Raw genomic sequence first — 144179 nt, 5'->3', positions numbered from 1 at the left:
TTGCAGCAGAACTTAAAATTTGGGGAAATTTGTATTTGCCCCCATGAGCTTGACAGTTTCCCAATTCTTAAAGACCTCTGATGAGATTAGTGGTGATACTAACAAATGTGATTTTTAAAAATCTTGTATACAGATCTTCCTCAATTTACAGTGGGGTTATGTCCTGATAAAGTCATTGGAAGTTGAAAATCTCACAGGTCAAAATGCATTTAATACATCTAACCTCCCAAACATCACAGCTTAGCCTAGCCCACCTTAAATGTGCTCAGAACACTTACAATAGCCTACACTTGGACAAAATCATCTTACACAAAGCATATTCTATAATAAGGTACTAAATATCTCAAGTAATTTATTGACTACTGTATTGAGAGTGAAAAGCAGAATGGTCATAGAGGCACAGAATGGCTGTAAGAGCATTGATTGCTTACTTTTATGACTGCCTGGCTGAGGGAGAAGCATTCACTGCTCCTGCCCACATTACCAGAGAGTATGTACTTTGTTGCTACCCTGGAAAAAGATCAAAATTCAAAGTATGGTTTGTATTGATGGTGTATCCTTTCGTAATTGCTCAGTGGAGATTTCTAGCGAATGTTCTAGCATCTTGTCAAAAGTTAGGGGTTTGTTCCTCTCAATCCCACTCAGCATTTTCCCTTCTGGCTAGTTCCAACCAAAATTTGGTCTGGTTCTCACCAACAAGCATGTGGACTAACAGATATAAACATAAGAAACCAGATTGCTAAGTTTGAATAAGTGTATTAAATTCTTCAGCAAACTTACAAGTCACTTTAGGACACTCTTTTAACTATGGTTTGTAATTCAGTCTTAGTCCAGAGAACACAAGAAACCTGAGGTTTATTTATATCTTTGGAAGACTTAACTTTAAAGAGGCAGGTTTTAGTAGGTTTAGGAGGGGAGGGCTGGGGTATGATTTTGAAGAAAAGCTAAGTTCAGCAGAGAGAAAGAGGAAAATGGCTTTGGAGGCAGGGCCCGAGCACAGGGCGATGCTATGTGTCTGTGGATGAAGATGAGGGAGGGGAAAGAGATCTCAGAAGCCATTTTAACTCCTTTCAACTATTTGTTTGCCTCAGTTAATTTAGAAATGGTATTTTGCAGGGGCCCCTGGGTGTCTCGGTTAGGTGTCTGCCTTCAGCTCAGGTCATAATCCTGGGGTCCTAGGCTCAGCCCAGCATCGGGGCTCCCTGCTCAGTGGGGAATCTCCTTCTCCCTCTCCCTCTGCCTCTCCCCCCTGCTCATGCTCTCTCTCTCCCAAGTGAATAAGTTAAAAAATCTTTAAAAAAAATAAAAATAGTATTTTGCAAAGAGGCAAACTTAGAATCCTGTAAACCTATGAAAGTCTGGAGGTACCATTTAAAATAGGCATCCCATATTCACAAATGACATATCAGATAAAGGGCTAGTTTCCAAAATCTATAAAGAACTTATCGGGACTCCTGGGTGGCTCAGTTGGTTAAGCAGCTGCCTTCGGCTCAGGTCATGATCCCAGTGTCCTGGGATCGAGTCCCACATCGGGCTCCTTGCTCGGCAGGGAGCCTGCTTCTCCCTCTGCCTCTGCCTGCCATTCTGTCTGCCTATGCTCGCTCTCTCCCTCTCTCTCTGATAAATAAATAAAATCTTAAAAAAAAAAAAAAAAAGAACTTATCAAACTCAACACCCAAAGAACAAATAATCCAATCAAGAAATGGGCAGAGGACATGAACAGGTATTTCTGCAAAGAAGACATCCAGACAGCCAACAGACACATGAAAAAGTGCTCAACATCACTCAGCATCAGGAAAATACAAATCAAAACCACAATGAGATACCACCTCATGCCAGTCAGAACGGCTAAAATTAACAAGTCAGAAAACGACAAATGTTGGAGAGGACATGGAGAAAGGGAAGCCCTCCTACACTGTTGGTGGGAATGCAAGCTGGTAGAGTGACTCTCAAAAACAGTATGGAGGTTCCTCAAAAAGTTGAAAATAGAGCTACCTTATGACCCAGCAATCGCATTACTGGGTATTTACCCTAAAGATACAAATGTAGTGGTGTGAAGGGGCATGTGCACCCTAATGTTTATAACAGCAATGTCCACGATAGCCAAACTATGGAAAGAACCTAGATGTCCATCAACAGAAGAATGGAAAAAGAAGATGTGAAATATATATATACAATGGAATACTATGCAGCCATCAAAAGAAATGAAATCTTTCCATTTGCAACAATGTGGATGGAATTAAGAGTGTATTATGCTGAGCGAAATAAGTCAATCAGGGGCACCTGGGTGGCTCAGTGGGTTGAGGCCTCTGTGCTCAGGTCATGATCTCAGGGTCCTGGGATCGAGCTCCACATCGGGCTCCCTGCTCAGCGGGGAGCCTGCTTCCTCCTCTCTCTCTGCCTGCCTCTTTACCTACTTGTGATCTCTCTCTGTCAAATAAATAAATAAAATCTTAAAAAAAAAAAAAAGAAGTCAATCAGAGAAAGACAATTATCATATGATCTCCCTGATATGAGGAATTTGAGAGGCAGAGTAGGGGGTCTGGGGGGTAGGGAAGGGAAAAATGAAACAAGATGGGATCAGGAGGGAGACAAACCAAGAGACTCTTAATCTCACAAAACAAACTGAGGGTTGCTGGGGGGAGGGAGGGTGTGGAGAGGGTGGTTGGGTGATGGACATTGGGGAGAGTATATGATACGGTGAGTGCTGTGAAGTGTATACGCCTGAAGATTCACAGACCTGTACCCCTGGGGCAAATAACACATTACATGTTAATAAAAATAATTAATAAAAAAATAGGCATCCCATTCAGCTTTTTTCCTTTTCTTTTCTTCTATGAACCCTGGCGTTCTAATTTAATTTTGAATAAAACAAGTTTGGGGAGATGAAAAATTCCCCATAATGGAGACTGATGTGCTAAGTTACTGTTTGTTAAGTTAGTCCATTTAGTTTTACGTGTGCAAGAGAGGTCAGCATAGTTTTTAGACATAAAACTGGACACAGTCCCAGTAAGAGGAAGAGGGGCACCCTCAAAGCATTTTGACGACTGGGATTCCATTTCCTCAAGGATTTTCTCTAAAGCAAAGGGAAAAATTCCTCAATAGCAGTTCTAACAGGAACAGCCTAGTTCCAGAAGGAATCAGACCAAAGGCCAGCCAGCACACTCTCAGTTCACTCACTCACTCTCGGTTCAATCCCCAAAAGGAGTCAGACTGAAGACCAGCACACAGCCAACTGGTACAGTTCCAAGAGGAGCAGCTCCACTCTGAAAATGAACCAGACTGAAGGTCAAACAGGTCTTCTCAGAGGGAAAAACAAAAAAGGCCTTAAAACAGATCCTGAATAGGGGATGTCTGGGTGGCTCAGTGAGTTAAGCATCTGACTTATGCTCAGGTCATGATCTCAGGGTCCTGGGATGGAGCCCCAGGCAGAGCCCTGAGAGGAGCCCCCCCACGGGCTCTCTACTCAATGGGAAGTCTGCCTGTCCCTCCCCCAATTTTCCTGCGAGTGCACACGTGTGCATTCTCTCTCTAATAAATACATAAAATCTTAAAAAACAAAAAACCCAGATCCTGAATAGAGCCTGGAGAGCTCAGACACATAGGTGGAGCTTGAAATCCAAGAGAAAACCTACCTTTCAATTCCAGGGTCAGTGAGAAAGCAGTGAGTCCAGTTGGCCCTTGGGAACCGGCACCTGTTTACTCGCCAAGCTTGGAGCTGTTGAGGGCCCTCTCTGGATTGCACGTCTCATCATCAAGTTATGTTAACCTGAAAAAACAAAACTGCCAGTTATTTCACCAGCAAAATAGGTTTATTTAGAATAGCAGAGAATTGTAACCTAGGACAAGCAAGCTGCAGAAGAACCAGAGGCAAAAGCATAGGAGGGATCGCTCTGTCATTGAGGAAAAGGGGGGCATTGGGAAGTCTGTTATAAACAAAACTCCATTAGAGGGGGACCTGGCTGACTAAGTTGGTAGAGCATGCGACCGATGACCTCAGGGTTGTGAATCCAAGCCCCACATTGGGCGCAGAGCTTACTACTAAAAAAAAAAAAAAAAAAAAAGTCCATTAGAAGAAACTGGGAGTTGAAGTATAATGGCTTTTCATTGGCTGAACTGTGATAGGCTCTCATTAGCTAGTCTGTTGCTAGGAAAAGGAAAACCTTTTTGTCTCCTGCAGGGCTGATAAGGTAGTATGCAGAGGCAAGGTCCTCCCTTCCTGTTGGGTCTGCAACTGACATCAAGTAGTAGTGCACCCAAACTGCCCATCCCGCTACCTCTGACTCCATCTGAAAGGAGGTTTCCTTTTATTAATATTTGTAATATGGTTTAAAAGCCACACTGCAACCAACCTTGAAGAAATTCTCACTTGTCAAATTCTTGTGTGCTATCAAAGAAAAACAGCCTCAATTATCTGAAAAAGCTATTAAAATACTACCTTTTCCAACTACTTATCTGTATCTGTGTAAGGTCAGAGTTCACTGTTTGAGTAATTCATTTAAATAATATGTTAATTTAATAATATTATTATCATTTAAATAATTAATACACTGTAAATATGTTTAAAATTTCCCAGTTAATTTTAATATAATAAATACAAGTAGATATAACCTATGTGTAAACAATATCTCTTTAGTGTCTTCAGTTTTCGAGCACTTAAAGGAGTCTTAAGACCAAAAAACCTTGAAAACAATTAGATTTGGTTAAGAAGGGCAGAGGAGTTTTGGAGATTTGAAGAGAAAGGAAGAGATGTTTAAGATAATTCTGGTTATTTAGCAGAGTGGGAAAGTAACTGGCCTGGATAATGTGGCAGGAGTATCCACTAATGGCCCACTCACAGTTACTAATCAGAAATTTAAAGTGAGACCAGTTGGCCTGGTGGTGTAGTTTTTCTCCGGTTACATTCAAGCTCATAGTGCAGGCTTGGTGCAGGTGAAGACTTGGATTTAATTTAGTTTGGCTGTGCCAGGCTGGTGAAAAAAAGGAAGACTAGGGTAAAGAAGTTTTGTGCACAAAGGAATGATTATGGTGATATACTGTGGAATCTAATCTGGGCAAAAGAAGAGAAGGCATGAGAAAGGTAAAACATAGTAGAAAAATGGGAGAAATAATGAATAGCAGGTTCTGATAAGGTGACTGAATTGTTGGAAATGGAGCTGTATGTGGAGTAAGCTTGAAAGATGGGGGTCCAAGAGTGAGATGCTTACAATGTAGATCATAGAGGGGGTGCACTTACTATTTATGGGTCTAGCATAAGACAATGGGGGTGGGTGGCTGAGGTACAGTGGAGGACAAGGTCATATGGAGAGAAGAGGGCAAGGAATCAGCTAGGGGATTTGATCTGTACATCCATTTCAGTTGTTAAAATGTTGACATTGTTTCATACCCATTGGTTAATGAGTCCATCTGAATCCCCTGATGCTCCTCCATTGCCTCGGCCACACTGGTCTCCTGCCCCAGGACCCAGGACCTTCCCATAGCAATTAAAGTGTAATACTTCGTGCAGCCTGACGCCCTCTGAGGGGAACAACTTTGCGGCTGATTGGTCTCTGCCTATGCTTTACCTGAAAGTCGCCTCTGTTTCCATGAATATTGAAATCACCAAAGTGTGACATAGGCATACTGTTGGACGGAGTGGCAATGAACATGGGCTAAAATCATCAAGGAGCAAAGACCAAAGACCCAGGGATCTAAAGACATCAGGCTACAGTCAGAAGTGAGTGCTATTGTCTGATGCTATGAGCTTTAATGTTGGAGATTTTCATAGAGGAGGGAGGAACAAAGATCTGGAACTGGAAACAAGGAAGAAGCAAACACACAGTCGGCTTCTGGGCCCAATGGGAAGAGGAGGAGGGGAAGAAAGCAACCGCCACTTGTGAGGGCTACAGAAGAAGCAGGGTCCTCAGGAGAGAGCCAGGTTTCAAGAAGGTGAAGGGAACTTTCAGAAAAGAGGTTGAGGTGTGAATAGTAGCTGTCAATCCCATGAGACCCAACCAATATTAAGCGATGCCCCTCTACTATTCTGAAATGGAGTTCAGAGACAATATAACCTGTGCATAAACATGCTTTTTACAAGTGAATCTAATGCCTGCATGATATACAAAGGAGGAATAAAAGTAGGGTATCTTTTAATCAAATAACATGTATTTCAATATGTAAGAGCTTGGGAATGCCCGCAATCAGGTTAAGATAAAGTAATACGCTTGCAGTCGTATACCGAATCACCATGGATGATGGACACCCACAGATGCAAACGGACAGTATTGTATTGATTCACAACTCAAACACCTTGAACTGCTTTGCCATTGGTACTGTGATTTTTTTTCCCAAAATGATAAAGAGCCCCTGATAAAGTTTCAAATATAATAAAGTACAGTCTTCTCTTAATCGACATCATCATTGCAATTGTGGAAAATGCAGCATCCCTGATCCCTATCCATCCAGTGCCAGTAGGGCTTTGCAACCACCCTAACAAATTAAAAGATTCCCATGAATTTCCAGAACTGTCCCTAAGAATCAGCACCCTTCCTGCTGACTTTCCCCATACAGGGGATTTTTTGAATGGCCATTATGCGGGGCAAGGGGCACAACGTTTGACCTTGAGAAGGGGTTAGCTTTTGGGGTTAGCTGGGGAGGAACACTACAGAGTTGCGTGTCTGTGGTGTGTGGTCTCTGTCCGGGAGGGGCTGGCAATCTGGTGAGCAGGTGAGACTTAGAGGAGTCTAAGAGCATCAAAAATAATAGTTATATAAAGGTAAGGTTTTGTTTTACTTTTAATAGTACAAGGAAAGACAGGAAGACTCACAATAGCAACACTTTTAAGAAAAAAATCAATCTGGTGGATTTTAGAAGCATTTTCTTGTCAATTCAGTTTTTAAAATATGTGACAGAGGCTTTTCTGTATGGAAAGAGTTACTTGCAGTGGCTTGGTTTTCATGGAGAGTCCATTTAATAAAGTTGTAAAGTTAAAACACAGCTTTTCTTAAGCCTTTAAGCTCAATTTCATTTGCCCCTTAATTAACATTCAGTTAAGTTTAACCGATAATATTTCTTTAAACAATTATCCCATTTAACTATCATGGTTAATTAAATCCCCTTAAATGTTTTAAATCATAATCCTAAATTTAATATACTTGATTCTTTCAAGCAAGATGCTCAACAAGGCTGATTCACTGATAAGACAAAGAAAACCTCTGTAGCATGAAAATTCTAGTTATAAAGCTAAGGTATCTAAAAAGACCTCAGAACATTTCAATCTTTTAGACAAATACTGTTCATAAAATTAGCCAAATCTTCATGCATTTTAAAAGTAACATATCCAGGGCTTAAAGAAGTGCAAAGTGGGGGTGTCTGGTTGGCTCAGTGGGTTAAAGCCTCCGCTTTCAGCTCAGGTCATGATCCCAGGGTCCTGGGATGGAGCCCAGCATCGGGCTCTGTGCTCAGCAGGGAGCCTGCTTCCTCCTCTCTCTCTGCCTGCTTCTCTGCCTACTTGTGATCTCTGTCTGTCAAATAAATAAATAAAATCTTAAAAAAAAAAATAAAAGTAACATATCCAATTAAAATAATACAATTAACATGTCAAATTTTCTTAAATGGTTCAAACACCATAAATAACTATTATATACAATTTTTCATGATGGTTATAAAGCTTATTCCTAGGGCATCTGGGTGGCTCAGTTGGTTAAGCAACTGCCTTGGGCTCAGGTCATGATCTCGGGGTCCTGAGATTGAGCCCCAGGTCGGGTTCCCTGCTCAGGGGGGTATTTGCTTCTCCCTCTGCCTCTGCTCTTCCCCCTGCCTGTATGTGCTCTCTCTTGCTCTCTCTCTCTCTCAAATAAATAAAATCTTTTTTTTTTTAAAGATTTTATTTATTTATTTGACAGAGAGAGATCACAAACAGGCAGAGAGGCAGGCAGAGAGAGAGGAGGAAGCAGGCTCCCTGCTGAGCAGAGAGCCCGATGCGGGGCTCTATCCCAGGACCCTGGGATCATGACCTGAGCCGAAGGCAGCGGCTTAACCCACTGAGCCACCCAGGCGCCCCTCAAATAAATAAAATCTTAAACAAACAAACAAACAAACAAACAAAAAAAACCCCTTATTCCTAAACTTCACATGAAATTATTAATCCCATGGGCTTAATTTACTTTATTGTCTCTGTACTTGGTCATAAAGTTCCCTGAGTAGCAGTCACTGCCCCAGCTGCATGGAGCAGATGCACCATCTCAGGCCAAGTGGGAGCCTTGGCTAGAGTATGGTTAAGGATTTAGGTTTCAAAGTCAGAGGCTCTGGTCTGCAAGTTGGGTGGTACTCCTGGGCTGATGCTACTGAAGACTCAGGTTCACCTCCCCTACCTTGTCTTTAGGTCATGGAAATTTATGCATTTATTTATTTACCTATCTATTTATTATTTTTTTAAAAGATTTTATTTATTTATTTGACAAAGAGAGACACAGCGAGAGAGGGAACACAAGCAGGGGGAGTGGGAGAGGGAGAAGGAGGCTTCCTGCTGAGCAGGGAGCCTGATGCAGGGCTGGATCCCAGGACCCTGGGATCATGACCTAAGCCGAAGGCAGACAGTTAACGACTGAGCCACCTAAGTGCCCCTAGGTCACAGAAATTTAAATCCCCAAATTTTCTTATGATTTGGATCATGAGTTACAAGAAGTTATTCCATGTAGTCCAATTTTACAATCTTTCCTGTAACTTCTTTCCTGCCTCTTTACTGGCTGGTAGGACTCCATGCTCTTCACGTATTTTATTTCTTACTTGTCTCGCTGATCTAATTTTTATATTAATTTACGGACATCCCTCCTTTGCTGCCCACCTGAATCCTGTATGATGAAGCGCAGCTCCTGAATTGTTTAAATTAATTCACCTAAAATCTGTTGAGCCCCTCCTATGGTCCAGATACTATTCAAGACCCTGGAAATACAAGATGAAACAAAACAGAAAAACAAACAACCCTACCCTCATGGAACTTCCTTTCTAGTATGACCATGACCTTCTCACCATCTTGAGCTACCACTCTGAGCTGGAATTATGTCACTGAAAACCCTGACTGGCTCAGGGTCCAGAACATAACAATAAAACGGGAGCAGTGAATATTTCTGAGGGCTTACTGTGAACCCAGCATAATTCTAAAGGCTTTCCTTGTGTCTTTCATGTAATCCTTGCAACAGCCCAATGTTGGGAGGTGGTCATTTTACAGATAAAGGAGCAGCCACACCATTGTTCAGTCATTTGCCTATGTCCCATAACTTGTAAGTAACAGGGCCTGGGTTCTAAACCAATCCATATTCTGGCTCATATATATATATTTTTTTAATTTTTTTGACAGACAGAAATCACAGGTAGGCAGAGAGGCAGGCAGAGAGAGAGGAAGGGAAGTAGGCTCCCTGCTGAGCAGAGATCTCGATTAGATTCGGGGCTTGATCCCAGGACCCTGGGATCACAACCTAAGCCGAAGGCAGAGGCTTTAACCCACTGAGTCACCCAGGTGCCCCTTCTGGCTCATATTTAATGGCTATACGACACTGCCTCCTAGAGTAGTGTGAAATAAATGTTTGAAGCAAAGAAGTCCATGGGAAATTCTTGTGGGCCTAATCAGCTAGTTATCTTGGTGTGTGTTGACAAACCAAAGGTCTATCTCTCCTCCCCACCCTACCTTGTCTGTCTGTCTTCTGCTCTGCCTAACCGGTGTATCTGTTGATGCTTTATTTATATATTTTTAGTTTAATCCAACTGTATATCGCGTGTCCGGAGCCAGATTCTACCAGGAAACTTGCCCTACCTTTGCAAGCAGGAAAATGGGATTAGATTAAACCAAAAGGGAGAAGCTGTGTGGGGTCTTTGGTTTATCTCCACCTACCCCTACCATGGCTATCCCCACCATGTATAGACCAGAGGCAACAGATGTCCTACTGGGAAGGTGCAGAGCCTGAATCTTGGATGTCAGCCATCATTTACAAAAATAGACAGATTCAGCCTTACTTGGATAGGTGGCAATTTCACAAGGAGTCTTCAGCAGTGACCAGGAACGTCTCCCTCCTCAGGCTGCTTTCAGAGCAGTGGGCACCAGCCCAGGAGAGACAGAACAGATGTCCCCAGTGCAGACACCTTTTTAGGACTCTGTGGTATTGCTTAAAAGGGAGTGTGAATATTCATGAGGCTCTTTAAAAAAAAAAAATCCTTTGTTTTTGATCATCATTAAACAAAAGCCACTGTAATAGTCAGTGATCTTTTCATGTTTTCGTAGTATTGCCTTAAAGCAAAACTATAAATCTGTGTTTCCCATCCAATAGCTAAGTCTCAATAATAATAAAATGATCCTGATAAGGAGATAAGGACAAGTAAGATGATAAGAGGTCAAGCCATTGTGATTTGAACATTGAAAAATACTATGGAGGCTCTTTATGCTCACATTCTGGCAATTGAGAACAGAGCAGTCCTTGACTGCTTGTCACCCACCACCTACACAAGGTAGGACTGGATTCAGATGTTTGCGAAAGAAAAATCCCAAAATATCAGTGGTTCAGACAACGGAGATCCTTGGAATAGTGGCCTTCAACAAGTCACTTCTCGGTTTATGCCTTTGGGTGACTTGCATGGACTAGTATATGGACTTCATATACTAGTGCATGAAAAGCACTAGTATATCAGCATTTGCCTTCCCTTTTTTTGGACCCCGAGACTGCCACGTGAAGCAGCTTAGGCTAACCTATCATAGATAAGACCAGATGGAACACAGATGAGCCATTCCCACTGGGGCCCCCTGGACCAATCAGACACATGAAGCCAATGTTGGACCAACAAGCTCTGGCTAATCCTCCAGCCACACAGCTGTCCTGTCAAATCAGGAGCTAAATAAGGCAATTGTTCTAAGCCACTAAGTTTAAAGCAGTCTGTGAGGCAGCCAAAGTTAACAAATGCATATAATGTAGAAACTTCTTTTTTCCTCTCTTATAAATGACAAATATGGATCCCAGGGATGGTACAGTTTTCCACTTTGTCATGGACTTATGCTGTCTTGTCATTCCCCCACCTGCAGTCAATGGCTTATACTTCATGACCCAGAATGGTTGCCAAGAGCTCCAGCTGGTGCAGTTCCATTTCTAACCAGCAGGAAGCAGGGTAGGAGGAGTGATGGAAGAAAAATAGGTTCTTTCCCTTTATAAACACTCCCCGAGAAGTTTCACATATCACTTATGCTTACATCTCATTGACCAGAACTTAGTCACGTGACTATCATCTTGGCATGGTTTTCTAACAAGAGAGGTTAGGAAATGTCACCTTATTTCTAGGAGCCATCAGCCCAGCTAAAAATCTGAATAGTTCATTTTGGTTTGGTTTGGTTCTTAAGAAGAAGGAAAACAGAATCTGCGGGGAAATGAGCAGCTGCTGCCTCACTTCTCTCTGCTGTGAACTCCTGCAGCCCAGGCTTGCACTCGCTTTTCAAACCACAGCACCCTACGGCTATTCAATAATGTCTGTGGAATGTTCTGGAGGGAATGGAGAGTTTATTCCTCAGATCCCTGAAGGGCCACTCACCGCTTTAAGAACTGCACCCCATCTCCAGCAGATAGCTGACATCATCCTATGATGAGTGACTTTCCTAGATCTTATCAGAGAGATCTCAGAAGGTACTTAGAAGACCATAAGCCTTAAAGTCAGAAATCCTGTCTCTGTCACTTATTTCCTGGATGACACTGGGCAAACGGCCTACGCTTATATATCCTTGTCTTTAAAGTGAGAAGAAAAATTTCAGCCTTCATGGGGAGTTCATTCTTCACAGGTACAGAATATTTGTTTGGGGTGATAAAAAGTTTGGGAAGTAGGTCGTGGTGATGATTGCACAACATGGTGAATGGAATTCCTGCCACTGAAATGCACCCTTGAGAACTCCACCTCACAAGCATGCCATATTTCTTCTGGGTGTGCCTCGTGTGAGTTTATGGAAGAACATGACAGGGGAAAATTTAGAAAGGCAAAAGGAAAAAACAATCCTAAAAGGGTGGTCTGGGATGGGGTGAGGGGATGAATGGCAGGGGTTGGAGGACAGTAATTACATTTTCCAGGAATGTTTGAGTCTTGTAATCAGAACCTGCTGCAGTCTCTTGGCAACATGCAGACCATACAGAGAAATGCCTGACGTGCAGAATTCGTGATGCAGTTTTCTCTGGAGGCCTTCTGTGCAGAACTGATAGTGCTTATGTTTGCAAACTCCCAAAGACTTTATCATAAAGCTAGGTGAGGCGGAGTTCACTCCATCTGGTCCAGACTGGTCATTCAGCTTTAATTCAATCAACATTTAACGAGCGCCTATGTGCACTCATTAGGCTATTAATAAATATTCTGGTTCTTGCCTCAGGACATAAGGTCAAATTTCATTTCCCTACTGCCTTAGATTTGACAAATGAAAGAGCAGAAGTGTGTCGTGCTGGGTGAAAGCATCCTCCTTCCTTTTTCCTGCCTCAGTGAGTACAGAAGCACACAATAAGAGGGAGCCTCTGTCACCCGTGTCTAGCAGTGGCTACAAAGGGCCATACTTGCCACCCTGCACAAAACCCACTGTACAACAGAGGAAAAAGCTTTTGTGTGTTATGTCACAGAGACTTTGGCATTGTTTCTTACTGCAGCATTACTTAGCCTAACCTGACTATGCGTCTTGCCGTGGGCTCAGTGAGTATTTTAACATAGAGACTAGATTCCAGAACGAGGGAGCCTGAGTGTCCATTTGGGTGAGCTACTTTCTCATTGTGTGACCTTGGACCAATCAGTGAACTTCTCTGTGCCTATATCCCACACTTAGAAGGGTGGGGGGAGAAATAATGGAAACCACCTCATAGGGATTGAATGAGGATGAAACTAGGTGAGCTCCATAGCCCAGCACAGAGTAAGTTTTCAAAAAATGGGTGATGATGATCTTACTTAATTTTCACAACAACTCTATGGAAGATTTGTTGATTTCCGAGCCATTGAGGATTTGGTACTATTACTGCAGCATAACTAGACCCTAGGCATGCAAGTAATGAGACATGCTTTTGGGATTAGAATCCAGCACTGGACCCATCAGCCCATCTTTCAGGCAAACTTTTGTGTGCCCGGAAGCTGTCCAGCTCAGTGTGCAGCCGTTTCTCGTCTGTCTTGAGCCGCTCTCTAGAGGGTTCATTCACTTACTCAGCTTCACCAGTGACCACATCCATGCAAAAGATCCTCCTGGGGCAGATCCTCAGAGCGACAGCTACCAGTCCTGGTCCCTCAGTCAGAGGCTGTCCTGCTCTTCTGCCTAAAAGGCTGCCCAGGAATCAGACCCTTAGATATGGAATCCATGAGATTTCCTTCTGCACCAGATTCACCTCTTAGTCTGCCAAAGCCAAATGATTTATTTAAACAATTTTTAAAAAGAAATAGTTGGTGCACAAGGTAAAAATACTCCAAAGATGCAAAAGGGTATAGAGAGGTGTCTCTTCCACCCTGCTCCCCAAAGGCAACCAGGGTGGGTTTTTTAATCAGTTCCTTGTTTCTCTCTCTGGCTATACCATTGCGGGGAATGCACTTTGGGGGCTCTATCTCCTGCCTGGTAGCCACACCCACGGCTCTCTCTCCCCAGCAACGCCCTCCTCCTGGTCTCCTAATCCTGCACATCCTGCGTGTCTATTCAAGCCACCTTCTCTAGGAAGAAGTTTTTAGCAACTCCAGCTGTTACTCATCTCTTTTCTTCCTGACAACAGCCCCGTATCTGGACATTTTGTCATATCCATTTGGTCAGGTGGTGGCTTCTAATGCTTGGTGGAGGCCAACCTCACTTCCCCAAGCAGCCTGAAGGCCGATTATCCATCCCTATAGCTTTCAAACCACCTACACCCTGATGACTCCCAAATCCACTCTCCTAAGTTTCAGACATATTTCCAGTGGAAGCAGGCATCTTCCGAGTTGTCCTATGGGAACGTGCTAAACTGAATTCTTGCTTCTTGCCCTTAACTTACCCTACATCTTAAATCTCCTCTCTCAGTGAATGGCAACAATAGCTGTTTAGTCATCTGAACTTGAAACTTCCCACCAGCCCCACAGCCACTATCCCCTATGCCCCTAAATTTCCAGCAAGGGGACCACTTGCCATTCTCCAGACAGAGGCTTCACTTTTGTGCCTTTGTTCCTTCTCTTCCCTTGACTTTCCTCTCTCCTGTTCTACTCTGTCCAGCCCTAGCCGACTCCATGGTCCAGCACAACTACCACATTCTTCGTGAAACCTTTCCCTCCCCCTCTAGCCCCGACCTCCGCTCTCGAGCAGAATAAATTAGTCTTTCCTCTGTGCCCTCATATTTGTGTTCTTGCTGCATATGCGTCACATCGACGTTTATATCTGCCTGAGAGTGAGGAGACACCATCCATTCATTTCGCGTTCCCAGTGCCAAACTTGGTGCCTGGTTGCTGAGGAGACAGAGAGTCCACCTCATACATGAACGAATGAGAGAATGCATGAATTCGATATTCTATAACTTCTAAATCTGTAAACAAGGGATTGTAAGGTATAATTTTTAAAGGACCACGATGCCGTAAAATTCTATTATTTGGAGCTCTTCAGTGTCTAACAGCCCCTCTCCTTCCCTCCCCCCTTCCATCTTTCCTTTCTTCCTCCACCTTTCATTTAAATAGCTACTGAGAGTTCCCTATGGGCCAGGTCCCAGGCTGGACACTGGGGAGACTAAGCGTAATAAGGAATCTTGTCTACTTTCAAATAGCTCACACCTCGGTATCACAAACCCAGATTTCAAGATAATTTACAAAGCTGTAGTAACCAAAACAGTATGGTACTAGCCCCAAAATAGACACATAGACCAAGAGAACAGAATGGAGAGCCCAGAAACCCAAGCTTATATGGTTAATTAATCTATGACAAAGGAGGCAAGAATATACAATAAGGAACACAGTCTCTTCGACAAATGGTGCCAGGAAAACTGGAGAGCTGCAGGCAAAAGAATGAAAGCGGACCACTTTCTTGTACCATGCACAAAAATAAACTCACAATAGATTAAAGACCTAAACATGACACTTGAAACCATAAAACTCCTAGGGAAAAAAAATACAGGCAGTAATTTCTTTGACATTGGCTTTAGTAACATTTTTCTATTTCTTTGACATTGGCTTTAGTAACATCTCCTCAGGCAATGGAAACAAAAGCAAAAATAACCCAATGGGACTACATCAAAATAAAAAGCTTTTGCACCGTGAAGGAAACCATCAACAAAACAAAATATATCATATATATATATCATATATATCGATATATATATTTATATTTTATATAAATATATGTATTTTATATATATGATACTTATCCCTTATCAGCTATATCATTTGCAAATATCTCCTCCCATTCAGTAGGTTGTCTTCATATATATATATATATATATGTATATATATATAAAACAAATACAACTCAACACCAAAAAACCCCAAATAATCCAATTAAAAAAAAGAGATCCTGAATATACATTTTTCCAAAGAAGACATATAGATGACCAACAGATACACGAAAAGATGTTCGACATCACTCATCATCAGCAAAATGCAAATCAAACCACAGTGAGATGTCACCTTACATCTGTCAGAATGGCTAGAATCAAAAAGACAAGAAATAACAAATGTTGGTGAGGATATGGAGAAAAAGGAACACTTGTGTCCTGTTGGTGGGAAAATTGGTGGAGCTGCTGTGGAAATAGTATGGAGGTTCCTCAGAAACATAAAAATAGAGTTAGCCTATGATCCCATAACTCCACTATTGGGTATTTACCCAAAGAAAATGAAACACCAATTCAAAAATATATGTGTACTCCAATGTTTACTGCAGCATTATTTATTTATTTATTTATTTATTTTTTTAAAGATTTTATTTATTTGTTTGAGAGAGAGACAGTGAGAGAGAGCATGAGCGAGGAGAAGGTCAGAGGGAGAAGCAGACTCCCTGTGGAGCTGGGAGCCTGATGCAGGGCTCGATCCTGGGACTCCCGGATCATGATCTGAGTCGAAAGCAGTTGTCCAACCAACTGAGCCACCCAGGCGTCCCTGCAGCATTATTTATAATGGCCGAGATATGGAAGCAACCTAAGCGTCCACTGATAGATGACTGGATGAAGGAGATGTGGTATATATACAATGGAATATTTCTCAGACATAAAAAAGATTTGCAACAACAAGTGAGGATATTATGCTAAATGAAATAAGTCAGAGAAAGACAAATACCATATGATTTTACTCATATGTAGACTCTAAAAAACAAAACAAATGAGTAAGCAAAGAGCAGAAAAGAACAAACAGACTCATAGGTACAGAGAACAAAATGATGGTTGCCAGAGGGGAGGAGGTTGGAGGAAGGGGGCCAAAATAGGTGAAGGGGAGTGGGAGATACAGGCTTCAGTTAGGGAATGAGTAAGCCACAGGCTGAAAGGTATAACATAGGGAATATAGTCAATGGTATTGTAATAGCACTGTATGGTAACAGATGGTAGCTACCCTTGTGGTGAGCCCAACAGAATGCATAGAGTTGTCAAATCACTATGCTGTACCTTTGAAACTAACGTAACACTGTGTGTCAACTACAGTTCAATAAAAATAATAATAATTTTTTAAAAATTTTAAAGGAACTCACAGCTTAATGGTAGGGGGAAGGGCAGGAATGTGTAATTCAGATGTCAGACACCCACTTCCCCTTTCAGAGGACAGCTTTGTTTAACTTACAGGCCCACAGGTCTGGTCCCATTGTATCTCTCTGGGTTGTCCACTATGGCTAGTATCATGTATATTTCCCAGGTATTCCCATTTCCTCTGTGGGCTCCCCCTCTTTATTGCTGGTCACTATTTGAAACTCATAGTAACTTGATAGAATGAGACCTTCCCCACTGGCACCAGAAGATTGAGAGGCACGACTGACCCTTCCCTGACCACCAGACCTTTTAGGTCTTCCTGAGGCTACCCTTCCATGCTCTGCAGGTATACTTGACTTCCACCAGAGGAAGACTGGAAACATTTAGACTTGGGCACCCTTAGACTTGCACCCTTCACAGAGTAGATCTCCTAGTGAGCACTTCCTGCTTCTAACCAGGTTCTGTTTGTATCTTCTTTCCTAAGTACTAACCATCTGACTCAACATCCACTTTCTTCTTCTTTTTTTTTTTTTAAGATTTTATTTATTTATTTGATAGAGAGAAGAGAGAGAGAGAGAATTAGTAGGGGAGAGGGCCAGAGGAAGAGGGAGAAGCAGACACCTTGTTGAGTGGGGTGTGGACATGGGGCTCGATCCCAGGACCCTGGGATCATGACCTGAGCTGAAGGCAGATGCTTAATTGACTGAGCCACCCAGGTGCCCCAACATACACTTTTCTAAGAAGAGCTACCTTCCCACCTTCAAGGAAGGATATCAATCACTGAGCTCATTCATCCCCCCTCAAGTAATACCTAATCTGAGTTATTTGCTTCTAGGTAAGGCCACAAGGCTCCAACCAATGGTTACCAAGACTTAAGAACCATCTGGAGAAGGGGTTTCCAGGTCCCATGGTTAAAGATAAGGGAGGGGGGTGTCTGGGTGGCTCAGTTGGTTGAGCGTCTGACTTCACCTCAGGTCATGGTCCCAGCGTCCCGAGGTCATGGTCCCAGGGTCTGGAGGTCCTGGGATCAAGTCCCACATTGGTCTCCCTGCTCAGTGAGGAGCCTGCTTCTTCCTCTCCCCACCCCCTGCTCCTGCTCTCCCTTGCCATCTCTGTCTCTCAAATAAATAAATAAAATCTTAAAAAAAAAAAAAAAAAAAAGACGAGTGAGGATCCTACAGGTTGGACTTCCTTTTCCACATTTTACCAGCATGAGTTTTAGTCCTCCTCAGCCATTTCATTAGTGGTCTGGCTAAAGTAAGGAAATACGCGTTTTCTGATGACAGATAATATTTTTTGGACACAGTATAACCATTGTAAAGCCTTATTACAGGAGAGAATTCCGGAACTGCCAGAATGTCTTCCCTACCTCTGGAGTCAATGAGCCCCATTACTGTGCAGAGCACAATTCAGTTCCTTTTCTGCACTGGGGGACAGTCTGTTTAATAAAAGAACAATAGGCTGTTCCCAGTGTTACTCCAGGCAAAACATGCTCTGTGTGTTCATTGTTGCAGCACAAGCATCATGTGCACTAAAGAACATGTAGTTGGTGCTCACTTATTGACTGTTCTCAATCTACGTCAACCTCAAATGGTATCACCAGTTACCCAGTGGCTTAGGACAAAAATCTTGGACTCAGCCCCCTGCCCGCCCCTGTACTCCACATCCAATTCTAGGGTGAATCTTGTTTCTCTATCTTCAGAACACATTCTAAGTTTGACCATTTCAATGAACTACCAGCTTTACCCTGTGATAGTTTCTCTTTATTTCCCTTACTACCTACCATGATACTGTACATCTATAGGTGATTCTCATTATTTGTGGATTCTGTTTGTGTGAATCCAATTACTTGTTAAAATTCATTTGTGATCCTAAAATCGATTCTTCTGGTGTTCTCATGGTCTTTCATGGACACCCAAAGAGAGAAAAAATTTGAGTCACCCGATGAGTGCGTTCCCAGCTGAGGTCAAGCAAGGCAACCCTCTGCCTTCTTGTTTCAGCTCTTATCCTAGAAGTGAGTCTTTTTTACGGTCTATTTAGTGCCATGTTTTCACATGTTTGTGCCTTTTTTTTTTTCTTTTTTTGATGTTTTACTGGTTAAAATGGCCCCTGAGCATAGTGCTAAAATGCCGCGGAGTGCTCTGAAGTAAGTAAGCTGTCGTGGGCCTGATGGAGAAAATACACGGGCTGGATAAGCTTCATTCAGGCCTGTAGTTGCCACTTTCCTAATGTGCACAGGAGAAGAACGAGGCACAAACAAGTCAGCTGTAAAGGAAGAACTGTCACACCAAACAACTCCTCAATCCTGTATTTATTAGATACAAGACAACAAAGGAGAAGGAAAGGTTATACATTTGCCATATGTCTAGTAGGTAAACGAGAAGGAATGTGAGTCATATGTTGGTCACAAGTTTTAGAGGTAAACAAAGTAAACAAGAGAAGGAGTGGGGTGTGTCTGGTCCAGCAGCCCAGGATTCCTAGTTGTGCAAAAGCACTTAAATGGATTACCTTTGTAGGAAGCTTTCTCTGAGATAGTGGAGACAAAAAGTGAAGCAGGGCTGTCTTCCACCCTGAGCCTCCTGGGCGTTCCCAGCCGTTTGGCTTCAAGGACGTGTCTCATCCTCTCCACCACAGGCCTGCTGCTAGTACATGTTTTTCCTCAAGGTCATCTTTAAGCATGCTTGCGTGACCAGTACAACTCCTCATTAGTTATAGTTTAAGCAGTGTATTATTCTGAGGGACTGTTACATGAAGTTATAGTTACAGGTAGTTATAGTTACCTTGCTATGAGGGCAATGTTAGCAAATTAACAATATATATTACATGAGGGGTCTTTAAACAGAAAAACACACATAAAAGAAGGTTATATATTGATCAGTTGATGAAAATGTGACCAGAGACTCAAAGAACGTAACCCTATATTTCCTGTATGGGCCTGGTTCACGGTGACTTTGTACAATGTAACTGCTGCAAATAAGGAGAATCAACGATATTGATTTTTTTTTTAAGATTTATATATTTTAGGGAGAGCGTACAAGAGAGCAGAGTGGGGAAAGGAACAAGCAGATTCAGTGCTAAGCGCGAGGCTCCATTCTTCAACCCTGAGCAGATGACTTGAACCAAAACCAAGAGTCAGAAGCTCAACGGACTACAACACCTGGGCACCCCATATTAATTTATTTGTTATCTGACTCACAGCCAGACTGAAAACTCAGTGAGGGCAGAAACTTTGCTTTTCCTGGAATGATGCCTGGTACATAGAAAGTATTTAATAAATACTTATTGAATCAATGAATGAGTTAGGAGACATTTTGTCTGGACCTCAGGTGATGGAAAAAATTGCTGAAATTAAGCAGTTCCTGAACGAACATAAGTGACAAATGACAATAGTATTAGCCAGATCTATGGTGATCACAGCAGAAACCACGGGTATTTTCAAATCACAGTACAGTTGTAGAAAATTTGAAGTACAGTTTTACACTCATCAATACTTTGAATTATAGTACATATTTTGCTCACTACCAGATATTATTTTAATGTGTTAATAAAGGGACATTCCTGTACCACACATTTAATAATTGTATGGAGCATAATTGATTTCCTTTATAATCTTGTGGATTTATTTTCTGCATCTAAGACATTAAATATTAAGACATTCTGAGAAGAGATCCATAGGCCTCACTAGACTATTAATGAGATCCATGGCACAAAGAAGTTTAAGAACCTCAGACTAACTTCAGGTCAAGTCCACATTCAGGTCACGCTGCAAGGATCATGATGCCCCTTACAGAGAACTAGGATCTACCCCCCAAATCTGCCTGCATCGCCACAGACCAGGCCCCTCTACAAAGACACTCCTCTGTGCATCCCCTCAGACATTTGGAAGAACATTGGCAAAAAGTTTCCAAAGGATTCCATAAAGCGTGTCCATGTGTAGTTTCTCACAGAGCCTGGAGGGCATCCCTCTTCCAAGGGTGGTCTGAAAACTGTTATTGATCAAAGACAAGAAAAGAACAGAAATTGAGAGTGAGAGTTTGGAAAACTTTTTAAGAATTTGAGTCTAACAATAAATTAGCTAGGGCTTGTATTTTGTGTCTTTGTGTTTTTAAAAACTTTCCTTTTATTTTACAAAATCATCAGTCTGCAGTGGATTGGAAATTGGAAATTTACAAAGACTAAGCAAACAAAGAAATAAATCTGGTATTTTCTCCACGCATAGTTTGAGAATCACTGTTGCTGGGGGATACAGTGGATAGAGATGGGGAAAGAGATACGGATACAAATGAGCAAATGCTCTGAAAAAAATGATGGACCTAGAAGTACATCGGACAAGCAGAACTGAGGAAGGAAGAGGGATGAGGAAGCACCTAAGCTGTGTTTTCACCAGTGTCTGTAGGTGGAGTTGATACTTTCCTGGATATTCCTGGCAATGGGCTCAGCAGGAGCTAAGGCAGGAGTATTGAACATGAGGTACATCAGGAAAGGCGGTCATCAGGCAAGATGGGACAAGGGCCCGTGTGTGTCTGCGGTGAGTGGGGACAGAATACAGTGAGAAAGCAGCCCGGAAGGGTAGTGGGAGTCAATCCTGATGACCTTGGAAATATGGTGGGGATCTAGGGCTTTTCAGTAGGCTGTAAAAAGCCACAGACCTATTTTATGCAGGAAACGAAAGGTTCATATCTGAGTTTTAAATGATAGTATTTGTTGAGTGAAACAAAATTTAAAAAAATTCTCAGGCTCTGGCTCTTTCAGAGAAGAGAATTTGCCTCTTTCCTCAGAATGTACAAAATACACAGAGATCGATTTCCACGCTTGGATGAACATGTGCAAAGATGTGCATGAATGAGGACTGCTCTGGGAAACCAATTTGCCTCTTTTCTCCTGTCCTCTCCTCTCCCCTCCCCTCTCTTATTATTTCCTCTCTTTCCTCTCTTACTCTTTGTGTCTTACACTTTCCAACAGTACTTCCTGTGATGAGGGACAAGGCCTGTATGTATCCTGTATTGTACTTGTTGCTACCAGCCCCATGGGGTCCCTGAGCCCTTGCCATAGGGCTTCTGTGGCTGAGGAACTGATCTGTAAATTTTATTTAACTTAAATTTAAGGGACACCTGGGTGGCTCAGTTGGCTGAGCGACTGCCTTCAGCTCAGGTCATGATCCTGGTGTCTTGGGATCGAATCCCGCATCGGGCTCCCTGCTCAGCAGGGAGTCTGCTTCTCCCTCTGACCCTCCCCTTCTCATGCTCTCTCTCTCTCTCTCTCCCTCATTCTCTCCCTCTCTCATATAAGTAAATTAAATCTTTTAAAAAATATATTAATTTAAATATAAATAGCTGCACAAAAAATTTTTAAATAGCCACATGTACGCATTGGCTGCCATATTGGATGGTGTGGAGACTCATATTACAATGAAAACAGGCAAGGAAAAATAGAGATGCCAGGAAGAATTCAGATGGCAATAAATCCTGCTTTTAACCCAAATATGTATGTTTGGGCCTATTTGTGACCCATGAGCCTCTTGGAAAGAGACCTGGGAGCCAGGAGCTTAGGGGCCTGATTTTGATATCAGGTCACTGCCCAGTGAAGGGCAAGAACTAATGTCCCCTGAGCATTAACAAAATACCAGGGATGGGGTGTTAAGTGTGTTTACAGATTACACTTGAATGTCACACAAACCCATGAAATAGCATTTGTATTACAACGTGATAGATGAGGAAAAGGAGGAGCACAGAGGTAAGCAATGTGTCCAAGCCACCCAGCTCGAGAGTGTAGAGCAGGTATTAAGATATTTGGAGATAGGGTGCCTAGGAGGCTCAGTGGGTTAAAGCCTCTGCCTTTGGCTCAGGTCATGATGTCAGGGTCCTGGGATCAAACCCCACATTGGGCTCTCTGCTCAGCCCGGAGCCTGCTTCCTCCTCTCTCTCTGCCTACTTGTGCTCTTTGTCTGTCAAATAAATAAATAAAATCTTAAAAAAAAAAAAAAAGGTATCTGAAGCTAGTTTGAAGGCCAAAACTCCTTCCACTGCACCTCTGGGCTTCCCTAAATTCTTCTGAGCATTTATTTCCTTCCTTTCTGCACTCAGTGAGGCAAGACAGGCAGTCCTCATGCCGTACCCTCCAGAAGGGTGAAGAGGACCTAGTGAAAGTTGGGAAGGCTCTGACAGGTTGACAAGGCGAACGTGCTGAGTGTGCATAAGAGAGGGAGGTGGTATTTTCTGAGAATACAAACAGGGCACAGTGTTCTGAGATGGTACTGCACTCTCACTGATATTGAAAATACTTTAAATTTTCCATTTAAGAAAAGCCTGAGGCCAGGCCTGTTTCAATCATGTAAAAACCAATATCAGTTTGGAAAGGTTATCACAGCCTTGCCAATTCCAGTCAACATTAAAAATGCAAATGTTTAGTATTTAAATATAGCCTTTGGCCACCAGCACTCAGGACATCACCTAAACCACAGTGGGCAGCCATCTCCCACTGAAGACTCTGGCCAGCTCACTAGGAAGGAAGCCGAGGATGTGCCTAAAAGTCTGCTTTAGACCAGACTAATGGAAGCACTTCCTGCCCCACGAATGTCTGGGTCCTCAGAGGCTGTGCAGTTGCTGAACCAGAGAGACATCCATTCACTGGGGGCAGAGACCCTGTCGATCCTCTTTGTCCTTGTCTTCCCAATACCTATCCCAGTGCCTGCTTCATAGGAAGAGCTCAAGGGATATTTATCAAATAGATGAATTCATTCATTCATTGTCTTTTATGGGTTCTCCTATCATATACCAGGCATTTGGGGGAAATCTCAAGTAATTTACCATCTAAGAAGGGTGGTAAGATGTGCAGTTAAATAATAACAACAGAAAATAGTATCAAGTCAACCTTACCGCAAGTCTTAATTCTGGAGCTCTCTCAACAGGTGTTTGAAAATATACCAGATGAAGAATACTTGTATGGTTGGACATCGGGATTCTGGGCACTCTGGGACATGGAGTAACTAGGCAGTGAGATCAGCAATGGGAGCTTCGTGGAAGAGGTGCCAAGAACCACAGCTGAGGGGGGCTCATAACCTTGGTCGTCTCCTTCACGCAGAGTGTAGGCTCTCTGAGGGCTGGACTGTGCCTTATTCAGCTCTGCACTCCAGTACCTCACATGGGGCCTGACACATAGCAGGAAGCAACATATGCTGAATGAATGGAGGAATAAATGAATGAATGTTAGGAATCCACAAGGGACTAGAAAAGAAGCAGTATTCAATGAGAGTTTAGTATGCATCAAACATTTAATATATGTAGTTAATTATAAGAACAAGGTGCAGGGTGCCTGGGTGGCTCAGTGGGTTAAGACTCTGCCTTCGGGGTTCAGGTCATGGTTTCAGGGTCCTGGGATAGAGCCCCGTATCGGGCTCTCTGCTCAGAGGGGAACCTGCTTCCTCCTCTCTCTGCCTGCCTCCCTGCCTACTTGTGATCTCGGTCTGTCAAATAAATAAATAAAATCTGGAAAAAAAAAAAAAAAGAATCAGGGTGCAGTCAAGAGACAGAAACCACATGAGCGGCTTGAACAGAGAGAATTAACAGAAGATTGTTGACTGGGTATAAGGTCGTTAACCGGGTAACTGAAAGGGTAAGATGAGCACTATAAAGCATAGCCAAGCTAGCAACCTCAGAAAGCAGCTATTGCCATAGGGATAAGGGACCACAAGGGGAAAAGTTGTCATTATTAAGTTAGAGGCTTGGGAGAGAGACCTCGCGATTGGAACTCAGACACGTGAACAGGGGGCACAGCCAGACTGGATTTGGTGTCTCTGATTGGATGTGATGAACCTAATGCTTGGAAACTACAAACCGGGGGGGAGCATTGCTGGGATGATGCTCATAGCCACTCCTCCCTGCTTCAAGACCCAGTTTCGATGTCATCTCCCCTGAGAAGCCTTCTTGATCTCTTCCTTCAGATAGGAAGCCCACAGGAAGCAGACAGGAAGGCAGAAGTCTTATCTTCCCCCTCCAGCACCCCCACTGGCAGAATTTAAGAGGGAGCCAGCTTGCAGCAGAAATGGGATTCGCTGAGACCAGCCCTGTCATCACAAAGCAGAGTACAGAAGGGTTTTGGAGCTGAGACGCCACGATGTCCTAACTATACAGGAATCTTCCCATCAATGTTGCGATACAGATACTGCTACTATCCCCATCATATAGATGAGGAAACCATGGGTCTAAGTGAGTCAAGGTGATTTGCCTAATAAGTTGATGTGGCAGCAGCCTGATTTGAAGCCAGGTCCATGAGCTCTTAATGGCAATACCCTACCAAGTTTCCTTCAGGTTTTTATGTTAAGAAGGTGTCAGGGGACAGAACAGATTTGAAGTCCCAGTGCTGTTGGGTTGGCAGCTGGGGATGAGAATGGGATGGGGGGTTCAGGTGTCACCTATAAGAGCAGGGAAAGCAGGCATGGGGAAGTCATAACAAATATCTCCCGTGTGGCACTTTAATCCCTCATTTGTCTGTCCTTTAAGAAAATTGAGATCTTTATTACTTGATCAAAAATTAGCCACTCAACAAACTCCTCCCCATCCTTCAAGACCCAGCTCAAATGCCATCTCTGCTGAGAAGCCTTTCCAGCCTCTATAGAGCCAGCCATGCACCCAGACGGTGTCCCCGTGGGACTTGATGCAGATCCCTGGGTGGGGTTTACTTGACTATAGGCCACGCTAGACTTGAAGACAGGCCTGAGTCTGTCTGGGCTCTGCCTGACATGACACATGGTGGTACCCAATGTCTAGTGATAATTATAAAGTCTTGTTTCTTCCAGAAGCATACTTCCATGGGAGCACAAGCTACTTGAGGACCTGATTTTTTTTACTTATTCTCTGCTTTCTGGGAGTTCTTGGTCTACTGCTGAACATATGTTGAAAAAACACTGAAAAACAAACCCTCTGGTTGAGCCCTTCACCTCCTATCTTTTCTAAAACATTCTTCTCACTCAGTCAGATGGAAATGTCACCATCGGAAGCCCCTGCTAAAACCCTCCAAAGGCTTCCTGCTCTTAGGATAAAGACTAACTCCTCAACTTTTTTGCCTAAGACCGCTAGTCCCCTGCCCGTCTTCAGCCTTGCATCCCATCACCCCCCATCCCCCTTCCGCCTCCTTTGACTCCACCAGCCAGCTACAGAACCTCTTCAGTTTCCCCAACTCACCAAGCTCTTTGCATCTTGGTTCTTTGCTGGTGGGGTTCCCTCTACCCAGAACCCTCTCTTCTTGTTCCCTTTGCCTGAATCACTCTGGTGTATCTCATAGGTCTCAGCTGCTGACTCACTTCCTCTGGGAGGCTATTGGCAGGGTAACCTGATGCTCCTGGAGCACACCGCTCCTGATCACGCCTCTTATCCTCTGAATTGTGAGGGCCTGCATTTGCTCAGAACACTGAGCTTCCTGGTACAAGACAGATGCTTTGTGGAATAGATCTGAATGAATTAAAAACTGCGAACAACAAAAAATGAAGAGAGGTCTCTCCAAGGGAGTTTGGAAGTCACTGGCTGCCTTGAAGGTGGTGAGAAAATCCCCAGTGTCCAGGCGCCGGTGAAAAGAGGACCTCTGGGATGCTGGGAAGGGGTCTGGATCTGGAGGCCGAAGAGCAGGGCTGGAGCCTCAGTGATTACAGGGCCACCAGCTGGACGCTATGTTATTTTCTTCTTCTCTATGATAGGCAGTGTTTTCCTCCACCCTACTGGGTACTACAGTTCACCCAGGAAATTAAACTGACAAATGACAGATCAGTGGGAGAAAAAGCATACAGGGTTTATGTGTGCACGCAGCGTGCACACACGTGGGAAAAACTTAAGTGATGAGCAGCTCAAAAGGGTGGTTCGAGTTTGGGACATATATGATATAGCATCTTAATGAAGGACAATAAATTTGTCGAGCAGTGATAAGACAAAGAAAGCGAGGTCTAAACCTTCAGGGGGTGTGTATTGTGGATTGGTAAACGAGGAAACGACTAGAAGATAAGGGCTATGTCTGCAGGTGTGTGAAGCAGTTGCCTCTTGGGGCTGTGTGTGAGCTGCTCAGAGTCTAGAGTTATCTCTTACAGTGAAGAGTTTAAGAGTTGTCCTCCTGGGGCCTTCCCTGCCTGGTGCAGGAGAGGGAGATACTGTTACAAATGGAATCTTATGTTCTGCTTTTAGGAAAACGGGGGTAAAGGCAGAGTGCTTTTTTGGTGTCTGCTGTTTCTCAGTTGTCTTCAGCCCAAGATAATCCTTAAGACAGAATGACATGCTTTGGGGTGGCACATTCTGATCCCTTATAGTCTAAAATTGCTTGTCCTCCCTGCCACGTAGTGTCGGGATGGGATGGCACGTGTGGGAATTCTGTGCAAACTAGAAAGTGCCGTCGGAATGTCAGGCATAACCATTTCCACAATGATCATCTCCAGGAGACCAGGGAGGCTGTGGCCTGGCCAGTTTTTGTCACAGCAGTCCAAACGCAGGCCTCAAGCTCTCTAGCTCCTTCTCCCCCAGGGCCAGGCAGGGACTTGTTGCAAAGAAGACACATCAAAGCTCCAACTGCATATTTTTATAGTTCAGTGTTAGACAAACTTCCTTCTTGAGAAATAGGGTCTGGAGGAAAGGTGAGGAAGCTAATCTAAACTTCCTGCTCCTCAGCCCCCACCCGCCCAGAGCTGGCTTCTTGAAGACCCAGCCTGTAGGCGGCTCCTGACGTTTGTTCCCCTTGCTTCTCCACGGGACTTCTCTACTGTTCTCTGTGGAAGCCAGAGAGACACATCTAATAAAAAAGACCCAGAGCTGTCCTATCATCCCAGGCCCCCAGAGCAATAAATCAAAGGACAAAGCTCATTAAACATGATTCAGCCACAGGAATGAGACATTTCAAAGAATTAAAATCCTCCTGAAATCGACTCCTTAACAAAGCAAAAGACATCCACGGAGTAAACATTTTTGCACCTACTATATGTCGGGTAATAAACATATTTTGCATTACTTAAACCTTATGTCAACCATCCCCCTTTTATGGATGGATGATTAAATAGGGGCTTATGTCAATAACGGTATTATGCCAAGTGAAATAAGACCGTCGGAGAAAGACAATTATCGTATGATCTCAATCACAGGTGGAACTTAACAAAACAGAGGATGATTGGGGAAGGGAGGGAAAAATAAGAAGAAATCAGAGAGGGAGACAAACCATAAGAGACTCTCAATCATGTGAAACAAACTGAGGGCTGCTGGAGGAGTGGAAGGGAGGGAGATGGAGTAACCGGATGATGGACATTGAGGAGGGCACGTGATGTGATGAGCACAGGGAGTTCGAGAAGACTGATGAATCACTGGCCTCCATCTCTAAAACGAATAATACGAATAATACGTTGTACGTTAATGAACTGAATTTAAATTAAAAAAGTAAAATGGGGAAAGAAGAAAAAGAAAAGTTTAATTTAGATGGATGGGGAGGGGTGGGTGGGTGGAGGAGTACATGGGTACGTAGGTGAATGGACCGGTGGGAGGCAGGTGAGAGCATGGCTGGATAGGTGGATAGGAGAGTGCGAAAAACTTCTCGTCCAAGTCAAGAGGAAGTGCTTGCTTCTCCCCCAAAAAAGGCAGAGCTAGCTGTCACATGTGGCTTCATCCTGAAGCCCCTCAGAGGAAAGGGCGTGTGTATCATTAGGTTGTTGTGAGACAAGGCTGTGCTCTGGGCCTAAGGTGTTCCCTGGGCCCAAGATTCTAGAGAGGCTCTTTCAACTTTTAATTGTGGGTCTGGAGTCCGAAGAATCTTGACTCCACCATGTACTTACTGTGTGACTTTAGACAAGTCACTGAACACCTCTGTGCTCAGTTTCCTTATTTGTAAAATGAAGAACTACGGGACCTCATAGTGCTATGAGGTTTAAATAATGTCACTCAAATATAAACAACTGTTAAATATTTATATTAATATAATTTTTATAAATTTATATATAGAGAATTATATATAAATATATAATGATATATATTTATAAATATAAATATTTATAACAAATATGTGTGTTAAATATAAGTTAGTTTTCTTCTCTCTGTCTCGTAGGCAATGTGAAAACCATTGCAGAGATGAGCTAAGACTAGTGAGACTATCTCCTGAAGGGGAAAAGAATCCGGGGGCAGCTGAGTTGCTCTGGAGCAGGCCTTGCTGTACCCCTCTGGGGTTGAGAATAGTTTCAGTCAGGTAGCCAAAGAGAATGAGTTTTCCCTTGTAATGAGGAAATTAAAGGTGACTGTGACTCTCGGTGACCTCTGAACTGCAGCTTTGTTTCAGTGTCCTCTGGAGATTTATAAAGAAGTTTACTTTCCATTTACTCATTCATTTTCCTATCACCAACACTGACCTACAGTGAGAAAAATAAGAGGCTAATATTCCTGAGGATCTTACAATCTTGAGAGAAGATAAGACACGGATGGGTTTCATAACAATAATGAACATGTTTGCTGCATAGCAGATGCTGTTCTGGCATTCTCTATGTGTATTATCTAATGAACTGCTCAGAACCACCTTACGTAATAGGTACTACTGTTGACTCTCATTTAGCAAATGAGGAAACTGAGGCTTGGAGTAACTGGCCCAAGGTCACATGGCTTGTGGGTGAGGCTCTGATTCCAATGCCTGCAGCTTGGCTCCTGAAAATGTGCTCTTCAGTATTAGCTTAATTATACTTAATACCGCTCCCTGCTGACCTATAAGAGCTAGGCTTCCATCCCTTATAAAGGACGGGCTGCCAGGGAGCAGCCACCCAGCAAAATGCCTGGTGCTCCAGCACCTGTGAATGCCTAACCCACTGCCCTAAATCCACAGCTGGCCCAGTGTCTCCACCCATTCCTCTCCCTACATCTCCTACGTTTTTACTTCTCATGTGACCCCAAGACTAGGCAGACAGCGGGACGGAGAGGAGACCAGGGTAAACTCAAGGGCTCATCTCCTTCCCTGCAGGCCAGTTTCTCCACCAGATGTGAGGTGGGGGTAATGGTCCTGTGCTATTCTTTACCCCAAAGGCCTCCCTCCTCTGACCCTGGAAGGCAATGCCCAGGACAGCAGCTGCAATGGGGTCACCGGGTCTTGGACCCATGGAGGGATCTGACTCTAGTCCTTGGGGTCATAACAACATCTCCACCCACGGAGCTCTTGCCAGTGGGTGAAACAGGCTCTGGTGCTTTAGGTCCATTACCTCCTTTTGTGTAAGTCCCACAGCAGCCCCAGTGAGACTAGGATTATTAATGCGCCGCCCCCCTCCCGCAACCGCCCTTTACAGATAAGAAAACTAAGGCTCAGAGAGTCCAAACAGTCAGATCAAGCAGTGGTCCCAGGACAGGCTTGTCTACACCTTAGAGCCCAGGCTCCAGGCCACGCCACCATGCCTCTTGCCAGGTTCTAAGTGGAGCAAAAAGCTGGTCCTGACTCTCCAGTGCCAGACAGGGGAGACGGGCTGGGTGGCACTGGACTGTAAGCTACCTCCACGACGGAGGGACAGACTCTGGGGTAGTAGGTCAAGTCTACCAGACTCAGAGTCCAGGGAATCCCCTCGGCATAACCAAGTGGAGGCAGCATGGAGGAAGACCTGCCATTTTCCCTTAACTCTGCCCCAGCCTATCAGCACCCCCCCACGCTCTTGTGGGGGGTCCGACGGGGAGTGACCCATAAGAACAAGTGAAAGAGCAGGTTCATACAAGCCCCCCCAACCCCGCCAGGCCATCAGAGGCTGGAGCAAGGAGACCCCCTTTGATAGCACGTAACGAAAGGAGAGAGAAGAACCCTCCTCCTGTGGTTGTTCCTGCAGTCAGGGCTCAGGGGAGCTGACAGCAACTGCAGAGACAACACTGCGGCCGGGGGACACAGTGACGTCTCCCAGAATGCCAGGGCCGGAGGTGGTGGGGCCAGTGGTGTGTGCCGTGGGAACAGGACAGCACAGAGAGGTCGCCGGGCAGCCGATGGGTGTCGTTGCTAGCACAGGAGGCGGTATTGGGGAGCTGCCAGCGACAGACATTTTGGTGGGGGGCACAGTTTGAAGGAGAGCGGGATGACGCAATAGTGAGTCCAGTAGTGGAGTGTCGGCGGGCTGATTGCCAGTTACCATTTCCAGCGGTTAAAACCCTGATTTCTAAAGGCTCCAGAAGGCTGTGTTCCTGCCCCAGGGCCAGGGGAGGTTTCAGAAGTACATTACAAATGTTGGCTATTGTCCTTCATAAAGGAACAATTCAACGAACAGCCCTGGCTGAAAGGGGGGAGGTACATTCCTCTGCTGGGTTGTGTCCCACCCGGGGCAGTCCAGTACAGCTCGGGAAGTCCTCTGAGTCAACTCAGGCCTGCCCGTGACCTCTGACCTATGGCCCAGCACAAAAAGGGAGCACAAAAAGGGAACTGGGCCAATCAGATTCCCACCTCAGGAATTTGAACCAAGAAATGCTGAGACACGCAGGCAGTCAGCAGCCAGGCCGGAGGCCACAGGAATGCACTGGAAGGTTCTATCCAGTGGAGTCAGAGCCTTGGAGTCTACTAACCACAGAACTGGTTCTTAGAAGGTGAGCAGAGAGCAGTGAGACTCTGGGAAAGACAGGGGGGAAAGCAGAAGCAGAGAAGGAAGCCATGTGGTCCATGAAGCACAGAAGCACCCAGGCACCTGGACACTCACTCCAGTCCTGACTCCACCTTCCTCCCTTTCTCCTCAGGGATGGGAGTGGCTCTCTGTTCCTGGAAACCAGGGTCTGGCAGAACAGGAGGTGAGCTCCCTGTGGGATGGTGGGAAGACTCTGGGTTAAAGGAGACCGGATCTTTGGTCCACTATGGCTTTGCAGGTTATGACAAAGACCCAGAAGAATGATGTGAGGGAAGTGGAGAGTCCTGGCATGCGGAGAGCTGCCTCCTAACCACATCCGAGGCGATGCAAGACTTTGACTTTGAAGGCCTTCCTACATCTAAATCACGCCTCAGGAAGGAAGGCAGTGCTGTGGAGTGGTTATGTAACCTTGGTGGGGAGCTAAAAGCTTCGAATCCCAGCTTCTCCTTCTAACCGTGGGAACTGGGGGCAAAGGTCCTCTTCTAAGTCTCGGTTTCCACATCTCTAAAATGGGGATAGAAAAGAGCCTCCTCCCTCAAGTTGTTGGGGGTGTTACGGGGGTATGCCTTGCCTTGGGTAAGCCCTTCCTTTAGCTGCTGTGTTTAAACTCCTCTCGGAAGGGCAAAAGGTGAAATTAGAGGTTGCGGAATCTCCCTGTGGAATTTTCTACTTGCGATGACCAGTGTGGGGCTGTCCACTGACAGGTGCACACCTCCTCTCTTTATTACTCTCAGGGATTCTGTAGGGAAAGAGGCTTTCAGGGTCACCCTGCCTGCAGACAGGCCGGACTTAACCAGGCTTATTAATAGGAGCGTGTCCATTTCTGTCTTAAAATAGCCACACAAAGTTATTTAAAATGAGCTTCCAGGTGGGTGGTCAGATAGCTTTTTCTCTTTTCCCTTTTTATTGTCTTCCTCTTCGGAGAGTTCAAGAACTCTCATATTTTTCTTTTTCATTTATAGCAAAACAGTCATAACAGGAAGATCCACTGCTCTGTGTAACTTCCTGAGTCGAGGATGTTCAGACTGTCTGAGGGGGTCTCACAGTCAGGCACCACTCCCACCCACCCCTCACACCCCTCTTTGCGGTGTCCCTGGCAGACAGTCACCTCTCTGCCAGGCACGTTGGGCCTCCTGGCTCCAACAGGACGGGCCTCACGGGGAGGGGCCTCATGGGGGGAGAGGAACACTCCGACTAGGATGGACTCCTTGCCGGAGGAGCACTGCCCTTGAATGGGGGAGGCTTTTGCCTCTATTCTAGTCTTTTAAGGCTTGGAGGGTCCCTGACTGAAGGCAAAAAGCACTTTCCTAACCTCAAATCCACAGACCCCCTGCCACCACCATTTCTTACCCTCCACGTGTTTCTTACTCACTCTGTTCCCAAACCCTATTTCTTACCCCCCACGTGTTTCTTACTCACTCTTCTCCCAAACCCTATTTAGCTATTACACTCTCCTGAACCCTCCATCCATTCTAAAGACTCACATCACTTTTTTGTTAACAGAAGTCATCACTTCCTCGTGGTTTTTCAGGGGAGAGTGGCTTACCCGCTCTGACCCACTTCCCCTTCAGTAAAACAGCAGCTGGCCTATCTTGGATCTTTGTTGTCACTCTGTACCAATCCTCGTCCACACTCCTATCTTTCTTTAAGCCTCATGCCATCCAACCGCTCTCCTCCTAAGCACTGAAAACCATCCCAAGCTCACTCCCTGAATCACTCATGGTCTGGCTCTCAGTCTTCCTCTCCAGCTCCAGTTCTGCATCACCCTAGGAGATTTCAATGCACAAACTAGTGACTAGACTGCTACTTCTTAGGTATTCCTAACTCCAGGGGACTTCACCTTCTCTGGACTTGAGCCACCACTCCCAGACCCAACCCCGGAGCTTGTTATGGTTCCGTTTTCACATCCTTTTAACTATCGCATAATGTCATACCCATGACACTGGCTCTTTGATCTCCAAGAGACCCCAGCTCTTCGGTCCTTCTAGTTCCTTCCTCCTTTCTACTTTTTTCAGCCCGTCTGTCCTCCTGGTGGGAGTCCAGACCCTACAGGGGATCCTGAATTGCATTCACAGCAGTACCATCATTTCCCTTGCGTGGCTATCCTGCTATGCGTTATTTTCTTCTAGTCTCAGTGGGGACCATTCAAGTCCAGCTCTTCAACCTGTGCCCTCCTCCCTCCCCCCCCCCCGCTGACTCTTCTCTGCTTCAACTCCCCCACTCCTCTGACATTTTCCTCTTGTTCTATAAACCTGTCTAGGTTACTCCCTCTGACAAGAGCCCTCCTAAGACCCTTTCTATCACTCTCCAATTTGACTGCCCCTCACTATAGTCTACTCATGTGTGAAACCCTTCCTCACCTCCTACACATTCCCCACCTAATGCACTCTGGCGTATGTCCTGGCCATTCCATGGAAATCGCTTTCCCTAAAGTAATTATCCTAGGTAATATTAATGTGTAATAAATTACAAATTACCCCCAAACTTAGTGGCATAAAACAACCATTTTATTAGCTCATGCATTCTGAAGGTAAGTCAGATTGGTCACACAATATAGCTTTTCTCTGCACCATGGTGTCTTCTAACCGGAGAACTAAACATGGCCTCCCTGTCTGGGTTCTTCAAAGCATGGCAGATGCATGGTAGTCTGGTTTCTTACATGACATGCTCTCTGGCTTCTCTCCCAGGGTTTCAGTTACCACCTATGTGCCATCAGCTCCCAGATCTGTCCCACCACAGTCCTCTCTCCTAAGCATCAGACTGGAGACCCATCAGCCTGATGGATGTGTCCAAAGACACATCAGTTTCATCACGGACTAAGTTGAGCTCACCAAACACCATTCTTAACTGGCTCTTCTCCTGGCATTCTTTCTCTCTCTTAGGGATACCTACTTGTCCCAACTTTGACTCTTCCTTTTTCCTCACTCTTTACTTTGGATTATTTACCAAGTCATATTCATTCTGTCTCTGAAATGTTTCTACAAATTTGATCACTCTACAAATAAAAAGCTTAAGAATCTTAAGATTCTTAAGAAGCTTAAGAGAGTTGTTACTTCCCAAGAGTAAATAGCTATCATGTATTTATTCTTTCACATGTCAATCAAACACTTACTGAGTACACCTGAGTTGTGGGAACTGGGATGAAAAAGCTTGTAAAACATGGTTCCTAGTTCCTTTCATGGCAGAGATAGGCAAGGAAGCAGTAGATTACCATAAGGTATGATAATGCCGTGATTGTGGGAGGCCCTGGGTACAATAGGGGTAGTGAGTCTATCCTGGGGTGGGAGGGGTATAGGCGGGGGCTTTATTATTTGGCTAATGCTGTGTAATAAATACTCCAAACTTTGGCTGCTTAAAACAGCAGATGTATTAGTTCATAGCTTCTGTGGGTCAGAAATCTGGATACAGTTTAGTTGGCTCCTCTGGCTCAAGGCCTCACAAGGCTGCGGCCAAACCATGTGGTACAGCAGTCATCTTAATATTTGCCTTGGGGAGGAGGGTTTCACCCTGAAGCAAACTCACTTGGCTGTTGGCAGGCCTCACATTTTCACTGGATGTTGGCTAGACACATCAGTTTCTTGCCTCTCCATGGGGCTACTCAGGACAACCCTTGCTTCTTTCAGAATAAGGGTTCTGAGAGAAAGAGAGTGAGAATAAGGGAAGAAGAGAGGGAGCCCAAGATGCAACCCAGTGTTTTTGCAACCTAATCTTGTAAGTGATTGCTTATCACTTTTGCCATATTCTATTTTTTAGAAGTGAATCAGTAGGTCCAGCCCATACTCAAGGGGATGGGGTTGCACAAGACATGAATAAAAGGAGGGGATCCTTGGGGGTCATCTCAGAGACACTCTGTCTCATTGGTCAGGTGACATATGAACTAGATTCAGAAAGAGCTAGCTAGATGAATAGCTATGCAAGACTGTCCTTGGCAGAGAATGCTCTGTGTAAAACTACCTGGAAGTGACACAGAGAGAGAACTGAGGTTGGAAGAATTGCATGCTTAGGAAGGTTAGAGTATAGGCTGCCATTCACCTGGAGTTTAGAATGCAAATGATGTTGCCGAGATCTGTTTGATAACTAATTCTGTCATCCAATGGGTTTTACCTGTGCTTCCCAACTTCATATCAGAGATCTTGCTTAATACGTTATTGTCCACACTATGATTTAACCCAAGTTTTAAATAGTTAATCAACATCGGCTATCTCACATACACAACAAAGCTTCATTATATAAAAAGATAAAGAAATTGAACTGAGAGTCTCTTTCCTTTTTACAAAACCTCAAAAATGTTCAGAATGCTTTTCCAGGACAGCACATTTATAAATCATTACCAATGTGAAAGGCACGGGCAGTATTTCCAGTTATCAGTGGGTGGAGATGACCTGACACTTTGGAATGTATTTATTTAATTTTTATTTAATTTTTAAATAAAGTTTTACATTGAACTATAACACAGAAAAGCACCCAAATAAAGCATAATGCAGTGGATTTTCACAAAGTAACATAGTCTTGTAAATATATCCAGATTTGAAAAACAGAACACTGTCACCTCCCAAATTTCCCTAGTGCCGTCTCCAAAGATATCCACAATCCTGATTTCTATCATCATGGAGTAGTTCTTCTAGTATTTAAACTTTATCAAATGGAGTCATATAGTCCATACTTTTTGTACTTGGTAGTCATCATTCATTTTTGTGAAATTCTTCCGAATTTTTTTTCACAATTTTAAAAAAAGTAGGCTCCATGCCCAGTGTGGGGCTCAAACTCACAACTGTGAGATCAAGAGTTGTATGCTTTACCAACTGAGCTAGCCAGACACACCTTCCATATTGTTTTAAATAGCAGTAGTTCCATTTTCACTGCTGTGTAGTATTCCCTTGAAGGACTTAACCATAGTTTATCCATTCTACACCAGACAGAAACTTAAATATTTTCCAGTTTAGGGAAATTATGAATAGTACTGCTATTATCATTCATGCTTGGGCTTTATGATGTGAAGCATGTATATGCTTTATATATATGATGTATATGCACACATCTTTATTGGGTCTATGTCTATGAATAGAATTGCTGAATCATGAGTGCACATATAGTCAGCTTTAGTAGCTATTGACAATTTTCCAAGGTGGTTGTACCAATTTACACTCCAGGAACAAGATTTATGAGTTCCATTTGCTCTACATCTTTGCCAACATTTTGTATTATTATCATTTTTACTATAAGCTATTCTAAACAATGTGCAGTGATACCTTATCGAGGTTTAATCTGCATTTCCCTAACTCATGATATTGAGCATTTTTTCATATCATTGCCTTTCAAATACCTTCTTTTGTGAATGTTTGTTTAAACATTTGTTCATTTCCCTGTTGGATTTTTTTTTCTTATTCCTTTGCAGATATTCTTTATATATTATATTAGTTTCTTAAGAAAGCCATAATAAAGTACCACAAACTGGGTATCAACAGAGATATATTTTCTCACAGTTCTGGAGGCTAGAAGTCTGAGATCAAGTGGTTGTAGAGTTGTTTCTTTCTGAGGGCTATGGGAAACCTGTGTTCCATACTTCTCTCCTAGCTTCTGGGCGGTTTGCTGGTAATCTTTGGTGTTCCTTGGCTTATAGATCTCTGCCTTTGTCTTCATATGCCACTCTCCCTGTGTATGTATCTCTTGTATCCACATCTGCCCTTTTATAAGGCTACTGGTCACATTGGATCATGGGTCCACCCTACTCCAGTATGACTTCATGTCAACTAATTATATCTGTGATGACTCTATTTCCAAATAAGGTCACATTCTAAGGTACTAGGGGTTAGGACTTCAACATATAAATTTTGAGGAGGGATACAATTCAACCCATGACATATATGTTTTAAGAACATCTTCTTCCAGACTGCGGTTTGCTGTTACATTTTCTTAATTATTTCTTAATTATTTGTGGTAGATTAAAGAAGACCATAAATTCTTTTTCACTCTCTCCATTGAGAGCTGGTGTTTATTATTACTCTCTCCTTCTGAATCTAGGCTTGCCCTGTGACCTCTTAACCAATAAAACATGTTGAAAGTGATGCCGTAACAGTTCTAGGCCTACCCTTTGAGAGACTGGGCAATATCTACTTCTTTTTTATTGGAAGACTTGCTTTTGAGACACGAGCCTATGAGAAACCTGAGCCAAATGGAGAGGCCATGTGTAGGTACTCTTGAGTTAGCGGCACTGGCTGAACTCTCAATCAATAACCAGCATTAACTAGTCAGTCACTCGAAAGAGACATCTTGGATGTTCGAGCCCAAATGACTCAACCCCAAACAGCGTAACATGGAGCTGCAGAAAAGCCTAGCTGAGCTCAATCAACCCACAGAATCAGAAGAGGGAATAAAATGGTTGTTTATGTCAATAAGTTTTTTTGTTTGTTTTTCATGTCAATAAGTTTTAATGGACAGAATAAAATACTTAATGTGTCATTGTGTTTCTTTTTGTTTTTAGGGTTAGTGCTTCTGGTGTCTTGTTTAAGAAATATTTGCTTCCTTTTAGGACATGAGTATTTACCTATGTTATATTCTAGAAGCTTCTGATCTTTTCATTTTAATCTGTATTACCTAAATGATTTTTTATGTATGGCATAAAGTAGTGAGGGCATATTCCTCTTGAATTCAGTAATAATGATAACTTTTGGAATTTAGAATTAAGCGTACAGTACAGAACACCAACAGAGTAGTAATTTAACATCATAAGTAAGGAAACCTCCATAACTAGTTTACCTGTTTTACCTATCTGCACTCCTATCACTCCTCAATAGGTCTCAAGACAATGAAGATTTAGTTATTTAATCACTCATAAAACATGTACTGTGACCCAGGATTTCCATTTCTCTGTGCTGGATTCTGAACTAGGTGCTAAAAATCATCCAATGAGATACAGGCCTCTTTTCGTATAATTACATCTTGTGGGGGAAATTGGCAATAACACATCATCTATTTATTTTTATTTTTTAATAACAAATAATTTAAATTGTGCTGAGTGTATGAAAGAAAAGCAGAGAGTGGAGTGGAGTGGAGCCCAGGAACTGCTAAGTTAGTCCTGGGGTTGGAGGTGTATCAGAGAGATTCCTTGCGGATGTGATATTTAAGCAAAGATTCGTGGGATGAATATTAATTATCTAAAGAAAGAACTGGAGGAAGGGAAATTCTAGGCAGAAGAGACCACAGCATGTACAGAGAACTCTAGGCAGGAAAGAACCCACTGTTACAAGAACTAAGAGGAGTTTCATTGCTAGGGAGAGAGGATAAGGGGGACACAAGTTGAGACTGGAGAGGTAGGAAGGGCCTAGACCTATAAACCTTCTTAAAGGAATCCAGACTTAGGGAGATACCACCTCACAGCAGTCAGAATGGCTAAAATTAACCAGTCAGGAAACGGCAGGTGTTGGCGAGGATGCAGAGAAAGGGGAACCTTCCTTCACTGTTGGTTGGGAATGCAAGCTGGTGCAGCCACTCTGGAAGACAGCATGGAGTTTCCTCAAAAAGTTGAAAATAGAGCTACCCTATGACCCAGCAATTGCACTACTGGGTATTTACCCTAAGATACAAATGTAGTGACCCAAAGAGGCACGTGTACCACCATGTTTGAAGCAGCAACGTCCACAATAGCCAAACTATGGAAAGAACCTAGATGTCCCATCAACAGATGAATGGATAAAGAGGATGTGGTACAATGGAATACGATGCAGCTATCAAAAAAGTACTCTTGCTATTTGCAACAACGTGGGTGGAACTAGAGGGTATTATGCTAAGTGAAATAAGTCAATCAGAGAAAGACAATTTTCACATGATCTCTCTGATATAAGGAATTTGAGAAACAAGACAGAGGATCATAGGGAAAGGGAGGGAAAAACGAAACAAGATGAAACCAGAGAGGGAGACAAACCATAACAGACTCTTAATCTCAGGAAACAAACTGAGGGTAGTTGGAGGGGAGGGGGGTGAGAGTGATGGTGTAGCTGGGTAATGGACATTGGGGAGCGTATGTGCTACAGTGAGTGCTGTGAATTGTTTAAGACTGATAAATCACAGACCTGAACCCCTGAAACAAATAGTACATTCTATGCTAATAAAAAATTTTTTAAAAAAGAGGAATTCAGATTTTATTCTGAGAGCAGTGGATGCCTTTAATGGGTTGTAAGCAGGGGAGGGGCATGGCCAGATACATGTGTTTTTGAAGATCACTAAGGCTGCCTTATAATATGAGATAGAACATGAACAATGTCTGACAAAGACTTCAAAATGCCATGGTAATTCCAAGCATGGAGAAATCCCATTGTCTGAGTTACCAGGAAGGAATTCATGGAGGAAGGTCTTCATGGAGGAAGGTCTTCATGGAGGTGGTCACAGAAGAATCACTCGACATGGGAAGACAGGGAGTGTGTGTGTGTGTGTGTGTGTGTGTGCGTGTGTGTGTGTATATCTAGGTGTAGGGAGTAGACTGCACTCACTCAGCCACAAAGCTAGATATGTATGGGCCATGTTTGGGGAATGGTGAACTGTCCAGTCAGGCTGGAGGATAATGGGAAATAAAGCTGGAAGGTTAGGTTGTTGACATAAAGGCCCAGAAAGTATACATGAACACATATGCATACAGCTCATTCTCATCATGAGCTGATCTGTGTTGGCAAAGTCTCTAACTTGCTAACATTTTCTTGTGACCCCAAAGTCAATTCCTGTAGCACTTTCGTAGTCTTTGTGGACATGTGCAGAGTGGTGAAAATTTTGAGTCACCGTGTGTGTGTTCGCAGCTGAGGTTGAGCAAGGTCACCCTCTGCCTTCTTGTGTCAGCTCTCATGCTCTAAACAATTTTCCTTTTTGTAGCCTATTAAGCAGTGCTTTTTTTACATTTTTGTGCTTTTTTGCAGGTGATTTCACTATTTAAAATAGCCCCATAGCATGGAAGTGCTATCTACCTAGTGTTCTAAGCGCCAGGAGGCTGCGATGTGCCTTATGTAGAAAATATATGTTAAATAACCCTCGTTCAAGGGCACCTGGATGGCTCAGTGGGTTAAGCTGCTGCCTTCGGCTCAGGTCATGATCTCAGGGTCCTGGAATCAAGTCCCACATCGGGCTCTCCGCTCAGCGGGGAGCCTGCTTCCCTCTCTCTCTCTCTGCCTACTTGTGATCTTTCTCTGTCAAATAAATAAAATCTTTAAAAAAAAAACCAAAACTCTTGTTCAGGTGTGAATTATAGTGCTGTTGGTCATCAGTTCAATGTTAACGAATCAACAATGTACACGATGGGGATTCAGGAGTGCACTTGTTGTGATGAGCACTGGGTCATGGGTCACTATACTGAACACCTGAAACAAATATTATACTGTATGTTAACGAACTGGACTTTAAGTAAGAACTTTAAAAATAAATTTTAAAAAATATAATGTATATATATAGTTTTTAATCAAAAACACGAAACAAAGTTGTATATTGGCCAGTTCGTGAAAATGGGCCCAGTGGCTTATGAGAACCTAACGCTATACTTCCCTCTGGGAGCAATGGTTCTGTATTAGCAATTTCAGCATTTGTGGCTACTTTATAGGACTACTGGGAATAATGAGAATTGACTGTATCCACGCACCTGTTCCCCCCACCCCACCCCGAAAGCTGGTTATCAAATAGTATCAACACACCACTGACTGCGGCAGAGCCTGCAGGAGCTCACCACACTGTGGAAGTGTTAGTGAACCACACTCTCACAGCTGGGCAGTGTTTGCTTAAAGCAGGATCGGAACAACACATTTCCATGTTAGCAGTGACCTCTAAACTCTCAGTTACAGGGGGCTCAGTCTTTGGAGCCACTAAGACCCAAGTTCGAACCCCACCTCCCCAATCAACTTGTGTGCGTCCTCCGGCAAGAACCACTGTTATCCTTGATGGGAGAATAATGGCCATTGGACAGTTTTATTGTGAGACCTAATGAGACCGTGAGTGCAAATGGCTTGACTCAGCGCCTGGCACACGCATAGATGGTGAATAATTGTTAATCCAGCAAATGCGGGGGGTTGGGGGGAGGAGGCCTTCCATTCTCTGCCTGCTACTCAGTCCTTTGATTACAGAGGTTCAGGATGCAGCAGTGCTGTTCCCAGTCATTCTAAATCAGCTTTTCACACTCACTCTGTCTGAAAGGCCCAGGCTGGGTCTTGTACTGGAGACGTCCCAACTGTAGATTCTAGAAGATCTGCTGCCCACAAGGGGTCCTCTCTTTCCAGGACCACACAAAGGGTCCATTTTTCAGTCTAACTCTTGTTGCTCCCCTATTATGGAAAAATAGGCAGTTTCCTAGCCAGTATCTATGTGTCTGTGGCTCCTGGGTTTTGGGGGGGGTGGGGCGGGGTGGGGGGCTAACTGTTGCGTCTATTTGGTTAGGCCACTTTTCATCCTGTTTCTTGATACACTAATCTGGGAATTCAGAAGCCCTGGCTGCCCGAGGTCAGACCTCGCTTCCTCTGACTCAGCTTTACCCTCAAGATACAGCTTCGTTTCTGAGTCATCAGGCTGAGCTTTCGAGGACAGCAGTCTGGCACTCCCGCTTCATCTTCCCAGGAAAGGTGCTATGTCTCCACACCTCAGTGCCAGTCCTATGCCTAACTTGGCTCACAATGCCCAGAAACCAAGAAACAGATTTTTAATGAGTCTGGAGGATGCAGAGGAAAAAGGCTCCAGGACCAGGAGTCAGAAGGCTGGGTTCAGTTCCAACTTTACCAATTAGCTCGTGCAACTTTGAGCTAGTTGTGGAAGCCTCCTGAACTGGAGGGTTCTCTTCCATTAAACATAAGTAGTAATCCATGCTGGGTCCATCCCATAGGGACAACAGGAGGCCTAAATGAAAGTATGAAGTGCCCCCAAACTCAAAAGGCACATCCCCTGTTCCATGGGCTATATCAGGTTCACAAACTCATTTCATTTGGCTTGAACAACATTGACCTAAACTTCAAGTGTTTAGCATTTTTAAAATGAGTTATCACCAAAATGGGAGACTTCACTTACATATCTGAGGGACAGCTTCTCTTTAAAATGAGATGAACTGACCATATGAACTCCTCACCCTTGTGAAAATAAAGAGAAACCTCACTAAAGTGGATTCAGGATGCTAGAAGGGGAAGGCTGTGGCGGGAGCCTGCTAGGAGGAACGCTACCACTCAGTGTCAATTATAGGAAAACTGTCAATGACTGACCCCTAACAGAAGAATCTCAGCAGGAAAAAAGCATCAGTTACAGTCCCCCAAAGGGAAAGATGTACACTGCATCTCCTACAAGAGACAGACTGCCTCTGCAACTCAGCCACTGAAAACCCATTATCATGCTGAACTCTTCCTTCTCTCTACCAGACGGTTCTCACAACAACCCATCCGAACTTCCTTCTTCTCTGTAAAATAATGTTTCTCTCCTTTGTTGGATCTGCCTATGGTTTTGCTCTGGCTTGCTTGCCCTGGGTTGAAATTCTCTGCTACTCCCAAATACACCCACTTTGGCTGATAGGTCATGGGCACTTTTATCACTAAGGGTAATACCCTGACTAGAGCTGAGTAGCAAAAGCCTCTTCACTTGGGCAGGAGCCTGGAGCTGCCTTCAAGCTCACCACTACTCCCTGCTACCTGCCAGTATGGAGGCCAAGTCTCTGTTGCCACTTCTTGTTGCTCTAGGGCTATTAATTTGCTCCTAGTGGAGCCCTAGTAGAAGCACATCTTTTTAATAATCATATTTCTATTAAAATGGGGAAATGAAAGTCCCAGAACTGTCCCTTGCCCCAAATTATCTCCCCCTTCGGGGTCTCCATGTCAAAAAACCCAAGCCCTTTGGTTAAGTTTTCCCTTGTGCCAACTGGCCCTTTGAAAGCAGTTCAAAGTGAGTGAGAGCTGGGGCCTGGTGTCCCACAGGCTTTACATTCAACCCTGCCCATACCCGTTTGTTATCATCTGTAAAATGGAATAGGATCAGCTCTTTCCCCCTAGGTTGACCGTGTATGACACACAGCAGTTCGTGCGCCGGTCATTCACGATTGATGACTGAAATGTAAATAGTTTGAACTGATAAAAAGCACTGTGGGTGATGGGCGTGTGACGTGAAAGACCGTACTCCCGAGTAGGGCTAAAGCAATGGCTGTGGAGGAAGAAAGCAAAGGGGAAAAGTAATGACTTAAGGATGGTATGAGTTCAGTTACATCCATCCCCACCCTCGCTCTCCCACCTCTGCAATGAGAAAATCCCGCTAGAGATGTGCAAGACCTCACTGCACCCAGGATGCTGTTACCAAGAGAGGGTTCTGATGGTGGCTCGGGCAAGCATTACCTTGTGTGAGCTTGTCTCCCCATCTATAAGATGGGGCTAGAAATGGCCCAACAGTTAGTTACTGTGCGTGTGAGGACGAAGTGAGAAATGTACGGGAGAGCACTTTGGAAATCTGCAGAGCGCTATACAGAGCCGGCGTTTCCCAGTCTCTTTACAAAAACTTTTTCTCCCCAACTCTTTCCAAGGCCTTTTGAGCTTATCAAGGCTAAGACCCTCCCCCTCGGTTTCGCAATGCTGCCCCTTCCTACACACCAAAGCCCGCGCCGCGTCAGGAGTCTTTTTTTTTTTTTTTCCCCCTAGCGAAGGCGGGGACTCGGATGGTGTTGGCAGCAAGCGACGCGAGCCGCGCCTGGCCAGTCCCGCATCGGCCGCGGTGGGTGTGCCCCGCAGGGTGTGCGCCCCGGGCCCAGGCCCAGGCCGCCGGCGAGAGGGCGCCCGAGGCTGTGCGCGCCCCGGGCGACCGGAGTGCGCCAGCCCGGGGGTGCGCGCCCCGGACAGGGACCGTGCACCCGGAGGCTGCGTGCGCCCCGAAGCCGGGGTGTGTGCCGGCCCCAGGCACAGCCGGCCGCCTCCCTCCCGACTTCTGCGGCGCGCCAAGGTAAGGCGCTCTGCGACCCCAGTCCTCACGGCGCATGGAGTGGGGCGTGCCAGCACCCTGCCCCAGGCGACCCGAGTCTGGGTCCCGGCGCTCCGCCACTCTTCTCCGCTCCCGCCGCCCGCCTCGCCCCCTCCCCGCGCCGCGTCTCCCCGTCTCCCCTTAAGACAGAGGCTGCGGCAGCCTGGGCCGACCAGGCGCCCCTGCCTGGGGTCGGCGACAGCGCGAGGAGGGGGTTGCGGGGGTTGCGGGGGCTGCGCGGGCTACCCAGGGGCGGGCGCCGCTCCCCTTCCGCCCCGACCCGCTCCCCGAGCCCGGGTGCTGGGGAGGGAGGAGACTGGTGGGGAGGGGGAGGCCGCGTTGTCCTTGCGGCTCCCGTGGTGCAGCCCCCGCCCAGCGCTTCCCAGCGGGGCGCTGCGGTCCGGGATGCAGATGGCGGGACTGGGCGCCCTGCACCGGCTCCCAGGACCAGCTGGAAGCGAGCTCTTGGTCTCCGATCTTTAGTAAAAGCTGCCCCCCTACCCCGTGTCTACCCTGATATCCCTCGGCTTCTGGCTGAACTTTCCAGAACTCGCGTTGGGCCACGACCTTGGGTGGAGGCACGGCTGCCCTGGGGAGCCGGGTGCGCTGGCAGCCTAGGCACTTTTCTTGAGCCTGCGTGCCACTTGGTGAGATTCCCACTTTCTCATCTCTCCTTTAAGGTCATACCTTTGACCCCAAGTACTTTGTCCCTGCAGAGTGGCCAGTGACATAGCCTGGGAGTTGGAAAGTTGAGTCTCGTGGCCCCTACAGGAGGTCTAATAAGCGCTTGTCCTGAGGCTCTGCCAGGGCTGTGAGAACTGGCGGTTTCAGTTCTCTAGAGACCTACAGTGCAGGTGGGAGGGCCAGGAAGAGGCGTTTTCCAGGAGAAAGAGGAGGAGATTGCCCCCTTCCTGAGGATGACCGCCTGAAGCCTGGGCAGTGCTATGGAACAAAACCTGCCTGGGTAAAACCTAATGTGGGTTCTTTAGAGACTTTCAAGACATGACACAGAAGAACACAGAGCTACACTTGGAATGGCAGCAGAGTGCACTCTCATGTCCCTTTTCAAATCCAGTCCTCCTGCCCGTCTCAAACTCCCAACTCGCTGGACCATAGTGTGAGTTCTGGGAAATGTGAAAGGAGATGAGGGATGGCTCAGGGTCCAAGGATGGCTCAGCTCAGGGGTGGCTCAGGGAACAAACACTTGCTCTCTGCAGGCACCAGACAAGATAGCGGGGTAGAGAAATGAAAACACGCACTGTCTGGCCTCATGGAGTGTGCAGTCCAGTGGCCAAGACGCACATGCATCAAATCACTCAAATAGAGAATTACAGGTAGTGCTGACTTCTTTCCAGAGGGAGGGATAAGCTACTATGAAAGTCTGTGTTAGGCATCGTAGTCGCTCTGTTGAAAGGCTGGTAGGAGCTAACCAGTTGAAGAGGGTGGAACGAGCCTTCTGGTCAGAAAGAACAGGACAAGAAAGGACTCTGAGGCAAGCAGCAGAGACCATTAGAAGGACTGAAAGACTGTATCACATGATGACCAAGGGCCCAAATGGCATCCCATTGCCTGGGCCAATCAGTAGATCTGTAGTTTCCTTTCTCAGCCATGATAACGGGCAGTTGGAGTCTCCCCTCCCTGGGTGGGGTGGCTCATCTTAAGGCTTTAAAGCTAGAATGAACTCAACACCCTATAGTGTAAAAATTCTTTAGGATGGCTTACGTGGCATTTGGTTATCTGGGCCCCACTGACTTTCCAGCCCTGTTTCTGGTTCTCCCACTCCCCCATCTCCCAGCCACCGCAGTCCCCTCTCCATGAGCACCCTCTGTGTTTTACTCAGGGCTGCACTTCAGGCAGTTCCTGGAACACAGGCTGTCTTTGCACACGCTATCCTTTGTCTAAGATACTCTTCTTCCTTAGGCACCCAGTAAATGTACAACCAGCTTTCAACATCAACATGTCAGTTAAAGTTTCCACCACCATCACCACCACCACCATCAGTGCCATGTTGGAAGGTCTTTCCTGACCAGAGTCCAGTGTTGCCTCTTCTCTGTTTCCAAAGCTCCCTGGACGTGTATCTGTCCAGGGAGCCTCAACTGCACTGAGCATCGCAGAAACATATTTCTTTTTCCTCTTGTCCTATGGGTGTCTCAAGTACCCAGCACAGAGAAGGAGACATTGAAGGTGCTTGATAAATGCTTATTGGATGAAAATGGTCTAGGCGGGTGTTTCTTAACTTTATTTTTAGGGAGGGGAAACATTACATCTATCTTGGAGATTGATAAAACTGTGGATACCGGGGCGCCTGGGTGGCTCAGTCATCAAGCGTCTGCCTTTAGCTCAGGTCCTGATCCCAGGGTATTCAGATCTAGCCCTGCGTCTGGCTCCCTGCTCAGGGGGAAGGAAAACTGCTTCTCCCTCTCCCACTCCCCCGGTTTGTGTTCCCTCTCTCACTGTGTCTCTCTCTGTCAAATAATAAATAAAATCTTAAAAAAAAAAAAAAAAACGCCCTGTGGATACCATACATTCTTCCAAGTGCATATAATCTAAAATATCTTGTATATAATACCACATGATTTACAGCCCTCCCGTCACCCACTGGCCCCATTTCCAGAACTTTGGACTTTAAGTTTACAGGAAGCAGAGGCCCAGGGAGGTGCGGTAACTGTGTAAGCACCTCCAGCTGGTTAACAGCATGCCGCACCGCCCCCCAAAACTCCCCCCAACACCTCCCAACCCCCAGCTCCTGACTCTGGGGCTCCTTCCAGCTCTCACTGCCTCGCCAAGCCAAGTAGCCTCCTTTCGTCCCTGGCACCTTGTGAAGGCCACTGCTCATGGCTGGAAGATGGATATTTTGGTTTTGCTTCAGTTCAGTAGCAGCCTAAGGTGTGACAGGGAGAAAAATCTTATTATGGGCAAAGTTGACAATTAGGAAGACAAATGGGCCGTCTCCCTGGCCTGTTTGCTGCCCCTCGCTGGCGATGTTATTACATCTGTTTTAGCTGCAGGAGGGTCACGTGCACTTCACAGTTAACTTCTGGGCCCTGCATTGAGTCGTGGGGGCCAGGCTTGGTAACACTTGGATCCGGGGGGCTCTTGGTCTTGTTATAGTCTTCTTCCCTATAGGGCAAGCTCTGGGAATGGATGGAGTGAATGGGCTTCTTGGTTCCCGCCTTTGGGACTCTGGCCTGCGTGCCTCTTGCTTTCTGCACCCAAACACCTACTCCAGGTTTTTGGGGCCAACCAGTAGGTTCTTATCCATGGATCAGGCTCTTCATTCAGTAATTCACTCACTCATTCCACACCGCGCAGAGTCTCTGCTCTGTACCAGGCACTGTGCGGATGCCAGCTTGTAAGGACGGATCCCAGCATGGGAGGCAGGGATGCAGGATGCCGCTCTGCGGGGGGAAAGGCAGAAGGAACTCATTCTAACTCAACCCAAACAAGCCTTCGGAGCCCGGAGAGGGAGGACAGTTAGGACTGACTTCTTCATGCTGACAATGCGCTCACTTTTTAAAACTCAGATCTTATGGAAGATCTCTGTCATCTCTGAGGAGGAACGAATTTTCTTAACTGTAAAATGGGTTTGATAGCCATCTTGTCCTGCCTATCTGTGGCAGCTGTGCAGATACAGTGATCGCATCTCAGACGGCAGATCTGCTCACTTCCGCGTGGGAAACGGGACCGGTACATTATAATAATAGGGTGCATGGGTGTCGAGCCCTGGCTGAGGTAGTTCTGTCAGTAATCCTCAAGATAGTGGCAGTCATAACCCCACATGTACACATGAGGAAGATAGGACGCAGAGCGGTTAAGTGACTTGCCCAAGGCGTCCATGAGAAACTGAGATCGGCAGAACTGTCTCGGCCAACCAACTGTCTTGGCCAACCAACCAACTCACCCGGCCAACCACTTTGTGCTGCTCTTTAGTAGTTGGTGGGAGGAGGCGTGGGCTTGGGGGCTAGGGCACACCCCGCTAGGAGCCTAGATGTGCTGCCCACCTGCTGTGTGATTTACAGCTAGATCCCTAACCTCTCTGTGCCTCAGCATGCTAATCTCCCAGACCCAGAGTTTAGACTAAGACACGCCTTCTGTGAGCAGTTTCCAGTCTACACGGGTAATATTTCAGAGTAGGAGTAAAGGAAAGACGAGGGGCCCTCCTGCTAACAATAGGCCTGTCGCAGTTTCCTGGATAAAATAAATGCTGCCCCAGGATTTCAAGGAGATGGTTAATGTGATATGCAGGCAGTTATAGATTGGTGGTGTCTGAGAAGCTGGCTGAACGTTCCTTCTCCAAGGAAAAGAAGCATATTTTCAAAAGGAATGTCTCCCTGTCTCGTCTGGGCCCTGGGGCCTGGGCCCTGCCCCACACGCAGCTTTCTGGGGGCACAGGTACTGTGTCCCATCTCCCCTCCCTCCATTATTTTTCCCCCCAAAGTAAGTAAAACTTATTGGCTGGACTTATTTATACTTTTAAGATGGCTGTGGCTTCCCCCACTCTGTGTGGAAGCATCCTTTGTGGTCTCCTTTGGTATGTATGAATAGTCTGTGGTTCTGACGTCACGTGATGAGGGGGCACACAAACATGGCAGTGGGGAGAGTTGGCTCCATACGAAGATAAAGGGCAGCCTTTGGTGCCAATTTCCCTCCATGACGTGGTTTTTGCCCAGAAGCCGGAGATGCCGGCTCTCTGGGAAATCGACTTTGATTTTCCTAGCGGGGTACCAGGCGGCAGCGTTGAGCGTTTCCAGGTGCTGCGCTCCTGGCCGTTCTCACCGTCCCACTCCCTTCTGCCTAGCCTGGCGCGGTCCTCCCGTCCACGGGCTTCAAAGACCAGGGACGTCAACTTGGGTGGTGGCTGAGTACAGCCTAGTGTGGTCGGGGTCTGCATCTATTAGGCACGATACCGAGCGTATGGGGAAGGAGGGACATTTTAACAGGCGTGTTGAAGTTTTGTAAGAGACTGTTTTCAGGTATGATTCGCATGATTTTAAATAAATAAATAATAAAGGCCATCCCCTCTCTGCTCCTCAAGGGAAGAGGGAGGAGGGGAATACAGGGGCCGTGGCTTCACCATGTGCCAGCCCCGTGAGCCTGAGCAAATGCCCGGGGTTTACAGAACTTCATTCAGCTCTCTCATCTGTGAAATGCTCCTGTTAGTGCCGACTTAAGGCTCTTCTGATACAGGAAACAGAGACTCCCTAAAGCTGATTCGAATGAAGACGGGGAGGAGTGGTAAAATGCAGCCCTGACAGGCCTGAAAGGGTGGAGGCAGGCCTCGAGGCAGGGTGGAGGAGGTTCTGGGTTTGAGACCATCCCACCAGCGCAGCAGGTGCGATGGGCTCAAACTCTGCACCTGCCCGAGCCACCCCACTCAGCCTACTATCCCAGGAACCCCTCCTTTGTCACTCAGTACTGGTGCTGGAGAGGATCCTGGTCATGTGAGCTCAGTTCTCTGGATGCAGAGGCTCGCTCTCTAGGCTATGTTGTGGCTGGTCTCTGGCCATCTTGGCCATGGGTTGCTGCCAGGGCAGGTGTCCTCCCTGGGCCGGTCAGATGGGAGAGGAGCGCAGAGGAGGGTCAAGTGTACAGAACGAGACCTTTTGTGGCAGGAAGGGCTGTGTGGGTGGAGATACCTCGAGGAGGACATGAGCTGGACCTCCAGGATATGCCCAGTACAACACTGACTGAATTGTAAGGACCTAACAGCGATTCTTAACTTGGGGTTAACGGCCCCAAGCAACTCCCATGTAGAATTCAGTGTGTGAACATGGTTAGGAGAATAAAATAACATCTTTGTTTAGCATTTTCATTGACTATGAATGTAGGCAACAAACCATAGTGTATTTGCAGTATCTGGGAGGTTGTCACCAGTAGAAATCACGAATCTTTTCATATCACATTTTAGCCACTGCAGATAACTTGAACTATGATTTATTCCCATTGCAGCTTTGAAATTACAGCCATTATTATACTGGTGCTAACGCTTGTTATTTAATGCATTAATAAAGAAGGTATATTACTATATTACTATTCATTTTTTAAAAATTTTTGATAATTATATTTCAATGTAATTGGCTTTCTTTGTAGTCAAGCTACACATTTTATGTATTTGAAAATGTTCCAAGAAAGGATCCATTGGCTTCATTGGTCCACTCACGGGGTCTGTGGCATAAAAAGGGTTAAGACCCTCTGACGGGAAGTCAGGAAGCTATAGTTTCCACTTTCCCACCCTCCCCTCACCCTAATCTTTCATATACTCATCTGTCTCTGTCTAATTAGTGCAAGACATTCTTGAGCAGTAGTAAATTTCATTTAATAGTTTGGCAAATTTGCAAGAGGGCATAATTTGTAGTTTGGGTAGAAGGTTTTGACGTATATCCAGAGGTTAATTTACAAATTATAGGCGCACACAGGCAACTGGTTAGGTGATTCCTATCAGCCCACAAACCCACCAGCCCATCGGTCGATTGCTTGGTCCATCCGTGCAGACCAGTCTGCTGAAACAGCACGCAATGGACAATTGTGTTCTTGAGAGGTTCAGGAGCTTGTGTAGTAGCTAAGACTAACTGATGAGCCACTGGAGCAAATGCAAGCTTGAATCCTAGGAAGGAGGAGGAGCACTAGGAGAAGAGGCTTTGAAGTGGGCCCTGAAATGGAGGGAATGCACAGGAAGCAGACAGGAGGAAGGAGGGAGTCAGTGAGGATGTGGGGGGGGGGGGCTGGCCAGATGTCGATTTTGAGGTGGAAACCTGGAGAGAGGGGAGCCCGCTGGAGCACGTTAGACTAGTGGTTGGTGATTTGCTATGGTTTACTGAATGTTTAACAGGTGCCAGACCCATGCCAAGCCCTTTCAATACAGCACTGACTCAGTCTTTGCCAACTGCCCAATGTGGCGCGACTATTATTATTCCCATTGTATTGGGTGAGTAAAATTAGGCTCAAAGACGTTAAATACTTGCTGTAGGGCACAGGGGGATTAAATGGTTGAGCCAGGAGCTCAGCCCCGATTTGGCTAATTCCAGAACCCAGTGCTCTTAAAAATCATCACACACGACCACAGAGGAGTCTGTTTGGGGAAAAAACCTTGGCTGCCATTTTGTTTCAGTAAGAAAGTGCTTACTACCCATCTCTGTCTTCCCCATCCTTCTCGCCAGTCCTTTTCCTATTCTCACACATCCTCCCTTCCCCCTCTCCATCCACCCCTATTCCTCTCCCAGGCACACACGCTGCACTAGTGAGGGGGGGATAAAAACAGAGAGTGAAAGCTGTAAGGCAAGTGGAACCGGGTTCTCATACCAGCTCTGCCACCTGGCTGAGACCATGCTGAGCCTGTTTCTATCTGTGAAGTGGAGGTAATGATGCTTCCTTCTTAAATTTGCATGCATTCTTTCTAGTGCTTCAGTGCTGTGTTGGATAGTTCTTTCCAGTTGGGTGTCTCCAGCCTCTGTTTACAGTGGGTGATGGTGCCTATGTCCTAGGCTTTTCTAGAAGGGCTTCCCTGAACCCCTCAAACCTGGCCTATGGGCAGCAGGCATCACTCCTTGTAGGGTCACCTCTGGCCTCTGGGGAGAATTCATGAGCATTAATTGTGAGGCTGTCCCCTCTGGCTTTAAGCTCTCTGTCCCAGGGCTCAGTGCAGTATCTGGCCTGGAGTCTGGTTCAGGAGACCCTTGTTCAAAGCAAATGAACAGTGCCCTTTGATTCCCTTTGCAGGACCCTGCTTGGCCCCTGTTCTAGGTCCCATCACCTAGAGCTTATCTCTACGAAACCTCACTGGTTGCCCAGACCACCCCTCTTGTCTTACAGACACGGACCAGTGAGAGCAGGTGTTAAGCTCTGGTGGCCCAGGGAGTGAGCTGGGGTGGGAATCTAGGCCTCTTGCACTCGCTTACCTCCCAGCTCTGACCAACACGGAATGTGTTTCTCTGCCCCACTGTTAAGCAGGCTGATATTTTGGGGTGAGGGGACATGTGTGGAGGCCGTCCACGGAGCAGCTGGTATTACGTTCTCGTGCAGTTGCTTACTTGCCCCACTCCTGTAGCCTGCCTCAGGGCTGGCCTTCTCTGACTAGTCTTCTCTCACGTTCTACCCCCCCCAAGTCCTCGGCTTTACCAGCTGCTGAATGGAGCCCTGTGTCAGCCAGGGCTGTGGGTGGCCGCCTTCGGGGGATGCCTGCTGGTGCCAAAAGACTCCTTTCCTGAGAAACCTGCCCATGGGCAGGACTGAGGCCCGAAATTCCTGGCATTCGAGTCATTCCTTTGGATGACTTTGTCTTCTCTAGAGAGCTGTCGTTAAAATGCTAACACGTTGCCCAAAGGGGAGCCTGGTAGCTCACCACCGTGGCCCAGTGTGGAAGAGGGCAATGCCCAGGGCTTTGGGGAAGTCACACCACCTGCTTGTCCCTCCATTTCTCATCTGTGAAATGGGGATAATGAGAGATTGCATTATAGGATTCCCCCAAGGAGGAAAGGACATAGTACACATACAGCGCTGGGCTCATAATAAATATTCAATGAAATTAGCTTTTTTCTTTCTTTCTAAGGCAGTAGATTATTTAGTCAGTTCTCTCGCTGAAGTCCTGGTTCTTATTAGTTTTTGTGTGTTTCTTTCTTTCTTTTTTTTTTTTAAGTATTTTGTTTATTTAAGTACTGCGGTCTCCTTTGAAGATTTTTTTTTCTCCTTTCTAATTATAAAATGGTTTTGAACTTTATTTTCTTGTCTGTAAACTAGGGCAAAAGATCCTGTCTTACTAGTTCATGGAGAACTTACTGAGATGAAGTACCTGGGGAAGCCGGGCCTGCCAGGGGGTCAGTGAGAGCCTGGAATTCTGAGTTATCCCGGAGGTGGGGACTGCAAGCACCTGGGGGTTGGGACAAGGTTCGGGGTGGGTCACTGGGGAGGAGACGGAAGACAAAGAGGGAGGAGGAGGGGGAAGCAGGGGGAACCTTGCTCCTCCATCCCAGCTCTTTGAACGTGGAGTCTGGGTCAGAGGGGACCTGGGAATATTGTGCCTGCTCTGGAGGAGGATGCATCCTGCCATCTTTCCCCAGATCTCTGGCCTTCCAGGTCTGTTCTCAGAGGTTCTGAATCCCCTGGAGGGATGTCATCCTTGGCTTCCACCCTGGCTTCCCACCCTGGCTTGACTTTGTTGGAGTGGTGGTGAAGAGACCGGTTTTCCCTACCCGACCAATCTCCCAGTGGGTGTCAGTGGATGCGATAAACTGCTCCTTTGAGAGGGCAGTTGGGCTTTTGAGAACATCAACCCAGGCCAGATTCTCTGCAGTTTCCTCTGAGACAAAGATGGTTCTCTGTAGCCTGGGTCTGGGAGAGGGTCTAGGAGCAGGAGCATCCTGGCCCAGCGTCCTGGTCTGTGAATGAGGAAGGGTCCCGTGGAGGGGCAGTGTCAGAGGAGTTTTCTAGCAATCCCCAACAGAGAGCCTCGCTTCCAGAGTTCTCTGCAAGAGAGTCCTCCCTTCTTCATTGTCTGCCCTGGGCAGTGAGAGCTGGGGTCAGCCTTTCTCCTCACACCAGCCTCCTGTGAGCTTCTCCAGTGTGCCTTCCTGCCGTCCTCTGGGGAAGGCTCATCTTCACCACCATCCACCATAACTGAAGCTATCCTTCCAAAGCGGGGTCTAACTGATGCCGAAAATCACTCTCCTTAGGGCCGGAGACCAGGAGTAAAGAGCAGAGGTGAATACTGGTTCCTGGGACCTTGAAACCAAGCAGCAACCTGCCACTGTGGTGGGGAGGGAGGGGAAAGGGGATACAGCTGGAGCCTTCCTGTGCATCTGCTTTTGGGCTACAAAGGAGCCCGCATCCATTTCAGCCCAGAAGTGGGGCCTGGAACCATGGAGTCCATCATACCTCACATTTGTTGATGGCCTGTGGGCTGTTACTGTCCCTTCTGTCCTCCTTCCCTCTCCCCCCCCCTCCCTCCGTCGTAATTCCTTCCTGCTATCCAGTAGATACCGACTGCCCACTTACCCTGGGCCAGGGACTCTGCTAGGCAGGGAGCTTACAGCACAAGAGAGGAAACAACGAATCAGAGAGCCCGTTACACAGTCTGATGCGCACATCTGATGGATGGTCTTTCGGGGCGCTCTGGGAGCGCAGAAGTGTGGGGAGAGAGACCAGTCCTGACTGGTGTGTGAGAAGAGACGATGCCTGCAGGTAACACTGTCTTACGGATTGAGTAGAAGTTACCAGAAGGAGAAGAAAGGAGGAGGGTGCTACACAGCAGGAGCAGAGGGAGGTGTAGAAGGTGGTGTAGGAGATGGGCAGAGCGAGTGTATTCGGAAAGTTCAGGGTGATCAGTCACTCACTGTGTTTTGGTTTTCCCTCCTGTAAAATGAGGATAACAGTACCAAAGTCATAACTCACTCTCTCTCTCTCTCTCTCTCTCTCTCTCTCTCACACACACACACACACACACACACACACCCTTCCTTTTTACCAATTTATGACCTAGCAGCCAGACTTAAACATGCGGAAATAGAGGAAATGAGAGGCAGAATGTGAGGAATGCCAGAATCAGTGGGAATGCAATGGAGGCAAAGTAGCGTTTGGAAGAAAGCCTTGAAGGATGAGCAGTATTAGCTGAGATTAGTATTTAGGATTAGGAAGAGTTGGTACAATTTAAGCAGATCCTTGAAGGACAGGACAGACTCTGGCAGAAGAGACAGAAAAGGGCATCTAAAAGGTTGAGCCCAGACACAGAGATGCTTAGGCACAGGGTGAGGTTGTGAGGGGCAGAGGAGCTGGGGACCAGCCTGGAAGGGTGGGCCGAGGGCACATCAGTGCTTAACTGGTGGGCTGGCGGGCAGCACCGGGTTTGCATGTGGGTTTTATTTATCCACAGTATTTAAAAAAAGAAAGAAGATTTAAGTCAACATTTTTAAAATCATATTTTACATAAATCCACATTCCTGTTTCTTTGGAAAAAGTCCGGTCTGGCAACACCAGCCCCGCCTTGAGTGAGCGGTGACATTGAGGAGATCACGGCTGTGCAGAGCTGCGGGCTGACACCCACTGGCCAACCAGCTTGCCCAGTCTCGCCACCACACAGCTCACTCTCAAGCTCATACGGTGTGTTCAGAAAGCTCCTGCTGAAGCACTAATTCATGACAAGGGAAAGGAAAGAAAATTCTACACCATTAATGTTGTAATTCCTTCATCAGATGAGGGAATGAATTTTACTACCCAGGAACATTTTAATTTATGGGGTAGCGGTTAGATGGGGGCAACGAGATGCTTGATGTGTGATGGCTGGGGAGGGAAAACCCTCAGAAATGAAGCATGGGCTTGGGGGGGGGGCGCCTGGGTGGCTCAGTGGATAAAGCCTCTGCCTTCGGCTCAGGTCATAATCTCAGAGTCCAGGGATTGAGCTCCCACATTGGGCTCTCTGCTCAGCAGGGAGCTTGCTTCCTCCTCTCTCTCTGCCTGCCTCTCTGTCTACTTGTGATCTCTGTCTGTCAAATAAATAAACAAGATCTTAAAAAAAAAAAAAATAAGTGAAGCATGGGAGCAGACACCAGAAAAGAGAGAGATGTTGGGGCCCTGCAGTGAGTCATTCTGACCACTTGATTCAACCACGGCATCTGGAGTTTTTGCTGGAAGGACCAATACACCTGTCCTTGGCAAATATTTTTTTTTTAAAGATTTTATTTATTTATTTGACAGAGATCACAAGCAGGCAGAGAGAGAGGAGGAAGCAGGGCCCCCGCTGAGCAGAGAGCCCGATTCGGGGCTCGATCCCAGGACTCTGAGATCATGACCTGAGCCGAAGGCAGCGGCCCAACCCACTGAGCCACCCAGGCGTCCCAAATATTTATTGCACTGTAGATGCTACCACCTTACTTTATTAACCTCTTAAGCTTAAAAAATTGGACTCTTGAAGGACAAGGTGAAAGGTGTGTGTGTGTTTTAATTGATAAAGAAACTCATGGGAAAGAGAACTTTTTCTTTTCTCATTTTTTAAAGAGATTTTATTTATTTATTTGACAGAGATCACAAGTAGGCAGAGAGGCAGAGAGAGAGAGGTGAGGGGTAGAAGTAGGCTCCCCGCTGAGTCCCCCAATGTAGGACTCGATCCCTGGACTCTGGGATCAGGACCTAAGCCGAAGACAGAGGCTTAACCCACTGAGCCACACAGGTGCCCCACTTTTCCCATTTTTAAAATAATTTTTACTGTGTGTATGTGGGGGGGGGAGTCTTTGCAATTTGAAAGGTTCAATAAACCCTACTGGGAAATTTTTTATTAAAAATTATTTTAAAAATCATGCCAGTGAGTGCAAATGTTTACAATAATATAGAAATATATGAAAGAGAAAACTGAACTGTTAAGAATTGGTGATTAAGGGGGTGCCTGGCTGGGTCAGTCAGTAGAGTATCTGACTCTTGATCTCAGGGTTGTGAGTTCAAGCCACGCTTTGGGAATGGAGCCCATTTAAAAAAGAAAAAAAAGGATGAAGTGCCTGGGTGGCTCAGTTGGTTAAGCATCTATCTTCGGTTCAAGTTACGACCCAGGGTGCTGGGATCAAGCCCCACATCCAGCTCCCTGCTCAGTGGGGAGCCTGCTTTTCCTTCTCCCTCTGCCTGCTGCTGCTCCCCCTGCTTGTGCTCTCTCTCTCTCTCAAATCAATGAATAAAATCTTAAAAAAGAAAAAAAAGAATTGGTGGTTAGGGTATGTGAGATCATTTAGAGAGTATTATTCTAGACGTGGCACTGTATGTTTATGAGATGTAACCAGATCTAGGTATCTGTCTATCCGTCTATTTGGATAGACATTTTTTTTTTTCGTAAAAATGAGGGTTTACATTTTGTTCTCTTATTTTTCTCCTAATGCTCTGTCTTGAGTATTGAAGGTCATTATACCACCTCTATGCCTGTGTAAAGAGAGTCTGTGATGGAAAACACTGCCAAATAGGAAGAGCTTGCTTTGAACCTCCACTGTGCCCCTCTGAGCCTTAGTTTACTCCTCTATAAAATGGGGACAAGGATTCCTTCAAAGGTTAAGATGAGGGTGAAATACACTACAGACTGTGCTCCCCATAGCTTCTTGGATACCAGCCAAGAGAGACCCCCGGAACCACTGAGAAAAAGCAAACCTGCTTCCATCTTTCATTCTTAGGCTGGAATTGGAGGGGGGGGGGCATCAATTACAATTTTTCACAGTAGAATTTAAAATTATTTTTTCAGTGCTGAGTAACATTAAAATGCCAAGCAGTCCCTTAACAGATGCATTCAAGTTTTGCATAGGACATTTTCTCTGGACTCAGTTTTATTTATTCAGCTGCGAGAGAATTCCTGAAGCCAGGTATGTGGATTGGAAGGTATGTCTGATAGGGAATCTGTGACCTGTGCCTGCCCTTTGTGGGGGCACCCTCTTGCCAGGGGGGGATGTCAGCCCTTCTCAGTACGGAAGGGGGTGCGGAGGGTGGCTACCGATCCTGTCTTTGGAGGCATTCCCTTCTGATACCTACTTTAACTTTTTCACTTCCCTCCTTGCCCTTCTGGCACTAAACTACAGCCACACTCTGTTCCCCTTCCTCTCTATAGTCTCTCCCCCTAACACCTTTTACTCGTGTAAACCCCAACCCTAGATTAAACTTTACGGTCCCACTCCTCTGATGCTGCTTTGGGACTGAGGAATTCATTTTTAAACCCATGCCCTTTGACCTCTGCTGCTGCTTGGCCTCCCTCATGTTTCTCTGCCTTGTCTCTCATCCGGTCTCCGTGACTCTTGTAACTTGCTCCGTCTGCTGTCCTCTGGCTCCGGATCCATTCGTCGGTCCTCCCTCTTAGTCTGTGGTCCTGTTTCCTGCCTTACTGGGAAGGTGGAGGTCATGTGGCTTGAACTCTGAACTCTCACCCCCACCTCATCCTTTCTCCCCATCCTGGCTCTCCTCTCCCTTGCCAGAGCCCAGCTTGAAAAACCTTCCCCTCCACCTCCAGAAACAGGCTCCTGGCTGTAGGCTCAGCACCACCCAGCGCTAACTTGGGCGGGATACTTAGCCTCTCTGGGCCTCCCTTCTTCGTTGCAGAACATGACTAATAAAATCGCCTTGCAGCTCTGGTTGTGGGGCAGATGGAACTCAGCTCTGCTGCCTGTGTTAGCTGTACCTGGAGTACATGTCGGTGCTTACGCGCCCTCCCCTTCTTGCATCTCGGTCCATTCCTCCGCCTGGCTGCCTCCCCCCAACACCCCCGGGGCCTGCAGACGTGCTCCCCTTCCTCGGAGCCCACCTTGCCCCTTCTTGGAGCTGCTGCCCATTTCTCTCCTGGATTCCACCGAAGCAGCAAAGAGTAGCCCCACCTGCTGCTTCTACCATCTTGTCAACCCCTGGCATCTTCCCTTGTCCTCTGAAACTGAGCCCAGGCTCCCTGGTTTCCTCCAGATGTACCCACTTTGGATCTCTGGGCCACAAGCCATCCTGGTTTTTCTTCCCCGTCGGCTCCCCACATGTGACTTTCTTCAGGAGTTTTGCTCACATGCCGCCTCTGCATGCTCTTGCTCCCCACATGTGAGCCTGCCCCTCCAGTCTTCAGGACTCTCTCCCATCTTGCGCCCACCTTTTCCACTGTCTGCTGGGCCGCGCTCTCTGGGTGAACCCCCCCCTCTGTGTATGAGCCCCCAGTTAGGCATGCGGCATGCCCAAGGATGAACACCCATCCCCCTACTACCAAATCTCTTTTCCCTCCTGATCTTCCTGACTCGGGGGTTGAGATGCAGGGGCTGCTGGTACCTCCCTCTCCTCCCTGATCCCTTGCCTGGACAGAGTGAGTGTTCGGCAAACAAAGGGTGGAAACCAATGAATCCCACAGGATGCCAACTCCTGCCATTTTCTTTCTTTCTTTCTTTCTCATTCATCTCTGTTCAATTCCCACAGCAGCCATGGTGACAGACATTTTATATACTTATCCCAATGAATCTGTACCACCCGGTAAGGAGGAAATTGTGTTTTTCCTATTTTACAGATATGTGGCCCCCATGGCTGGGGTGGGGGGCGGTTAGGGAACTTGCTAAACACACAGCTGGTAAGTGGCAGAGCTGGGATGGGAACTTGCATCCACCTTCCTCCAAATCCACATTCTTCTTCTTTATATTTTATTTTATTTTTTTTTTTTAAGATTTTATTTATTTATTTGACAGAGAGAAATTACAAGTACACTGAGAGGCAGGCAGAGAGAGAGAGAGAGAAGGAAGCAGGCTCTCTGCTGAGCAGAGAGCCCGATGCGGGACTCGATCCCAGGACCCTGAGATCATGACCTGAGCCGAAGGCAGCGGCTTAACCCACTGAGCCACCCAGGCGCCCCTCTTCTTTATATTTTAAAAGATTGATAGATTGACTGATTGAAGAAAGAGTCCAAGTGGGAGGGGCAGAGGAAAGGGAGAAGCAGGCTTCCCACTGAGCAGGGGAGCTGGATGCGGGAGTCCATCCCAGGACCCTGGGATCATGACCTGAGCTGAAAGCAGACACCTAACCAACTGACCCACCTGGGCGCCCCCCTTCCCAGTCCACATTCTTAATCTTAAACTCTCCTGCCTCTAGCAGTTCCGACAGCGGGCTATGCTTAGTAGGTGCTGCGAGCTGAATACCATCTACAGAGACTCTCTCTTCTGCGGCTGGATTGTTTGTGTGCTACTGTTCTATTTACCCTGCTGTCACCCCAGCTCATCGCTGGCTTATTTTAGGGTCCGTGCCTTAACCCTTAGTGTTAGCACTTGAAAGCTTTGGGGCCTAGAAGCAGGAATGTGACCATCTCTTTAGATAGGGCCTCTGTTTCTTTTCCCTGTACGAGAGAGTTGGACCAGTTAGTTACAAGAGCCTGTCTAGCTCTTATGCTCTGTGATTCTGTTTCACGGTTCTACTTCTGAGCACACAGTAGGTACGGTGAGCACACAGTAGGTACGGCTACGCAATACATGGACAGCAGAAGAAGCAGCACCCTGGCTGTCAGGGAGATGACAGAGTTACTCTGGGAGACAGAGCAAACATTCAGGAAACTGCCAACAATGTAAGGCATTATGTAATTATGCCTGTGATCTCAGATTATATACATTTGTGATGGTTCAATAAAGGAGAAGAAAAGCTGCTGCTCTCTTAAAAGAAAAAAAGAAAAAAAAAACACATAAAAGGAGCAGTTAGTGAAAAGCATTCGGTCTGGCCAGACTTCTTGTCAGATCTGCTACGCTCTTCCCTCTCAAAGTCATTCGTTCATTCCGTAAATACTTACTGTCCGCTAACGGACCCGGCTCTGGGGACATTGCCCCAGACACAACACCTCCCCACCCCTCTCACTGCTGCAGGAGTTGTCTCTGACACCCAGCTTTCATCTGGTTCCTGCCCTGCCGAAGAACCTTCTCGGCTTTCCTGCTCTCTGCAGAATCAGTGAGCTGACCTCCAGCCCTGCTTTCCCCTCCTCTTACCCTCCCCCTGCCCTGCAACCTGGACCTGGTCTGCTGGCCGTTCCCCAAGCCCCCCATACATATTTTCATGTCTGAGCTAGAGGGCTGCTTTCTCGGTCAGCCTGGCAGGCTTTTATTCCTCCTTCAAAGCCCAGCTCGAATGCCACGATGGCAGCAGTCTTTCGGTCCCCCGGAATGCCTTTGCCCACCTCTGGGACACCCAATGGCCTTGTTTAGGTCTCTGCCTCCCATTTTGGATTGTGAGTTTCTTTTTTTTTTTTTTTTTTTTTTTAAGATTTTATTTATTTATTTGACAGAGAGAGATCACAAGTAGACAGAGAGACAGGCAGAGAGAGAGAGGGAAGCAGGCTCCCCGCTGAGCAAAGAGCCCAATGCGGGACTCAATCCCAGGACCCTGAGACCATGACCTGAGCCGAAGGCAGTGGCTTAACCCACTGAGCCACCCAGGCGCCCGGATTGTGAGTTTCTTAAGGGATCTGTATGCCCTGTCTTATTCATCCGTGGGTCCCCAGAACCTAACCCTGTGCCTGAACAAGGATTTCTGATGCATGGCCAACCGAACAGCATCTGTAGAGGCCTGAACAGCAGGGCTCCCCTCGAGCTGCTAGACTCCTTCACTTTATGCCTTGCCCCCCACCCCGCCCTCCGCAAAGGTGACAGGATGATTGAGGAGGCATCTGTCTCTACTGTCTCTTGTCTCCAGACAGTAGTGGGGAGACTTGGCCAGAAGGGCCTCACTTTGGCCCTGGGGGAGGGGAGTTAGCGGCCATGGCGGTGGAAACCACGCGTGGCCGCAGGCTGCGGGGAAGGAGGCATGCGTGTTGGGCTTGGCTGGCAGGGGTTTCTGCGCTCCAGAGCACAAGTGGGTAAGGGTGTCAGGCGGGCAGGCTCTGTGCTGCACACACCCGCCACAGGGCTGGGCCCCAAACGCCTTCTGCTCTGGGAAGAAAAGGAGGCATTGTGTGCTCTGGCTGCGCTCCAAGGGAAATATTCCTGTTGTTCTTCTATTTTAAACTGCTCCCTTTTTAAAGAAGGAAAGTCCAGAAGTGAAAAGCTCTCTCCCACCCCAACACATCCTGCCCACCAATTTCAAATCAGTCGCCGCCTTGAAAATCTCCATGAATTTATTAATCCATCGATTCATTCATTCGAGGACAAGAACTTGGAGGAGCACTGCTATGGCTCGGCCCCATATGAGGCACCGGGGAGACCGTCCTCGTCCCTGTGAGACCCTGTTCCTGATAGCTCGCTGCGTGTCCACATCCTCTCAAGCCAGACGTCCCTCTGTGGGTCAGCACCCCGCTTCGAGGGCTCCGTTCACCCCTGCCTGTTCTCTGCCTCTGCAGCCCAGTCCGGCACTGTACCTCCTTTTGAAGCCCTGAGTTATGGCCCATCACCCTTCCCTTGACTCAACCCTTGCAGACCAGCATGGCCAGAAGCATGCCGCAGCCTGGGCGGTTAAAAACTTAGGCAGTTAGACCTAAGTTCAACCTGAGCTCTGCCATTCGCTTTTTTTGTGACTTGGACCCAGTAATGAAAACTCTTCTGGGCTTTGGCTTCCTGATCTGCAAACCAGAGCAAATAACACCTGATCTTGCACACGGAGTATTTGGGAGAAGGAAGAGATAGTGGTGCACTGCCTTACCCAGTGCCTACCATACCACAGGCCCCTCAATAAATAATAACAATGAGCAATTATTAAGCACTTACTAGTTGCTTCCTTCCCTCAAAAACAAAAGCAACCACAGTTTCTGTTGGAGTGTTTTCTATATGCTAAGTGCTCTGTTAGGCATGTTGCCACCTGGACAGCCTGAAAGAGTAGAGAGTACTATTTTATACCCTTACAGAGCTGAAGGAAACTGGCTCAAAGAGGTACAGTGACATGGTTAAGGTCACCAAGCTTATAAGCCTGGGAGCTGGGAATCATGCCAAAGTCTGTTGGGCTCCCCCGCCATCCCTTCCCAGCCACACAGACCGCGCCCCCCCCCCACCCCCATCACATGCCCAGCTCCTTGTTCCTGGGACCAGCAGCACCAGCGTCTCCCGAGAGGGAGGTGGAAATGCAGGTCCTCAGGCCCCTTCCCACACCTACTGAATCAGCATCTGCATTTAACAAGATCTGGAGAAACACATGTACAATACAGCTTGAGATGCTCTGAATTTCGGTTCACAAAATGTTTTTCAGACTAGGTGAGAGCAGGACTTGTCAACTCTAGTGCACATCAAAATCACCTCGAGGGCTAGTTAAAATGCAGAGCCCTGCCCCCCAGAGATTCTGACTTTGTATCTATCGTTTGTTCCCTGCGCATTTATGATTTTCAGTTCAGGGCTTCCTCGGAGTAGGGAGAGCAGATCTGAGTGGGACCCAGATAAACTCCTGGCTCAGGTCTTAGCCCAAGGTGGCTCGTGGTGTGTAGCTGTTGGAGCCATTAGAGGAAATCTGGGCTGGATTGAGTCCTCACAGAGTCACTGGCAGCAGCCATCTCCCTGCTTTGGGGGGAACTGGCCCATCAACAGGGATGTACATCTCTCAAGTTGTATGAGGCAAGACCCATACATTCCTCCATCAGCCACTGCATGCCCACAATGTGCACCCACTCCCCTTCACCATGCCCAGGTGAACAGCAGAGAAGTTTAATTTGTAATAAAAGACCCTTGTATCTGGGTGCCTGGGTGGCTCAGTTGTTAAGCGGCTGCCTTCAGCTCAGGTCATGATCCCAGGGTCCTGGATGGAGCCCCGCATTGCATCGGGCTCCCTGCTCAGCAGGAAGCCTGCTTCTCCCTCTCCCACTCCCCCTGCTTGTGCTCCCCATCTCTGTGTCTCTGTCAAATAAATAAAATCTTAAAAAAAAAAAAAAAAGCAAACCCTTGTATCTAGCCTGAAAATGTCTTTCTAATGTAGATTTTGAGAGTGCTAGATCTGCAAAGAGCATTTTCTCTAAAACTGGTATCTGTGTAACTTGACCACTGCTATCGAGTTAAAAAGCAATTAAACACCTCAAGACTCCTTAGAACTTTCAAAGATTATCTGAAAAGTAATTGTGTCATATTGATTCAATAATTTTAAGTTAATTAGAAAGTCACAGCATTTCTTAGCTTATTCCTTTGAAAATAAATTTATTTTATGTCTAGACCTACTGCGTGACCAAACAGTGTGGTTTATATTTTCAACAGTCATCTGATATTTAAGGAGCATGGCTGGTGATGCAGTTTAATATGAAGAGTCTTTCATTTGCTAAATCCTCCTATCTGGTTCCTTCCTTTTCTATTTAAGCTCCATTGGCAACTTGCTTCATAGACAGCTACAGAACTAGAATCTTAAAGGCAGAGAACACTGGGGTCAAGAGCTTGCTCTCTAGAGTTAGACACACCTCGATTTGAACTCCGGTGCTGCCGCTTCCTAGCTTTGTGCCCTAAACCTGTCATCTGTGAAAAGGATATAGGAGCACCTACCTACTGTACTCCATGTGAAATTAAATAAGTTATCATTCACACAATATCAGATAACATCTGGCTAGTAATAATTACTATTTATAATACTAAAATAATTATTCTGATGATGCCTCAGTTTGGTGATCTGTACAATGGGTGTGTCAGGGAATTACAAATGTCAACACCTGACTATTCAAAACTTCTCTGCCTGTGAAAACTTCAAGTAGTTCCCTTCTAAGAAAATGTCTAGCAGAGTTTTTCTTGGCTCTTGCCCTCAGGGAGGCAGATTGGGGTTGCCCAGGGATAGGAAAGCCCTGGACAAATGGAGCCAGTCCTGAGATTCCTGGTGATGGAGGGAGAGAGAGACTGGCAGACGGTGGGTGAGCAGATGCCAGGCATGAGGGAGGTGAATGAGTGAAGAGCCAGGTGGAAGGGTTTCCGTGAGAGATGATGGAGAACAGAGCACTGTGCTTCCGAAACAGTTGTTTTGCTGGAAATAGATGCTGAGAAGAGCAGAGAGAGAGAAGGACGATTTTCAGACTTTGTCTCATGCTAAGAATGCACTTCCCCTTTGGTGTTTTCTCCAGAGACTGCAGTGAAGGTTTGGGTTGCCTCCAATTCATTTTTTCCTACTTAACTGCCGTTCCTTTGAACACAACCACTGAGCGGAGGCTGGGCCATGAGGTGGCCATCTTTGCCTCATCTACAGGGGAGTCCTGACGGGGCTCTTCCAGGGCTGAGCGGGGAGGAGTAAGGACACGTACAGATAGGTGATTAACAGGGGTTGGTGATTATTCCTACTCTATGCATCGTACTTTCCCTGTGGCTAGTGGCTGCCAGCAAAGGTGGCTGTCTTCACCGACTTCACCATAATAATGCCATTATCCCACATTTCACCTGGGGATGCCAGCCACAGTGTTATTTATTTATTTTTTATTTTTTTAAAATATTTTATTTATTTATTTGACAGATGGAAATCACAGGCAGGCAGAGAAGCAGGCAGAGAGGCAGGCAGAGAGAGAGAGGAGGAGGAAGCAGGCTCCCTGTGGAGCAGAGAGCCCGATGCAGGGCTCGATTCCAGGACCCTGGGATCATGACCTGAGCCGAAGGCAGGGCCTTTAACCCACTGAGCCACCCAGGCACCCCGCCACACTGTTTTTTTTTTTTTTTTTTAATTTTTATTTATTTATCAGAGAGAGAGAGGGGAAGAGAGCGAGCACAGGCAGGCAGAGAGGCAGGCAGAGGCAGAGGGAGAAGCAGGCTCCCTGCTGAGCAAAGAGCCCGATGTGGGACTCGATCCCAGTACGCTAGGATCATGACCTGAGCTGAAGGCAGCTGCTTCACCAACTGAGCCACCCAGGTGTCCCCCGCCACACTGTTTTTTAAAGAACCAGTCAAATCAGTTTGATATCCTCCAGTACCACACGGCAAACCACGGCCATCTGCAGGAGGTTTATAAAGAAAAGCACTCCATCAAAAGTCTAGACAAGAGAATCTGACCTTTGCCCTGCTGTATGGTATGGACAAGTCGCTGAGGCTTAGTTTTCCCATTAGTAAATGAAGATGATGTCCCAGGTCATGTCTGGTTTTTCTGCTCCCAGAAACAGACAACCAGCAGGAGTGATGGAACACTTGCTACCTACAGACTCAGAAGCAGGAAAGAGAGGCCTTGCCTTAAAGAAAAAAAAAATTACCCATAGTTAGGCTAGAAGAAAAGATGTGAGCATCTTTATTTTATTTGTTGTTAGAGTTAATAAAAGTCTGCCTGTGCTGTGCTCCAAATGTCCGACCATTTTGTGACATCTTTGAGCTGCTATGGGCGATACAAACATGGGATGTGAATTTGGGAAGCACCATTTCTTAGTGACTTTCCCCACATTAAAATAATGCAAAACCCAACCAGAACAGGATGTGACCTTTCTACGTACTGCCGATGCTGCACAGGACTTATACAGAGTCCATCTTCAAGGAAACGTTGAAGTGGATAGAAGTTTCTAGAGTCCTTCCTCTCTCACTGCCTCTCTCTGGCTCATCTCTGAGGATGCCCAGCATTTATCCAGCTGCATGCAGCCAAGGCTGGGTTCCCCTCATCCCTGCCTGGCCCACAACACAGAGGCCTACTGCTCTTCTTTAGACAAAGCCTGCTGGAGGGGCAGGCGGGGACCTTGGGCAAAAATGAAAAGCCTTTCAACTTGCTTGAAAAGTCTGGAAACAGCCCTGGTTCCACCCAGGTGTCTGGAGATTACTTATCAGGCTCAGTTTGGTTTAACTGACTTTCCTGAATGTGCAGGCTGTGCCAAGATAAATCTTTCTCCCAACCCAGGAGGCAGATGCCACAGCCCACGCAAGCCCTAAAGTGTCTGCACCTGCAGCCTCAGTACCCAAGCCCGGCAGCTGTCTGTGAAGGTCTCCCCTAGATTCTGACCAGGCACAGTGATGCTCAGAGCGGAGGCTGCCCCGAGAGGCTGGTGCACCGTGGAGGGTGTGGCTGCTCCTACCCTCGAGATGCTTTCACTGAGGTGACCCAGGAGGGAGGAGGTGAGGCTGAATTTCTTGGTTTACTCCGAGCTGTGGTTCCCAAGCTCTCTTGACGATGGCCCAGTTTGGCCAAGGGCAAAATCATGTGGCCCACAGAGCCCACGGGCTCCCACTCTGCAGTGGGAAAGAATTCGAAATAACAGAGGATGAAAGGCAAAGCGAAAAAGAAGCAGAGTGGTTGGGCAGCAAAGACTCAGGACAAAACAGAAACTCTGGAAAGTAATCTACAAGCGACATAAATGAACAGAATAAAAGCAATTGAAAACCAAGCCAACGCTGAGGCTGCGGAGTTGCAAAGAGCAGAACCACTCCAGCAAGCTTCGGTGGAAGGGGAATTCAGTGAAGGACATCAAGTCCACCCTCTCCACGATCGCCTGCTTGCAGACCTTCCTTTTCCAGGGCACTTTCTTCCAATTTGAGGTCTGGCCTGTGTGCCTCTACCCTGTCAAGCACAGGTCCCATGCCTGAATCCCAAGTCTGAAGGAGCCTGGCACCGCAAATCCTGGTTTCAGCCTTGCGGGGGTGCGACTGCTAAGGAAGGAAATAACCCAGGCATAGGAAGGGTGTTCACAAAGTGTTGGTGAGCCCAGAAAAGCAACAAATGTCTTCTGTATTAATAACAAAGCACCCTCCAGAGAATTGCGGGAATTCCAGTTCTTGGCCGGTGTGCACACACAGGAGTTTTGCAGCGCTATTTGGAGAGGGATGGAGGTCACACTTCTTTGTAGAACAGAGAATTAATGTTCTCAGTAAACTCTTGTAATGAACTAATTTTTGTTTGTGAACGCCAAGGTTTATTAACGCTCAATAACTCACTCATGTTTCTAGTTCCCTAGAAAATGGAGATCTCCTGTATGGAGTTTCTTTTTGGAGTGATGAAAATGTTCTAAAATGAGGTTGTGGTCTTTTCAATAACTGGTGCTAGGAAAACTGAATATTCATATGCAAAAGAATAAAGCTGGACCTTAACCTTAAACTGCATACACAAATGACCTCGAAGTATATCAAATTCCTCAACCTTAAAGATAAAGCTATAAAACTTCTGGAAGAAAGCACTGAGGAAAATCTTCACGACAGTGAATTTGACAGCGATTTCATAGATCAGAGACCAAAGCACAGGGAACGAAAGAAAATTCAGATAAATCGAACTTCATCAAAATGAGTAACCTTTGTGCATCAGAAGAACCAGCAAGAAAGCAACAAGACATCCTACACAATGGGAGAAAATACTTGCCAGTCATATACTTCATAAGGGGTTAATATCCAGAAAGATCTCTTACAACTCAACTACAACAAAAACAATTTTGCCAATTCAAAAAGGGGCAAAGGACTTGAATAGACATTTCTCCAAAGAAGTTATACGAATGGCCAGTAAGGACATTAAAAAAGGTGCTCAACAGTCATTGGCATTAGGTCAGTAAAAATAAAAACCACTAGAAGATGACACTTCACACCTACCACCCTTGCTAGGATGATTAAATAACTTTTTTATTTTTTAATGGGAAAAAAAAACCAGATATTGGTGAAGATATGGGGAAATTGGAACCATTATGCATTGCTGGTGGGAACATGAAATGGTGCTGCTGCCTTGGAAAACAGTTTGGTGGTTCTTCAAAAAGCTAAAAATAGAATTACCATATGACCCAGCAATTTTACTCCTAAATGAAAGCAGGGACTTGAATAGATATTTGTATACCATTGTTCACAGGAGCATTATTCACAGTAGCTAAAAGATGGAAGTAACCCAAGTGTTCATTGATGGATGAATGGATGAACAAAGTATGCTACATACATACAATGGAATAATATTCAACCATAAGAAGGAATGAAGTTTTGCTATATGCTAAGCCTTGGATGGATCTTGAAGACTTGCTAAATGAAATAAGCCCGACACCGAAGGACATATTGTATGATTCCATTTATAGGAGGTTGCAAGAAAAGGCAAATTCATAGAGACAGAAAGTGGCATAGATGTTACCAGGGCAAGAGGGAATGGGGAGTAACTGTTTAGTGGGTCACAGAGTTTATGTTGGAGATGAAAACTTTCCGGGTATATACAGGGGTGATGTGACAAAACATTACAAACGTATTTAACGTCATTGAATTCTGTACTTACAATTGGTGAAAATGATAAATTTTAGCTTACGTATATGTATTTTATTTTATCATTTCTTTTTATTGTTTTAAAAAGATTTTATTTATTTGACAGAGAGAGAGGCAGCAAGAGAGGGAACACAAGCAGGGGGAGTGGGAGAGGGAGAAACAGGCTTCCCACCCACTGAGCAGGGAGCCCCATGCAGGGCTTGATCCTAGGATCCTGGGATCAGGACCTGAGCTGAAGGCAGACGCTTAACGACGGAGCCACCCAGGCACCCCTATTTTATTTTTTAAAGAGTTTACTTATTTATGTGTCAGAGAGAGAGTGTGTGCACAAATGGGGAGCAGCAGGCAGAGGGAGAGAAGCAGGCTCGCCGCTGAGCAAGGACAGGAGTCCGATGCAATCCCAGGCAGAGGCTTAACCGACCGATCCACCCATGCGCCCCTGTACATGTATTTTAACACAATTTTAAAAATTAGGTGATGGCAATGTTTGCACAAATCTGTACTACAACTATTGAATCGTCCAATTTAACTGAGTAAATTGTATGGCATGTAGACTACATCCAAATAAAGCTATTTTAAAAAATCCTTTCCAGCTCTGACAGTTTCCCTGATCCATCCATTCATTCATGTATTTATATATTCACTGAGTCAACATATTTTTGTTGAGTCCCTATCATATCAAGTGTTCAGAATAGGGTGATAAATAAATCAAACACACTATCTGCCCTTCCCTCACTTAAAACAGTGTGGGTTTACAAAGGAATCATAGCTAACATTTCTTGACGTATTATGTGCAGAGCATTGGCACAAACACTTTACACACTTCTCTCATGTGGTCCTCACAACCATGTACTTAGCTGAATAAGAAATTTGTTCAAGATCACAGAGCCAGGATTTGAACCTGGGCTGTCTTACCTCATAGCCTGTGTGCTCTTAACCATTCATCATATGTGGCAGCTGGGTTCCAGCCACCTGAAATTGGGGTTTTCCTGGAGACCTGCCCGGAGGCCCACCTGTCAGGCTGCCTGATCTGGTGGCATTGAAGGGAGAGTTCAAGATGAGGTGGGATGCCCTCCAGGAGGGAGTGAGTGTGGATCATAAGGCCTAAGTCAGGGGGGTCTCGCATAGCCCTTTACAGTAATCATTATGAAGCAGGTAGGATTACATTTTTTAAATGGGTAGGTGATGGAATTCTAAATATAAAATCAAATTCACAATTGAATTTATATTATTATATTAATAGCTAATGTATTTATTATTTGTTGAACACAGCCTGTACACCAGCCTGGGTTCTGAATGGTTTATATATATCATCATATTTCATCCTCTTGTAAAGTAGGACTCTTCCTACTTTACAAATGAGGCACAGAGAGGTCAAGCAATTTTTTCAAGGTTGCACAGCCAGTGGCAGAACTGGGATTCCAGCTGTGGCTTCTCAGTGTGGAGTCCAGACTCTTAACCACCACAGAACTTGCTCTTTGATTACGTTAAGATATACAAAGTAGTGGGATATGAGGTTGTGGGATTATGGTGATTTCCCACCTTTTCCATCCACAAATTGTTAATGTTTTTATTTTCCAAGAATATATCACGATAGTGATTTTTTAGAACAAGAAAAGACATCACATGTCTCTATGATGTTTTCATCTTCTTGCTTCACCGTTTTATTTAGTTGTGTTTGATTTGGCAGTTGCCTGCGCGCTCGGGCACAGACAAAGCCCGTGCAGTGAAGACGTGGGCAGTACTGCAGGAGATAGGGTGAGGTGTCAGTGCCGCAGCAGCCCCGTTGGCTGCGGCTGCCCGGATTCCGCGGCAATCTTCCGGGGAGGGCGTGGTCCCCTTCTCATTAAAGCCATATCAACACTAAATATCCTTCTTTAAAGACTTTCCCACCATCCACCCCACCCCCATACTTGTAAGTCTGCGTTATACCACAGTTAAGCACGGTGTGCACACTGAATTCAAATCTGAATGCTCATAGTGCCGATACCTGGGCAACTCACTGCACTGAGCCTCAGCTAATGGGAATCATAGGACCGCTTCATAGGGTTACTGTGCGAATTAAACTGGATGGTGTTTAGAATGGACCTAGGATACCTGGCACAGTGTAGTGTCAACAGAGAGTACTGTATTTAGATGTTATCTAGCTGCTTTTTGATTCATTCCGGTGGTTAGAAATCTTTCAAAAATTGACCATCAGTATCTCTTCTCTTGAGTTGCCCGCTGATGCCCCTTCCTCCTGGGTCTCTAGGTGTGTGGATTTGACAGTGCGTTTGGGTCAAGCACTGAGAGCATTCTGGGAGGGTCTTTTTCCCGGGGTCCCCGATGCCTTCCATTTTCTCTGGGGAACACTTTTCACTGGTTAGTGCAGCCTCCTTTCTCCCGGAAACTGGCCCTATTTCCACCCTGAGAAATTCTCACCCGCTTTAAAGGGTCGGTCTTGAGAACAGCTGATTCTCCCTGGACTGCTATAGCCAGTCCAATCCCCCTGGGACTACTATACTTCCAGCTTCTCCGTCCGTTTAAACAGTGTTGGGACAGAGTGGCCGTGGCCGAACCAGTCCACTTCGAGAGCCTCTGTTTCAGGCGTACCTAATAGCCTGCTCTTCCTTGACCCTGGGTCATCACACCCGCTGCCGAAGAGCTGACCTTCCTGAGCAAAGTGCAAAAGCCTAAGGGACTGCTTAGATAAAAGGCACATTCTTTAGATAGTTTCATCTCTTCTTCCCCTTGCCTTGGAGAGTCCACTCTTTTCTCATTGTGGGGCAAACGGGATCTGGGCCAGAAGCTGGAAGTTTCTAAACTGCAAATGGAATCAGTGTCTCCTCAGCCAAGTGCTTCTTGCCAGAGAAGTTCTTGTGGATAAATGCGTGTGGTCCCAGGGAAATCTGCACAGCCAGTGGCAGAACTGGGTGGCGTGGTGGCTAACCTAAGACGGCTACTATCTTAAGACCTCTGTCGGAGTGAGGCCTAGGGGTGGGGGCGTGCCAGGTTCCAACACAGGGCAAGGCCCAGAGGCCATGGAGGGGGTCCTCCCACAAGAAGCACACCCCCCCCCCCTTGAGAGTGGTTGGGGATTTCCATGAAGATCTTCCTTAAATGCGAAGTCACCTTCTGCGGGGACAGCACCAACCCTGAAGCTTGTGTCCGGATTATCTTGTGTGTCTGCTGCACTCACCGGCAGGTTCTCTCCAGCCTGCGTGGCTGCGAGGAAAGGGTACTAAACTTCGAGACCGAAAATCTGAGTTTGGGTTGAGGCTTTGCCTTTTGTTAGCTTTGTGCTGTTGTGGGGAACCAGCTTTGTTTCCTCATCTGGAAAATGGAGAGCAACATTCCTGGTTCTGCTCACCTCCCTGCCTGACTCCGGAAGGAAATGAGCATGGTAGGCAAATTAGAAAGGTTTGAAAGACAGAAGACTTTGTCCTCCTCTGAGAGACACAGCAGTCAGCACAGCGTCTGTCCCAACATCTCAGGGGGGACTCCTTCTCCCCAGGAAGAGGTCTGAAAGGAGGGGAGACTAGGAGGTTCAGAGTGTGTGTCTTCTTTTCCTTGTGGGTCTTCTGTCCCGGCATCTGAGCCAACCTGACTGGTGGCACTGCTGGCGGACTAGTATTTCCTTTCCTCATTCTGCTGGTCTTTTTTTTTTCTTCTTCTTCTTCTTTTTTAATCTGATGAGAGACTTGGGGCCAACCGGAGAAGCAGATGAGCTCCCCTGGTACTTAAGGAAGTATCTGGAAAGGTCACCTGTGTTTAGAGCCATCAGTGTTGTGGATAAGTTCAGTTTCACACACCTGACATGGCATCTAGCCTGTGATGCGGTCGGGGACAGAGACACAGAGCAGCAATTAGAATTCGAGAGACACCCGCTGTAGTCGAGGGCAGACAGCCGTGGAAACAGTCAGACTAGCCACTGCTCTTGAGCAGATGCTGAGTGGAGCTTGGAGGAGGGGCAGGAATGGGCCAGTGCTCCGGGAAGAATGCTGGGTCTTGCAAGAAAAGCATTAGGTCTGGAAATAAACCTCTCATCTCCATATTGGATGAGAAAGAATTTATTCCTGGGAGAGGAAAACAGAGTGCTTGTCTCCAAAACAGAGATGAACCAGAGGGGAAGAGTGGGTGGCTGAAAAGTCATGGGACCCGGTGACATGGAGAGCTTTTCTTCTCCCAGGGTCCTGGGGAAGTAGCACATGCCTCGAGCCATTTGCTGGCCGGTTTGGAGGGAGGATGATCAATGATCATTTTAATCCATCAGAGGAACAGCTTGCTCTTTGGTATATTTTTCCATATAACCTCAGAGTTCAAGGAATATTTCTGATATATTTTTTAAAATTCTAATGATCTGGTCTGTGAACTCAGTTAACACAGAAAAATACTTTCAGCAGTTGAGAAAAGTGTATCTGCTGTCCCATATCTACCTGTGCCCTTTGGGAAGTCTCTTGACCTCCCTCTTGAACAAGGTGCCCTAGAATCTTTCCAGGAAAATAAGGAGTGTGATCCAGTGTAGTAGGAAGAACACAGAATTTTAATCCAAGAATATTCATTTTCATCCATATCCCCTCTTGGGTGAGCCAAGAGAAGTCACAGTGTCTGTCTCATTTTCTTCACCTGTACAATGGAGAGGCTCGTCCCCGTCTGGCTGCCTCAGACTGGTTTGAGGATACAGGGGACGCAGGATGTCAAGTGCTTTCCAGGTGTATTGGACTGAAGACAGGCAGCATTTCAGGGTGACACTGAGCTCTCGCATCAACCGCAGTGTGGGGTAGGCAGGAATCTGCCCTGGTCTTTGAAGCACATCTCGACAGGCTATGCCTGTGAAGGTCAGAGCTGCTTTGACATGTCTCACTGTTGGAGTTTCACCTCCCAGGACAGCCTCATTTGGCGAGGGCTCAGGGAGGGCAAAGGGAATGAGGTCCCTATCCTCTTTTTGCTAAGCCTGCATACAGGAACCCAGAGGCTCTCCCGGCTCCTTTTGACCACACCTACCCCAGGTCCAGCCATGGTGCTGGATTTGGAGAGCTTGGAGCCTTTGAGCACAAGCCTCCCACCTGCCTCTGCTCCAGAGAGAGTGGTGGCTGCAGTGAGCTGGCCCCGACTCTTCCCAGAGCTTGCTTGAGACACTCTGAGACTGTCCTCCTCCACAGCTGCCTTCTGGCTGGCTCCTGTACCTGCCCTTCTGAACTCACCGGTCTGCGCTGCAGTTAGAGACTTGCCCAGGGCTGGATCCTTATAGTAGGTAACTCCTTGCTTTTCTCTTGCTGCTAAAATAGGGTGCATTTTGGTCGTGGGGCATCAGACTGGTTAGAGTGGCGGGAAGCCGGAGCTGCCAGTCTAGTCTGGATCTCACTGAGCATTGTATCATCTTCCTGCTCTGCCCCAATAGACTTCCAGTGACTGACCAGGGCGCCAGCCTTCGGACCGCTTGTGGAAGCTTTAGAAGCTTTACGTGGTTGTGGGACCCCAGGAGGTGGGTGGAGGGGGAAGTTTCTAAATAGAGTCTGGAAGAAAGAGATGCACCCCTGCAGGGTTTCAAATCCGAAGGACAATTCCCATGTCTTCATTAGGAACAATTGTATTAATGAGCCGCCTGAGCTGCAGGGAGAGAGAAGGAAAAGCGAAATTAATTATGACCCCTCGGAGAAGCTCCCAGAGTTGGGGCAGTTGCGGGAGGATGGTGTGTGCTGTTTCGGTGTCTTAGCTGTGGCATTAGCTCTGGGAACTAACTTTCCAATGAAGGATTTGAGCTTTCTTCCTCTTCCTGCAAGATCGGGTATCAGCTTATTGAGCACTGAATTCCTGCCTGACCCTACTCCCCTCTTCCCGGGAGTGAAAAGGAAGTCAGTATTTGCTTCTCCAGCAAGGTCACGGATCACCTGACCAAATCCTTTAACAGCTGGGAAGCGAGTGCTGCTGTGCTGAACTCCGGAGCCTGAGCCGAGCAGTCAGCTCTGGTCCAGCAGCCAGCACCTTGCTTTCCGCAGGGAGTTGACTCCTCTCACTCCAGGCTATGGCAGGGGGAGGATGCCAAGGCAAGGTAATGTGGCTACAGTTTTCCTCCCGACAGTTTTCCCTTCTCCACGAAGCTCCAGATTCCACTGCTGCATTGCAGGCGAAAATGACAGACACTTGGCGAAAAATGTGAGAACGGAGTTAATGAGGTTGTGTTCATGTGTCATTTACTGCGAAGGAGTTATCTCTTTGTTTCCTGGGTCTGTGGAAAGTGAGTTGGCTGGAGAACTCCATAGGCAGAATATTTTTTAGAAGTGCAGCTCCCCTTCCTGGGTGCCTGGGCTCTAGCCCCTCCAGATGCTAAGCGGCATCACAGATGCCTCCTGCTTCTCGGCACAGGGGACATTTACACTGGGAGGCGAGGGGCTCTGGAATGGGGAAACAGGAAGCGCCCATCATTTTGGCAGGATCTGTAAGAGGTACGGGTAATTTTTTGTGGGGAGGGGGGGTTCTTTTGGAAAGAGTGCTTTGTCTTTGCGAGCGATCGTGCAGGGATTGACCGGGCTGCTGTTCCGTGCATTACCTTGCTAAATATTTGACTTTGTAAGGTTGAATTCTCCAAGAATTATCGTGGCAATACGGCTGTGCTTGGAGCCAAGCTTTCTTTTCAAGGAAATCCAAGGTGCTATTTATTTTGGCATGTGGCCTGTTCTAGGATGAAATACAGCGTTTTTATTATTGCAGAATAAAGAGAGGTTTGAAGAGACGAAAAGTACAGAACTAGGTTTCAGTTTCAGGACTAAGTAAAGGAAGGTTTCTTTGTATTTGAGGTTAGGAATGAGATTGTAAATGGCATCATAAAAGGAGTAACTGCGGAGAGGGAGAGGGTGTAGGTGTCTACACTGCAGGAGTTGGGCTGACTGGGGGAAATCGAGCTGTTCCTAATGTGGTCTGATAGTTATACACGGGCTTTCGGAGTAACTGCCTCTTTGGTGGATTTTTTTTTTTTTTTTTTTTGGTAAAGATTTTATTTGTTTATTTGACAGAGAGAGATCACAAGTAGGCAGAGAGGCAGGCAGAGAGAGAGAGGAAGAAGCAGGTTCCCTACTGAACAGAGAGCCTAATGTGGGGCTTGATCCCAGGACCCTGAGATCATGACCTGAGCTGAAGGCAGAGGCTTAACCCACTGAGCCATCCAGGCACCCCTGAACTGGGCATTCTTGATCCTTAGATAGGTTATCGACAAATTAAAAATTACGGAACACCGGGTATTGTAAGGTTCTGAATACCAAATACAACTTAACAGCACTGAGTAATGAATTGCTTTATGTCAAAATTTTTAGTGCTTCAGAAGGTTGCAAATTTCCATTTGAAAGGGGCATTCTGCCCAACCAAGCTCATTTTCATGTCTGTTGCATTGCAAAGTAGCATGTGTTGATGTGGCAATTTTTCTTCAATTCCACTCACCAAATCGCATAAAAAAATACACCCTTAGCTCAATTCTAAGATGTCCACCCCCAGGGCCATAATTGTAGCCAAAGTACAGGAGGAGGCCGGGGTGGGTGAGGCTGGCAGTGGTGGGATATGGGCATGACAGTTCCCTCCTTCCCTTCCTGTGTCTAGACCTTTCCTTGGAAGCTTGCTGTGCTCTCTTCAGAGCGTTGAGTGTCAGCTCCACTTAATTTCTGTAACCTCAGAAATGACTGATTTTAGCAATATTCAAGCAAGTCTAAGAGAACTATTAGAAATCTCCATAGAGTTCTTTTTTTTTTTTTAAAGATTTTTTTATTTATGGGGCGCCTGGGTGGCTCAGTGGGTTAAAGCCTCTGCCTTCGGCTCATGTCATGATCTCAGGGTCCTGGGATCAAGCCCTGCTTAGTGGGGAGCCTGCTTCCTTTCCTCTCTATCCTCTCTTTCTTCCTGCCTCTCTGCCTACTTGTGATCTCTGTCTATCAAATGAATAAATAAAATCTTTTTTTTTTTAATAAAATCTTAAAAAAAAAAAAAAAAAGATTTTATTTATGTATTTGAGAGTTTGGGGCGGCAGCCGAGGGAGAGACTTCAAGCAGACTCCCCACTGAATGCAGAGCCTGATGCAGGACTCGAACCCACAACCCTGAGATCATGACCCAAGCTGAAACTAAGAGTCCAACGCTTAACCGACTGAACCATCCAGGTGCCCCTCTGTAGAGTTCTTTTCAGTGAAATTTGACCTAACATGTGTGGCATAATTATCTGACCCTAGGATCCAACATTAAGGGTTGAATCCTAACTCAAACCAAAGGCAGTAAGTGTGACTGAACTTTCTGAGGTGATGGTGAGTTTGTGTCAAAGATCCCTCTTGCACCTAGGTGGCCCCCTCTTCCTTAGAAGGAGCCTGTGGCTTAATGTACCATCTTGAAGAAGCAGGTCACACACACCTTTGGTCAAGAGGCCTTACAAGAGAGTAGTTCTCCTTATCTGTCCGAGAAGGCGTTTTACACATACTTGTGGCAGAAGCAGAGAAGCATCAAAGTCAAGAACACTTCCTGCTCCCCCTCCCTCTCCCACCCCGATCAGTCACAGCATCCAGGCTGGGCAAATGTTTACAGATCACTTCCCAGGACATGACTGGAGTAGGCTAGACTTGAGGGCAAATCCTGGTCCGATCACCTGCTTGTGATGTAACTTTGGCAGGCCTGGAAACTCTCTCCGCCTCAGTCTCCCTATCTGAAAACTGGGGACAATCGTAATAATCCCCTTGGGGTTATGGTGAAGATTGCATGGGAGAATTCGAGCATGTCAATTGCTCTGAATGCTGCCTGTTGCTCAGTAATGATACAGGGTAGGAGGAGGAAGGGAGGAGAAGGGAGAGGAGAAACCCTGATGATGGAGACAGGCTGAGGGGCCGAGCTTAGGCTTCATGTCCTCACTCTTCTTCCGCCAGCATCTGGGAAGCTCCCCCACCGACTGCAGACTACTGACCTGCGGCATTATCAGGCACAGTGTCCTCTGCCTGGGAACCCTCTCTTGCTTTTCTTTCTTCTTCTTCTTCTTTTTTTTTAATTATCCTTATTTTTTAATGGAGATAATAGAGACATAATTGACATACAATATTGAATTGGTTTTAGGTGTGCAAAATAATGACTTGGTATTTGTATATATTGTGAAATGTCTTCCACGATAAGTCTGGTTAATATCTGTCCCCATAGTTATGAACTACATGACACCACAGTTACATAGTTACAAACTATACAAACTATCCTTTTTTTTTTTAGTTACAAACTATTTTTACGATGAGAACTTTTTAAAAATTCCCATGTAATTAACATACAGTATTATATTAGTTTCAGGTGTACCGTATAGTGATTCAACAATTCTAAACATTACCGAGCACTCATCCTGGTAAGTGTGCTCTTACCCCTCTTTATCTATTTTGCCCATCCCCCCACCCATCTCCCCTCTGGCAACCATCTGTTTGTTCTCTATAGTTCAGAGTCTGTTTTTTGTTTCTCTCTCTTTTTTTTTCCTTTGTTTGTTTGGTTTCTTAAATTCCACATATGAGGGAAATCATATGGTATTTGTCTTTCTCTGACTGACTTATTTCACTTAGCATTATACCTTCTGGATCCATCCATGTTGTAAATGGCAAGATGTCATTCTTTTTGATGGCTGAATGATATTCTCTCTCTCTCCCTCTCTCTCTCTCTATATATATATATATCTCACGCTTATGATGAAGACTTTTAAGATCTACTCTATTAACAACTTTTAAACATCCAATACAGTATTATTGACTACGGTCGCCATGCTGTTCATTACATCCCTGTGACTGGAAGTTTGTACCTTTTGGCCGCCATCCTCCGTTTCACCCACCCCACAACACTCTGCCTCTGACAGCCACCAGTCTGTCCTCTTTATCTATGAAATTGGGTGTTTTTAGATTCTACCAACAAGTAAGATCATATGGTATTAGTCTCTCTCTGTCTGACTTATTTCACTTAGCACAGAGCTCTCAGGATCCATGCATGTTGTCACAAACAGCCAAGATTTCCTTCTTTGTCATGGCTGAACAGTTTTGCATTGTATCTATTTACCACACTTTCTTCACCCTTTCATCCACCGCAGGACACTTAGGTGGTTTCAGAACCTTTTCTTTCTAGCAAGGGCGAACCTCCCTCGCCTCAGGTTAGAACCTTCCAGATCTACTTGCTGCCTCTTTAGCAGCCACACTTGCCCTCCTCCCCCCCGCCCCATCCTTCTACTCCAGCTCTATGCTGTTTCCAAACTCAAGTACTTGTTGCCCCCAAAGTAAGTGAGGTACTTCGTGCTGGCATTACCTCTGCAAGGAGTGTCTCTGCACCTGGAAACCAGGCTGCCCTTCCAGGCTCTGTCACACCTGCAGAGGGAAAGGCCCCTTTGGCAGCTGCACGCAATGTGGTTTGGAGCGCTCACAGAGAGAGGCCACGTGAACTTTTGCCAAGCAAACTTTAGACCTCCCCTCGTTTGGTGGGCCACATACTTCTTAGCCGTCTTTCCCAGTTTACCTATTTGTTTTTTCCATCCCCAGCTGTTGAGGCCACCCCTCATCTATCTCTTACTCTCAGTTTCCCCCAATCCTTCCCTTCTCCCCAGTACACTTCTCTGGTCCGAAATTCATTGTCAAGCACACTGGAATTCCTGAAACAACCCTGCGTCCACTGCTGAGGTGTCAGATAACTCACTGTTATGATGTGTGTGGAGTTACAATCATAAAAAGACACAATTTCCTGGGTGATTTATTATAATGGGGGCAGGTGCCAGGTTGTTTACCATTCGAAGAAAGAGTCCTGGGATTAGAACTTTGGGGAGAATTTATGATCAGACCTCAAGGTATCCTAATTCAGTCAGGACAGTCTTCTGCTTGAATAGTTCCTGATATCTTTGGAGCACCGAGCTTGAACTTGCCCTGCCCTACCCAAGGTTAGACATCACCTCTAAGTATCAGTGCCTCCTCGGTACTTGGAATGATCTCACGCCTGTTTTGCATCTGACTGGGATGTCACAGATCATTTAGAGGTATTCTGATTCCAGTTTCTTCCCCCAAAATGGATTAGAATTCTTTCACCGTGATGGAGGGGAGTAGATTACAGCTTTTGATGTTGTGGAAGGAGTACTCTGCTAGTTGGCAGAGCTCTGGAGCCGGCTCTACCCCCTTCACTAGAATGCTGAGAGGCCCTGCACAGACCAGTTAACCTCTAGCCTCAGTTTCTTCCATCTGCCAGGTGAGGGGACTGGGCCAAATCCTCCCTTTGATGTTGACCATCGCTAACATCCTTTGAAGACATGCCCAGGATTGGACATACGCTAGGAGGAATGTGGAGCTCCTGGGCAACCCTGAGAGGAAGACAGGGATGGGAGTTCTTTGCGATGATACTGCCTCCCTATTTATGCTAACTGTCCTTCTTTCTTTCAGGGCTCTTCAGTGGGTTGTACAGACTTATCGGATGAAGAGTGCCTGAGAGACTGACAGTCTGCATCCCTAAGATGGAGAAGACAGATGGTAGGCAGGCTGCCCTGTATAACCTGGTCTAAAGGGAGCCCTTGGGTTGCAAAGGGATTGCTACTACAGATCCTAGAAACAGCGTAAGGGAGGCTCACAAAAGACATTCCCTGTACAGATAGTGCCAGGAGACCCAAACTGCGTATTTCGGGTATGAACAAGAGAAGTAGTATAGGATACGAATGAAGCCTTGTGGTTATGTCAGACTGCTGTAATCACTAGACAGTTTTCTCGTCTCTTCCAAGCATCAAGAAGGGAGCAGGATGCTCTCACTCACTACTCTAATTTTAAGGATGAGGAGCTTGAGGTCTGAGAGAGACACAATATGGTCTAAGAGCCTCCATGTATATCTGGGTGACTCTCCCTGTTATTTACTCCTCTGAGCCTCGGTCTCCCAATGTATCAGTTAGCTTTGCTGTGCAACAAACCACTCAAAAATTGATAGACTTCAAGACATTTACCATTTCTGGAAAGATTCTGTGGGTTGTCTGGGCCATTTTTCTGGTCTGGGCCAGTCTGGCTGATATTTGCTGGGCCTCTTCATGAGTTTGTGGTCTTCTGGGCGACCTGGCTGGATGGTGTAGAACGGCCACACTTACATGTCTGTTGGCCGACTCCATGTCACCCAGGCACAGGTGGTGATTGGCCATGTGTTTCTCATCACCCAGCAGGTTAGCTGGAGTCTATTCCCACGGTAGCAGAGGGTTCAAAGTTGTTGAGTAATAACTATGTAACACAACAACAACTGTTTTCACAAATATTCCCCTCATTCCCTGCCCAGGAAACTTGCTGAAGGTCATAGACTAGACCCTGATCTCCTGATTTCCTCTTCTTCTTCTATGTTAAAGTTTTATTTTTAAGTAATCTCTACACCCAAGATAGGGCTCAAACCCATAACCTTGACATCAAGTGTTGCAGGCTTCACTGACTGAGGCAGACAGGGACCCCCCCACACACCCACCCTGCCCCCAATCTTCTGACTTATGTCAGGGAAACAGGAGTGCCTGTAATCCCCCTGAACCACATGGCCCTTCACCAAGCCCAGCACTCAGGGACCAGACAGCAGCCCAGCCCTGCCCCTTCCCTCTTTCCAAATGTAGTTCTGTATATTTTGAGAGTCTGCCTTTCTCCCCAGAGAGCTGCCTTTTCATGGAAGTGTCCCACCGAACACCAGCTAATTCCTTTCATGCCCCAGGGGCCTGTCATTCCTGCCAGCCTCATTTGTCCCTGCTCAGCAACCTCAGCATTGCTGTGCTCCTCCACGTGATTACCCACAACTAGCTCAAGATAGGTACCCCTCCCTTCGGGCAGCACCGCCTCGTGAAATAAAGGCAGGAGAGAGAAAAGCTTCCATGACTGCCTTGGCCTCTGAAGAGGCTCATTAAATTCCCCTTCCTTCCGACTGTGTTTGTGGCCACTTTCTCTATATTCCTGTTTTTTTCTGTTTCCTTCAGAAACCAAATGTAGGCTTTTGGACTTTCTTTCTCACATTAAATACCTCTGATTCATTAGCTCGCCTGCTGAATTTCACAGGTTTCCTCAAGGTAATCACCGTGGCATCTCCTTCCTTCCACTGGCCCCTTCTACTTCCCTTTCTTGCATCTGTGTGTGAGTCTTAGGCTCATGACTGCCTTTGCAGGTCATTTCCAAGGGTCTAGTTACCTGGCATCCTTGCGGACCAAGACTCTGTAGGGAATCCTAGGTAGCTCTGAGCCTGTGTTATCTTACTTTCTTCTTCTCCCCTGACTCATTTTCCCAGTTCCTCCAGAATTATCTTCTCGGATTCCTGAGGCTATCATTTTTTTTTTAAAGATTTTATTTATTTATTTGATGGAGAGAGAGAGACAGCAAGAGGGAACACAAGCACGGGGAGTGGGAGAGGGTGAAGCAGGCTTCCAGCAGAGTGGGGATCCAATGCGGGGCTCAATCCCAGGACCCTGGGATCATGACCTGAACCGAAGGCACACGCTTAATGACTAAGCCATCCAGGAGCCCCGAGGCTGTCATTCTAACATGAGAGCTAAATATTCCAGGGAACGAGCTCATCCTCAGCGAGTCCCCCCACCGGCCACACTTAGAACAAGCCCATCTTACCTTTCTTGAGTGCCTGTGCCATGTCCTCCCTATCACATTCATGCTAACAACCACAGCAATCCTGTCAGTTAGGTATTATCATCAGCATGCTACAGATGGAGAAACTGAGGCATAGGGAAATTCAATAATTTGCTCAGAATCACAGAAGTAGGAAATGAGAAAGCCAAGATTCAAATCCAGCCAGTGTGGCCATGTGTCTGTTTATCCGATCAGCAGCTCATTTTGAGCAGAAACAGCCCTTTTAATTAATTTTTGCCCTGGCCCAACGCCCGGAATTCTGAGCTCCTTCCTACCTGTCACCAGGTAGAATTGAGAGGAGCGGAGCCAGAGGGGAGCACAGGTCTGCTGGCATATCAGACCATCTCCCTCGTTCAAGGTCCAACATTCCTTCTAACTGGGAGGAAGAGAAGGAACACAGTGGTGGATAGTAGGTAGAGCAGCTCTGTGTGTGTGTGTGTGTGTGTGTGTGTGTGTGTGTGTGTGTGTGTGTATGTGAGAGAGAGAGAGAGAGAGACCCCATCGTACTAGCTTAGGAAAAAGCACCTATGAAAACCATCATCCTGGATAGCGCTCCGTCTCACAGACTCCTTTGGTTTCCTTCAGTCTCCCTTGTGGAAGATTTTGCCTTTGAATCTGTTCTTTCTTATTTGATGCTATTCTTGTATTTGTGCTCTGGACCTGCTCCCAGAGGCCACTGGGTAAATCAGCCTCAACTGATTTGAGGCAATAAGCAGATAAATAATGCAGCTTCTCCTTCAGGAGAGTTCTTTGCCTTCGGGTCATAAATCTGCTCTCTACTTAACTTTAAACAAATATCTGCTCTCTGATTTGGCCTGTCCCTGTAATCCAGGAGGCTGCTGAGTCGACCAGGAGGCCTAAGAGGACAGCTGGGCGTAGCCTGGAAATTTAACAGAGAGCAATAGCTCTCATTTATGGAAATGACCAGTGTGCCTCTTTGGGGGAAAGCAGGTTGGTGAAAAAAAATTGGTGTGGGTGAATGGGAACTTATTTGGTCTTTTTGGGGGGCTCGAGAAATCGTCACTCATTACTGCCTGAAGTTCAGGTCCCTGGCACAGTACCAGTTGAACCCAGTGAGGACAGTCCCTTGGGTTGTCCCCTGCTGTGGTGGTGACATAACTGCCCACAGGCCCCATGGCTTTATTGAGCATTGAGCCCGGTAGGCTTGACTGTGTCAGTGGACACAATGTCAGACTGCAAGGGTCTGGCTGGCTTTGTTTAGTTCTTTGGAGATAACTGTACTTCTCTAAGCACAGAGGGCCACCTGACAGCGCATGGCACTGACTGAAAGGAGGGATCTAACAGGCGAGAGAGAAGAAGGGCTCAGGCCTAGTGCGCCAGCACCTTTAGGGGAAAAGCAGCCCCAAGAAGCTACCGCCCAGGGAGCACCATCATTTGCAGCTTTTCTTTAACTTGTCCCTTTCCCTTCATTGCCTTTAGCTTTTCCTACCTGGAGCATGTCAGCAAGCTCTCAGCTGGTCTCAGGGCCTTGGGTTTGTTCTCCTTCCAGTCCTCTGTAAGGACACTCTTGGTGACACCAGCACTGATTACCTGGAAAGTAGAGTCAAGGCTTTGTTGGTGTGCATGCAAGCAGCCCATGACCTGGTTCTTGCTGACCTTTCCAACTATCTCCTCCTGTTTACCCTTCTCTACCACACTTGGAGCCTCATTTGTCCCTGGCCACATCACCCGTACTTACGGAACCCCAGGATACTGTGGGATTTCATACCCCCGTGCCTTTGCACATTCTCTGATGTGTAGCTAGAATCTATCCTGGCTATTTACTGCTGCATTACAAACACCCCAAAACTCAGTGGCTGAAAACAAAAATGTATGACTAACACAGCTTAGCTGCGTGACTCTCGCTTGAGTCCCTCCTGTCACTAAAATCAGATGAGGGCTGAGGCCAGAGCCATCTGAAGGCTCATGCCTGGCAGCTGGGCTAGGATGGCTGGAGCAGCTTGGGCTGGCAAAGCAGCTCTCTACCTCTTTCCATATCACCTCTCTATGGGACTGTTGGGCTTCCTCACAGTGCAGTCTCAGGAAGGTGAGCTTCATACATCTGACCTTCTACTGAGTGGCTTCTAACTTACTGGCTTAGGATCTAGCCTTGGAATTCTCTCAGCATCATTTCTACCTTATTAGTGGTCAAAGAAGTCACAGGCCAGCTCAGATTCAAAGGGGTGGAGAAATAGACTCCACCTCTCAGTGTGGGATTCCCTTGCCTGTACAGAGAGGGTGGGAAGTGATGGTGGCCATCTTGGGCACAAACAGTACAATGTCTTTCGCCCTCTTGTTTGGGCAAATTCTTCTTCATTCATCTTATGCCCAATCTTAAGTCACTTTGTGAAGTCATCCCTCTCCTCCCAAGGCACAATTAACCTCCTAAAGAAATTGGGAAAGTAAGTCAGGAAGGCTGTCTTTTGGGCATGTATCTGTTAGGATCCTTGGCACACCATGTTGTACCTACTGGTGTTTCTCCTACTTGACTGTACATTTTTTGAGGGCAGGGCTGTGCCTGATTTATCTTTGTGTCCTTAGGATCTAGCTTAGCAACCAACACAGAGGTGCACAAAAAACAGTGGTTGAAGTAAGCACATTGAATTAATACTATTTTGTAATTTTGCCCCCAGGGCTCATGACCCTTAGAACCAAGCAATCAGTCAAGTCACAGAGAATTTGTGGAGCCCCTACTGTGTGCCTGGGCAAACCAGCTTCCATTGTGGGGCTTTGGTTTTCTGTATTTTGTGTTTCCACAGTGGGGCTTCGGTTCTCTATATTTTGTGTTTCCACAAAGATAATAATTACAATATTGAGTCTACATTGGATTTTCATCATTGTTCAAAGCACTCTCTATGTATAAATTAATCAGCTCTCACAAGGATCTCACCTTGCTGTTAGTATTGCCATTCTATAGATGATGAGACACAGGGAAGCTAAGTAATTTCCCCAACAACCAAAATACAGACCAGGCTTTTGAATGTGCATTCTCGATCTCTGTGCTGCCCACGAATGTGCTCTCCTGAGCTAAGCATTTTTGGGACACAGTTAGCAGAATGTCACACAGAGTCCTCATGTAGGATGACTACATGAGAACAGACTGTTTAACCTGAAGAAGAGGCTACGTGGAGAAAAGTCCTTATGGATTCAGTTGAAGGACTGACTTGTCCTCAGTGTTCTCTACGGCAGTCAAGAGAACCAATGGTGCCTTAGGGGTGATGGGGAGCTTTCTCACTGCAATGTCCCCTGACAGTCTGTGCTGCCCTGAGAAGTCATGAGTCCCACCTCTCTTGGAAGATGTAGGCCAGTGTCCCTTTTACATGGCCTGTGTCCTTTACCACCTTTTATCCAGTCTTTGAAGAATGTGGTATTTCCTCACTTGACACGAGTTTTTGAAAGTGAAGTTCGTGGTAAGCACTCCGCAGCGTGGAAAAGAGCATGGGCTGCGCATGTCTCTGATCTTCACGTGCCTGAAAGCTCACCGGGATGAGGACACTTACATAATGCAGAAGGCAGAACTCCTTGTTATGTCTGGCTTCAGCAAGATTTCCTAGTATCCATCTGAATAATGCGAGGTTGGGTCTTAATGTTGAGGCAGTTGTGTACCTTATCCTTCCAAATCCTCAATGTTCATAATTGCCAATTAGTACCCCGATCTGACAGGTGCCTGGCTGCTTCAGTTCAGCAATTACATGACTCAAAACCAGAAAAACAGTACGAGACTATTTTATCTTGCTGGCCTGCCGGCAAATTCCGCAGCAATAACTGAGATGAATACTGCAAATTGGAAACTATTTCCTCTACCTATTTCCTTGCAGACATTGGCTAAGTACACATTGATTTAATAACCTGGATTCTCAGCATGGCCGGAACACTGTGAGCATCTCAGCTTAATTTAGATGCTGGGACATAGAAGAGAAGTCTCGCGTGAGAGCGTTAAAGTCTACATGACACACATTAGGCCTCACCACCCATAATTCGTATTAACATTGTGCTTCTTTTTTACATGTCTGCCAGCCAAAGACCCGTCCTCTCAGGGGGATGAAGAGAAGGGCCCTCCAAAGAGCCACCCCTACTCTGTGGAGACCCCATATGGCTTTCATCTGGACCTGGACTTCCTCAAGTACGTGGATGACATTGAGAAGGGAAACACCATCAGAAGGATTCCTATCCACAGAAGGGCCAAGCAGGCCAAGTTCAGCACTTTGCCTCGAAACTTCAGCCTTCCCGACAGCAGGGCTCGCCCCCATGCCGCTCTTCCCCACCAAAACTGGTCCCCAGCAGTGCCGAGGAAGGTGTCGCTGGGGACAGAGGAGCGAGCCCAATCGCTGCCACTGGGTGAACACCTGCAAGCCTCCGCCAGCGGCAGTGAGGTGAGCTACCACCGGAAGGCCCTGCTGGCGGAGACGGCCAGACATTTGGAGGCTGCCTGTGCCAGGGAGGCGGAGCCGGCCCCCGGGGGTGGACGGCCCCAGCTCCTGAGAGCATCCAGCATGCCAGCCACACTGCTCCAGAACAGGGCATCAGAGGACTCGAGCCTAAACTCAGGGCCCCCCACACCTCCAGCCCTCCCTCCACTTCAGGGTGAAGGCAGTGTCTGTGATGGCGCCTTCGGCCCTGCAGAGGCATTTACAGGTTTTCAGAGCTCTACTCCACGAGCAACAATCCAACCCAGAGTCAGAGAGTTTGGGGACCTGGTGCCGGGGATTCCAGAGCTGGTGCAGGAGGGCACTGAGCCTCCAGAGGACGAAGATGAAGAGGAGGCTCCAAATCACCTCTCTCTCCCGAGCCCTCCCTTCTCATCCCAGGATGCACTTGTCGTTCTAGAGGATGAAGACGACGAACACAAAACCAGAGAAGCGGAGGTGGTGGCCACCCCTGGCTCCCCGACACCCAGTCCCCCACCCCTGCCGTCACCCATCCCTGAGAATGAGTTCCCCCTAGAAGAAATCGAGCTCAACATCAGCGAGATCCCACCCCCACCACCTGTGGAGATCGATGTGAGAAGCATTGGCGTCCGGGTCACAGAGGAAAGCCTGGGCCTCCCCGCGTTGGATCCCGGAAGCATCTCCAGCCTGAAGCAGCGGCTCTCTGCCCTCGAGGGTGAGCTGTCTGGAAGAACTGAGGAACTGGCCCAGGTCAGAGCTGCCCTCCAGCAGCAGGAGGAGGAAGTCAAGGCCAGAGGACAGAGGATTCAAGAACTAGAGCGCACTGTAGCTCGACTGGCAGAAGAGCTTAGCCACGAGAACACCAGAGACTCTCAGGGCCAGACTGACGCCATGGTCAACACTGACCCCCTCCATGGACTCTTGACCAGGGAGTCGTGTGACAAGAGCATCGGGGTCAACCTTCTGGGCAGCACAGGCTCTGAAAGCTGGAGGGCTGGAGGAGAGGAGAATGGCCTCTCAGGGGGGCAGACCAGCCACAAACGGGGGGATCGGAGCCCAGGAGAATTCGTGCCACCACCACAGCTGTCACTGCCGCAAGGACCCGAGGTGGTCCTCACCCCCTCTATACCCAGCTGCCTCTCCATGGAGCTGAGGATTGAAGAAGCAGGCTCTGAGCAGGAGGGAAGCCCACAGGTGGGAGCCGAGGGTCTGGGCAGGGTGTCAGGAGGCTCTTCGTGGAGCAGCGACCGAAAGTCGCCCCCAGCAGGGCGAGAGGAGGCCAGTTCAGAGCTGCCAGGGAAGGAGCGCCCGGGGAGGCCACCAAGCTCGCCCACAGATGCCACTATTGGCCAGTACGTTAAGAAGATCCAGGAACTCCTTCAGGAGCAGTGGAGCTGCCTGGAACACGGGTACCCCGAGCTGGCCAGCGCCATCAAGCAGCCTGCCTCCAAGCTCAGCAGCATCCAGAGCCAGCTGCTGAGCTCCCTGAACCTGCTGCTGTCTGCCTACTCGGCCCACGCCCCGCCCCAGAGGGAGCCCCCCGACCCCCCTACCTCCCCGCCGATGGGTAAATACTGGTGCCCAAGACAGGGAGCCACTTCTCTTTTACCTGATGACTCAAAGGGAAAAAAGATTTGAATTGCATGCGTGTATTTTTCAAAAGGTTCACACACCTCCAGGAACCCAGTGGGAAAAACACAGCAGGGGGCTGTGTCCCTACCCTTGTCCTGGAAGGCTGGGATGGTAGGGCTGCCACAGACAGTGGGCACAGATAGCACAGGGCACAAAGAAACCAGCCAGGAAGGCACACGGGTGCTGAAATTCAGTCCCCACTCACTTACCATGTCTGCAGCCCATGTCCACTTGGGGTGGGGTGGACCCGTCTCTGACTTGCGATGTGCAAAGGCAATGTCTAGGGCAAGAACAGCCCTGGCTGTGTGGGCTCCAGACCTTAGCCTCCCTTCATTCTTTCCTGGGCTCCTTCCCATGGTCCTCTCTGGTTCTTGCACATTAGACGTTTGCTCTAGCCTGGTTTTGGAGGAACATTACTTTGAGCTCAGAAACAATTTACTGAATATTTTCTCTGTGTGTGTGTGTGTGTGTGTGTGTGTGTGTGTGTGTGTGTAAGAGAGACTGAATGCTACATGTGGAAGTCGACCCTTGGGCTGAGCAGCACTTCTCTTGTAACAGATTGCACACTCTTTTCTGTTGAGTAAAGTGGAACCATATTCTGCTTTGCTCAACAAGCACCGTGCAAGTCTGCTTCCTACTGCAGATCACGAATGGGCTGGTTTTTTATTTCGGTGCTAGTTCCAGTCTTGCCCGCTGGAAAATGCCTCCCGTACCTTTGAGCACAGCAAAAGAGACGTGCTGTTGCTCACGCGTCTGCCATGCCTACCCCACGTCCCAGGGCACAAGTGGCACATACGCCAGGAAAGTCTGCAGAGCTGCCCTCGGGCAGAGGTGGGCGTGGGAACAGGAGTCCTGTGAAGCGGGTTCTGTGCCTGTCCTGCCGTTCACTGAGCAAGTCTGAGCCTCAGATCACGGCTCTTCTGGAAGAGTGCTCCTGGAACTCCACTCCGTCATCCACACACAGAGGGGCTTGTGAACGGGGACCGTTGGGCTGGTGTTGACCAGAAGGCCGGGCCTCCTCAAAGACCTTCAGCACCTTTGATTTACGTTATCTAGTCTCCATCCCTTTCTACCCCCTCCCATGCCTTCAGCCTGTCTCCCCTCAAAGTAAGAGTCTTGGGTTTGCTGCCTTCTGGGGCATCCCTACGGTCATTCTAACCTGTGATGTTGTGTCTACCTAGAGATCTCCCCGTCGACCAGCCTTAAATCCATAATGAAAAAGAAAGACTATGGCTTCCGTGCAGGAGGTAATGGGACCAAAAAGAACCTTCAGTTTGTTGGGGTTAACGGTGGGTAAGCATCGCTCGCGAAGCCCAGACTGCCCCCCTCCACACTACCTATCCCACTCTTGTCCTTAGCGCTCTCTTTTCCTAGGGGGAAGCATCTGGTTTTCATTTTTCTTCAAGGGAATTAACGGCCCTTTAAAACTCCATCTTGGGTTTGCATGTGTTTGGCTCCTTGCCAGCTGTGGTGGTCTGTTGGATCCTGTGCTTTGAATGTCTTGGCTTTGGTGTCCCTGAGGCCAGGATTCCAGGTGGCTTCTGGGAGTTTGGGGAGCACATGGGCCCTTTATGGAAGACATTTAATCTGAACCACAACGCTGAAAGCAGGACAAACTCTTAATTTGTTGAACTTCAAATTTCATCCATTTAATTTTTTTTCTTCCATTTACTAACTTACTGCAAACCAAACCAGCATTTTTTAGAATGAAGAAAAACAACCAGTGTCTGTTGACTCAGAACATGAACCAAACCTTATATATTCTAGAGAGTAAACCATTGGATTTAGAATATTTCCTAAATCAGTCATTCAACATCTATTAAATGCCAACAAATATTTTAGGTGTCAGGGATTTAAAAGTCCAATAAATCATCGTCCCTGCCCACTGGGGAGGGTATGTGCTCTGGTGAGTGCTGTGAATTGTGCAAGACTGTCAATTCATAGACCTGTACCCCTGAAACAAATAATACATTATATGTTAATAAAATAAAAAAAATTTTTTTTTAAATCATGGTCCCTGCCTTTAGCTCATAGTTTGGACAGGGTAGAGATAAGAAATAAAGGGAAAAGAGCGATATGCTGAGATGAAGTCTAGTCAAAAAGGGAGTGTGGGCCCAAAGGAGGGGCACCAGGCCCAGCCAGTGGTGGCCCAAGAGGTTGAAACACCTGCTAGTTTGGGTCAGACCAGAAGGGAGACACCAGTTAAACAAGAGTGACGTCACTCTTGCAGGCTCTGTGAGGAAAACATCAGAAGTAAGGGCATGGGATGTTCTAGGAGAATTGCTGTGCTCATTCCCACTAACGTCAGACTCTGTGAACCCGGCAGAAACACGTCCTCTCTCTCCCCTGCTTACCTGCCCTCAGCAGTGCCTTACTATGCCCAAACCTGGAAGTCCATCTCATAGCTATTGCTGGCCCCACTGTCTACCAACAACTCCCACCTTTCTTCCCTAAAGTGTGCCAAGTGGGGCCCATCGTGGGGCCTTTGCATTCGTTATCTGTCCCTCCATCTGTCTCGCTGCCGCCCTGAAAGTGTCCTGTCCCAGATACTCTTCAGGATTTGTCACTTTAGTGCAGTGGTTCTCAACCTTGGCTGCACCTTGGAAACCCTGAGGGAACCTTAAAAATACCAATGCCTGAGTCTCCTCTCTGAAAACTCTGGCTTAATTAGTCTGGGGTGCTGTGTGGATATTGGGAACTTATACACCCTCAAGTGATTACAATGTGCAGCCAAAGTGAAAAACTTCTGCTCTAATTAATGGAGCCCCTCCTCCCATCACTCTATTCCATGGTCCTTTATTATTTGATTCATTGTTCTTATCACTGTCTAATTGTGTACATGTTTCTTTTCTGTTTTTCTCTACAAGAATATTAGCTCAATTAGGACAGGGACTTTAGAACAGTGTGTGGCACACAATAGGTCCTCAATAAATTTCTGTTGACTGGATAGTCTTCCAGGTGAAGTTTTCATGGAAGCAACTGTAAGACAAGAACTGCTTGGTAAATGTAATATGCGCCCCCCCCTTCTCTTAGTCACCAAAGCCAAAGGTGGCTCCAAGCACAACAGAGAAGAAACCTCTGTGGTTTAAACAAGACAGAATGTGAGCATGCCAAGGAGCAGGCTGGCTTTGCAAGTCCAGTGAGCATGGGGGCCTTACATTGGGGCCAGCATCCAGAGAAGCAGCCTAAAGGGGTTCAGTGGAAGCTGTGACCACTGGTCTCCCCTGGTCTCTGTGGCAGTGTTCAATGGGCCCAGAGTCTGAAATCCTTATCTTAACTGCAGGATTCTCTATCAGGGGTCTCCTACTGACCATCAGCAGAAGGATCAATAAATCTACTCCATGGTCTGTGGTCGGCCACTTCAGTGGAATCACACATAATTGAACCTAAGCATCGCTGCTGGGGAGGGCGGGCCACAAGACAAGGGGGCTGATGCCCTCACTTTTGCCGTTGCAAGCAGTAGCCGAAACGGGCCACAGCCAGGAAGCTCAAGATGCTGGGTTCAGGCACCCTACTGTTCATGTTTCCTATGCAACACTGCTGGGAGGAGTCACAGACGGGTCCTCCCATGTCAGGTGTGAGCCTGGCTAGAACAGGGGGGCAAAAGGGAACTTCACAATCACCCAGAGACGTGAAGATCTGTACGTCAGCTCCAAGAATTCAGGGTAGGGGTGGGGGATGTTTGCCTACGTCTGGGCCCCTGTCTAGACAACATCTTAGGATTCCAGAAGCAAATGCTCTTGGGAGAATTTTGGATGGCTTGTCTGGGTCATCCAAAGGCATCAGCCAATTAGGACATGGGCTATTTGTGTATTTGCCTCCAGGAGCTTAATTATCTTTTCTCCCCAACTGGCCTCCAGTGTCAGAGCCACGGCTCTCCACCACATCCTTCTCTAATGTAAGGCTCCTGGGAGTCCCCTCGCCCAGGCCTGCAGATACAAAGAATGGAGGATGTGGTTAGCAAGTTGGGAATTATTACCTGAACCCACCTGGTTCTTACCTGTGTTGACCTGCACCGGGCAGGAAACACAGGATGAGTGACCTTCGTCTCCTTCTCCAGCTACGAGACCACCTCAAGCGAGGAGACCAGCGGCGAGGACAGCTCCCCAGAAGACTTGTCTGACAGTGAGGCGGAGAAGAAATGTGATGGCCCAGAACACAGGCGGGGCCAGGAGGCCCACCCCGCCTGCAAGCCTGGGCAGGGCCTCCCCGAGGGCAGCAGCACCACAGGCCAGGAGAGTGGGCCTGGGGAAGAACCCCCCCATCCCAAGGCTGAGAGGTGAGTCAGAGGGGTATAGATGAGGATACCTGCTCCTCTGGGAAAGAGCAAGGGCACTTCTTCATCCTTTTATTCTGTTTGTTCATTTGTTCATTCATCTTTCTATCCATTCACCAGTCTTCCCTGAGTTTCTAATTGATGCCAGGCATAGACCTAAGTCCCACCTTCGTGGGATAGAACGTCACAGATGGGGCTGTACACATAAAGCTAACATCGTCCCAGCCCTGGAAATGTGAAGGACTTTACATATACTATAATCCTTTTAATGATCCTGCACAGTAGAAATTACTATAATCCCCACTTTACAGATGTGGAAAAGAGGCTTAGAGAAGTTAAGTGACACAGCCAAGTGGGGCTTCTGACCCAGGTCTGGTCTGACTCTGACCTACATGCTTATTCACCTCTCCCATTGGCCATGCTGACATAACCCCATCTTTTAAAGGGATGTGAGGTCATGTCACGTGATGAAAAGCAGCACTGTCTTTGAGGCTGGACACACTTGGGTTCAAATCCCATGTCTGCCACTGTACTTGCCTCAGCTTCCTCTTCTGTAATACGTGGGTAACAGCCACCTGATAGGTTTGATCTGGGGACTGGATGAGAAAAAGTATGTAAAATGCCTAGCACAGTGCCTGCCACAGAGCAGGCTCTCGAGAGAAATAGTAGAGGGGTGCCTGGGTGGCTCAGTCAGTTAAGCATCTGCCTCTTGACCTCAGCTTAGGTCTTGATCTCAGGGTCATGAGTTCAAGCACCACACTGGGTGCCATGCTGGGCATGAAGCCTACTTCAAAAAGAAAGAAAGAAAGAGAAGTGTTAGGAATAAGGATAGTAAGCCCCATTACCAACATCACCCCCCTCAGCGGAGCAGCTAGGGCAGTGACAAGCAGCGGGTGGGGGCTGACTGGTAAACAGGTCCACAGGGCTGCTCAACATGGCGGCACTATAGAGACAAGCTGAGGCAGAGCTTCCTGGTGACCAGTGCCATGAAGTCCACCCTGGGATGGTCCGTCTGCCCTTCCACTAACCCAGGAAGAGTGCTCAGCACTGAGAACATCCCAGCTTAACTGAGTTTCATTGTACTGACTCTGTTCACGTTGATGGTATCCTTCATGGAAGAACAACCTGAAAAAAATTGCTGGTAGGGATGGGGTTCTCTGGATTTTTCAAGTCACTTAGGCAGAAAATAGTTTACCCAAAGTCAGGAAGACAGCCCTCCCTTTTCCCAGCATGTCAGGAATTGCTGTTAGTCTCACGGCCCCCAGAATGCTTTGGTGATCTGCTCCTGCCTCCTGAAAACAGCAGGATAAAAAGGGCAATGTGCTTGACTCACTCCTCAGCAGGGTTCAGAGGCCAAGCCTCACTGACAGGAGGCTGAATTCAGCGGGATGCGCCTTGCCTGGGAGGTGGCCCAGTGAGGGTGTTTCAGCTGCTGAGAAGCAAAGTCAAGCTAGGGGATTACTTTCTTTTATATTAATATGGAGACTGATTATATATACATATATATATGTTTTTCCCTTAGATATAAACCTTCAGAAGAATTCCTCAACGCATGCCGGGCATTGAGCCAACATCTGCCAGAAACTGGGGCCACCAACGACCAACTCTTGGTACTGTGATTTTTCATTGTCATGGAAGGATGTCCCTACCGTTTAAGCTCTTAGTTCCAACTGGGTGACTTTGGTCCCTTGCCTGAGGCAGCTGTGTGCGTGTGCACGGAATCCCTTTCCCCCAGGGTGCTCTCCTTTGCCCAAACTCCGCTGCCGGTGTGAGGATAATGATGCCAGGAGACGGGACCGGATGCTGATGCACCAGGGAGCAGCCCGGTGCTCTGAGGCACCGCGGAACGTTCCCAGGCATCACCCTTGAACATCCAGCATAAAACTGTGTGTGGCTTCAAAACCAAACCAGCCCTTGTGTGGCTTGGGCTCAAAATTGCCTCATGATTGGGGAGAACTGTGGTCGGAGTGAGGAGCACGTGGCGCAGGAACCGGGGGTTCTAGTCCCAGGACAGCTGTCGGTGAGATACTGAGCAAGTCATTTCGTGGCTCAGAGCTTGTGTCCTCATTAATAAAATGAAGGTGGGTGGTGGGCAGCATGTCTTCATTACCCTCAAGCCCTGGTATTTAATTCTGTAGTTTTTACTGATTTATTCATTTATTTGTCAGAGAGAGAGAAACAAAGAGAGAGAGCACAAGCAGGGGGAGCAACAGGCAGAGCGGGAAGCAGGCTCCCCACTGAGCAAGCAGCCCGGTGCAGGACTCCATCCCAGGACCCTGAGTTCGTGACCTGAGCCGAAGGCAGATGCTTAACTGACTGAGCCACCCACGCATCCCTTTATTGTGTTTCTTGACATGAACCTATGGGTCAAGTGACCAAAAGCAAAAAAAGAAAAAAAAAATTTGCTTGCTTCTTAACACCTTCATGGCCCACAGGGAATTAAACATGTAGCCATTAGGTTTTACTTTTATTCAAGAAATCCTGGCACAGACACATATTCCCAAGTCAGGAGAGCCAACTGGTAGGCCCTGACATGTAACAGCCTGTGAGCATTTTTAAAGCCCCTTTGTTTTCCTTCACAGAAGGGCCTTAGGGGTAAAAAAAATGATTGATTCAGCCCAACCTATTTTCATTATTTTATCTTAGCTGATTTTGCAAACAACAGTTGCCAGATTGTTTAAACAAACAAACAACAACAACAACAAAAAAAACAGTATGTGATGCGAATGTTGATTGAAACTCCTGTTACTTAATTTTAAATGAATTACAGAACTAAGCTGTATGTTCCTTAATATTAGGATCTTTCTCCAGAGTCTCCTGACAATTCCACAGGAGAGGGAGATATTCTGGTATATAAAAAGTGTTTCAGCCATGAAAGGTTCCACTGTTTCTGCCTAGAAAAGTGATAGGGGAGGGGTGTCTGGCTGGCTCAGTTGGTAGAGCATGCGACTCGATCTCATGGTCATGAGTTCAAGTCCCAAGTTGGGTGTAGAGTTTACTTAACAATAACCTTAGGGGCACCTGGTTGGCTCAGTGGGTTAAAGCCCAGGGTCCTGGGATCAAGTCCCGCATCGGGCTCTCTGCTCAGCAGGGAGCCTGCTTCCTCCTCTCTCTGCCTGCCTCTCTGCCTACTTGTGATCTCTGTCTGTCAAATAAATAAATAAAATCTTTTTTTAAAAATCTTAAAATTAAAAAAAAAAGAAAAGCGATAGAGGATGTGCAAACCTGACACGACACCTGTATTAGGATTAAAGTACCCCCTACCCTCACCCCACCTGAGAGACAAAGCAGGCTGTACAAGGACCTCATTCTGTCGAGCCACGGGAGGTTAGGGACCCAGTCCTATTTCATCCCCATTTTGCAGATGAGACAAGTAAGGTTCATAAAGACTCTGTGAGTTCCAAGGTCACACAGCTTAGTCTGGACCCCAAACCCAGTTCATTTCCAGAATAACTATGAAATCACATCCCCATGGTTTCTCCTCCCCTTCAGATAAGTAACTTAAGCATGTTCTATTTTAAACACATAGGTCATGTAACACACAGAATTGATGTCATTAGCTCTGGAACTCTCCTCCTCCATGGTTCCAAAGGAGCTGTACACTACAGATAGTGAGGTCCTGCCATGGGTTGTTAAACCGTTTTCTCTGAAGGTCCTAGCAAAGCTTAAAAGCCAAAAATAATTCAAACCCAGCTGTTTGGCTTTTAATTCTAGCATAAATTGGGCTTGTTGTTTATCTTAGCTTTCGCATGCGTCTTCCCCATTAGTAAAATGTTGTGGCCTGCTAGCTATGCCTATTAAAAACACACAAAAGTCCTGGTAGGAACCAGGCTAAGGTCAGTGTAGGCTGGCTGTATGTGTGTGAGAGACAGGGGCTTGGTTATCCTGTGCATACAGGGGTGTGATCTAAACTCACAGAAGATTCAAACTGTCCCCTGCACTTTGTCACTGGTTAGTTTGCTCTCCCAGACCTCCTCCTACATCAGGTGGGGGCTGACTGCACAGGTTCAAACCACCCCCCACCTGCCCTAGCTCTGATCTTCCAGGAGTAGGTCACACGGAGTTAGAGGGAGCTGAGGGAACAGAGGTAAAGCATCCAAAGCTGCCTTCTCCCATGGAAACTAGCGGCCCAGCTCAAGCACCCCAGGCCAGGTGACCTCCTAGAATTGAACTCTGTTGGTATTTCAGAGGCTGAGCTTGAACACCATCCGTCAAGAGTGGTTCCGCGTCTCCAGCCGGAAGTCGTCCAGCCCTGCCGTGGTGGCTGCCTACCTCCGTGGGGTCCAGCCCCTGTCCCCACACTTCCTGAAGCTGCTGGTGAACTTGGCTGATGGCAACGGGAACACGGCCCTTCACTACAGCGTATCCCACTCCAACTTTTCTGTCGTGAAGCTGCTACTGGAGACAGGTCAGAAATGGTTGCGTCTGCTAAGCCTGGGTCCCTCCGTGAAGGGCCATTTTGGTACCTACTTCCTTCCTGCACCAAGGTTCTTCACTGTCCTGAGTTCCTCCTGTATTCCAGGAGCTGGACTAAGACCGCCGTGCCTTTAGTGATGTCACCCATTCTTCACAACACTCTTGTGATAGAGGTATTATTATCCTCATGTTGCTGTGTGGGACAACATGACACAGCCCAGGAGTGATGGTGTGGACAGGTGGCCGATGGGGCTGGCTGAAGGCGGGTCCAGGCCCAATGGCATCTATGAGTTTAGGAAGGTTGTATGAGGGAGACCCTAGGAGGGTACTTATAAAACCCCAAATGATATCCTTAGATATCTCATTATGCACTTGGCATATGAGATCTCATTTAATCCTCATAACTCCTGTTAATAGGGATGATTATCCCTATTCTAAGATGATGAAAGTGACGCTCAGAAAAGTCAACAGAATTTTGCGTGATTCCGAGATCACGGCAATGACTCAGTGTGTTGCTGGGGTTTAAAGTTGATACCATTGGTTTGTTCTTCCTGTTCTGTGCATCCGGAAATTGGAGCACATGCTAGATCTGTAACCTTTATTTAGGAGGCCGAAGGAGGGGTTTACATGGGCATCAGGAAGTCCACATTCCAGATCCAACAGCTTTCCCCCAACTTGGATCTTACCCACCTTGGCTTAAATGCCTTCCATGGCTTTCCACTGCTGGAAGAATGAAAGGCAGCTTCCTCAGCCTGGCCTTCAGGAATCCCAGACGGCCTGGCCCCCACCTGCATTTGCTACCTCGGTCATCACCGTGCATCCTCCTTTCCCCCACTCCAGTCACATGGCCTCTGGCTCACCAAGCTCATTCCCTCCTTAGGGCTGCTGCATTCCCTTTCTATCCCAACCCCTTCTGCTGAAGCCTTTCTCAGGCCAGGTTCCTTCTGATCATTCCATTTTTCCAAATTCCCTTAAGCAGCCTTGAGGGCTTTTTACCTGAATGGAAAGATGATATACCTAATGACAGCCTAAAATTCTTTCTGCTTTCCACAGCATCAGAGGAAGATAAAGTCACAACTCTGAGCCAATTGTGCTAGATTTGAGTTCTTCATGGAATCAGGGACATCATAAAAGGCACATTATTAAATGGAGCATACCTGTATTCTGTGTTCTGTGCATAAAGAATCCAAAGATTGGAAATGCAGAGCCTCACCTTGAAGTAGTTCACACTGCAGCCTGTTAGAAGTTCTCCAGGTGGCCCAGGCCAGGCCAAAGAGCAGACGACCTAAGCTTTGGCTGTTACACATTTCTGCTGGTGTCAACGGAGAATCCATTCGGTTCTCCTCAACCCTAAAGTGATCTGGAAGCTTTCTGTTTATCATACTGATAGAGCTGAAATAGCCATAAGCACAGAATATGAAGGGGAGCAAAGAATGGGCAGAACGTTCCATTCTTTTCCCTCGCTGTAGGCGGCTTGTTGAGGAGGGCATATCGGTCACCCTCTGAAACCCAGGCTTGCAGCTGTGAGGCATCCAGAAAGCACTTTACACACTGTAAGGGGCTGCACAGAGGTGACTCATCATGACTGAGTACACAGCCCAGCGGGTGCACCTCCACCGCCTTAGTCCTTTGTGATCTGTCCTTTATTTTGCCAGAACACCGCTGCAGAGGAGAACGCTTGCGGAGCTGGATGGGCTCAGTCAAGAGTGTTTTCCCGCCACCCACCCCCCCCCAACCAAGGGTTGGCTCCCTCCCTGGTGTGCGCTCAGGAGAATCTGCTTCGGAAGCCTGGGGTCCTCAGCCCCTTTTCTGAGTCCCTGAGGAGAAGTCAGTCCTTACCCTACTGAGTCATAAGTCATGTTTCTGAAGAGAGTAAAGAGAAGTGTAACCTGAGGATTGTTTATGTCTCCTAAAAGCAAATGTAAAATAGTCCTGAAGTAAAAATAAAAAAATCAATAGGAAGGCAATGCAGATATTCATTCCCCTCTTCTTCAGGGCTGAGCTGTGAGGCTGTGCATGGGGCTGTAATCCGCTTTCATAGCCCCACCAGTCACGACAGTGGTCAGAATTAATTTTTTTTTTTAATATATCCATTGGCATCCTGGCATCGCAATGGCACATTTCTGGAAAACTGTTTGAGGTGGGGTGGAGGGAATGTCAAACCAATATTGGTTTTTTACCCAAGGACAGAACTTATAAGTAGCCCAGACATTTTTTTCATAAAAGTCCAGGTTTGTTACAATGAGTACCTAAATCTTCATGAGCAAGTAGCAAGGCTATAAAAAAAAAAAAAAAAAAAAAAAAAAAAAAACCAGAATACTATTCTGGACAATAATAGCGAAACAGTTAATGCTTATTGTGTGTTTCTGAGGTACAGTTCTAAGTGCTTTAGATATTAACTCATTAAGTTTCACAGTAACCCCACAGGTTCTGTTATTATCCCCATTTTACAGAGGAAATGCTAAGAAAGGCTAAATGACTTGATCCACTGAGATAGTTTCTTTTAGTGTGCAAAAGCGATACATCGGTTTTTCAGCAACAGTATGGGAAAGATTTTGTTTACCACATGATACCGCCGGTAAGAGATGGGATCATTTCTACAACAGATAACAGGCTGATGATCTCCTATGTTGCCTTTGATGGAGAGGGATGTGAATGTACGCACATCCGCAGGGTTACAAAGCAGACATTTCTTCTGAGTTCTCAACTAATACTTCATCTTAAAGATACGCTATTTTCTGCTCTACTGTGAAATGTATTATTAATACAAAAATGCATGGAGACATTTTTTCCCCTTCCATTTTTCAAATAAGATGGTTATTCCTGGAAGATGTCCTATATTTATCCTGTGGCATTTTTCAGGCATCCTGGTACACTGCCCAACATACCACTAGGCCTTTGGGAAAGACCTGAAAACTCAGCCGGTAGGTTGAGTTACACACAACATAGAGTAAAACCTAAAACGCACAGTGGGTGGTATGTGGCCGCATGAGTCATGTCCTGGTCTCATTTCACCTTCACTTGGGCCCTTTATGAAGCTTCACTGACCTTCAGCATCCAGAACACTGCGTTAGGAAATAGTCATGATCACTGTACCCCTTGGCCATCTGTGACTCTACCACCATGGACCTTTCTTGCTGGGTAGCCTAGAAAACTTGTAAAGGAAACTAGCCACTTTTAAAGGCTGCTACAGATGTAAACACTGACTCCACCACTGGGAGAGGACTCTTCTGTACCATGGCCTTTTAACCAGCAGGCAGCTAAAGCAGAAACTCAGTTCTGCTCCCCTGGGAGCTAGTTCAATGCTCACCGCTCCTCTTGCAGGTGTCTGCAATGTGGACCATCAGAACAAAGCTGGCTATACTGCCGTGATGATCACTCCCTTGGCTTCTGCAGAGACGGATGAAGACATGGCTGTCGTCTGGAAACTCTTAAGGGAAGGAAATGTGAACATCCAAGCTACTCAGGTAGGAGGCGTGCACATGATCCCCTCTTGAATAAATATGGGTACCTCTCGGTTTTATTCTGCCAGTAGGGGAAGAAATTCCACATAGATCTATGTAGTTTTTAACCCAAGAAGGCTGGACCCTGCAAATGACATTTGTCCAAAGCCTACACATTTGGTGTCTTCAGAAGCTTCAGAGATCCAGACAGGCCAGGATGGAGGTCAGTGAGCTTGTCGTCTATGTCCTGGTCCATACCTGGGCAAAGTCCATCTAGATCTGACTTCTTAAACAAAGTGATCCCACAGTTAGCACCAGCAGGAGAAGGTCTGAAAAGGCTGGAAAACATTTGCTCATTGATGTGTGGGAAGCCCCTGCAGGTGACCCATCTCAATCATGAATTAGAAAACAGTTCAGAAGGTTGAACATCTCTGTTCAACTTCCGGCCCCTCTACTTGACAGCACAGAGTAGGGGTCTGGTCCTTAGCCAGTTAGAGCTTTGCGTTAGACAAGGGTCCACAGGGAACAATGGGAACTCCTCAAAAGACCACGTACCCGTCTTTGAGTAATATGTGAACAATGGAGGGCGTGCAACTCTCCTTCCCACCGCTAGAGTGATCAGAGATGTAAGCCTAACTATCAAGAACTGTGAAGGATCTGAGATTGTACTCTACCTTAGAGCTAATCGGTTAGCATGCTACAATGTCCTGGATGCTGGTAGAAGACATGAAACTCCTGTGCCAGAGACAAAGGATAGTATATCATTCACAGCAAGAAGAGTAGTCATAGAGTCAGTATATACACTAGCTCCCTGTGCAGAGTGGGTTATATTACCAGAAAGGAACTGTGAGCATAGGGAACCTGCATCTTTTATATGGGATAGTGAGTATGTCTGCCCTCTGTTTTGGAGAAGATCCTCTCTCTCTCTTCCAAGGCTATTCACTGTACCAGCATCTTTGAAAAGACTGTCTCAATTATCACGGTTTCGCTCATACGTGGAACTTAAGAAACAAAACAGAGGAGCATAAAGGAAGGGAGGGAAGCTAAAACAAGATGAAATCAGAGAAGGAGACAAGTCGTAAGAGACTCTTAATCATAGGAAAGTGAGGGTCGTCAGAGGAGAGGGGGAAGGGGGATGGGGTAATGGGCAGTAAGGAGGGCGTGTGCTAGAAGGAGCACTGGGTGCTAGAAAAGACTGATGAATCACTGACTTCTACTTCTGAGACTAATAATACACTGTATATTAATTAATTGAATTTAAATAAATTAAAAAATAAAAATTAAAAAGACCCTAGAATAATAAGACAGATGATACCACTCACAAGGAAACCCATAAAAAGTACCTCCCAACAATATATTCAACTCCCCTGTCTACCCCCACAAAGTGCAGATGGTAGCCTACCCAGACTGGGTCACTTTGCACACTCCATCGAACAGCAGTCCTACTGGTGGCAAGAAACAGACATCTGCAGATCACTTTTTGTTTTTCAAAGTATTTCCACCTAGGGCTCCTACACCCTCAGATTTAATAAAGTTGTTTTTATTGCATTTATTTTTTTTTAAGATTTTTATTTATTTATTTGACAGATAACAAGTAGGCAAAGCAGCAGGCGGGGGGGGGGGCAGGCTCTCCCACTGAGCAGAGATCATGACCTAAGCCAAAGGCAGAGGCTTTAACCTACTGAGCCACCAAGGCACCCCAAGTTGTTTTTATTTTAAATGCTTCCCATAAACATTAATTTTTTTCTAAATTGGCCCTCTTTTTAAAAAAAAATTTAAGATTTTATTTATTTATTTATTTGACACAGAAAGAGCAAGCACAAGCAGGGGGAGCGGCAAAGGGAGAGGGAGAAGCAGGCTCCCCATGGAGCAGGGAGTCCAGTAAGGGGCTGGATACCAGGACCCTGGAATCATGACCTAAGCTGAAGGCAGACGCATAACTGATGGAGCCGCCCAGGCGCCCCTCTAAACTGATCCTCTTGCAAGAAGGGATGTGCACCAAAATCAAAATCAGTGCCCCGTCGCCACCTTTTTTAGAGAGGGGGGAGTAGGGTACAGCAGAGGGAGAGGGAAAGAATCTCAAGCAGGCTCCACACCCAGTGCAGAACCTGAGAGGGGCATGATCTCACAACCCTGAGATCATGACCTGGGCAGAAATCAGTTAGGTACTTAATAGACTGGACCACCCAGGTCCCCCCAGTGCCCTTTATTTTATGGGGGAGAAAATGATGCTCTAGAAGGTAAGCTTCTCATCCCTGGTTGCTCAAGGAGGGGCGGGAATTCATAGCTGCCACTGCTCCCTTCCCTTCCTCCAGGGCTTCTCCAGAGAGGTGAGCCACAGGGGTCAGGTAAATAAGAATGAGTTGGGAGGCTGGGAGTCTCCTAGGCTAAGCAGTTGATTTCTTTCTGTATCTCCAGGATCAGCACAGCGTCTGACAATATAGCAGCACTCTGTAAATATCACTGAATTAAATTGTATTGAATTGGACCAGGAGGGAGGTAAGGAAGACAGGGGAAGTCAGGCAGAGGGACAAAAAGATAACCTACATATGTCATCTGGCTTTAATACGACTGGGAGAGAAGGGTCTCAGTGGAAATCTCATGGTCTGGTTAGTCCAGTAACGAAGGAACCATTATGGGGCACCTGTCGATTAGGCATCTGCTTTCGGCTCAAGTCATGATCCTAGGGTCCTGCGATGGAGTCACGCATTGGGGCCCTGGTTCAGCGGGGAGTTTGCTTCTCCTTCTCCCTCTGCCCTGCTTATGCTCTCCCTCTCTCAAATGAATAAACAAAATGAAAGAAACAGAGGGAGGGAGGGGGGAAAAAAGAGGGAAGGAAGGAAGGACGGACGGACCATTACTTCAGGGCTGAGTATAAGCAACCCAAAAGGCAAAAAGGCTTTTCTGGACAGATGTGCCTGTGTTCCAGAGAAATGGAGAACTAGGACCCCGAAGAATACATTCTCACATACTGAGCATTCATACTATGTTACCTCCCATGCTCCTAACAACACTAAGCGCTAACACATGCCGAGCACCTGTGAAGCATTCGGGTCTCACAACAGCCCCGCGAGGCAGATAACTTTGTTAAGCACTCCCACTTTACCAAATCAGGAAAAGTCACTGAGAGGTTAATTTGTCCAGATTCACAAAGATAATAAGCAGCACAGCCAGGATTTCCCTGATTGCAAACCCCCTTTCTTTTCCCTAAGCCCCAGCATTCTGGGCAGGGAAGCATAATCCATCAGTTACCACCCACTGGCCTGTATCAGTGAACAAACACGCCAGCAAGCATGTCCTCAGCACTTTTTACGCGTAAGACACACACGGCGCTCCGAGCCGCAGGGGATCTGAAAGGACAGAAAACAGAAAGGTTGCCTCATTCTCACCACCTTAAAGAAGCCTGATGTCGGGTGAGAGAGACAAGCCGGACCTGCCTAGGACCCAGGAGAACCATGAGGGCAAAATACAGTCGAGCTGTGTAAGAGAGCCATGGATATAAAGGAAAATCGATGAGGAATAATGGCCAGCTTGAAATCAGAAAAATCGCTACCATACATTGTTACATTTATATCCTTTATTTCAACTTGATTCCCACAAAAGTGAGGTACATGGGACAGGTCATTAGTATATTAATTTTTAATAAAAGAAACAGAAACAAGATTCAGGGGCTGTAAGGAACGGCGCCAGGGTCACGCAGCAGGAAACAGGAGAGCCAGGGCTTGGGCTCACCTTCTGACTCTGAGGCACCGCCATGAGCGCTGATTACAGGGGTGCTACAAAGGGTCTGTGGCAGGGCACCTGGCTGGCTCCGTCGGAAAAGAACGTGACTCTTGATCTCGGGTTTGTGAGTTCAGACCCCAAGTGGGCTGTTGATATTACTTAACTAAATAAAAAACTTAGAAAACTGTCCGAGACTATGGATTAGAAATGACCATACAACCATGCAAGCAGAGATCTCGTCAAGACCGAGAGGGTTCTGGGTATCAATGAACTGAAAATACCAGGGGTGTTCTGAGCAGACCGAGGCTTCCTGGAGGAAGTCAGGCTGGGGCAGGCCATAGGAAGCCATGGTGGGGAAGCAGTCAGCCCTTCCTTTATGTCATTCCACATTCATCAGCATATGCTCAGTGCCAGGCACTGGGGGGACAGAGTCCCTGCCATCAGAAACTGATTCACCGTCCACGAGAAAGAGAGAGATTGATGGGCTGCAATACCAAGTGGTAAGTTCAATGTTATGATCCTGTGCCCGAGGGGTTAGTAGAGGGCTTTAAAGAGATGTGGCATCTGCATGGTATTCTGGGGGAAAGCAGACGTCTGCCGGGTGGAAAAGGATGGGTCCAATCCCAGCAGCAAAAGGAGATTCAGATCAACAGTCATCTTCTGGCAAAGCCTTGCCCGAGCCTCCCTGGGCTGGAGAGGGGGTCCTCACCACACTCCTGTGCTCTGCATGGCAGGGAGGCCAGACGGCGCTGATGCTGGGAGTCAGCCACGACCGCCAGGACATGGTCCAGGCGCTGCTGAGCTGCCAGGCAGACGTGAACCTGCAGGACCACGAGGGATCCTCGGCCCTCATGCTAGCCTGTCACCACGGCAATGCCGACATGGTGCGCCTGCTCCTGGCACACCCGGCCTGCGACAGCACCCTGACTGACAAGGTGAGGCTTCCGGGCCATTAACAAGTAGGTGTTTCCCTTCCCTTCCTGAGAAAACAAAAAACAAAAAACAAAAAAACACCAGGCCAGCCCACAGAATTCCAGGAACCACGTGACCCTGAGATCTTGACCTGAGGCACCCCGGATGCGTGCTTCTTAAATAAGCATCTTTGTCAGTTGATGGTGACCACCGTGATCACCAGCACAGAGGGGTTGTGTAACACACCCCCAGTCACACAGCCGGTAGGAGGCCGCTCCATCCAACTTCTCAGAGTCTCCTCAGGAGCCAGACCCTTCCCACGCATTAGCGCACTAATCCTCCTGACCATCTAGTGACTCAGACACCTCATCTGCATTTTTACTGATAAGGAAACACAGGCCTAGACAGTTTCTGTAACTGTCCTAAGGTCACAGCTGCTGGTTCTCGAGCAAGGATGCAAGCCCAGGTCTGACCTCAGGGGCGCTACAATGGAATGGCTTTAAACACGTCCCTGTACTTACTTAACGGCCACAGTTTGAAGAGGAGAAAGGCCTGGAGAGGGGACGAGACCCCTCCCCGCCCAAGGACAGACCCTCTCACTGGCTCCATCCGATTGTTCCATCAGTGATTCAAGCTGCTGGGTCCCTCACGCCACAACCGGGCAGCACGCACCCCGGTCCAGTGTCTTGTTTCCACGAACCCCAATTCTATCCAAAGCCCTTTCGGAGAAAGCACAGACCCTCTGGAAATGCATGTGGGAATGGCGGTAGGCTGCTGGAAATAAGGGCCTCCTGTTCCAAACACTATGCAGTCAGACAAAGGACTTGTGTTCATGAGCTCCCCTCCCCTGGGGCAGAAGGAGGCAGCCCCCTCTTTTCTGGAACAGGCCCAGGGTCCTCCTAGGAGTCACTGTTGCCATGGGGAAGCCTGAAAGGGCAGGCCTGTGGGACCGTGGGGCACGAGCTTTACCTGTCCCTGGCTAGCTGGGATACTCAGGCATGAGTGTGCCAACCTCTCCTGGACCTCTCTGTCCAGGTCTGTCACAGGTGAGAGACAGGTCAGTGACTGCTAGTGGAGGAAAGGCACAGTGAGAGGGCTCTCTTGTAAGCCGGACAAATCGAGTGATTGCTGGAAGCATGGGCTTTAGACACTCCGAGCGTGAAACTGGGTTTAGTAACTGTGTGACTTCAGGCAGGTCATCTAACCCCTCTTAACCTCTGTAAACGGGGAGCGTCGTAGACTGTACCTAAATATGGTGATATTTATAAAACACGTATTTGACGTCAGGCAGATGCTCAGCTGACAGTCGCAGTCACTGTCGTGACTAGCTGAGCAGAGACAGCTAATCAGAAGAAACCAGCACAAGAATGAGTAGGGGCATAGCATTTGCAGGCTGTGGCGGGGGGACTGTGGGGGATGAAGGTCCGGGGTTAGGGGAGCCGGTCAGATGAGAATCGCCACCGAAGGGAGAAATGGCTCTCACTCGGGGGTGATTCTGCCCTCCAGGGGAGCGTCAACAGTGTCTGGAGACATTTTTATTTGCCATAAGTGTTTCGACGGGTGGGGGGGCTGCTGCTAAACGTCCTCAAAGAACTATAGATCATCGGGCCTAATACAGCAATAGCTGAGGAACTCTGTCATGGGCGACGGCTAAAGTCCAGGCAGGACCGGATCAGGAAGAGCCAGTCCAGGTGAGGAACAGGGCAGGGCTGGAATCCTAGGAGGGAGGAAATGGACAGCTACCTGGACAGTGACAGAAGCCCACTGTAGCGGAAGGTGAGAGGGTTAGGGGACGCTCGGTGAGCACAGGGGTGCTCAGGAAATGCTGGCAGCAGGCCCACAGAAGGTTCTAGACCCTACGTATGGCCCATGCACCTGCTGCCTGCTTGGGTCAGGGCTGACTCAGGATTCTCACCCCAGTTTCCCAGTGGTAACTTGCGTGAGACATTTCAGAGGGACCAGGGAACTGCGGACTGAGGCTTTCCCAAGCACCAAGCCCTGTTCCTCCAGCTTTGCCCTGAAGGGTGGAGTCCAGCCCTTACTACAGCCACCCTGTCGTCTCAATGTGCACCTTTCCTGAGGAGACTTCGATGCAGGTTTGGATGACTTGATAATTTCCTTGGAAAACTGAGCGAAAATTCATATCCTGAACTGGGTTTCTCTCGTCCTACCAGTATTTAAACGTTGATGTAAATAAACATGGAACCCCAGAACAGCCAGCAAGGCATTTTCTCTAGGTTTAGAAGGTAATTTGAGAAGTCGGTCACCCAGCCTCTTGGGGGGTGCCTGCCAGACAAAGAAGAGGGGGCGGCGGGGACTGGGCTCTGGGGCTCACACTTTGAAGGGCTTGTTTTGGCAATGCCTCCAAAGTACCCATCACACTGAAAGCTTCCTAAGGCAGAGACTACGCCAGCAGTTCTTGTTATATTGAAAGATAGCCCCTCTCTCTATCTATCTCTCTCTCTCTCTCACACACACACACACACACACACACGTGCTGGCTGCCTGAGCCCCTCCCATCTCTTCAGTCTGCAGTGTCCCCCAGGTGGGACTGGCCAGGTGGGGTTCCCACTGCAGCCATGCACCGTCGCCTTGTTCCCAGGACTTCGGCAAGGGCATTTGAGGGATACGCCCTCCTCAGGTGGTCTCTCTGGCCACACTGTGAGATGAGTGGGGTCCCCATTCAGGTGCAGGCCAGCACTGCCAGATGGGCCCTGTTCCAAGGTGCACATGTCCCCTGGGACTAGCCTGTGGCTCTTACTCGTACTCATAGTCATCACCCCATCTCTGCATTTACCTAGAGCCTTGGGATTGACAAAGTGCAGTGATGGAAACCAGAGTACAGGGGAAAGGCCTGTAAAACCCAGGTCCTTCTCTTCGATCGAAGAAGGAGGCTGCTTTTAGAAGCCTCTTCTGCTTAAGGTCTTTGCTTGATTCCACACTTGCCCAACTTTAACCCACTGAGCCACCCAGGCGCCCCATCCACACTTGCCCAAGTTAATTGCACACTTCTTAGCAGCCCTGTGCGGGTCTTCATTAGCTTGAAATGAATACCTCTTAGTTCTCATCCAGCACTCCCTCTGTCAGCAGTGCTCCCTGGGTGCCGACCAAAGGGCAGGCACCCGGCCAGGTGTGGGATGTTCTTGCTGGGCCGGCAGCCACGGGCCAGATCTCACGGAGACCGAGATTGATCAAACGTCTCCACAGAAACCAACTTATTAATGGTGGTGAAAGGAAGGTGCAGACGGTCATGAGGCGTTTGCAGGGAGAGAAGCTCTTCTGTTTGATGAAGCCTGTGCACATCCTTCGGGGTCTTGCCAAAACACCACTTCCTTCCTCTGCTCCCTGCACCCAGCGCGCGCACGTGTGCACACACACACACACACACACACACACACACACACAGCACCATCCTCTCCCCTGAGCTCACTCTTTCTCTTCTGGCGTGTCTGGCTCTGTGCCACACATTATAGTGATTTACTACTGTGTAGAGTCCCAGGGGCAGCCGGACTCCATCCTCGTGAGACGGAAGAGCTGTAAGCTGAGGGTGAACACCCCCCACCCGCTTTCGTGGATTTTCACATTTTCAGAAGTAATTCCTCTCATATACAGTAGGGCAGAGAACCATCCAAAAGGGTCTTGGGTGCCCCACCCCCCCGCTAACATAGTAAATCCATGAATATTTATGAAGCAGAATATAAAAACAGTCACATTCACCAAGCTACATAAGGGTCACAGAGAGCCTCATATCAGGGTTTTGCCTCTAAATGAGTGACCAAAGAAGTGGTTTTGGAGCTGCGGGATTTCAGAATTCTAGAACAGGACCGAAGAGACCACAACTGCTATCATAACAGATGGTGACAGCTCACCGTCTGCCGCATCAAGTTGGCCTTCCCCCTCACTCTTTTTTTTTTTTTTTAAGATTTTATTGTTTATTTATTTGACACAGAGAGAGAGAGGGAAAGGGAGAGCACAAGGAAGGAAGCAGCAGAGGGAGAGGGAGAAGACTCCCCTGCTGTGCAGGGGGCCCGTCGTGGGATTCGATCCCAGGACTCTGGGATCATGACGTGAGACGAAGGCAGACGCTTAACCGACTGAGCCACCCAGGCGCCCCTCCCCCTCACTCTGTAGAGAATGGCCTGTGCTGTTGGCCGAGACCCTTCTGAACACTGCTTCTTGTAGACGGTGGGCCTGGCAGCTCCCTGCACGGCAGCAGCAGATAAGTACCATGGCATCCTTTATCGGGTATAAAAACACACATGCTGGGGCGCCTGGGTGGCTCAGTGGGTTAAGCCGCTGCCTTCGGCTCAGGTCATGATCTCAGGGTCCTGGAATCGAGTCCCGCATCGGGCTCTCTGCTCAGCAGGGAGCCTGCTTCCTCCTCTCTATCTCTGCCTGCCTCTCTGCCTATTTGTAATCTCTCTCTGTCAAATAAATAAATAAAATCTTAAAAAAAAAAAAAACACACTCTATAAAAACACACATGCCCTTCTATGCTCTAGAACCACTGCCCAGAGTTGGTCCTTAGGGCGTAACTAGAAATGGGGAAATGCTTTCTGCACTAAGTCTATGACCGTGAAGACCTGGAAACAACCTAAGTCTCCCACAGAAGAGAAGGAGCTAAGAATGTGGTAGAATACTACAAAGGCAGTAAGAAAAATTATATGTTACAATGGCTGTGCGAGGACAGCAGAAATCTCCTAGTGTGCCATGGTACGTTCCAAATAAAGGCAGATTCAAAATCGATATGTACTATCTTTCCTCTTTTTAAAAGCCAACAACAAATTTGCACAAGAGAAAAGACTAGAGGGAAACATACCAAAATGCTAACTTTCATTAAGGTCTGGGTAATGGAAAAATGGAAGAGTTATTTTTTTCCCGTTTTACATTTAAAAAAAAATTAAAAACTGTGTGGGAAAAAGCAACCAACCAACCAACCAACCATGTGACACTTATTTCCATCCGCACGGATTTCCCAGAAGTGATTGCTGTTTCCATGGAAAGTGACCCATTTTTCATGATTCTCATGCCATTCCAATCTCCCCCTCTCCTAGGGTCTCTGGATGCTGAGAACAGACTTGGATGCCCCATGCCTACCCTGTACTTTCAACCCACCCTTCTCTGGGGCAGGAGGCAGACAGGATAAAATTTTTCTTTTCCTCTCTTCCTGTAGGCTGGCCGAACAGCTCTGTCCATCGTTCTGAAATCACCCGCCCATGTGGAAATTGCAGGACTTCTGCAGGCCCACGCAGAGCAGGGCAGGTCCCTGGGGCCATAGGGGCTGAGGAAGAACCGGCAGCTGGGAACAAAAGGCTCCTTCTCTGGACTCCTTAGCCCTTGGAGAGGGCATGGGTCACAGCCAGAGGGCCACCCTTCAAGAGAAGAAACTATGTCAAATATGCACATACATTCCAGTTATACAATTCTGCTCATTAGAACGCTTTGTAGTTTTTGCCTTAGGCCAAGCCCCAAAACTACGCAGGCTGCAGAGCAGGGTATAAGGTGCAGGGTGCATCCGTGTTGTCAAAAAAAGCCCAAACATCTTCAGCCTTGAATTCCTCATGATTCTACCCTTTGTAGCACCGTGTAGCAAGCACACAGGCAGGAGCACATTAGCCAAGCAATACTTTTTACATGGAATCTTAAAGTGCACCACCTTTCTGTTTTGTAATCAGTTACATGAATATGTCCCACTGAACATGCATGTCGGGAGAGGACTGGGTGGGGGGTGGGATGGGGTAAGGGGAGGTGGATTTAAGCAGCCACCCTGGCCATCATTCTCTAGAGGACCCTCAGAGAATCACCACGCAGTCAGCTGAAACTGAACAAACCACATCTGGGGCCTTTGGTTAGCTGAGGTTGACAGAGAAATCTTAAATTCAGGAAAAGCAGGAAGAGCCTACGGGTATCAATGCCAGTTAAACAGTCTTGACCATTTCTGAGTCATTAAGTGGCTCCAAGTTGTGCCAGGGAAATTGGAATTAATTAGGAAATCCAAATCCAGTAAAGCACATCACGTGTATTTAGAGAGCGTCCAGTTACATCCCCTTTTCTGAGTCTGGAAAGATTGCGGGAGCAAGCATCCTCCTGGGGATAGGTTGTTGTCATCCAGAAGCCACCACATTTCCTCGGTAGCCATATCCATGGCTTCATGGGAATCCTGGTTCCTTTCCCCTTTGAACCCCCAAGAGGCTCTGAGGTTTCTGGGGCTCCTGGTTGCAGAAGCTGCCAACCTGAACTGCAGCAGGAGTGTGGGATCTGGGCAGGGCAGGGTACTCCCTGAACTGACTGCTCTCTCTGCTGGACAGTTCTTTAACGTCCATAATCCCATGGGGCCCACATGTGCATGGCTTCTATTCAGTAACTCACACAAGGTTATCCATGAATTTATTTGTAAAATCTCTTATGCAAAAAAATCCTCCTTATATAGAAAGAAAAGACATCAAAGTTTGGTGAGCCTTTGCTCTGGAAACTCAAAAGCTTGAGTTCTTATTTTGACTTATATGCCAATTTGCTTGGTGCCCTTGGGTGAGTCACGAAATCTCCTTGGGTCCTGGTTTCATCATCTCTAAGAAAGGAAATAATTATACAACCTACCTCCTGGGGGTGTTGTACAAGGAACAGCTGATGGAAGTTTTGGAATCCAATTTGTAATCCAGAAGAACTGTCTACAAAAAACGGCACAGCAAACTGTTGCTGGGATTCATGAAAGTCTCAAAGTCCCAGAGCAGCACACTGACATGTGACAGTGTTGCTCAGCGGTAGAGAGAACGGAGCGAATATGGAGCTAAAAATAATCTTAAGTGGGTTTATTTTGACCTCAAAGCACACTTGAAGAGCAAAAACCACCTTAAAAAAAAATGTTCTAGCCCAGTGCTTCTCAAACTTTGATATGCATACAATCACCTGTAGATTCTGCTAGAATGCAGTAGGTTTGAGGGGAAGGGACCCGAGATTCTACATTTCTAACCAGTTCTCAGGAGATGCTGATGCTCCTGGACCACACCCCACTTGGAGTAGAGGCTCTGGCCTGGCCTGACTGTTTATATATTAAAATGCTGCCTCTCAGTCTTTGTCTTGAAGTCTTATTTGTTTATTTGGGTCTTATTTGCTATCATAGCTCTGCAGGCAGCAGTAAGGGATCTGTTTCTTATGTTGCCAATTTAGAGTCTATTTTCGTATCTCATGTTAGGATGGCCACTTTCATTGGGTCACATTATCTTTTAATGATCTCATTTGAGGCCAGCTATCAAAAACAGCTTATTTACCAGAGAAGACAAACTAGTTTGCCTATGGTTTGAGGCCACTGAGTCACTATCAACAGGCTTTGTCCATCCTTTCTCAGATTTTTAGTATGCTTCTTTTCATTTTGACATTGGAATGTGAACACAAGCTCTCCTTCTTATAACCATTCCATTCCACTGGAAGGTCGGAGCCCAGAACATGGTGAGACTGAATAAGCATAGCCTACTGCCATGTCATTGTCTCTCAGTATTCATTCAACAAACATCTACCGAAACCAGCCGGGTGCCTGACACTGTTTCTGGTGCTGGCTTTTTTTTTTTTTTTAGTATTTTATTTATTTGACAGACAAAGATCACAAGGGCAGGCTCACTGCTGAGCAGAGAGCCTGATGCCGGGCTCAATCCCAGGACCCTGAGATCATGACCCTAGCAGAAGGCAGAGACTTTAACCACTGAGCCACCCTGTTGCTGGCTTTTGTTTATATATTTACTTATTTTAGTCATTTCATCTTTACTATTCTTTAAGATTTTATTTATTTGAGAGGGGTGGATAGGGAGAGGGAGCTGAGGGAGAGGGACAAGCAGACTTCATATTGAGTATAGACCCCAACATGGGGCTCGATCCCATGATACCAACATCATGACTGAGCTGAAACCAAGAATCAGATACCTAATGGACTGAGCCACCCAGGCACCTCTCAACTTTATTATTATTTTGTTACTGAAGAATGACTGAGATACAATGTTATATTAGTTTCAGGTATATAATATATTAATTATGTATTACTTGATATTCACCATAGTAAGTGTAGTCACCATTTGTTACCATATGACATTATTACAGTATTACTGACTATACTCCCTATGTTGTACTTTCCATCTCTGTGACTTAATTATCACTATAAAGTTATACCTCTTAATCCCCTTCATCTATCTTGCCCATCCTTCCTTAACATGACTCATTATCAGGGAAATCTAAGTCAAAGCCACAATGAGATATCAACTCACACCAGCCAGCGTGGCTAGTACCAAAAAGACAAGTGTTGACAAAGATGTGAAGAGGGAACCCTCAGGCTCTGTTGGTAGGCATGTAATTCAGTGCAGCCACTTTGGAAAACAGTATGGAGATTCTTCAAAAATTAAAGATAGAAATACTATATGATCCAGTAATTCCACTACTGGGTATCTGCCCAAAGAAAGTGAAACATTGCTTTAAAAAGATAGATACACTGGCAGTGGCTTTAGTCACCCTTAGAAACACCATGTCTAAGGTTACCATGATCCCAAACCCGAACTTACCAAAATGTTAAGACGACGCTCCAATGATTAATATATTTGTCAAGTACCTGACAGCACAGCCGCCAAGCAACATAAATCAGGCTTACTAGGGACAGATATTAAGCTCAGGCTTGGAAAGAGGTTCACAGATATCTTAGCTTCCGTCATTGCCTTCATGGGATGTACAAACAGTTTTTGGAAGACAGGGCACTTATACCAATAGTAAGGGATAAGAACAGACAATATAGTTCATTCCACAAATATTTCTCTTTTTTTCTGTTTTATTTTTCTGGGTGTTTTTTGTTTTGTTTGTTTTTTTGTTTGTTTTAGTGTGGGAAGGGCAGAGGGACAAAGAGAGAGAGAATCTTAAGCAGGCTCCATGCCCAGCACAGAGCCTGACTCGGGGCTTGATCTCAAAACACTGAGATCACAACCTGAGCCAAAATCAAGAGTCAGACACTTAACCAACTCAGCTACCCAGGCGCTCCTTCCACAAATATTTCTAGAATGCCCACTGTGTGCAGGCACTGGGCTCACATTAGAGATATCACAGTTGAGGCTTCCACTTGGCCATCTACTTAGGAAAATGGAATGGTGAGAAGAAAGCACAGAATGATACAGGGGTACCAATAAGGGGTACCAGAGCTGGCCTTGAGAATTTAAGGAAGGCTTCCTAAAGGAAAAGGTATCTGAACTGAAAATTTAAAGACTAGTGGATGTTTGCCAAAAAAGGATGAGAAGGGAGAGGTAAGGAGAGGCAAGGGTGTGCTGGTAGAAAGCAGGATTGCCAAGGCTGAACGTTGGGACAGCAGGCATTTGGGGACCTTCACTCAGTTCAGTAGGACTTCCATGTAGAGTCTGAGTAAGATGCTGCGATCAAAGAGTGGATTCAGAAGAGATAAGACCACAGTACATGAGGACAGATGATGAAGAACCTAAAGAAGCTTTGTTCCAAAGGCAATGGCAAACGACTGAAAAACAGACTGACAACCAAGAAATTGTCAACCCTCATTGAGCACATATTTTTTAGGGACCTACTTTCATCCAAGTACTGTGTTTGGGGCTGGACAAATACTGCCCATACTTGCCCATACTGATGGGCAAGTTAGACACAGAACTCAGTTTCTCAGGAAAGAGAGACAAACCCATCGTTCTGATGCAAGATGATACGTCTGGCAACTGGGAAAGTACGAGATGCCATAGGGACACGTGGGTGGGACCCTCAGCCTAGTCTGAGGGTGGGAAGGAGGTCTAAGAAGGCCTTTGGAGTAGTGAAGCCATCTGAAGGATGGGGAGGTATAGCCATGCCAAGAAGAGCAGAGGAAGAAGCATGCATAAAGCCTCAAGAGAGAAGACAGATCTGGAGCATTAAAAGAACTTTCAGTGTTCTTGGAGTATAAAAAAAACAAAGAATTGCAAGATGAGGCCAGAGAAAAAGCCACTGTAACAAGTTTGACCTTGAAGGAAGGAGGAACTAGGAAAGTGGGACATGACGCTCAGATCTCCATTTTAGAAACGGCACTTCGGTTTTGGAGGGCATGGGTGACAACTGTTCAGCAGACATCCATGGCCTACCTATTATAGGTGCTATTGTAGAAAAGACTGACACAGGCTGAAGACTGTGCCACAGGATGAGTAATGGGCGTCTGAATCATGCTATGGAGACCGCCTCTGCCAGCGTGAGTCAGGGAAGCCTCACAGAGGCTTCCTGCTAAGCTGTAAGAGTGTGTAGGAGTGCGCCCGGGCATGCTAGACAGAACAGCGGCTCTAAAGATGTGGTGTAGAAAGAGCATGGCCTGTCTGGACACTGGAGAGAACTCTAGAATCACTTGGTCACATTGTGGAGGTGCCCAAATAGGAGATTTGAGAAGGTCTGTAGACACATCTCATTGTGTCTTTGAGATTAGATATTTTGACTTGAGATTATAGCTTGAGGGGGAATCCCAGACTCCTTTGAGAATCTGAAGCTCTCTTCAGAAAAATGCGCATGTGTGAAAAATGCGCATGTCAGTTCAGGGATTCAGAAATCGGCAGTTAAAATCCCTCTGCTACAAGCAGTGGGGAGCCCGGTGATCAGATCTGCACTGGTGAATGATCCTGGGGTGGGGCTGGAGAGACTGGAGGCAAAAAGATCAGTTAGATGGTTCTGGGTAGACACTGGGTCTGAAGCTGTGAAGGCCCAGGCCATGATGGCATCATGGGGAGAAAGAATCAGGCCCTATGGGAAAGGCATCAGGAGTGAGGATATGCCAGGATGTCGTGACCAACTGGATGGTGGACAGGAGTCAAAAATGAGTGACAGGAAAATAATGGTGCCATTGTCCCCAATATCCACTCTTCCCTTTCTCCTTAGCAATAAATCCTCAACTTGGAGCTGGACAAGTTGTCACCCAGAATACGCTATCTCCCAGCCTCCCTTGCAGCTTGATGTGGTCATGTATCTAAGTTCCGGCTACTGAGAGGTGAGCAAAGTGATGTGCACACACTCTGGCCCCTGCATTTACAGGGAAGGGAAATGCATTTCCCCCTTCCCACTGGCAGGACGGTGGTAGTAATTCATCTGGATCCATAAAGAAGAGGTCCATGCCCTCGGGGTCATAGAATAGAAAGTCATGAAAAGCTCAGTCCCCAACACGGAAAAGCCATCAGATCTGCTCTGGACTATTTTTCCCCCTTTGTGTGTGACCGTGAAATAATCCTTTTACTTGTTTAAGTCATTGTACATTTGGGTCTCTGTTGCAGTAGGGACTGGACAGATGCACTCAGTATCCCATGATAGGCTCAAAGGTCGAATGCTATGGGTAGTGGATTTCAAGGAGGAAGACCTGGGAAGGCTTTTGGAAGGAACATCCTTTCAATGGCTAGATATAATGTGTACCTCTTCACAGTACAGGTCCCGGTTCCATACCGACAGTGAAATCATCCGGCCCACACAGCCTTGCAGAAGGTGAGGTCTTGGGGGACGGCAGCAGATTCTTGAACACAAACTCTGTATCACAAGGTGGCTAGTCCTTAAGCAAGATGTGCTTATGAAGTGGCCTGGCATGAACTAGTGAATTTTCTAAGAAATCTGAATAAAGAAACATGCAGTTTCAGGCAAGAGCAGTGGGTCATGGTTAGAGAGTGAGAGAGAGAAGCCATGAGGTGGAATGAGGCATAAGGAGAGACCATCTGCATGCACAGAAGTCAAGGCAGGTTCAAAGCATGAGCCACCAAGAGCTATGCGCTGAGGAAAGATGGAGAATGAAGACAAGGGAAGCCGATCGGACACATACCTACAGACTGCCTGCCAGGCCCTCGTTTCCTAAGACCCTCCCCTTCCCCACCCCATCCTGCATCCACAGAACTGTAGCAGGAGCTACTGAATTCCTACAAGAAAAACTGGCTCCTGGCCACCGAAGGATGGACATGGGATACTACCTGGGCCAATCAGGACTTTAAGGAATTATGGAGCTAGGATTTGGGAGACTCAGTCTCCTGGGTGTCTGGGTTATAACTCGTAGATCTCAGAAGCTACTAGTGCCCAGATTCAGCCCAGTGGGTTGAGGACCAGATTCAGCTATAAGACTGAAGCAGACTTCCTGCTGGAAGCAGCAACTGCTGCCCCTTCCCGAAGACCCCAGTAGATACCCACACACCCACACTTCAATGCCATGACGACCCTACTGGTTTTCTTGACCCCATCTCCTCTCCAGCCTCTGTAGCATGGTGTCTGAGCTCTCTTGGGTGTCGAATCCCAGCTGGACCACTTGGCCACTCAGGCTCTTAATCTGTAAACTGGGTAACACTGTTCCTCCTCTGTTCTTGTAAGTGGTTATTAGATAAAGTATCTGCACAGTGCTTGGCCCCTATGGCAGAACTCAGTATAGGATAGAGTACATCCCCTTCCCCTGGCCACTTGATCCTTTTCTCCTAGACCTGGCCTCATAAAAATGGCAGCTTGCCTTCAGAAATTACTTAGAACTACCCAGGCATCAGTTTGAGGAGTGTTACATGAATCATTTATTCTTCAAAATAATCCTATGTAGGTATTAATATTATTTCTTTTGCTCATATGAAGAAACTAAGGCACAGAGAGGTTAAATAACTCATCCAGGAGTGCCTGCGTGGCTCAGCCATTTGTGTCTGACTCGATTTCAGCTCAGGTCATGACCTCAGGGTCCTGGCATCAAGCCCTATGTCGGGCTCCCTGCTTAGTGGAGAGTCTGCTGGAGATTCTCTTTTTCCCTCTGCCCCTTCCCCTGCTAACACTTACGCTCTCTCTCTCTCTCTCTCTCTCTCTCTCTCAAATAAATAAATAAATAAATAAATAAATCCTTAAAAAGAAATACTCCATGGGGCGCCTGAGTGGCTCAGTGGGTTAAGCCTCTGCTTTCAGCTCAGGTCATGGGATCGAGCCCCGCATCAGGCTCTCTGCTCAGCAGGGAGCCTGCTCCTCCCACCTCCACCTGCCTCTCTGCCTACTTGTGATCTCTCTCTCTGTCAAATAAATAATAAAATCTTAAAAACAAACAAACAAACAAAAATTAACCCACTCCATCCAAGGCTGCACAGCTAGTAAACAGGAGATCTGGGATTTCAAGCCAGGAGTTCTGGCTCTGGAACTCTTTTTGCTTCCTTGCCAGTGACCCAGGCTGGGGAGGGGTGCCAAGCAGCAGGAGGTGGACACTGCGGAGGAAACAAAGCTGCTTCGGAGAGCCAGTGTTTAGTCAGTGGCTGACCTGCAGGTCTTCCTGGGTCGCCCCAGGACAAAGGAGACAAATTGGCAGAGTGCCTGGGACTAGAACAGTTCAGGGGGGAAGGGAGGGGGGAGGGCTGGCGTCCCGTGTACTCAGCATTCCCATGTACTCAGAAGCACTCAGACCTGCCTTCTGTCCAGGGCGCAGAGGGACTGAACCCCACATTGACTGAACTGTCCTTTAGTAGGTAATTCCTTACAGTTCCAGATCTATTCCTTCACCTGCCCTCATCCTAGAGAGAGATGGGTCTGGACCAGAGGGAGCCTGGCCAGTGTCCGAGGGGGTCCCACCTGCTCTCCTCTCTACCCCAGCTCCACTTCCTATACCCCATCCTGCTTCCATGTTCAGTGAAGTCCTGGTAGCAACTCAGGGCCTTTGCTTTAAAACATACAGAAGCATTCCACTGTTCAGTGGAGGACAGGAGAGACTTCTCCAATCTTTCGTTGCCTTAGAAGTGAGGAAATTTCCATTCTTCTCCAGAAAGGAAAACGACAGGTAGAAACTACATCCTCTCTTCCATTATCCCAGTAGTTAGATCCAGAGCAAGACTGGGACAAAGCTCAGACTCTGTCTTTGTTCTGGCCGCCTATAGAGAGGGCTCACGCTCTTGACTCCTACCGTTACCAAAAGTGCCGTTACCAAAGTCAGGCCAGTGGCTCAGAGAGGCGAGCCTGGCTCCGGCGGGGACTGAAGTTCGGAACACCAATTCTCATGTGTGTGTATTGGTCCTCCACATCCAAGCAATTCTTGAACACCAGCTGGTGTCCTCCCATTCAGTTCAACTCTGACACCATGTCCCCAAAGAGAGCATGAGATTCCACAGGTAAGGGCTCAGTCCTCCAAGACTGCCCCCTCCCCACTTCACATGCCAGTCACAAACCCAAGTTGTCACCTGTGCTTCCTATGCACTCGCTATAGACTAGAGGTTCCAATGGCCCCCTCTTTGGGTGCAGTAAATTTGCTAGGGCAGCTCTCAGAACTCGGAGAAACATCTTACTTATTGTATTGTTGCCAGTGACCAAAGCACAAGTGCCCCTGGCTCCAGAGGCCCCAAAAGGACAGAGTCTGGCCACAATCCAAAGGCAAAGAGACAAGTGGTGGTGCAACAGGAAAGGAGTTTATTTCAGTGAGGCCAGCACTGGAAAGAGAATGGACTAATGTCCCAAGAACTGTCGTCAAGGTGCTGAGAATACTTCTAAGTTCATATAGGAAAAACATGGAACAAAGACTGGTGGGTACATGCACCTAAGCAGCAAAGGTCAGGTTGATCACTGGCAAGAGGTCAATCACAGAGGGTCTTGCTGGCATCAAAGCTGTCATTATTGCCTGGGGAGTAGTTTCAGTGCCCATCACAGGACATTTTGCCTGTTGGGTCCCTTGCTGGAGTGAACAGATAAATTGGAGGGAAAAACAAAGTGATGAAGAAGAACAGGTTGAAGGCAAATGGAGCCAGTCAGGGCAATGACCGGGTGGGTCCTCCTCCAAATCCCCACTGTCAAGTCACTGTCAAGTCACCATTCCATTTCAAAGGAAGGAGAAGGGAGGATGGTCATTTCTTCTGTAAACTACTTCCTGCTGACTGGAGATGACACAGAAATATTGGAATGACAGACTTTGACAGGTAAGAGAACTTTGTTTCTTGAGATCCTCCTGAGATGGACAGCAAAGAGATACTTAAGATGTCGTATGGGGGGGGGGTCACTGAATGACAGGCATTAAGAAGGGCATGTGATATAATGAGCATGGGGTGTTATATACAACTAATGAATCACTGAACTCTACCTCTGAAACTAATAATGTATGTTAATTAATTGAATTTAAGTTTAAAAAAAAAAAAAAAGATCTCCTATGGGAGTTGTCATCCACTCAAACGGTTTTGAGTCCTGCCAAGAGTCATTGTCTAGAGTTGCCTTCCTAATGCAGATGTGAAGAGTCCACAGTTGAACACCTGCACATTTTAGAAGAGTAGGAGTAGTGAGAAGCATATCGTAAGGACCTGTCCATTTTTCAGTTAACTCAACTCCTGGTCCTTGGTTATTCCAAGCCTTTAGGACCCAGTCTTCTGGCTGGAAAGTGTGCAGTGGCTCCTCAGGAAATGGTTTAGTCTTAGAAAAGGCAAACTCATAGACAGATGTCAAAATTTGACTCAGTTGCTAAACATATTATTTAATTCCATTGTCATGTTTTAAGTAGGGGCAAATACCCCCTTCTCAAGTCTGAAATGGTTTCCATATATAATTTCATAAGGGCTTCAATAGAGCCCTGCTTCTAGGGGCCAACCTTCCACAGAGGAGGCCAACGGAAGTGCCGTTACCAAAGTCAGGCCAGTCTCTTGGCACGGGTTAGCCAGGGCTTTCTTTAAAGCATGGTTCATCTTTTGTTTAACTGTTGATGGGAGAGGGGGGAGTGGTTCCTAAACACAAATTGTTTAAGAAGCACTGTTGTACCTAATGTCATCGCACACATCACAATGCATTTTATCTTTTTAAATCTCTCTTCCCAATTAAGCTATGGACTAAGGGCAAGCAGGGAGACTTTGTATTCCTTCAGCTTTTAATTCTCCTTGCCTAGCTTCTGACTTGACAATGAGTAGACAACAATAAATTGAATTAATGCGCAGGCCCTGGCTGGATTACCTAGGACCTGGGACCATGTATGTTGAATGTTAAGACCAAGGACAAATCCCCCTTGTCCAAAGTCAGAATGAGTTCTAGAACGTGGGGAGAGGTTAAGATGAGAGATGAGATTGTTACAGGCCGCCTTCCCCAAAGTACCACCAGAACAACAGGTTGATAAGACATGGCTGAGTTCCTTCTCTCGAGAAGACTCAGTCTTCCTAGCATCGGAAAGAGGGGAGAGCAAAGTAGGGAATCCTAGGAGGTTCTGGAGTTTGGGTGAAGGCAGTTCAGCACTTTTTTAGTCAAGGATTTGATGAGGATTTGGTTAAGGATCACAATATAATAGCTTAAGTTTGGTGCCCACAGCAAGGGGATCAAAAGGTCTTGGGAATTAAATTTGTCACTTGATGTTTTCTGCTATTTCAAGGTATTTCAACTTTTATCTTCTGGGTCAGTTTTCTGAAATAGTCAATTTCCATTGCTGAAGACGGAACAGGAGAGTCATGTGAATGCCGAGAGTGGCTGTGTGTGCGGAGATGGTGTCAACTCTCAGGACTCAGGAGGCCCAACTGAGGGGGGAGAGAGCTGGCGACGTTCAGAGCTGATGGGCCCAGACACCTACAAGTTTCTCCTCAAGACACTATCAAATAATCCAGCAACAGGAAACTGCCGTCCCTCCTAACACAATAACGCCATCTGCTCAGCAGATATTGATTTCTAGTCAGTGGTCTTATGGGAAGCTATTTGGTCTTTCTTCTCTACTTCCCCTCTTCCTCTGACACTGGTTTACCCTTAACTCAATTACTAGGCTAGAAGAAGTGCTTAAAATCTTTTCATCCAGAGCCTACCATGGTTTGTATGAGTATTTCCAGGGGGCTACTCACATATGACCGCACCCGTGACCTTCTCAACGCCCTCCTGGTCCAGGGGCAGTCCGGAAGTAAGAGGCTTGCCTGCAGCTTCCAAAGTGATTACTCTGCAGCAGACATCAGGCCAAATGAGCCAGCCAGCGGGGGTGAATGCTGATGCACATTAGAAAGGTCAAGCAATGCAGGGAGCATCCAGCTTCTGCTTGGGAGACACGGCCGCATCTGGCCCAGACAAGAAGACCTAATCTAATTTCTAAACAGGAAGAACATAACTCCCTGGGATGGAACAGGCCTGATTTGCCTAGAAACTCAGGGGCAGTAGGAGGTTGGGGGTGGCTAACATTTACCGAGGACCTGTAGAGCATTTTTTTTAACACAGCATTTTATGGAGAAGCTTAGCATATCCAGAATCTTTGAAAACTGGTCATATTTTCACTAACTGAGGTGGAGAAGGACCAAAACAGAGGCAGTCTCTTCTGTTTAAAGGAAATTTGTAGCAAACTTTCTGAAATGAAGGAAGCATTCCCTGTTTTTGTTTTATTTTGATCCAGCTGACCGCTCCTTGACAGTCTATCACCCAAAAGAAGGTAACAGTCGGTATTTTCCACCAGAGGCGTGCTACCCAATGAGGCGAGGTGAGATCTGACCTCCTGGTCTCAGCCACATCAACATCCTCTCACCTCATTTGTTAATTGTGAATAAAAGAAAAAGATGTGAAAAAGCGAAGAGCCCATTCTTTCTGGAACCTACCTCCCATCAAGTGCTGCTCTGTAACACTCACTCATTCATTTAGAATTGGGAATGAGGGGTTACTTAAAAAAAAAAAAATTATTTGGGGCACCCGGCTGGCTTAGTGAGTAGAGTATGCAACTCTTGACCTCAGGGTTGAGAGTTCAAATCTCACGTTGGGCAGAGTTTACTTTAAAAAAAAAATGTAGACTTGGGATGCCTGGGTGGCACAGTTGGTTAAGCGTCTGCCTTCAGCTCAGGTCATGATCCAGGAGTCCTGGGATCAAGCCCCTCCCGGCAATCCACATCCAGCTCCCTGCTCAGTGGGAAGTCTGTTTCTCCCTTTCCTGCTCCCCCTGCCTCTCTATCTCTGACAAATATATAAATAAACTCTTTAAAAAATTAAACATATTGGGGCACCTGGGTGGCTCAGTGGGTTAAGCCGCTGCCTTCGGCTCAGGTCATGATCCCAGGGTCCTGGGATCAAGTCCCACATCGGGCTCTCTGCTCGGCAGGGAGCCTGCTTCTTCCTTTCTCTCTTTCAGCCTGCCTCTCTGCCTACTTGTGATCTCTGTCTGTCAAATAAATAAATAAAATCTTTTAAAAAAAAATTAAACATATAAAGATTATGTTAAAAAGTCTCTTTTAAAAACAACATAGAGGGGCACCTGGGTGGCTCAGTGGTTAAAGCCTCTGCCTTCGGCTGAGATCATGATCCCAGGGTCCTGGGATGGAGCCCCCCATCAGGCTCTCGCTCAGCAGGAGCAGGGAGCCTGCTTCCTCCTCTCTCTGTCTGCCTCTCTGCCTACTTGTGATCTCTCTGTCAAATAAATAAATAAAATATTAAAAAAAAAAGAGAGAAGAGAAAAAATAAAAACAACATAGACTTGGGAATGAGGGACGTATTCTATTATTCCTCTACACACTACAGATTTGGGTTTTTTTTGTTTATTTTTGTTTTTCTTTAAAATGGAAAGTTGAGGGACGCCTGGGTGGCCCAGTCATTAAGCATCTGCCTTCGGCTCAGGTCATGATCCCAGGGTCCTGGGATCGAACTCCACATGGGGCTCTCTGCTCAGCAGGGAGCCTGCTTCCCCCTCTTTCTGCCTGCTTATGATCTCTGTCAAATAAATAAATAAAATCTTTTTAAAAAAATAAATATAAATAAATAAATAGAATGGAAAGTTGATTTGCTCAGTACACCAAATAGGAAGTAAGCACTGTCGTGACAAATACATAGAAGTATGCAAACCGACATAAAACAGTAATTTAGTTTAAATGAAAGACAACCTTTTTAAATGTTATGACAACATATTCCCCAGAATCCTTTCTTCAGCTAATTTAACTATACATTTAATAAAATGAAGGATAAAGGATTAAATGGAAGTTAGCTTGTGTGTTTTAAAAACAAAACTCCAACTCTATCAATCCATGACAGTTAACTACTATAATTTCCAAAATAAAGGCAAAAAAAGAGGAAGGAGTTAGTGGCCTTTTCTGCTTAACAGTCCAGAGGAAAGTGGTTACTACAAATATAGCAGGCAAACTGTTAACACTGATGGATCTAGAACATAGTATTGTACTGAATTTCAGTCTCAAATTGTGCTAAATGCTTATTATCATTAGTATGGCCCATTTTGGTCCATGATATGGTTAATTGCCAAGACAGATGCCCATTTGTTACAGAAATACATAGATTAAATTAAATTTGATATTCTTCTGTTAAAAAAAAAAAAAAAGCTGGGTCTATTTCCACACAGAAAGGCAGCTTTTTCCCAGGAAGAATTTACAGGAAGTAGTTTGCACCAGGTAATATGAGGCTGTCTACCACAACGTGCTGGGTCAAACTGAGGGAAGGAATATTTTAAAGTGTCATCTAATTCCATGATAGCACCCTGGTTCCCACAACAGTAACAGTAAGTAACTGGGTGCACTTTCCAAAATGGTAACCACTGTGCGCCTGGGTGGCTCAGTCATTAAGCATCTGCCTTCAGCTCAGGTCATGATCCCAGGGATCAAGACCCATGTCAGGCTCCCTGCTCAGCGGGAAGCCTGCTTCTCCCACTCCCACTCCCCCTGCTTACGTTCCCTCTCTTGCTGTGTCTCTTCCTGTCAAATAAATAAAATCTTTAAAAAGCAAAAAAAAAAAAAAAAAAAAAAAGGTAACCACATTCTGATCATGACACCAGCTGTATTCTTCGATGACAAGTTGGTGAGCTCAAGAAACCAGTGTGAGACCATGGGCATGGTCAAATGTTTCAGAAATGTCTTGTCCAAACATAGAGCCAGTTCTAGGTGGTGAACTATCCTATCTCACCAACCACGATCACCTGATCTGCCCACTACAGATCACACACTGGACCTTTCCTGTGGAACTTCTTGTAAATGATTCAAGGCTCCTCTATGATCCAGTGTATCTAGGAAGGGAGAGAGGCCACCATGAAGGTTGAATATCTGTCCATCTACTAGTGCCGTAAGTGGAAGATAATCAAATAGATCTGTAAAATATTTCCACACTTTGGCATTTCCATGCTTTCACAGACATTCATCATAAAAGCCATATACTTGGGTAACTCATCGACTCTCATGGTTTCCTCCCAATATTGTAATGCATTCTAGGTAACACACCTTTAAGACCACAAGGAGAGAGTCACAGTCTCCAATTAGGATAGCTATGTCTACACTGTCTCCCATAGATAGATAGTTTGTACCTGGTGATTTTCCACCAATTCTAAAGAGTTCCATGAGATCATGGAATTGACCATGCACATCTCCATGCAGGGGAATGAGACAATGAAACTCCTGCACTTCTGATTCTTTTGTTAAAATTTCCTTAGCCTTTCTGCACAGCACTGCACATCGTTCTCATTAAGCTATTTATCATCGTTCAGCTGCTCAGCCCCTTGGTGCAGCTCCTTGGGGAACACCTAGTTGTCCATGGCAGCTAGATTCCCTTCCCCACCGCCTCCTTCCCCCTTCAAGCCCTGGGTCCCACTCCCTTCTCCAGCTGCTGCCAGGTCCCTGGCAGTGGACCCCTTGTACCACCCAAGGCCAGCCTGGAGGAGGCTGTGTGACAGGGGAGGGAGTGGGTGAAGAATGCGGCAGGTTAGGTGGCATTCCAGAGTGAGCAAGAATCTTCAGCAAATCACCCGCAGGGTGCTAACCACCTGCTACCCTCACGGCCTCTCCCTCAGGCTCCCCGTTTTTTGAGCGAATGCCAGGACCAGCATTTCATCCTCTAGCCAACACAAACATGAAAAGATGCTCAATATCACGTACCATCGGGGAAATGCAAATCAAAACTATAATAAGTTATCATCTCACACCTCTCAGAATGGCTAAAATCAACTTAAGAAACAAGCGTTGGGTAGGATGTGGAGAAAGAGGAACCCTCCCTCACTGCTGGTGGGAGTGCAAACTGGTGTGGCCACCATGGTAAACAGTATGGAGGTTCCTCAAAAGATTAAAAAGAGAACTACCTTAAGATCCAGTAACTGCACTACATATGTGGAATGTAAGATACACAACAAATGAGCAAAGGGGGAAAAGAGGGGTAGAGAGAGAGAGAAAGAGATAAACAAGAAATAGACTCTCCACTTTAGAGAACAAACTGATGATTACCAGAGGGGAGGGTGGGGGGATGGGTGAAACACATCATGGGGATTAAGCACTGATGTGATGAGCACCGGGTGTCGAACGGACTGTAGAATCACTATACTGTACACCTGAAACTAACACAGCACCTAATGTTAGCTACACTAGAATTAAGATTTTAAAAGTTGATGAAAACAAAAGATTTCTTCCTCAACTCTTCTTCTTTTCCCTTCCCCCTCAGAACCCTCAGGGCTTCCGTGATTACTTTCATCCAAGTCACTTCCACTCCTAAAATTCTTTCCCCACCCTCCAGAGCGCTGTTCATCCCACCCGACTTTGAGCACTGACCATGCAGAAGGGTCAGTTGGACATCCTACCCTAGCACCTGGAAAGGGAAATAAGAGACACGATAAAGTTAAAATTAGAAATTAATGATGAAGGGGCGCCTGGGAAAGGGTGTTAAGAGTGGAAGTGATCTCGATGAAAGTAACTACAGAAGTCCCGAGGGTTCCTAAGAGAGAAGGGAAAGGAAGAGTTGAGGATGAAACCCTTTTTAAAAAGGTTTTTTTAAAATTTCTCTCTCTCTCAAAATCTTTTAAAAAAATAAATTGATGATTAAGAAAATTAAAAAAAGAATTTATAAATGTATAAATCTTGTAAATCAGCTAGATCACTGAACAATATAGGTGTCACTAGCTAGCCTTACAGAAGAAACAAGGAAGAGAGCACAAAAACACAAATTTAGGAAAGGGAAACATGCCCATATACAGAGGAAATAGAGATAAGTATGAGACCATTATATACCACGATAATCTAAAACATTTGAAAATCCTAATAAAAACTGATGATCTTCAATGAAAATACCTTTCCCCAAATTGGGTTGGAAACACATGGAAGTAAACAGATAAATAACATGTAGAAATAAAGACAATTCTCCTCCAATACTCTAGTCCCAGATCACTCCATATGTGACTCTTTAAAAATTGAATAAACAGATTTGTTGACGCTGTTTAAACTACTCAAGAGCACAGAGAAATAAAGGAAATAAATACCTTAACTTACACAACTGGCAAATGACTGATCTGAGAACCTAATAAACACAAAACTGCAGACTAGTTTTACTTGTAAAGAGTTAAAAGAAATTTTAAATATATATATATATATATATACACACACACACACACACATACACCAACCACATATAAATTGTATATATCAAATCAAACCAGCAGTACATTAAAAGAATAACACACCAAGACCAAGTAAAGTTCATTTCAGGAATCAAGGAATCCAAGGATGATTCCATATTAGGAAATTTAGTAATATAAGTTAATTTTAAGTAAGTCAAGAAAGAAATTACAATTGCCTTTACTATTAAAAATGCACTTACTGGGCGCCTGGGTGGCTCAGTGGGTTAAGCCGCTGCCTTCGGCTCAGGTCATGATCTCAGAGTCCTGGGATCGAGTCCCGCATCGGGCTCTCTGCTCAGCGGAGAGCCTGCTTCCCTCTCTCTCTCTCTCTGCCTGCCTCTCCATCTACTTGTGATTTCTCTCTGTAAAATAAATAAATAAAATCTTAAAAAAAAAAAAAAATGCACTTACTGGGGCGCCTGGGTGGCTCAGTGAGTTAAAGCCTCTGCCTTTGGCTATGATCCCAATGTCATATTCCCAGGGTCCTGGGATCGAGCCCCACATCGGGCTCTCTGCTCCGCGGAGAGCCTGCTTCCTCCTCTCTCTTCCTGCCTGCCTCTCTGCCTACTTGTGATCTGTCTGTCAAATAAATAAATAAAATCTTTTTTTTTTTTTAAATGCACTTACTAAAATTTGTATACCCACTCCTCCTTATAAACCTCTTAATAAAATGAAAATGGAGGTTGTGAGTTTGAGCCCCACACTGGCTGTAGATATTACTTAAAAAGAAAATCCTTAAAAAAATGAAAATAAAAAGTATTCCTTTATTTTAATGAAGATAGTTCTCAGAACCAAAACCGAAACATGTTTCATGGTAAAACACTAAAAGCATTTCTGATCAGATTGGGTCCAAGAGAGGACCTAATAGTACCACTGTTACTGACTATTGTTCTAGAAGTTCCTGCCAAGGCAATTAGACAAGGACTGAATTAAAATGTATAATTAATAGAAAGGAGGATGCAATACTGTCATTATTTACAGAGCATATGATTACACATCTGGGGGAAAAAAAAACACCCAATGTAAACCTACTAGAAAGATAGGTGAATAAAGAGATTATTTAAAAACTGACATTAGGGGTACCTAGGTGGCTCTGTTGATTAAACATCCAAGTCTTGGTTTTGGCTCAGATCATGATTTCAGGGTTGTGAGATCGAGCACCATTCTGGCTCTGTGCTAGGTGTGGAGCATGCTTAAGATTCTCTCTCCCTCTGCCCCTCCTTCCACTTTCTCTCGCTCTTAAAAAAATTAATATAAAAAGCAGTATTTTATTAAAAATAACTTCTTTTTTTTTTTTAAAGATTTTATTTATTTATTTGAAAGACGGAGATCACAAGTAGGCAGAGAGGCAGGCAGAGAGAGAGAGAGAGGGAAGCAGGCTTCCTGCGGAGCAGGGAGCCCGATGCGGGGCTCGATCCCAGGACCCTGAGATCATGACCCGAGCCAAAGGCAGCAGCCCAAACCACTGAGCCACCCAGGCGCCCCTAAAAATAACTTCTAGTTAAAAATTTAGGTCATAATTGGGACGCCTGGGTGGCTCAGTTGGTTATGCTCAGGTCATGATCCCAGTGTCCTGGGGTCGAGTCCCACATCGGGCTCCTTGCTCAGCGGGGAGCCTGCTTCTCCCTCTGCCTCTGCCTGCTACTTTGTCTGCCTGTGCTCACTCTCTCTGACAAATAAGTAAATAAAATCTTTAAAAAAAAAATTTAGGTCATAATTATATGATCTCTCTGATATGAGGAATTTGAGAAGCAGGGTGGGTGGTCGTGGGGAGTAGAAGGAGAAAAAAATGAAACAAGATGGGACCAGGGAGGGAGATAAACCAGAAGAGACACTTAATCTCAGGAAACAAACTGGGGGTTGTTGAGGGGTAGGGGGTGGACAGGGAGGGATAGGGTGGCTGGGTGATGGACATTGGGGAGGGTTTGTGCTATGGTGAGTGCTGTGAATTATGTAAGACTGATGAATCAAAGACCTATATACCCCAGGGCAAATAATACATTATATGCTTAAAAAAAAAAAAAAAACCTATGAAAAAAAATTTAGGTCATGATTGGAGATTGAGCATATTCTAAAATATTTTATATGCTTAATACATAAAAATGTTAGCTAGAATATTTAAACCATTTGAGTATTAAAATATTTTAATAGAGGTGTCTAGGCAAGAAAGGGGGGTTCCAAATGGGTCAGATATATAGAGTAGTATTTGAGGTTGTATAGCCCATGAACGGACCTGAGAGGAATACAGGCTGTAGGGACTGGAGTTAAACATGTCCACAAGCCTGGCATTTAATGAGAAGCTGCATCTGCTGCTGATCCACAAAGGGATATCTGAACGTCCTTCCATTAGCCCAAGTTCTTAGCCAGAAGATAGAGTTAGCCTTCCCACATTACAACCATACAACTGGAATTCTGAGTCCATACTCAGAATGAGTATGCGGGGCCCGCATTCTCAGGGTGGCAAACCCCAAGCCAATCCACTAACACAAAAAATGATCTAGAATCAGGGAACCAAAACAGAACCTGAGCAGAAGCAACCAAATGGAAACCTCCACAAACCAAGTCAGGTAAGGACAACATCTCTTGAGCAAAAATCCTAATACAGGGGAAGCAAGTCCAAGGCCATTGAAGTGGAATCCACATACTTAAGTAGTAGAACTCACTCCTAAAGTAAAGCTCTTAGAACAATCTAAAGGAGGTTAAAACAAATACACATAAACAATGAACTCTGGAACACTAAAAAGAAATTTGAAAAAAAAAAAAAAAAGGAAAAAAATTAAAAAACAAAAAAAAAATACACTCAGGATATTTGAAGAAAGAGTAGCACCATTAAATGTAAACAGGAAAAAGGTGACTCTCCTATCAGCAGGACTCAAGCCAATACGGTTTCCAGCCTAGCTTGCTCGGCCAGAGTCTGTTCTCTATAACCATCTCTCTGAAACACAAATGGGACAATGGACTCTGCTGTGACACTTCCCTTGTCTTCATTTCTAGCTCTGGCTCCATGAGATGGAATCAAGGCTGAGAAGGAAGGAGAGAAAAAGACACAGGGAAGCTGTGGAGAGAGAAATGTATGATCACATGGGGGCAGAGACAAAGTCATTGCCCAAGAAAGTTGAGCACTTCCCCCAACACTTCAGACACTCATTTTTTTTTTTTTTTTTGTGCTGGTAGCACAGGTTAAGAGTATGGACATTCTGTTTTCAGGATCTACTTTTTTTAAAATGCTTGTCTAGAAACTGAGAGCTTATCATTATTAGATCCCACTTGGCTAGGCTTCTGGTGCACCAAAGGGCTATTGTCTTCCATGTCTGCAAGGTGCCAGGCTGGAGCCAATCCTGAACTCCGACAGCACTTAAAAAGCTCCAGTCAAGGGGCGCCTGGGTGGCTCAGTAGATTAAGCCGCTGCCTTCGGCTCAGGTCATGATCTCAGGGTCCTGGGATCGAGTCCCGCATCGGGCTCTCTGCTCAGCAGGGAGCCTGCTTCCCTCTCTCTCTCTCTCTCTGGCTGCCTCTCTGTCTACTTGTGATCTCTCTCTGTCAAATAAATAAATCTTTAAAAAAAAAAAAGCTCCAGTCAAGATGGGGTGCCTGGGTGGCTCAGCTGGTTAAGTGACTGTCTGCCTTCAGCTCAGGTCATGATCCTGGAGTCCTGGGATCGAGTCCTGCCTCAGGCTCCCAGCTCGGCAGGGTCTGCTTCTCCCTGGCTGGCTCCGTCAGCAGAACATGTGACTCTTGATCTTGGGGGTTGTGAGTTTGAGCCCCATGTTGAGGGTAAGAAGTCACTCTAAAAAAAAAAAGAAGTAGCAGCAGCTCCAGCCAAGTACCCTGCTGTCTATAAGGGACCATCAATTTTCTAGGTCTTGCCAATGTGGCCCTTCAATCAGTGAGTGCCTGCCTCCAGCCTGGGGTTGAGGAGAGTAAAAAGGGCTGCATATGTCTTATGCATCAGAGACCAGAGACCGCTTCCTGGAGGAGGCAACATCAACTGCTAAGTGGAAGGCATTTCTAGGTGATAATGGGGAAAAGAGCTTTAAAGGTTGTGGGAGCAGCCAGTGGGCAGAGCAGAAGGAAAATAATACAGAGAACTGCCAGTCAAGAGAGGTTGGATGGGGAAGTGTAATGCGAGAAGGGAGAAACCAATTACAGTCTCTCAAATATCTCCGTTGCCTTAAATTAATTTTTAGACTTGTTCTGGCTGTCTCTTCAGCACATATTATTTTTTTAATTAAAATTTCCCTAATTAGATGATAAATTCTTGGACGGCAGAGTTGGACATAGTATCTTTCTTCCCAGCAGAGACCTGGCCGTGTCTGGAGAGACCAACTACCAGGCATCCAGGCTCAAAGCTGGCATCACTGAAAGCAGGAACAGATGATGATGATTAAGGTCACCGAAGACTGTAAGCTTCCTGGCCCTGGTGCACCCGGGCTCTGCTTGGAACACAGATGCTTCTGGTCCGAGGGCCCTGACCGAGGCGAGAGGGGTTCTGGGGCTTGAGGGGGTAGGACCACACCCCCGTCGCTCTGCGTGAAACAGCAAGATTCTTGCTTTTGAGCTCACTCCTTTCATCCAGTTGTTGCTCTGTTCATTTCTTGACAGGTTGCTTGCAGAGTTCGTAATTTTTCAAAGAGTGGATCTGGGGAGGATCCCACGTGTTCTTGAGAACAATTTAATTTTGAGTTTCAATTCAGAGAGGATGAGGGGGAATAAAAAGACTCCTACAAGCATCTTCTAGGATCTCTGCCTCAGTGATAGAGATGCTTCTTTCTTGGCACTCTGAGGGAAGGAAGGTTTCCTGGTCGGTTTGAAGACAGAAATGCCCCGTGAGAATTAGGTCTCTCCCAAAGACAGGCAGGAAGTTCTAGAAAGCCTGTTCATAATCATGCTGTGAGCAACTATTAAGTTCCAGAAGAACACCACCACTGTGGCTATGGCTCTATTAAATGTTTTTAATTTCCCTGGTTCTACAGCTTTCTTTGTAAATCAGATGTAAGTCTGTTTCCATTTCCTAGTTGCGGAAGAGCTCTAAGCCCAAGGAGTTTAAATAAGCTCAAAGCTTACATAAGTCACTTTATAACAGAAAATTTTGTAATTTTTTTTTTCTTTCAAAGTCAAGGAAATCTGTGAGGGCTTCAAGGAGAGGATAGTGCTGCTGCTGGGACTTTGCATAACTGGCTGGTTTCTGGGCCTGAGCCGGGGCAGCCACCTGGCCTGGCTGCCCACGCATCATGTCACCTTGACCGTTCCATTCCCCACATCTCTGCATGGACCTCAGCTACAAACCCCCTAGACTGGGGCATCGGGCCCGCCAACATATGCATCCCGGAGACCACAGCTTCTTTCTTCTCTGTGGCCTGTCCCTACTCGGCTGCAGTGGCGGAATGCCAAGCGTTCTCTCCATTCCAGGCTATTGTTAATGTTACAGCTCGTTTTGGTTAGCAGCCCCCACTCTTCTACAAAACAGGAGGACTGGAAAACTTGGCCTCTCCCAATTTGCAAGTCCAAATTTTGTTTGGATAGCCTGTTAGCATGAACAAAAAGATGCTGCTCATCTCGTTATTATTTTTTTTTTAAGATTTTATTTATTTATTTGACAGAGATCACAAGTAGGCAGAGAGGCTGGCAGAGAGAGCGGGGGGGGGGGGGGGAAGCAGGCTCACCCCCGAGCAGACAGCCTGATGCGGGGCTCCATCCCATGACCCTGGGATCATGACCTGAGCCGAAGGCAGAGGCTCTAACCCACGGAGCCACCCAGGCGCCCCCCCCATCTCATTATTAACTGCAGATGGGACCAGCCAGCTTTTGCCGAATGAACTGTACTCAGAAGATTCAGAATTTTAAGAAATGATTCACCCATTGAAAAAAGACTGAAAAAACGAAGGCAGCCAAGAAATTTTCAGAGAAGTGATGAGCACTCATCATCTCTATAGTACCCACCTGGATGCTCTAAGTTTATTTGAGCATAAAAGCTCTGGAGTAGACAGGAATGCTGCTTGTTTAGTAATTTCTACACCCAACGTGGGGCTCAAATTGGTGACCCTGAGATCAAGAGTCACATGCTCTTCTGACTGAGCGGGCCAGGGGCCCCCAGAGTACTGCTTGCTTAGATCTATTTAAAGGACTGCTAACCGAAATGATCTATTTAAAGGAGTGCTGCTTGCTTAGGTCCATTTAAAGGAGTTCTGATGAATACTGGGGGTCATCTAGACTTGCCTGAAACTTCAACTTTGTGCCTATAAAGATTACAGCACAGTCTTTCATGTTTCAAATATATTATAGAGTACTCTTGCTTATTTGACTCTTTAAACCTTACAATATGTAACCACCAGAAAGGGCTAATGATCTTGGTACCAAATAAGAAAAAAAAATTTTACAAGGGTTTCCACTTCTCAATTGTCATATTATCTCAAAAGTTGAAATAAGATGATCTACCACTACTGTTCTTCTAACTGTCCAGCATATTAGCAATTGCCCCGTGTGGTTAGGAGGCTGAATAATTCTTTAGACTTTCTGCTAGAATTAGGGTGTCATCATGACTGGGTGGTGAACTTAGCACAAGAAGGTAAGTGTCAAGTGACGATGTCATCATTTTTTTGCTAAGTCTTAGTTTTGATGATTAAAAACCAATTCTGCATAAAACCAAAATGAGTGAGAGATAGAAAAGGAAAAGTCATGCACTATCTTAATACTGGGAAACACTAGGGTAGGACATCTATTTACCAGTACAAGGGCCCAAGGTTTTGTACTTCCTTTGAAGAACTTAAGCTAGTAAAATCTGTGGCTTTGACACATGGACCAAAATATTTACCTTGGGGTGGAAGGGGCAGCAAATCTGCATGGCTCCTCAGAAAACTTTCCTCAATCTGGAAACCATCAGCTTAAACTAAGAAGTTTGGCCTTTGGCTTCAAAGTGGAAACCTTAAAAGACAAGACTGTATGAAGAATCCAGCCTGCGGGGTGATAGAACCCCACCAAATGAGAATGCTCCCTAGTACATCACCTTGAGGCATTCTGTTGTTTCTAACTCTGTGTTGGTGAACTTTCTGTCCTTTTTTTTTTAAAACTATTTTACATCAAAACAACTTTCTTAATTGAGACATAATTGGTACATCATGTTGTGTATAAGTTTAAGGTGTATATCAGGTGTGTGTTACTTCTAACTAAAGGTAAAAGTGATTTTCCTGTATTTAGATTGTGTCTTTTTTTTATGGTGTCATCTTCTCCCTGTTAAGTTTTAACTAATTCCTCCTTTACCTAATACTTTCTCATTTAATTCCATCTTTTAAAAATTCACCACCGGGGTGCCTGGGTGGCCCAGTCAGTTGAATGTCCAACTCTTGATTTTGGCTTAGTTGTGGTCTCAGGGTCAGGGGTCATGAGGTCAAGCCCCACATTGGGTGGAGTCTATTTGTCCCCATATGCCAAGCACATACTCACTCTTTCACAGAAATAAAATCTTAAAAAAAAAAATAAAGTTCACCACCGAAGTCTTTTAGCATAGTTTTGATCATGACATCCCCCTAAATATAACCTTTCAAAACTCCCAGTTTGCAGTAAATCAAAATGGCTCACCTCATCTCTACAGCAAGAGTATAAATGGAGTCCCACACATCCTACCTTAACATTTATTATTTTTTTAAAGATTTTATTTATTTATTTGAGAGAGAGAGCAGGATGGGGAGGCAGGGAGAAGGGCAGAGGGAGAAGAAGCAGCAGACTCCCCACTGAGCAGGGAGCCCAAGGTGGGGCTTGATCCCAGGACTCTGGGATCATGACTCCAGCCAAAGGCAGATATTTAACCAATTGATTTTTGCTTTCAATTCAGTTCATGATCTCCAGATCCTGGGATCAAGCCCTGGGTCAGGCTCTGTGCTCTGCAGTCTGCTTGTCCCTCTCCCTCTGCTTGCTCTACCCCTTGCTCTCTCTAAAAATAAATAAAAATTACAAAACCTAGCAAACTACTACAAATATGCCTTCAAGAGGCCATAGAATGCCACATTCCAGTTCAGAATTCTCTGTGAGTTCCATACCAGAATATGGAGACCAGAAAGTCATATATGGCCCACGGTCAAACTCCTCTTCCTACCCCTGCTCATTGTTAAGTTTGGAGGGTCCCCGTAATACGCAAGTGGACACCCAGACTCATCCACACCTCTCCCCAAGAAAAGACACTAAATTAGTCCTTGGCTAGGGCCCAAGGATAAGTATACCAACTGTCTAAGTTAGGTAGGTGACTTCCTCAGCTGTTCAGCCAGAAATTTTGAGAGCTTGGCTAGAAGGCAGAGGGAAGGGCAGGCTCCTCCCTCTTGGACTCCTCGTGTGGACTGGGGTCAGGGGAGGGTCCAAGAGGTGAGGGGATTTGGAGACCTGCATTGCGCAGGGCCAGTGGTGGCCTCAACGTTTGCCTGTAAACACACTGGGGCCTCTCCACACTTCTTCCTAAGAGAACAGTTTTCTCCAGCCCTGCTCTGAACACAAAGGAAAATGAAACATAGAAGGGCAAGGAGACACAAAGACAACCCTAAAGCGAGGTAGGAAATGAAGAGTGAAAGAGTGACTACATTAATAACAAAAGGTACAAAGAAAATTTTTAAAAAAAGAATAAGAAAAAGGTAAATCATGGTAAAAGAAATGAAACAAAATTTTAAAATATTAGAAATCCCAAAGGAGGGGCGCCTGGGTGGCTCAGTGGGTTAAGCCGCTGCCTTCGGCTCAGGTCATGATCTCAGGATCCTGGGATCGAGTCCCACATCGGGATCTCTGCTCACCAGGGAGCCTGCTTCCTCCTCTCTCTCTCTGCCTGCTTCTCTGCCTACTTGTGATCTCTGTCTGTCAAAAAAAATAAATAAATAATAAAATCTTAAAAAACAACAACAAAAAAGAAATCCCGAAGGAGATGTGATGAAGGACATTTATTTATTTATTTATTTATTTAAAGAGTTTGAGAGAATGAGTGAGATCACAGAGGGAGAGGGAGAGAGAGAAGCAACCCCCACCCCAAGCAGAAAGCCCAATCCCAGGACCTAGAGATCACCGCCCAAACCGAGGCCAGACACTCAACCGACTGAGCCACCCACGTGCCCCTCCATGGAGGAGATTTAATGTAAATGAGCCAAAGGCTAAAACTAATGCAGGAAGTGAAAAACATTTGAAGAGATAAAATCGGGGAGAAAGATGCCCAGTTCTATGGCAACATAGGGAGAAGGGAGAGAACGCGCACGGGAAGACAATCTGAAAAGCACACATCTCCCTGTGGATAAACAGGCACAGAGCCTCTGCGTAATCCCCAGGGGCAGAACGCAACCCGGGGTCGTCATCTCACTAAGAGTCAGCTCTGAAAGTTACGAGGTACCCCTTTTTGCCTCCTGAAATGTGTTTTCAATTACATCCTTGTCAGCAGCCAGGGGTGAGAAGCTGGCCCTTTCAGCTGAGACAGCTGAAACCCCTAACACCGTTTTTGAAAGAAATATGAGTAATATTTAGCAAAAAAGGCCTAAAACGACCTTGCTCTTTGATCCATTCATTCCAGTCCTGCTAGACTGTCCTCTGACAGGAGTCCCTATAGGGCTCAACAAAGGAAACATTCCAATCCTTAAAAATTTCCAATTTTCTGTTTGTGCTGATTCCAAACGTAAAACCACAATGTCCAAAGGCGGGAGGAAGATTAAACAAATTACAGTATATATTTATCTGAGGAATTATGCAGCAATTAAAATGATGGTTACAAAGCCTTTTAATGAAAAGATATCATTTACTGGGGCACCTTGGTGACTCAGTCAGTTAAGTGTCTAACTTTGGTTTGGGTCATGATCCTGGGGTGCTGGGGTGGAGCCCCACATGGGCTCCCTGCTCTGCAGGGAGCCTGCTTCTCCCCCTCCCTGGCTTGTCGCCCCCCTTCTTGTGCTCTGTCAAATAAAATCTTAAAAAATATATACTGTTTATTAAGGGACACAGGCAGAAAATAAAATTCACTGTGCTCCAAAATTGTACAAGGCATACAAATCATTATTTAAAAATCAATGTTCTGGGGCACCTGCGTGTGGCTCTGTTGGTTAAGCAGCTGCCTTCAGCTCAGGTCCTGGGATCGAGCCCCGCATCTGGCTTGCTTCTCCTTCTCCCTCTGACCCTACCCCCTACCACTCGTGCTTTCTCTCAAAAAAAAAAAAAAAAAAAAAAAAATCTTTAGAAATCGATGTTCTAATAGCTGTGATGTTTCAGTGACAAGTTTTGGGTAATTTCCCCTTTCCTCCCCTCTCACAAGATGCAGGCACACTCAGGTTATCACAGAACCCTAAGGCCTCTAAATAGTCATCCCCCAAGTCTGCTTCCCAGTCACTGTCCTTAGGCTTAGGAACCCATCATCCCCATCTGGCTCGGAGGACGCCTATACTAAGGCAACAAACATCAAAATATTCACTTTTAGAAGCTTGAATTGCTTATTCCTGTCTGGAGTGGGGTATCTGCACTGATCTGACTCTAAAAACTGATCAAAGTAAAACATCATTTTCCTTATTCTTGTGCAAATTTAGCAAGATATAAAAACATCTCCCCTATTTGACTCCAAAATTGCATGTGGCTGTTATATATTGAAATTGTCTTCCACATCTTTTTTAAGTAGGTTCCATGACTGGCATGGAGCCCTGTGCAGGGCTTGAACTTACAACCCTGAGATTAAGACCTGAGCTGAGATCAAGAGTCAGATGCTTAACAGACTGAGCCACCAGGGGCCCCTTTCACATCTCAAGCATATGTCCTCTGATAAACCTTCCAAGTCTCCTCAATCCCCTTTCTGCAGGTTCCCAGAGAACACAGTACTTCTCCTTCTGTATAACTCCCAATTCCTTCTTTAATGCTTGCTTTTCCACTAAGACCATAAACGCTATACAGAGAATGTCTCTCTCAGCATCAAGGTGTTCGAACCCTTGGTAATGAGTTCCCACCTTACCTTGTCGCAGTGAGAACAGGACATCTGTCTCTAACGGCCTGGCATATGCTACCTGCTCCGGGGGAGATTACCACATACTCCCAGAGAAAAACAATGAACCAGAATGTCAAAAACATGGATTTTTAGGGGTGCCTCAGTGGCTCAGTGGGCTAAAGCCTCCGCCTTTGGCTCAGGTCACGATCCCAGGGCCCTGGGATTGAGCACCGCATCAGGCTCTCTGCTAAGCAGGGAGCCTGCTTCCCCATCTCTCTCTGCCTGCTTCTCTGCCTTCTTGGGATCTCTGTCAAATAAATAAATAAAATCTTAAAAAAAAAAAAAAGCAAAAACAAAAAAAGCCATGGATTTTTAGGCTGGAGCTTTAGGAAAGCAATGGAAATTCACAGCAGGAATCAAGCCTTTTCAGCCCTGGGTTTTCCAGGCTGTTCTATCTACCTGGAAGCCCCTATCTTTGCCCATCTAACTTCTAGGACCCTTCAGGGCTTGCTATGGGGATCACCTCCTTTAAGTCTGGTTTGCTTTCTCAGGCTATGCAGATTTGCAGGGAACAACTAGTTTCTGAGAATGGCTAGAAACCATTCAAGGTTTGCTGCAAAGAATTTATTGATCCACTGATACCTTCTAACTTTCTTCATATGTTCTTGTGGAGACAAGGACACCATGCGAGAAGGAATTTAGTCCCCAGGGTGTTCATATTTCTTTAAAAATCTGGAGGCAATTGGCAATGTAAATAGTATAGCCACTATGTAACACAATATCAAACCTCCTGAAAAAATTAAAAATTACCATATGATCCAGCAATTCCCCTTCTGGGTATTTACCAAAGGAATTCAAAGCAGAATCTTAAGAACTATTTACACACACACACACACACACACACACACACACACACACAGTGCAATTACAGTATTCACGATAGCCAAGAGGTACAAACAACCCAAATGTCTCCTGACAGATGGATAAAGAAAATGTGGGATATCCACGGAATGGAATGTCATGCAGCCTTTTAAAAAGGAGATCCTGTCACATGTTACAATGTGGATGAATTTCAAGGGCATCATACTAAGTGAAATAAGCCAGTCCCCAAAGGACAAATACTGATGATGTCACTCCTGAGGGATCTAAAGTAGTCAAAATCCTAAACAGGGAATAGAAAGGTGACGGCTAAGGGGAAAGGGGTGGAGGATTAATGGGCAGTTTTAGTTTTGCAAGATGGAAATTCTAGAGGTGTATCATGACAGTGTGAATATACTTAACACGAACTGTACACTTAAGAATGCCTTAAGATGGTGAAGTTAATGTTACATGATTGTAACCACAAATATAAAATAAACCAGGATGCCTGGGTGGCTCAGTTGGTTAAGCACCTGCCTTCGGCTCAGGTCATGATCCCAGGGTCCTGGGATCGAGTCCCACATAAGTCTCCTTGCTCAGCAGGGAGCCTGCTTTCCGCTCTGCCTGTTCTGCCTGCAGCTCTCTGTGCTCCTGTGGGGACAAATAAATAAATAATCTTTAAAAAATAAAACAAAAAACATAAAATAATTAAACCGGGGAGGCAATATGCTAAAATACCAGTAACATCAGTTTGATACTGATGGCTGCTTGGAATTTCTCATCATTCTTCTTGCTGTTTCTGTATACTTGCTCAATTAGTATGTATGGTTTTTCATTTTCTCATCTACAAAATGGGGGGTAATTGCACAGAGTATTTTAGCCATGAGAGCGGAGAATGTGTGTGCAAGAAAAGCAGCTGGTGTGGAACGTACAGAAGCTTGGCAGTCACTGCTCTCTAGCCTTCCAACGCACTCAGCTGACTCCCACGAAGAAACACAGGCCCAATTAATGGCGGACTGGCTCCACAAATCACAGGACATACAATGGCACTTAAAGTCATGTCTGTTATTTCCACAAGTCCAATAAACAAAATGGATGAGGAAATGAACATTTTATCAAATCTCCAACATCAGAACTATCCATTGCACGTATGTTTGTGTGTGCCTCTCTGTGTGTGTATGTACGTACATATATATATGTATTTTATGGGCACTGCTGTAATTACATCAACAGCCTCTAGGTCATCCACGGAACAATCACTGAGTTTCCACATACTTCACCTTCAAACCCAAACTGATTTACCAGAATAGCTCAAGCCTGGGGAGACCGGGTGGAGCTGGGCTGTGGGCAACCTAGACCTGGCAGTGGCAAGCTTCTCCCCAAGATGGCACACTAGAGATTATTTCCTAGACACAGTAGAAAATTTTGTTGTTTGGCCTTATGGCAAAAAATTTCAAAAGTGGAGCTCCTGGGGCACCTGCCTTTGGCTCAGGTCATGATCTCAGGGTCCTGGGATGGAGGCCCACATTGGGCTCTCTGCTTGGCACGGAGTCTGCTTCTCTTCTTGTGTGCTCAAGTTCTCAAATAAGTAAAATCTTAAAAAAAACAAAAACAGAAAAACAAAAAACTGGAACTAATGTCTCCTCTGCAGCCCCTATACCATAATTCTAGGATAGACAGTCAATCCCCCTTTTTATAACCTGAAATCCCCTTAACACTCATACTGCTTTGAAATATTTTATTACATTCTTGGAAAAAGTAGAAATTGTAAATTTCAGAAAAAACAGATCGATGAAACAGAGCCAAGTCAGAAAACTGGCCTTCTATTTGGCAATAAATAAAACCGTACTCCTGACTTAAACCAAATATGAAAATAGATTTTGGGTAGACAAGAGAATGAAATATAAAAGATTAAAATGTAAAGCCACACCCAGTGCTGATAAGAGTACGGAGCAACCAGAAACAACATACCTTTCTGGTGGGAATGCAAAATGGTTCAGCTACTTGGGAAAATAGTTTGGTGTATATATGTTTACCATACAATCCAGCAATCCACTATGGGCATATATCCAAGTGAAATGAAAACTTATATTCACACAAAAAATACATACATACCTAAGTGCTATGGCAGCATTTTTGGAAAGAGTCAAAAACTGTTCAACTTGGAAATGGATCAACAGACTATGATACATCCACAGAGAACACTACCCAGTGATAAAATGGAAAAGAACGATTGATAAAAAAGCAGTGTGGAGGGTGCCTGGGTGGCTCAGTGGGTTAAGCCTCTGCCTTCGGCTCAGGTCATGATCTCAGGGTCCTGGGATCGAGTTCCGCACCAGGCTCTCTGTTCGGCAGGGAACCTGCTTCCTCCCCTCTCTGCCTGCCTCTCTGCTTACTTGTGATCTCCGTCAAATAAATAAATAAACTCTTAAAAAAAAAAAAAAGGCAGTGTGGATGAAACTCAAAGACATTACGCCGAGTGAACGCAGCTGGACTCAATGGGGTTAATTTTAGAGCCTGCCGGAACAACTCTGTTTTGTTTTGTTTAAGATTTTTACTGAAGTAATCTCTATACCCAACATGAGGCTAGAACTCACAACCCCGTATCGAGTCACAAGCTCTTCTGAGCCAGCCAGACACCCACATCTTGCTTGTGATTATTTATCTGTATTCACTTATCAAGACTTGCAACACTATATACAATAAAACAAGTTACTACATGTAAATTATACATTAATCCTTTTAAATGGAAAAAACCATGTAGAATACCAAAACCATGTAGAATAGTTGAGTGTAGGGGGGAAAGGAATTCTTAAGACTTTAAAAGCACCAATTGTAAGGCAAAAACAATTACGGGTTTGATTACATAAATACTTAAGACTTCTGTTGAAAGAGGGTAAGAACAGACAAAATTAACAAATGAGTAATGAACTGGGAGAAAATAATTCTACCATCTAAAAACAATATGGGATTACCACTTGGTATATAAAGAACTCTTGTAAAGTGTCAAGAGGCTTTGGGGTGCCTGGCTAGCTCAGTAGAGCATGTGACTCTTGACCTGAGAACTGCTGAGTTCAAGCTGCACACTGGGTGTAGAGATTACTGGGCAAAAAATAAAAAAGAAATTTAAAAAAATTAAAAAAAATTTGAGGGGGTCATTTATAAAAGAGCAAGCTATGAATCTGCAAATTCAAAGGGTAAACTTTGACTACAAAAATACAGACGGCTTTTCAACTTCACTAATCAGAGAAATACAAATTAAAATGGGATACCACTTTACAGCCGTTATGTCAGGAAAAGTTAGAAAGTTGAGTGGGGATGTAAGAAAGTAGGAACTCTAGTGAATTATACAAAGATAGCCAAAGCATATAGGACAATAGAACTCTTAACCAGAAACTTGTGCTGTTAACCTGGGAAGCCAAACCACCTTTGCATAAGTTGGTCTAGAATGGTCAGACCTTGCCAATGATTACCAAATTGTTTTCACTACCATTTCCAACTCAAGACCAACCATAGACAAGGATGTTCCTGAAGGTCATCATATAAATTGTCCTGCTTCTAGTTAAGTTTCTCATGCCAATTACCTCCAATATTAGCATACCTAGAAACTATCCTTTTGTTCCACAATAAAGCTTTCCTTTATTGTGGAAATAAAAAAAACTCCTGCCTTTGAGTTTTATACTGGCCATGGTGGCTGGCTCCTTCAACACAAAGGTTTCAGTGAATACTGTGGGCTTGTTCTCATCTGGGTGGTCATTTTTCACAAACTAGAACCACTCTTAAGAACTGGTAATGCGGGGGCGCCTGGGTGGCTCAGTGGATTAAGCCGCTGCCTTCGGCTCGGGTCGTGGTCTCGGGGTCCTGGGATCGAGTCCCGCATCGGGCTCTCTGCTCAGCAGGGACCCTGCTTCCTCCTCTCTCTCTGCCTGCCTCTCTGCCTACTTGTGATCTCTGTCAAATAAAATCTTTAAAAAAAAAAAAAGAACTGGTTAATGCTGAGTGGAATTAAGCATAAGCTTACATAAGGATTGAAGAGGTACTCTTGCTCAGGTCCATAAGGGAGCAGGGATCAAACTGTTTATTAGTGGGGAGGATGTTGGAATGGTAGTGGGGGGGGGGGATGTTGGAGCAGTTCAGGTCTTCATCACTAGACAAAATGATAAAATATTGGGGATACATAAAGTTCATTAGAAACAGTGAATTAGATATGCATAATAGATTATCTTTTTTAAAAAGCATTAATAATAATAGAGGTCAAAAGCGTGATTCCACTCACGTAAGTTAGAAACAATCATTGGGATGCCTCAGTTGGTTAAGCATCGGTCTCAGTCTTCAGCTCAGGACATTATCCCATGGTTCTGGGATTGAGTTCTGCACCAGGTTCTCTGCTCAGTGAGGAGCCTGGTTCTCTCCTCTTCCTGCCTGCTGCTCTGCCTACTTGTGCTCTCTTCTCTATCCCGTAAAATTAAAATTTAAAAAGAAAAACACAACACCCTCACAAAAGGACATTTTAGAAGAAAAATACCCAGGGGACTTAAATGACTCATATTAGTGGGTGAATACTAGAAGACAGAACGCAGAAATGAGTGGAAGAGCAATGGGAAAACGTATTTTGTAGATTTACTAGAATAGCAGGAATTGGAGGATATTGCCATCTACACCTGGCACTAGAAATTCTTTACCTTTTCTCACACCCTAGGACAAAGCAGCTTAAACACTAACCCTAAATAAACGCCACAAGGAAAGGGGTTTTGACTGTGTAGGAGTAGGTCCATTTAAGCATCCGTGTTGGAGGGTACTGGAAAACAGGGTGTCTCTCAATCTGGTCACTAGAAGTGTTACCAGCACCAGCAGAACTGTTGCCTGACCTCCTATAATCATCTACAGAAACAGACTTAGTCTAGAACAAAGCAGTGCATGGGCGTAATGGAGTTCATAAACACTAATATCAAGTTTCCTGGAGTTGCAATAACAAAGTATGACAAATAGGTGGCTTGGAACAAAAACACAATTATGGAGTCTACAAGTTGGAAATCAAGGTAGTGTCAGATTATGCTTCCTCCAAAGGACCTAACGAAGAATCGTCCCTTGTAACAATTCT

General features: G+C 46.3%; 1 protein-coding gene, 1 long non-coding RNA gene and 1 pseudogene across 5 annotated transcripts; 2 read left to right on the top strand and 1 right to left on the bottom strand.

Annotated features, from left to right (window-relative positions):
- Positions 1-31135: 31135 nt before the first annotated feature.
- LOC309842891 lies at positions 31136-40423 on the top strand. The gene is made up of 2 exons (XR_014299829.1): positions 31136-31384; positions 40125-40423. It is a non-coding gene; the product is annotated as an uncharacterized lncRNA (long non-coding RNA).
- A 3426-nt stretch (positions 40424-43849) lies between these two features.
- Positions 43850-112106, top strand: KANK4 (KN motif and ankyrin repeat domains 4). Of its 3 annotated transcripts, XM_082687822.1 has the most exons (11): positions 43850-44145; positions 77942-77999; positions 80050-80136; positions 86266-88203; positions 89450-89561; positions 92329-92547; positions 94067-94154; positions 96733-96952; positions 100285-100427; positions 104861-105061; positions 110212-112106. In XM_082687822.1, the coding sequence occupies exons 3-11, from the start codon at positions 80121-80123 to the stop codon at positions 110314-110316; spliced, it is 3042 nt and encodes a 1013-aa protein (XP_082543948.1). In that variant the 5' UTR covers positions 43850-44145; positions 77942-77999; positions 80050-80120; the 3' UTR covers positions 110317-112106. The 3 variants fall into 3 exon arrangements, with proteins under 3 accessions (XP_082543948.1, XP_082543947.1, XP_082543949.1); XM_082687821.1 differs by lacking the exon at positions 77942-77999; XM_082687823.1 differs by lacking the exons at positions 43850-44145; positions 77942-77999 and adding an exon at positions 74588-74700.
- A 9233-nt stretch (positions 112107-121339) lies between these two features.
- On the bottom strand, positions 121340-125260 carry LOC309843218 (serine/threonine-protein phosphatase 2A catalytic subunit beta isoform-like; annotated as a pseudogene). Its single transcript has 4 exons — positions 124664-125260; positions 124274-124439; positions 121802-121893; positions 121340-121398 (listed from the first exon to the last, which is right to left on the bottom strand). The product of its transcript is annotated as a serine/threonine-protein phosphatase 2A catalytic subunit beta isoform-like (transcript).
- Positions 125261-144179: the final 18919 nt, after the last annotated feature.

This window comes from Mustela nivalis, assembly GCF_964662115.1.
Source record: "Mustela nivalis genome assembly, chromosome: 10".
Lineage (NCBI taxonomy): Eukaryota > Metazoa > Chordata > Mammalia > Carnivora > Mustelidae > Mustela > Mustela nivalis.
The sequence above is the reverse complement of the archived record's forward strand: the minus strand, read 5'-3'. Positions and strand labels throughout refer to the sequence as shown.

Bases quoted from the DNA above. Each gene is read 5' to 3' on its own strand.
- KANK4 (XM_082687821.1), top strand. The intron at 89,562-92,328 runs GTAAGCATCGCT...CTCCTTCTCCAG, and splicing joins TTTGTTGGGGTTAACGGTGG to CTACGAGACCACCTCAAGCG. The intron at 100,428-104,860 runs GTAGGAGGCGTG...TCTGCATGGCAG, and splicing joins TGAACATCCAAGCTACTCAG to GGAGGCCAGACGGCGCTGAT.